Consider the following 130,000-nt stretch of genomic DNA (forward strand, 5'->3'; position numbering starts at 1 on the left):
GTGTGTGTGTGTGTGTGTGTGTGTGTGTGTACGTACTTCAGCCATATCTTCCAATCACTTACCTGCCACTGTCTCCTAGTGGCTTCGTCCTGGACTCGCAATCGCTGTATATATATATATATATATATATATATATATATATATATATATATATATATATATATATATATATATATATATATAATATCACCACGTTTAATGAGCGGTGAGGCGCACTCTGTCACTCATATATCCGGCGACCTTGAGGCGTTTCCGGTATACTATAGTCGCTTCTTGACGGTTCCATCCGTTATTATGAAAGTTTCTCACTGTATAAGTTGTGGTTTTTTATATTTTGTGAGTCGTTTATGCGGCCATTGTTTTGTTGGCCGAAGTCAGACGCATAGCTCGTTTGGGGCCTTGAAGGGTGGGTTTCAAAAAGCAGGTTGGCAGAGGATTATTTCTAAATCAAAATTGTATCTAAACGCTCACGATGCTTTACCTCCGGGCGGTCTTTGATTTGTGTTCATATTTCATTGTTTATTTCATTCTGTCTTGGAAAGCAACTTTTCAATTGGTTTCTACCAGTTACGATTGTCATGCTGGGTGGCACTGTTGTCATGCTGAGTGGCACTGTTGTCATGCTGAGTGGCACTGTTGTCATGCTGAGTGGCACTGTTGTCATGCTGAGTGGCACTGTTGTCATGCTGAGTGGCACTGTTGCCATGCTGAGTGGCACTGTTGTCATGCTGAGTGGCACTGTTGTCATGCTGAGTGGCACTGTTGTCATGCTGGGTGGCACCATTGTCATGCTGAGTGGCACTGTTGTCATGCTGAGTGGCACCATTGTTATGCTGGGTGGCACCATTGTCATGCTGGGTGGCACCATTGTCATGCTGGGTGGCACCAATCTACACATCAGTGCCAGGTCACAGGTCTGGCTTAAATACACAGTTTTCAAGGCGAACAGTTTAACGGTGAGTCAACTATCATGTAAAAGCATAACTCGAGGCCTTCTCCTACCTAGGAGTGAGAGAGAAACAACTGAGGGTAGGGAACTATCAGAGGGGAAAGCGCCAAGCCACTATGACTATATAGCACTTAGAAGGGGTCAGGGTAAGGATTTGGGATTGGTCGGGGGGAAGGAATGGTGCCCAACCACTTGTGGACGGTCGGGGATTGAACGTCGGCCTGCAAGATCACCTACCCTCCCCGGCGCTGTCTGACGTGATCTTGATTACCATTATTATTAAAAAAAAACTTTATTAACCGACCTGATTGACAATTCTGCCTAATCAGACGTCAATAAAGAATTTGCAGAGAGATGATGATGATGATTGTGCTCATATTCACTATATTAGACGAGGGATCATACGTAAGACAGTAAGTCTTAACTGTAGATTCAAACACTTTAAAACAAATCAATAAGGTTACAATCGTAGCAACTATGTTAAGAGTAGTATAATTACTCCCCCAAGACAGTCCAGACTCTCCCAAGACAGTCCAGACTCTCCCAAGACAGTCCAGACTCTCCCAAGACAGTCCAGACTCTCCCAAGACAGTCCAGACTCTCCCAAGACAGTCCAGACTCTCCCAAGACAGTCCAAACTCTCCCAAGACAGTCCAGACTCTCCCAAGACAGTCCAGACTCTCCCAAGACAGTCCAGACTCTCCCAAGACAGTCCAGACTCTCCCAAGACAGTCCAGACTCTCCCAAGACAGTCCAGACTTACCCAAGATGACAAAAAACCCTCACCAACATCATGGGCCTATGGGCCGCCTGATTTTGAAATCAGAAAAATTAGAGAATTCCCCCAAATTTTTTCAGAAAATTCATGATTACATATTCTCTTTGATCTGGAACTTGAACGAAAAATTTCTGGATAAATAATTATAATTGCTTTGAAATTCAGAACCCTCTACGTCATCACATTAAATTTTAACCGAACTTTTAATTAATTTTTTTGTTTAAAGCATTGCTCGTATTGAGAACAGCGCCGCTGATCCTCTTCAAAAGAAATAAATCCATTAAAAAAAAGTTTTGGGGGAACAAACAGGTTTTTGGTGAGAAAATATCGGTCAGCTTGACGGCTGAGTGGACAGCGCGCGGGATTCGTAGTCATGAGGTGCCGGGTTTAATCCCAGGCGGAGATGGAAAGAAATGGGCAGAGTTTCCATCACCCTCATGGACTGTTCACCTAGCAGTAAATAGGTACCTGGGAGTTAGACAACTGCTACGGGCTGATTCCTGGGGGATGTGTATAGAAAAAAAGGAGGCCTGGTCGAGGACAGGGCCCCGGGGACGCTAAGCCCCGGAATCATCTCAAGATAACCTCAAGAAGATAACCACGCAGCGGTGGTGCTAGCGGTGGGAATTATTGTGCGTAATTGTGTACATAATTGTGCGTAATTGTGTACATAATTGTGCGTAATTGTGTACATAATTGTGTACACAATTGTGTGTAATTGTGTACATAATTGTGCGTAATTGTGTACACAATTGTGCGTAATTGTGTACATAATTGTGCGTAATTGTGCACATAATTGTGCGTAATTGTGCACATAATTGTGCGCAATTGTGTACATCATTTTTCCTCCTTTGATTTTACAAGACAAGTGGTAGTACAGCTGGCTTCATTCTCGACTCGCAATCGGTGATCCTGGGTTCGATACCCTGGACGAGATAGAATAGTTTGGGCAGCGTTTCCTTTCACCTGATGCCACTGTTTAACGTAGCACTAAGTACCCCGAGACTGGAAAAGAATTTCTCGAAATGTCATATTTGTTGAAAGGTTAACTAAAAGACCTCAAATTAACTGTATTGTACTTATTGTAATTTCGAGCCAACATGGTTCAGTCTCAAGTGACGAGTCACAAAGCATTAGGGAACATCTGATTTATAAGACTGTATTATCAGATGTTCCGGCAGGTTAACGGTCAGCTAGCCAGTCAGCAGAAGAGCCTGCAGTCAGCGTAACTGTCAGCTAAGCAGTCAGCATACAAGAGAACCAGTCAAACAGCCCCAACAGCAAACTGCCAATGTCATTAGCTGTTATATGTTATATTTTATAGGTAAAGTTTCGTTTTATGACGTTAATGGGTAAACTTTTGTAGTGTCGCTAGTTCTTTATAGCGAAAGGCGTCCCATGCGCTCGCGCGCACGCGCACACACACACACACACACACACACACACACACACACACACACACACACACACGCACACGCACACGCACACACACACACACACACACACACACACACACACGCACACACACACACACACACATTGTCAAACCAATCCTGGAGTATGCGGCTCCAGCATGGAGTCCATATCTAGTCAAGCATAAGACTAAACTGGAAAAAGTTCAAAGGTTTGCCACCAGACTAGTACCCGATTTGAGAGGTATGAGCTACGAGGAGAGACTATGGGAATTAAACCTCACTTCGTTGGAAGACAGAAGAGTTAGGGGGGGACATGATCACCACATTCAAGATTCTCAAGGGAATCGACAGGGTTGATAAATACAGGCTATTTAACACAAGGGGCACACGCACTAGGGGACACAGGTGGAAACTCAGTGCCCAAATGAGCCACAGAGATATTAGAAAAAACTTTTTTAGTGTCAGTGTGGTTGACAAATGGAATGCATTAGGAAGTGATGTGGTGGAGGCTGAGTCCATACACAGTTTCAAGTGTAGATATGATAGAGCCCAGTAGACTCAGGAACCTGTACACCGGTTGATTGACAATTGAGAGGCGGGACCAAAGAGCCAGAGCTCAACCCCTGCAAGCATAACTAGGTGAGTACACACACAGCAGACAGACCTCAAGAGACATAAATCTCGAATATAAGAACATTTTCTTTAATTTGACCGAGTAAAGATAGAGTTGCCAGTGCGGTGGAAGAGGACAATTGTTTCTTGGTATTGTGGCAGTGATTGTTGGTGTAATGGTTCCCTGTGTATTGTGGCAGTGATTGTTGGTGTAGTGGTTCCCTGTGTATTGTGGTAGTGATTGTTGGTGTAATGGTTCCCTGTGTATTGTGGTAGTGATTGTTGGCGTAATGGTTCCTTGTGTATTGTGGTAGTGATTGTTGGTGTAATGGTTCCCTGTGTATTGTGGTAGTGATTGTTGGCGTAATGGTTCCCTGTGTATTGTGGCAGTGATTGTTGGTGTAATGGTTCCCTGTGTATTGTGGCAGTGATTGTTGGTGTAGTGGTTCCCTGTGTATTGTGCCAGTGATTGTTGGCGTAATGGTTCCCTGTGTATTGTGGTAGTGATTGTTGGTGTAGTGGTTCCCTGTGTATTGTGGCAGTGATTGTTGGCGTAATGGTTCCCTGTGTATTGTGGCAGTGATTGTTGGCGTAATGGTTCCCTGAGTATTGTGCCAGTGATTGTTGGCGTAATGGTTCCCTGTGTATTGTGGTAGTGATTGTTGGTGTAGTGGTTCCCTGTGTATTGTGGTAGTGATTGTTGGCGTAATGGTTCCCTGTGTATTGTGGTAGTGATTGTTGGCGTAATGGTTCCCTGTGTATTGTGGCAGTGATTGTTGGTGTAATGGTTCCCTGTGTATTGTGGCAGTGATTGTTGGTGTAGTGGTTCCCTGTGTATTGTGGCAGTGATTGTTGGTGTAATGGTTCCCTGTGTATTGTGGTAGTGATTGTTGGTGTAATGGTTCCCTGTGTATTGTGGCAGTGATTGTTGGTGTAGTGGTTCCCTGTGTATTGTGGCAGTGATTGTTGGTGTAATGGTTCCCTGTGTATTGTGGCAGTGATTGTTGGCGTAATGGTTCCCTGTGTATTGTGCCAGTGATTGTTGGTGTAATAGTTCCCTGTGTATTGTATTAGCTGGAAAACAAAGACGATACAACAGCAGCAACAACAGCTGTAGTAGCAAGGCCAACACAATACAATGGGAGCTGCAGCAGCATAAAAGATTTTCCTTGGGTAGACGCCAGTCACATTCCCAGACAATGATGTCTCAAGATGACTTTAACGTCTCAGGATGATGACTTGCCTCACACAGTCTACCTAGGTGGCATATGACACAGTCTACCTAGGTGGCATATGACACAGTCTTCCTAGGTGGCATATGACACAGTCTACCCAGGTGGCATATGACACAGTCTACCCAGGTGGCATATGACACAGTCTACCCAGGTGGCATATGACACAGTCTACCCAGGTGGCATATGACAGTCTACCTAGGTGGCATATGACACAGTCTACCCAGGTGGCATATGACACAGTCTACCCAGGTGGCATATGACACAGTCTACCCAGGTGGCATATGACAGTCTACCTAGGTGGCATATGACACAGTCTACCCAGGTGGCATATGACAGTCTACCTAGGTGGCATATGACAGTCTACCTAGGTGGCATATGACACAGTCTACCTGGGTGGCATATGACACAGTCTACCTAGGTGGCATATGACACAGTCTACGTAGGTGGCATATGACACAGTCTACCTAGGTGGCATATGACACAGTCTATCTAGGTGGCATATGACACAGTCTACCTAGGTGGCATATGGCACAGTCTACCTGGGAGGCATATGACAGTCTACCTAGGTGTCACATGACACAGTCTACCTACTCTTGTGTGGTATAACCTAACAGCTCCTAGCAAGCAATTCTTAACAGTTCTTAACTAAAAGATCTGGACCAACAGAAACCAGCTTCAGCTCCTCGATTTTAGTCTTTACAACTGTGTCGTCCAGTCACCTTTAAATTCTATCTTTTAAATAGATATCTTAGATAATAGATAATAAGTTATATATTTTAAAACATGGATGAAGGTAGACTTAACTATTTTCCTTTCAGAGTTCCCTTAACTTGCTTCCTGGTCTTCACACCGAAGGAGTGTTCCCTCACTTCTCTGTAACTCATCTGCGTGTCTAACTTCCATCCCGGTCCTGTCATTATGTCGCTGCTCAACGTGAATATCATATCTTTGTCTCCGAGTATTTTGCATTTATGGATCATGTCCTCTCTCTTGTCTTTTCTTGCGCGTTCTGTCCCTGTAAGGTAGGGCTCTTAGTATTATTACGGCCTCTAGTCTTGCCATCAGTAATTTCTCAATCTTCGGGTTAACCTTTTCGAAGCGAGGGTTCCAGGCTGGTGCCGCGTACTCTTGCCCTAGCTGGCTCTGCATAATGCTTGGGTTAGGTCCTTGCTTTATCTGCTATGTTGTCCTCGGGTTGCTTTTCTGTTCCTTTTCTTTTGCTTTTTTTGCATATAATTACCTTGTTTGGTCGTTTGCTTTTCTTCTCACTTTGTTGCTTTAGATCTGTCCTTGTTTCCTCCACTGTTTTGTTTATCTTAAGTTACTTAATTCTCTCACTGTTATATTCTATTCATTTATTCAGATTCTCGTTATTTGTAGCGTTTAACTTGTTGTCTATGTGTCCCTTTGTTATTTGTTATCTCTGCCCCTTATTCGCCTCTCCCTCTCACTCTTTTCTTCTTCACTCGTCTCTCACCTCATTCGTCTCTTCCTCTCACTCATGTTTACCTCAATCATGAGGTGACTTAATTGAGTGTTTACCTGGCGTGTAGTTGCATAAACACCATCAAGCTCACCATTCTTTCCTGCTCTAACTGCAACCATTCCTACCAGCCCTCACCACCATTCCTACCAGCCCTCACCACCATTCCTACCAGCCCTCACCACCATTCCTACCAGCCCTCACCACCATTCCTACCAGCCCTCACCACCATTCCTACCAGCCCTCACCACCATTCCTACCAGCCCTCACCACCATTCCTACCAGCCCTCACCACCATTCCTACCAGCTCTCACCACCATTCCTACCAGCCCTCACCACCATTCCTACCAGCCCTCACCACCATACCTACCAGCCCTCACCACCATTCCTACCAGCCCTCACCACCATACCTACCAGCCCTCACCACCATTCCTACCAGCCCTCACCACCATTCCTACCAGCCCTCACCACCATTCCTACCAGCCCTCACCACCATTCCTACCAGCCCTCACCACCATTCCTACCAGCCTTCACCACCATTCCTACCAGCCCTCACCACCATTCATACCAGCCCTCACCACCATTCCTACCAGCCTTCACCACCACACCTACCAGCCACCACCACCACCACCATCTTCTCCGACCAACGCAGAAACATGGGCACATTTCTCCCTGACTGAAGCAGCAAAACATTCCCCGCCTGACGGGGAGGTTTTTCTTCTAGTTTGCGGAGGCAGCAGTGGCGGGGAAATTCCTTGCCTGACGCCCAAATTTCCCTAACGTTATAATAACCGCCAGCCCGGGGTGAATGACTAAGCACCCTGCCATTAGGGGGCATTTTTCCCCCTTCAGAAATTGGGTCGTTAATTTGAGAATTTAGTATTTTAGAACGATTTTTATAGTCGGCTTTTGTTTTCGTCATGAGGGTAGTAATATTAATACAACGCTCATTAACAGCATAAAAGCTTTTGATAGCTTTTATGCTGTTAAATACGAGATTTTATGCTTTTCTGAACGACTTCAATGCGTTTGTATACGAACTTTTATGCTATTGTATTCAGTATTTATTCTGCAGTCTATACGCACGACTCCGGACCCACGTACGCAGGAGAGTCGTATACACACACACACACACACACACACAAAGGCTGCGGGAAATGCACCTTACGACACTGGAAGACAGAAGAGTAAGGGGAGACATGATCACAACCTACAAAATCCTCAGAGGAATCGACCGGGTAAACAAGGATAAACTATTCAACACTGGTGGGACGCGAACAAGGGACACAGGTGGAAACTGAGTACCCACACGAGCCACAAAGACGTTAGAAGGAACTTTTTCAGTGTCAGAGTAGTTAACGGATGGAATGCATTAGGCAGTGATGTGGTGGAGGCTGACTCCATACACAGTTTTAAATGTAGATATGATAGAGCCCAGTAGGCTCAGGAATCTGTACACCAGTTGATTGACAGTTGAGAGGCGGGACCAAAGAGCCAAAGCTCAACCCCCGCAAGCACAAATAGGTGAGTACAAATAGGTGAGTACACACACACCACGATCACGTGACCAGATAAGAGCCAGGGGAGCTGAGGTAATACCAGTTCTTCCCACACAGACCTGCGGTGTTACCACCCCGGGTACCACACCTTGGCCACACCTTATACCCACGTTGTATATGGCAGTGTATACGTATGTAAACAATATGTATATAATACACATATATATGTATGCATAAATAATTGTATATAAACTTGATAAGGTTATTGTATAAGGCATGAGAGATACTTCTCTCTCTCTCTCTCTCTCTCTCTCTCTCTCTCTCTCTCTCTCTCTCTCTCTCTCTCTCTCTCTCTCTCTCTCTCTCTCTCTCTCTCTCTTTCTCTCTCTCTCTCTCCTCTTCTCACCTTAACCCTACGGCTCCTGATGGAGTTCTGATTTCCCCAACCTCGTTACCATGGCGGAGTGAGACCCCTACATCCATATAGGAAGACCCGTCATCTGTCGTCTCCTCTCACTCGGCGAGCAGACAGGTGAGGAGACAGGCGGCCCTACAGCTTGTAACTGATTTAGGAATGTCAAAGTAGTTGAACAAAAATTATATTGTAGTAAAACAGATTACAACTTAAAGGGGAAAATACCTGAACTGACAGGTGTTGGTACTGGGAAGTACCTCACCTGTCAGGTGTTGATACTGGCAAGTACCTCACCTGTCAGGTGTTGGTACTGGCAAGTAAATCACCTGTCAGGTGTTGGTACTGGCAAGTACCCCACCTGCCAGGTGTTGGTACTGGCAAGTACCTCACCTGTCAGGTGTTGGTACTGGCAAGTACCTCACCTGTCAGGTGTTGGTACTGGCAAGTACCCCACCTGCCAGGTGTTGGTACTGGCAAGTACCCCACCTGTCAGGTGTTGGTACTGGCAAGTACCTCACCTGTCAGGTGTTGGTACTGGCAAGTACCCCATCTGCCAGGTGTTGGTACTGGCAAGTACCTCACCTGTCAGGTGTTGGTACTGGCAAATACCTCACCTGTCAGGTGTTGGTACGGGCAAGTACCTCACCTGTCAGGTGTTGGTCCTACCACGCATGATCCCGAGTATATCATCTATGTAGCGGAAATAGACATTAGGGTTGTCCGGGCGGAGCTCTCGTTGTTCAGAGGCTGTGTGGACAAATATTTCGGCTGTTGGCACCCTGCTCGACGCCCCTATGGCTGTGCCCCTGTAGGTTTTCGTGCCCCACGACAGGATAGTGTCCCGCATCACATGGAGCATTGCTTCCTCGAGGAGCTGTGTCCCTCCAGACCCCTGCGTCCCTCAGAGGTTAGGGACGTAGGAGTCCCTGATCAGAGGTGTCTGTGTTCATCAAAATATGTCGCCTGCTGCTTCTCGTTGTGGGATATTGGGGTAGAGGGATATAACGTCCAGGGCGAACAGCCTCGTGTCCTGCGGGACTGGGCCCCCTCCTTGTGTTTAGATCCCCGAGCTTTACCTGAAAGTCCGCGGTGTCTTTCAGACGGTCTTCCAGGAGGGGGAAGCAGTGGGTTAAGGAGTGCTGTGGTGATCCAGACTATCGGTCGGGTTGGGGCTCTACACCCGCTGAGGGCTGGTCTGCCCCCGCCATGTGCCCGTGTCGGGGGTTTATTTCCTTGTGGATCTTCGGGAGGAAGTAGAGGTTTGGGAGTTCTGATTTGAACGCCAGGTAGTAGTCTCTGGCTGAGGCTTTGAGCCTCCCGAGGGAGGCTGAGCCTCTGGCGGTCGTTAACTCCTGAGGCTCTGGCTGAGCCTCCCGTCAGTTAACGAAGTACCGACGCTGTTAACCTCACTCTCAAGAGCTGAGTCCCTACTCTGGTGTTAGAAACCTCAGCGACAATATGCACAAGCCTCCCGACTTGGCGGGAAATAACTGACCAATATAACTCTTTAAGGGGGGACTCAAATGGTTGTGTTGTTACCGTGGCAGGGGAAGATGAAGGTGTTTTGATCGGGAAGTTTTAACTGCAAGCTTATCCTCAGACTATGCTGGTCCAAGCTGCGGCCCACCCAAAAAAAAGACTCACTCATACTGTATGTTTGAACGTACTAAGAGTCATAATCGATAAATTTCATAAATAAATATTATAATAAAATGATATAGATTATAATTTTGTGCATTGCTATTCCTAGGTAATCCCCTAGGATTTAGGGGCCTCGTAGCCTGGTGGATAGCGCGCAGGACTCGTAATTCTGTGGCGCGGGTTCGATTCCCACACGAGGCAGAAACAAATGGGCAAAGTTTCTTTCACCCTGAATGCCCCTGTTACCTAGCAGTAAATAGGTACCTGGGAGTTAGTCAGCTGTCACGGGCTGCTTCCTGGGGGTGGAGGCCTGGTCGAGGACCGGGCCGCGGGGACACTAAAGCCCCGAAATCATCTCAAGATAACCTCAAGATAACCTCAAGGGTAGGGTGGGTTAGGTGTTTCGGTTCTGTTGGTAAGCATTTGTTTTTGCCGTACGTGGGTGAAGCACTTAGCACTTGCCCACTGTTCAATACAAGTTCAATATCATCGTTTGGGAGTTTTGTGTAGAGTGCTTACCTAAGTAGTAGTGTAGAGTGCTTACCTAAGTAGTAGTGTAGAGTGCTTACCTAAGTAGTAGTGTAGAGTGCTTACCTAAGTAGTAGTGTAGAGTGCTTACCTAAGTAGTAGTGTAGAGTGCTTACCTAAGTAGTAGTGTAGAGTGCTTACCTAAGTAGTAGTGTAGAGTGCTTACCTAAGTAGTAGTGTAGAGTGCTTACCTAAGTAGTAGTGTAGAGTGCTTACCTAAGTAGTAGTGTAGAGTGCTTACCTAAGTAGTAGTGTAGAGTGCTTACCTAAGTAGTAGTGTAGAGTGCTTACCTAAGTAGTAGTGTAGAGTGCTCACCTAAGTAGTAGTGTAGAGTGCTTACCTAAGTAGTAGTGTAGAGTGCTTACCTAAGTAGTAGTGTAGAGTGCTTACCTAAGTAGTAGTGTAGAGTGCTTACCTAAGTAGTAGTGTAGAGTGCTTACCTAAGTAGTAGTGTAGAGTGCTTTATATTCATAAACAGAGTTGGGGTGGGGTAGGGGGGCCTGTCCCTAGGCCATCCCCCCCCCCCCGCCCCCCACCCATGAGGCACTCACCAATTTTTACGTATTGTGCATTAAAAATAAGTTTGCTCTCCTATATAAAAGTAATATTATTATACTTATTAAAGTTCTACGTATAGTTAGGCATACGTTAGGTTAGGTGTCCATGTTCGGTTAGGGATTATTTGTGTTTGTAGTACGTGGGTGAAGCATTTACAGCGTTGTGTGTTCGAACGTTCGAACACAGGTCGTCAACGAAGAAATGGTTCGAGAAATGTTCAAACAACATCACCTGTGAGTCGTGTATAAACTGTTTTTGTATTATATATATATATATATATATATATATATATATATATATATATATATATATATATATATAAAGGCTATACATAAACAAGGGTTTTGGTAGCTGGATTTATGAGCATTTGGCCTTACTTGATGAGGACGGGCTGTTATTTATAAAGCTGGGCTTCACGGAGATGAAAGGGTTCAGACTGTCTCGTTGGTTTGGTTCACAGTGTCTCTGAGGAACGAGAGCCTTGTGGTCCTTCACCGGGAAGTATTTGACCTCTTAGTTTGATATATTGAATTATATTTGGCGCCGTAACCGCTGCGTCACTGGAGTCTTCACAGACAAATAAAACCTGGAGGTGATTCAGGTTGTATCGTTGACCTATTCCTCTTCGTCTGGGAATGTATACAGTATTGAAAATTCGACTCGTTTCTTGTGAAAATAGACTTAGTTTAAATTCAGAACTTATTGAAAACTTACGAATTAAGACGACCTAATGCTAAGACGACCCGGTGCTAAGACGACCCGGTGCCAAGACGACCCAGTGCTAAGACGACCCGGTGCCATGACGAGCCAGTGCTAAGACGACCCAGTGTTAAGACGACCCGGTGCCATGACGACCCAGTGCTAAGACGACCCGGTGCCATGACGAGCCAGTGCTAAGACGACCCGGTGCCAAGACGACCCAGTGCTAAGACGACCCGGTGCCATGACGAGCCAGTGCTAAGACGACCCAGTGTTAAGACGACCCGGTGCTAAGACGACCCAGTGCCAAGACGACCCGGTGCTAAGACGACCCGGTGCCTAGACGACCCAGTGCTAAGAAGACCCGGTGCATTTTTAATCACACCACAACTGAGTACTGAAGGAGGACGTGCCTGTAGGCAGCTGTTCTCCGGAGCTGTGACGCCACAGGGCCAAGAGACGCACACCGCGCTTCGATCGCTTGTATAACTAATCCCGGGAAGCACCGGAATACAAATATTACTGTGACGAAACCCTCACCTGACCTCACCAGCCACGAACTCCGCGCTCTCTCTCTCTCTCTCTCTCTCTCTCTCTCTCTCTCTCTCTCTCTCTCTTCTACAGTATCTTCTATCTTTCTTCTATCTCATCTCTCTTCTCTCTCATCTATCTCTCTCCTCTCTCTCTCCAGCCCAAGTGACTGGACGAAAAGTATTATAAGCAACTTCAAAGGGATAATGGTCGTAGATGGACACAAACCCCCAATGTGGTTAGCACTGGTAACAACACTAAATGGACATCTAAGAGTGTTACTTGCCAAATAAACTGAGCAACAATTAAGGGAAGACCAAGACCGGGAGCCGAGTCACAGGTGGCATAGTGTACCCAGAAGAGTTGACAATGACTGTCTCTGCAAGGCAAGTGGCAACAGCTCTCACATGCAGGCATATGACAAATCTAATACAGGATATACTGGAACAGCTGGAATAAATACTGTCCAATTTGACGTGTATTTACATGTACTGTAGAGGGTACGGTTTTAAGGATTTGCCGGAGTTTAAACTATTATTGACCAGACCACATACTAGAAGGTGAAGGGACGACGACGTTTCGGTCCGTCCTGGACCATTCTCAAGTCGATTGTGACTTATGATTGTGACTTAAACTATTATCTTTCAAGTGAAGGACGCAGCTATCCTTACTCCATGTGCTCTTGTATCTCCGTGCTTGAAATATAAGCGTATAAACCCATTGTTATCAAGTGAAAATATAAGCTTTGCAAATATAAATATGTAATAACAAATGAGCATCAATCTCGATAGGCTAGATGGGTTGGTGTTGGATCGGACACTGGTGTGCAGTACACACATGCTAACTGAACGCTTTTAGTATGTAAGACCCTGATTCCTATTCTAAAATTCCTCTCGACGAAGAGACATATTTTGCTTTAGATGTATGTATACAGTATTATAATTATTGCACAACCAATAGGTATGAGACACGAGATTTATCGGCCAGTGAGCAGAGCAAGACGGACTCTGTCTTGCTCTATTTAGTACAACATTGTTTGGGTGTATTGAAAGGGCGGAGAGGGACAGTCATCGAGATGGGAGGGACGAGGACAAAGGACAGGGGACGCAGCAGGGACCAGGGAAAGGGTCAGGGGAGGATATGGGAGGAACCAGTACCTGGAAACATGGGATAGGACCAGCTGCAAAAAAACATACACACACACATATATACACATCCTTTAATACACACACAGACACACACACACACACTAATTAAACCTCGTGAAGCAGAAGACGATATCCTTTCCACACTGCCAGAGCAGCATTGCGCATCTCGCTCTCTCTTTGACAACACTTAATATTTGCTAGTGATATCCCTGACTGGAGAAACACCACACTGACGCCCGCTATCATCATGACCCTCTCAGAGACATGTTCACTGAGTATAATATTTGTTATCTTTTACATCCAGAGTCTCACTTGAGAAATTGTGTAACCATTTTTAATGACATGTACGATATAAAAATCCACATATCAAAATCGTGCACAATAATCTCACTTATTATAAACAGTTTCCACAACAGTGGAAAAATGTATCTTTTATTTCAATTATTATTTAAACAAACTCTTCAGTTCCGGAAGAACGAACACTGATATAGCGTACACGCTCCTATTGGAGAGGAGAAAATATGTCTAATGCAATGATATATATATATATATATATATATATATATATATATATATATATATATATATATATACAACTTTAGAACACTTTCCCACCAGGAGACTCGAACCCTAGCCAGCACAGAATATATATATATATATATATATATATATATATATATATATATATATATATATATATATATATATATATATATATATATATATATATATATGTCGTACCTAGTAGCCAGAACTCACTTCTCAGCCTACTATTCAAGGCCCGATTTGCCTAATAAGCCAAGTTTTCCTGAATTATTATATTTACTATAATTTTTTTCTTATGAAATGATAAAGCAACCCTTTTCTCTATGTATGAGGTCAATTTTTTTTTATTGGAGTTAAAATTAACGTAGATATATGACCGAACCTAACCAACCCTACCTAACCTAACCTAACCTATATTAATAGGTAAGGTTAGGTTAGGTAGCCAAAAAAAGCTAGGTTAGGTTAGGTTAGGTAGGTTAGGTAGACGAAAAAACATTAATTCATGAAAACTTGGCTTATTAGGCAAATCGGGCCTTGAATAGTAGGCTGAGAAGTGCGTTCTGGCTATTAGGTACGACATATATATATATATATATAAACACTGGATCAATGTTTCCAGTAGTGCGGAGGACACACCAGTCAGAGGCTGGTGGTGGGGTCTGAGCACAGTGACGGGGAGCAGTGAACTCTCTAGCGGGTGTTGGAGACACGTGTTGTGTACTCCCCTTGTTGAACACGCCTAGTTTTATTTGGGGGGTGAGCTTTGGCTCTTTGGTCCCGCCTCTCAACTGTTAATCAACTGGTGTACAGGTTCCTGAGCCTATTGGGCTCTATCATATCTACATTTGAAACTGTGTATGGAGTCTGCCTCCACCACATCACTGCTTAATGTATTCTCCTTGTTCGTGTTCCACCCATGCTAAATTTTTTGCCTTTGTCCACCCTGTCAGTTTCCCTGAGAATTTTGTAGGTGGTTATCATGTGTCCCCCTTACTTTTCTGTTTTCCAGGGACGTGAGGTTCAGCACCCGTAGCCTTTCCTCGTAGCTTATACCTCTCAATTCTGGGACTAGTCTGGTGGTATACTTCTGAATCTTCTGTTTGTCTCGTGTGTAACTATGAATGGGGAAAGGTAGGTGAGATATGTAAGGATGTGTAGATGAGGAGTGAGGAGTGAGTGGATGAGAAATGAGATGGTGTGAATGAGGAGTTAAGTGGTGTGGAATTGGTGAGCTTGAGGGTGTGGATGAGGACTTTAGGGGTGTGGATGATGATGATAAGGGTGTGTATGAGGGCTTTAGTGATGTGGATGATGATGATAAGGGTGTGGATGAGGACTTTAGGGGGTGTGGATGATGATGATAAGGGTGTGTATGAGGGCTTTAGTGGTGTGGATGATGATGATAAGGGTGTGGATGATGATGATAAGGGTGTGGATGAGGACTTTAGGGGGTGTGGATGAGGAACTTAAGGGTGTGTGGATGAGGACTTCAGGGGTGTGGCTGAGGAGCTGGATGAGGGTGTAGCCGTCAGAGATGTGGAGTACTGTGATGCAAGTGTTGGGTATACTTCACAAAGAGAGCATTTGTACGCAGTGGACCCAGCTCAGCTCCCCCCCCCCCCACCAAATCCCCGAGGCTGTAAATAGCATTAAGTATCAGGTACTGGGATGACAGCGGCTGCTCTACGCTCGCTAGACAGTTCACGTTGCGAAACACCCAATTTGCATTCGTCGAGGGGGTGTGTGCAGGCATACAAAACACACCGGATATGTGTGTGTGTGTGTGTGTGTGTGTGTGTGTGTGTGTTTGTGTATACCTTTAGAAGCGTAGGAATATCAACGCTTATAAGGCTTTAGAGCACAAAGGCTTCTTGGAGAAAAGTCGATTGTCAAGCAAGGCGTAACCTGGCCACCTGGTGCCTGGCTGTGTACTCAAGTCTGTCTCACTCTGTACTGACGTCACCATGTTTCTACCCATTCATACCCGATTCCCTCTCTCCTCTCCCTCTCTCCTCTCCTTCTCTCCTCTCCTCTCCTCCTCCTCTTCGTCAGCGTGTATGCTCAAGAACAACTACATCCAAACAAATCACGTATAGGGAGAGGGGGGAGGGACAAAGAGTAACAGACCAGCCCGTCCTCCAAACAAGGACTGCTATGGCGGTGTGTCCACTCTCAGGATGAGTGGCGCTGCCCAATACTGTCACTATGGCGGTGTGTCCACTCACAGGATGAGTGGCGCTGCCCAATAAACTCGCCCCTCGGGGCAAAATTTAAAATTTTATTTAAGGACCCAGAAGTGATTCTATCCACCCGCCAAACCCCCCTGTTTATGAATGAAAACGGTTTACACACGACTCTCAGCTGATTTCGTTCGAACATTTCCAGAACAAGTGCTTCACTGACGAATTTTGTTCGAACCACAACTGTTGTGTAGACATATGATTACTCTTCCTTATTCCTATTCTTGCCTGTCAATTAGGTTTATGGGTTTGAGTGCCCAAGTATCTAAATGGCAATGGGTGCTTTGGTCTAATGACTTCTTATAGGTCGCTGACCGTAAAGCCCAACGAGGCTGATACAGAATATAACTGTCTCTTGATAATACAAGGGAACAGTTCTGGTACAAGAATGGGAGTAGGATAAGGAAATTATGAGGATAATATGTTAAGACAGTATTATTTTAAAGCACATGGACGGGATATGAGGACAAGGAACTGGGATATGAGAACAAGGAGCTGGGATATGAGGACAAGGAGCTGGGATATGAGGACAAGAAGCTGGGATATGAGGACAAGGAACTGGGATATGAGAACAAGGAGCTGGGATATGAGGACAAGGAGCTGGGATATGAGGACAAGGAGCTGGGATATGAGGACAAGGAGCTGGGATATGAGGACAAGGAGCTGGGATATGAGGAAAAGGAGCTGGGATATGAGGACAAGGAGCTGGGATATGAGGACAAGGAGCTGGGATATGAGGACAAGGAGCTGGGATATGAGGACAAGGAGCTGGGACATGAGGACAAGGAGCTGGGATATGAGGACAAGGAGCTGGGATATGAGGACAAGGAGCTGGGGTATGAAGACAAGGAGCTGGGATATGAGGACAAGGAGCTGGGACATGAAGATAAGGAGCTGGGACATGAGAACAAGGAGCTCGGACATGAAGACAAGGAGCTGGGACATGAAGACAAGGAGCTGGGACATGAGGACAATGAGCTGGGACATGAGGACAAGGAGCTGGGAGATGAGGACAAGGAGCTGGGAGATGAGGACAAGGAGCTGGGATATGAGGACAAGGAGCTGGGATATGAGGACAAGGAGCTGGGATATGAGGACAAGGAGCTGGGATATGAGGACAAGGAGCTGGGATATGAGGACAAGGAGCTGGGATATGAGGACAAGGAGCTGGGATATGAGGACAAGGAGCTGGGACATGAGGACAAGGAGCTGGGACATGAGGACAAGGAGCTGGGACATGAGGACAAGGAGCTGGGACATGAGGACAAGGAGCTGGGACATGAGGACAAGGAGCTGGGACATGAGGACAAGGAGCTGGGACATGAGGACAAGGAGCTGGGACATGAGGACAAGGAGCTGGGACATGAGAACAAGGAGCTGGGACATGAGGACAAGGAGCTGGGACATGAGGACAAGGAGCTGGGATATGAGGACAAGGAGCTGGGATATGAGGACAAGGAGCTGGGGTATGAAGACAAGGAGCTGGGATATGAGGACAAGGAGCTCGGACATGAAGACAAGGAGCTGGGACATGAAGACAAGGAGCTGGGACATGAAGACAAGGAGCTGGGACATGAGGACAATGAGCTGGGACATGAGGACAAGGAGCTGGGAGATGAGGACAAGGAGCTGGGAGATGAGGACAAGGAGCTGGGAGATGAGGACAAGGAGCTGGGAGATGAGGACAAGGAGCTGGGATATGAGGACAAGGAGCTGGGACATGAGGACAAGGAGCTGGGACATGAGGACAAGGAGCTGGGACATGAGGACAAGGAGCTGGGACATGAGGACAAGGAGCTGGGACATGAGGACAAGGAGCTGGGACATGAGAACAAGGAGCTGGGACATGAGGACAAGGAGCTGGGATATGAGGACAAGGAGCTGGGACATGAGGACAAGGAGCTGGGATATGAGGACAAGGAGCTGGGATATGAGGGAAACGTCGAGGGATCTGAGGACGTATTGTAGGAACGGTGCCCAACCACTTTGGCCATCGGGGATCGAACAAAGGCTCTGCATTGAGCGACATCGTTTCAGAAATGACCAGCACAAGTGGATGGGCAGAAATGGCAAACAGTTTATATAGACTCTACAGTATGAGAAAAATTACACAAGATTAAAATGCATAAAGGGGAGCCGGTCGGCCGAGCGGACAGCACGCTGGACTTGTGATCTTGTGGTCCTGGGTTCGATCCCAGGCGCCGGCGAGAAACAATGGGCAGAGTTTCTTTCATCCTATGCCCCTGTTACCTAGCAGTAAAATAGGTACCTGGGTGTTATTCAGCTGTCACGGGCTGCTTCCTGGGGGTAGAGGCCTGGTCGAGGACCGGGCCGCGGGGACACTAAAAGCCCCGAAATCATCTCAAGATAACCTCAAGATATAAATATTTGTCAAACATTATTTTTTTATTTACATCAAATACTGAGTGAGATTCGATGTCTATTGACCATTATAAATTACAGTACTGCATTTTAAAAGAGAATATATATTAAAGTGACAGTGCATTTTACATAATTTTCCATGTCAATATTATACACAAAACATTATTAATATTGATCAATGGCAGAGCAATGAAAGAGTGTAAATAGATTTGATTATACTGATTACTTTCACCATAATACTGTATTCTATGTTCTTGTCAGTAGCATCAAGACGTATTGGTGCTAAGGATCTTACCCCTCCTAGGAAGGGGAGGCCCCTTCCGAAGGTGGGGAGGGGGGTCAGCAGCTCGCCCCCTCACCGCCAACACCTGGGAGCAGGAGCTGGTGTCTGCCTCACAGCATGCATAATGACAGCGGTTTACTTGAGTCTGCCATGAACCAGCCCGCGACCGTTCTCTACGATGCGTATTGACCAGAGAGGCAGATGGAATGTGTACCTGCATGATTGGTGTCAGGAGCCCACGAGGCGATGGGAAGGAGGGGGCGCTCACAAGGACTCATACGTGCGTCCATGCACGTATTCATATATACACAAATAGTAGAGGACAAAGTGGATCGGGCGTCGGTACATTAGGCAACCGACGGTTTACAAAGGCGGGGTCCAAGAGCTAACAGCTCGATCCTGCAGGTACAAATAAATGGCATATCGGATCACGATTATTTTTCCATTGCATTGCTTCTTGTTTTCCATCATCGTGCCGGGATCGCTGTCTGAGGCCAGCGCCGTGAGTGTCGCTGCTCATAATGGCCTCATAATCTTGTGTAGTTCCCCCTCACGCGGATACCTCCAGTATTAAACGTCTCAAACGTTTAAAATGTAGTTTGTGTACACACACACACACACACACACACACACACACACACACACACACACACACACACACACACACACACACACACACACACACATATATATATATATATATATATAACTGAAAACTCACACCCCAGAAGTGACTCGAACCCATACTCCCAGATGCCACGCAACTGGTATGTACAAGACGCCTTAATCCACTTGACCATTCAGGCTTGTTCGCATTTGTGTTCCTCACGTGTGCCCCAAAGAATGAGGTGATTTGGTAAAATGCTATGCCCAAGATTACTATCCGAGTGCCGGCGGTGGGGTGGTTCAAATAGCCTCAGCTATCACCTCATTATGTCCGGTCGTGATGGTCAAGTGGATTAAGGCGTCTTGTACATACCAGTTGCGTGGCATCTGGGAGTATGGGTTCGAGTCACTTCTGGGGTGTGAGTTTTCAGTTGCATATTGTCCTGGGGACCATTCAGGCTTGTTCGCATATATATATATATATATATATATATATATATGTATGTTAATACTATATATATTTTTTTTTCTTCAAAATTAAATAGGAAGGGAGTACCACCTCTGGCTGGAAGAAGGAAACCACGCATAACGCATTAGAGGGAATGTTTAGATCCCCTCCAATACAGTTTCTGTGTGCTTTTCTCCTACCACCCCTTCCTTTTTTTGTGTTTTATTATGTATTTGATGGTTACAAGATATACATGGGTTGATACAAAAATAATACAAAAGGTGCTTAAAGGTTATGGATCTCTTGAAAAACACGACAATGGGAAACATTGATGAATGTCACAGACGGGTTCGATCATTGTTGCAAGTCAAACACTTCTTCGAATTCCTCTGAAGTTGGACTAGTGCCCAAGACGCAACAGGCATTTCCCCTCTGAATCGCAACACTGAGGCGCTGGAACAAGAAACTTTTTGCTCTCTGATCTTTTGTAGCGCTGATCAATTTGTCCCCCAATTCCTTCAGGAACTTCAATGCACATTTTCCCCACGAACCGAGGGTCTCCGAGCCGATCGGAACAAAGCTGTAGCAGTGTGCTAGACCTCTGTATTTAATAATTTTCTGCGATTTCCTGAAAGAAGCAGCACCACCGCTTTCACGTGTGCTGTAGTGGAGGTAGGTACTGGCCAGTGTGGCAGCGCACGGATATATATATATATATATATATATATATACATATATAACCACGAAGGAAAATGAAAGTAGAATGGACTTTAGCATTTTCATATTTAATCAACACATTATCAAAAGTAAAACAACTACCCAACAACTCTAACATATACAGGCAGGAAGGCGACGTGTGAAGTGTATAACAATGTCTTTGTAACATAAGAACAACAGGAAGCTGTAGAAGGCCTTGTGCAGGCTGGCCACCACAGTTGCTTCTTGGTATACTTTAGAATACCAGAATGTAACCTTCCTGCCACTCTGTCCACTGGTACTGGATCCTTTATAAGTAACAACGGAATACCACAATGAAGGCCCCGAAGTGAAAGTTGGTTCGGGTCTCGATTCCCAATCGCGGGATCCCGGGATCGACTCCTGGACGGGACAGAAATGGTGAGGTCACCTTTTCACCTAATGCTCCTGCTCACCGAGCAGTAAATAGGTACCTGGGATGTATATGGCAACTGTTGTGGAGTCGTGTCCTTAATAGTTCGACCTTGGGTGGACCTCGATATAAGCCTAAAGTGTGTATATATATATATATATATATATATATATATATATATATATATATATATATATAACTGAAAACTCACACCCCAGAAGTGACTCGAACCCATACTGCCAGGAGCCACGCAACTGGTATGTACAGGGACGCCTTAATCCGCTTGACCATCACGACCGGACATAAGGAAGTGATAGCCGAAGCTATTTGAACCACTTCCCCGCCGGCACTCGGATGGTAATCTTGGGCATATCTTGGGTAATCTTGCCCAAGATTACCATCCGAGTGCCGGCGGGGAAGTGGTTCAAATAGCTTCGGCTATCACTTCCTTATGTCCGGTCGTGATGGTCAAGCGGATTAAGGCGTCCCTGTACATACCAGTTGCGTGGCTCCTGGCAGTATGGGTTCGAGTCACTTCTGGGGTGTGAGTTTTCAGTTGTATATAGTCCTGGGGACCATTCAGGCTTGTTTGCATATATATATATATATATATATATATATATATATATATATATATATATATATATATATATATATATATATATATATGTCGTACCTAGTAGCCAGAACGCACTTTTCAGCCTACTATGCAAGGGCCGATTTGCCTAATAAGCCAAGTTTTCATGAATTAATATATTTTCTCTAATTTTTTTCTTATGAAATGATAAAGCTACCCTTTTCATTATGTATGAGGTCAATTTTTTTTTTATTGGAGCTAAAATTAACGTAGATATATGACCGAACCTAACCAACCCTACCTAACCTAACCTATCTTAATAGGTTAGGTTAGGTTAGGTGGCAGAAAAAGTTAGGTTAGGTAGTCGAAAAACAATTCATGAAAACTTGGCTTATTAGGCAAATCGGGCCTTGCATAGTAGGCTGAGAAGTGAGTTCTGGCTACTAGGTACGACATATATATATATATATATATATATATATATATATATATATATATATATATATATATATATATATATATATATATATATATTAGTATATTTTGGTAGCAGTCTTTCCTGTAGACATATATTATTAAATATGACCGAAAAAGTAAGATTAATAATTCTAACACGAATTTTCTCAATCTTTCGTACATTTCTTTTCACTGTTGGAGGTAATTCAAAAATCAATTCTCCAAAATTCATTTTTATTTCTAGTCTGACGCGACACTTGAGCGCGTTTCGTAAAACTTATTACATTTTCAAAGACTTTACACATACACAACTGAATAGAACTTACATATCTCCGATTTGTTTATATCTACATTTGAGTGAGGTGGATGGGGTGAGGTGGTATTTAATAGGGTATTAATTTCATCAACACAAGACAGAACACGAAACAATGGGTATTGAAATGGAAGTGATTGTAGAAAGCCTATTGGTCCATATTTCTTGATGCTTCTATATTGGAGCGGAGTCTTGAGGTGGGTAGAATATAGTTGTGCATTAATTGGCTGTTGATTGCTGGTGTTGACTTCTTAATGTGCAGTGCCTCGCAAACGTCAAGCCGTCTGCTATCGCTGTATCTATCGATGATTTCTGTGTTGTTTACTAGGATTTCTCTGGCGATGGTTTGGTTGTGGGAAGAGATTATATGTTCCTTAATGAAGCCCTGTTGCTTATGCATCGTTAAACGCATAGAAAAAGATGTTGTTGTCTTGCCTATATACTGGGTTTTTTGGAGCTTACAGTCCCCAAGTGGGCATTTGAAGGCATAGACGACGTTGGTCTCTTTTAAAGCGTTCTGCTTTGTGTCTGGAGAGTTTCTCATGAGTAGGCTGGCCGTTTTTCTGGTTTTATAGTAAATCGTCAGTTGTATCCTCTGATTTTTGTCTGTAGGGATAACGTTTCTATTAACAATATCTTTCAGGACCCTTTCCTCCGTTTTATGAGCTGTGGAAAAGAAGTTCCTGTAAAATAGTCTAATAGGGGGTATAGGTGTTGTGTTGGTTGTCTCTTGAGAGGTTGCATGGCGTTTCACTTTCCTTCTTATGATGTCTTCGACGAAACCATTGGAGAAGCCGTTGTTGACTAGGACCTGCCTTACCCTACAGAGTTCTTCGTCGACTTGCTTCCATTCTGAGCTGTTTCTGAGAGCACGGTCGACATATGCGTTAACAACACTCCTCTTGTACCTGTCTGGGCAGTCGCTGTTGGCATTTAGGCACATTCCTATGTTCGTTTCCTTAGTGTAGACCGCAGTGTGGAAACCTCCGCTCCTTTCCATGACTGTTACATCTAGAAAGGGCAGCTTCCCATCCTTTTCCATCTCGTAAGTACTTACGAGAAGGAAAAGAATGGGAAGCTGCCCTTTCAACACCAGCAATCAACAGCCAATTAATGCACAACTATATTCTACCCACCTCAAGACTCCGCTCCAATTATTAATCTTACTTTTTCGGTCATATTTAATAATATATATATATATATATATATATATATATATATATATATATATATATATATATATATATATATATATATATATATATATATATATATATATATTCGCAGGCTTCCGGTCCTCGACAAAACGAATTATTGTTATTTAGCGAGTGCATAATTTCATTTTTCGGCCATTTCACGTCTCAAATGGACAAAGGAATCTTAACTTTATTTAAAAGTTCGCCTATGCGTTTTCGTATTTCAGTTATCAGTGACTGGGCATTCACACCAGACTTAGTTAATATAACTATCTTTATTAGACTTGGCCAATTTAATTATTTAAAGTCTCCCTCTTCATTCGAGTTTTCATTTTCTTTCGTTTATTTATTCGTTTTCTTCTCAATTTTATTTAGTCTGCGCTGACAAGCTGCTTAATTGGCTGCGTGATTGACTGGGCCAGTATGCTGGCTGCCTAGTTGGATGGCTAGTTTACTTGACTGACTGACTCGTTGGAATTGTTGAATGAACTGACAGGACCTGTTGATTACCTGGTGTTCAAACTTTCTAAGTAACTGGTAGTTTAGCTACCGGGAGGATTATCGTTCTGGCTGGGAGGCAGGCTTGCTACCTAGTTGACTGGTTTAATAGCAGCCTTACTGGCTGGATGACTGACCGGATGTCTAGCTAGTTACCCGTTTGTCTAGTTAGCTGGCTGGTTATTTGGGGAGCTGGTTGGCTAGTAGGCCGGTTTCCTAGCTGGCTGGCTGACATAATGGCTCTTTGACTGGCCGGTTGCTTAGCGGGTTGGCAGCCCACCTAGCTGGCTGGCAGGCTCTCTGGCCGACTGGTTGAATGACCGGCTACCAGGCTGTGTAGCCGGCTGGTCTGACGCAGACAACTGGGCCATGACCTTTGCATTTATTGCTTCACTTCAGGTTTATGTCAATGCTTCCCGTCGTGTGTGGAGGATCTGCCGGTTACTGGGGCAACCCTGCGTCCGTGTCTGCGGGAGGGGCGTCCCTCTACAGGTCCTGTCTGCGGGAGGGGCGTCCCTCTACAGGTCCTGTCTGCGGGAGGGGCGTCCCTCTACAGGTCCTGTCTGCGGGAGGGGCGTCCCTCTACAGGTCCTGTCTGCGGGAGGGGCGTCCCTCTACAGGTCCTGTCTGCGGGAGGGGCGTCCCTCTACAGGTCCTGTCTGCGGGAGGGGCGTCCCTCTACAGGTCCTGTCTGCGGGAGGGGCGTCCCTCTCCCAGGTCCTGTCTGCGGGAGGGGCGTCCCTCTACAGGTCCTGTCTGCGGGAGGGGCGTCCCTCTACAGGTCCTGTCTGCGGGAGGGGCGTCCCTCTACAGGTCCTGTCTGCGGGAGGGGCGTCCCTCTACAGGTCCTGTCTGCGGGAGGGGCGTCCCTCTCACAGGTCCCGTCTGCAGGAGGGGCGATTTATCTGCTTCTTGGAAGAAGTGTTGATGTCACCAGTAAAATTTATCACAAGATGTTTTCATCTTCATCACGTTACGTTAACAATTGAATGTCCTGTATGTGGTTCTTATTTTCTGTTTGTGTGTGTGTGTGTGTGTGTGTGTGTGTTTTGCTTTTTGCTGTTGTCTGTATGCGTGAGTGGGTCTTTACTCCTGGGCCCACCTGCCCTCCCTGGACCCCAACGGCCCTCCCTGGGCCCCACCTGCCCTCCCTGGGCCCCACCTGCCCTCCCTGGGGCCCACCTGCCCTCCCTGGGGCCCACCTGCCCTCCCTGGGGCCCACCTGTCCTCCCTGGGGCCCACCTGTCCTCCCTGGGGCCCACCTGTCCTCCCTGGGGCCCACCTGCCCTCCCTGGGGCCCCACCTGCCCTCCCTGGGGCCCCACCTGCCCTCCCTGGGGCCCCACCTGCCCTCCCTGGGGCCCCACCTGCCCTCCCTGGGGGCCCCACCTGCCCTCCCTGGGGGCCCACCTGCCCTCCCTGGGGGCCCACCTGCCCTCCCTGGGGGCCCACCTGCCCTCCCTGGGGGCCCCACCTGCCCTCCCTGGGGGCCCCACCTGCCCTCCCTGGGGGCCCACCTGCCCTCCCTGGGGTCCACCTGCCCTCCCTGGGGGCCCACCTGCCCTCCCTGGGGCCCACCTGCCCTCCCTGTGGCCCCACTTGCCCTCCCTGGGCCCCACCTGCCCTCCCTGGGGCCCACCTGCCCTCCCTGGGGCCCCACCTGCTCTCCCTGGGGCCCACCTGCCCTCCCTGAGCCCCACCTGCCCTCCCTGGGGGCCCACCTGCCCTCCCTGGGGGCCCACCTGCCCTCCCTGTGGCCCCACTTGCCCTCCCTGGGCCCCACCTGCCCTCCCTGGGGCCCACCTGCCCTCCCTGGGGCCCCACCTGCTCTCCCTGGGGCCCACCTGCCCTCCCTGAGCCCCACCTGCCCTCCCTGGGGGCCCACCTGCCCTCCCTGGGGGCCCACCTGCCCTCCCTGGGGCCCACCTGCCCTCCCTGGGGGCCCACCTGCCCTCCCTGGGGCCCCACCTGCCCTCCCTGGTTCCCACCTGCCCTCCCTGGTTCCCACCTGCCCTCCCTGGGGCCCCACCTGCCCTCCCTGGGGCCCCACATGCCCTCCCTGGGGGCCCACCTGCCCTCTCTGGGCCCTGCCTGCTCTCCCTGGGGCCCGCCTGCCCTCCCTGGGGGCCCACCTGCCCTCCCTAGGGGCCCACCTGCCCTCCCTGGGGGCCCACCTTTAAGGCTTTAGAAAGCCTTTAAGAAAAGGCTTTAGGCTCAGACGTAGAGATAAGGGAGATGCCCAAGCTTCAGGGTTCAATTAGAAGATTTGCAAACAGTAATTCCCAATAACGTGGCTAAAAATAAAAGACTCTCAATCCCACACATCTGAGAGTAACGGAAGTGACAACTTTTCGGTCCGTCCTGGACCACTATCAAGAAACAACGTTTCGGTCCGTCCCGGACCACTATCAAGCAGCAACCTTTCGGTCCGTCCCGGACCACTATCAAGCAGCAACCTTTCGGTCCGTCCTGGACCACTATCAAGCAGCAACGTTTCGGTCCTTCCCGGACACACTACTTGATAATGGTCTAGGGCAGACAGACCGAAACTCTCCCTTTATTTCAAACACGTGGCTTGAGAATCTGGATGGTCTTGTTTATCATATAACAATTATTTTTGTGTGATTAGGTAATAACTGACGCCCGTCGAGTGGTCGGACGTCGATAGAGACGCCACAGAGTCCGTGCTGAGGGACTGTCGCTCGTTGTTACTGAATGACGCTCAGCATGTCAACACTGGCTATGTAGTGATGACATGTGTTAAACTTTACTGAAAGCCAGAACCTTGGCCTTACTAGGTCAGTACTGACACCCGTAGTCATTAATGGAGGGTCGTGAGGCCTAGTGAGTAACTAGTGGGGATCAACAGGAACCGAACAGTCATTAGTGGGGTCCCACAAGGCTATGGTAGTCACTAGTGGGTCCCACAAGGCTATGACAGTCACTAGTGGGGTCCCACAAGGCTATGGTAGTCACTAGTGGGTCCCACAAGGCTATGACAGTCACTAGTGGGGTCCCACAAGGCTATGACAGTCATTAGTGGGGTCCCACAAGGCTATGCCAATCAATGGCTATGCCATTCATAAATAATTATCCTAGAGAGCATAATTAAATAAATATGTTCGAATATATTACAAAATGTTTTGTAAGTCAAAAATAAAAGTGCATAAAAATTCAGACAAACTGAATAAATAGTGATTATATATTTGAATACAAGGTGCAAAATCTGAATGGTATTCAATGTAGACACATACCAAAAAAAATGTAATAATGAATAAACATACGCACACTATAATATATATTATAGTGTGTCGTGAAATATTAAGAAAACGGGTTAAAAAATAAGACGTGGCAGTAACTATAGGAAATTGTTCCCTATCAAAAAGCAACGTTAGTGGTATGGTAAGAGTCAGAACATATGCTCTCATTCATTCATGAACAATCACCTTATACATAGATATACGTCCTCTCAACTGCACCATCACGAGGAAACTACCAGGTTACTCAACAACTACTTGGAGAGCATTTTTTTTCAACTACCTTCCCAAATAAAGAGCATACTATATATAGGAAAGATTATTGGTCAAACATTTCGAAAATTTTCAATAACACATGTCTACAAGATATTATGCATTAAGGAAACTTTTTTATTACTATTAATATTATTTTCTACCTCAGACGTGGCCACACATTTACAATGCTAACCGGCATATTTACATTTTCTTCTGTCCTCCATGGACAGGGTTAGAGATCTGTTAAACATATAGTTCAGGGATTTATTGAACAATCAACCACAGAAGGTGATTGTAGTGCTTTTAAAATACTAATCTAACCTACAGGCATAGATACGCAGAGTTACGTATGCCCTACATAAAGTGTTCGATGTGTCTTTTACAGTGTCATTAATGTCACCTATTTACAAAGGTGAAATGTAATTCTGATCAGCTTCCACATATACTTTATACACATACATATACAAACAAACACATATACGTACATATACATATATACATACATATATACACACACTCATGAATTCACATACATTATCTCTTTTACTCTGACAGGAGAAGAAAGAAGAGACTATGCTGCACCCGTGGGAGCCTTGAAGGATCCTCACTAGGACTGACATATTGTCTCCTACCACCCGTTTTATTTGTTAAATTTCAGTTTTATTCACAGGACTAGTTACAACATTGCTTACATAGGAGGTGTAAAGTTAATTGGCACAGGTTGTGGAGTTCCTGCAGCGCCTCAGACCTTCCCTTCCTCCTCTACAGTCAGTGTCTCCGGCCGGTGATGATGTTATTGATAGTCTCGATCATCAGCTGAGGGTGTGCGAAGAGAAAGTCGGAGTCACTGTTGAGGGCGACGTAGCCTTGAGCGACCATGTAGTTCTCGATCGTCTGGTATGACTGGTATAAGTTGTTGTGGTAGAAATCGACCGAGATAACCATCGCTCTCATCTTGTCCCACGGTATAGTCTGCAGCACCTGGGGGGGAGTATGTTTACGGGTTAAAGCATTCGTGTATCGGGAAATATTGAGTTATATATATATATATATATATATATATATATATATATATATATATATATATATATATATATATATATATATATATATATATATATGTTAACACAGGTAAAGGAGAAGATGACTTCGGAGTCCTGCTAGAAGGCTTAGAGCTATACCTTCCAATAGCTCTTGTTAAGCCTTGCCCTACTAGTTTGTATCTAGAACACGACCCGCCAATTGGTTTACAACCAGGAGCCAGATTCACGAAAGCAGTTACGCAAGCACTTACGAACGTGTACATCTTTCCTCAATCTTTGACGGCTTTGGTTACATTTATTAAACAGTTTACAAGCATGAAAACTTCCCATTCAACTGTTGTTATTATTATAAACAGCCTCCTGGTGCTTCGGAGCTCATTAACTGTTTAATAATTGGAAACAAAGCAGCCAAAGATTGAGAAAAGATGTACAGGTTCGTAAGTGCTTGCGTAAGTGCTTTCGTGAATCTGGCCGCAGATCCCCAGGTACTGCAGGGTGAATAAAGGTGAACAGCTAGGGATTGGTGCCAGTTACAGCCTCGCTCCTGTGCTAGGTAACTCCACTACGGGTTCGCTATATCCCGTGCTACTTGGAATTTTTTTTCCGAGGAGCTGAATCTAAAACAACGGATTGGTGCCCAGTCAACCCTCTCTAGCTAGCAGTCGAACTCAGTGAGAATGCAGGACGAGATTACTTGGTCCCATCGACAGGGGTAATCACCTCGCTTTTCACGGCACAGAAATGTAGTATATACAGGTATCTTTGCCCATTTGTAGTCACTCACCCAATGCCTCTGAAGATGCCGAAGTGTAATTTAGCCAAATGCGTCATGACAATTAAAAAGTGTAAAATTAACCTAAGAGTGTTCAGCTTCCTTTCCGTGTAAAGAAGAATTTAAAAAGTATGCAGAAGATTCAAGCTACACTCATTAACATAACAATTCCGATCATATTTAATAACATACAATCAATAGTGGGATCTATATTTATATATATTTAATCTCTTTTTGCCCATTAACTATTTTGTCAAAAAAAGCTTTGCTCGAAGACCTTATCAAAGAGTTACTGTTCATTCAGATTACTTTTGTTCCCATTTTTTTCACGATTCGGTTCTTTCGTTTACAAAAACTCAACAATATTTCCATCTGGACTCCCTCACCTGGAGTCCTTCAGCTGGAGTCCTTCAGCTGGAGTCCCTCCCAACCTGAAGTTCCTCCCAACCTGGAATCCCTCCCTCCTAACTTGGAATCCCTCCCTCCTAACCTGGAGTCCCTCACCTGGAGACCCCTCACCTGGAAACCCTCACCTGGAAACCCTCACCTGGAGACCCTCACCTGGAGACCCTCACCTGGAGACCCCTCACCTGGAAACCCTCACCTGGAGACCCTCACCTGGAGACCCTCACCTGGAAACCCTCACCTGGAGACCCTCACCTGGAGACCCTCACCTGGAGACCCTCACCTGGAGACCTTAACCTGGAGTCCCTCACCTGGAGTTCGTAGCCGACAAGGTCTAGCGAGAGGTAGTCAACGGTGGTAACGTTGAGCGCCAGAAGGATGGAGTAGAGAGGGAGACACTGCAGCTGGAGCTCCGTCTCGGTGTCAGTGAGGCGTCCCTCGTCGAGTACGTCTCGTCTGTGTCAGGGGGGACAAGGGTGGAGAGCTTTTGTTAAGTCTAGTCTGGTTGATCCAGGGACTCATACCCCATCCTGTGGGCGAGTGGCACGACAGATTACCTGTGTTTACCTGAGTGCCACTAACACTAGTGGCCTCGACGAGGACGGGAAGCCGGCGGCTTGTCGAAGGTCTCCCCCCACCCATTTGCCTTGATGATCTTTTCCAGCTGTCACATATTAAAGTCACATATAATGGGTACAGATACCCCAATTATCTATAAGCTAAGTAGTTTACATATGAGAACTCATTACATAAAATCTTAATTTCCCTTACATGTTCCTATACCCATAGTGAATGTGCCTGGGGCTATACAGGGGTATACACACTAAGAAGTGTATCTAGCTCTCTCTGTGTATATACTCTCAAAGTTTCTTAAGCGCTTAGCAGACCAACAAGAGTCAGAAGTTATCCGCTTCTGTAGACACCTGAGAAATATAACGGATGTGCCGAGTACGTACTGGAAGTAGCTCATGTGTGGAGTAGGCTTGAGAGCAAGGCAGGTGTTGATAGTGTAAGCGTTCCGGCCCTTGGTCCTCATCTGCTGGTAGATATACGGGTCGGGCTCCACCAGCACGCCCCTCCACCCGCGCTCCCGCTCGGCGAAGAGTGTGTTGCTATACGCCTCCCCGTTAGCGGCGCCCGCCTCTAGGAAGAACCCGCCACTCTGCAGAGTTACGCGGAAACTATATTGTTTTTCTGCGTTGACTGTTATTTCCTGGATTAACTATAGAAGCTCACCTCTCGCAAGCACAACTAGGTGAATACAGACTGTTCGGAGTTTTGGGATTCACATAACCTGATTGATGATTGATGAAGATTAAGCCACCCAAGAGGTGGCACGGGCATCAATAGCCCATAAGTGGTAGCACATAACCTGATAATTTGAAGCAATGAACTTACCTTTTTTATCGATTTGTTCAAAGATTTATACAACTTTGAAATTATTTAAAAATAGGATTGTAGGAACATTTGATATTCTTATTTCTTTTTCCATTTAGTTAATAATGACATCAACCTAAATTATTACTGAACCTGTTAAAGAGTTCCTATTGATACGCAGATCAGTCCTATAGATTACTGGGAGCAACCAGTCTGGGAGTGCCAGTTCTTCCCCATTTAAGAAGATGGGTTTACTCACCATCTTATGAAGTATTTGGTCTACTTTAATAGACTGTCCAAATTCAGAGAAGTCGGTTAAGTAGGGTTCATCCAGGTTATAGTGGCCAGCGGGCGGTTCAAGAAGGAACTCGCGAATGTAAGCGATGAGATCAGGATCGTCTTGAGGGATGCCATTAAATCCTGGATCCCACATTATTTTTTGCGTACCCTGTGGCTTTTCCTCCTCCTCCACATCCAGCATTGACCAGCCCCTCTACGGCGCCCAGCCCCTCCACGGCGCCCAGCCCCTCCACGGCGCCCAGCCCCTCCACGGCGCCCAGCCTGCTCACTGGGCGCCCAGCTCTGGCGGGAAAACGTCCTACCGCTGGTATACACGGTTCTAAGTGCTTGTCAGCGGAACAATTTGGGATAGGACTCGGATTGGTGCTGTATTCATGCACTACGGTCATTAAATCTGGAAAAAACAGCAGTATGTTTTAAAGTCTTATGTTTTAAAAATGGATTTTTAAGATATTTATAATTGTATACGTATTTTATATAATTGTATACGCATATTATCAATGAAATGCCCTGTTCAGTATGACATTATTTGAAAAGAGAAATTTCTCGTATTCGTGTCTCCTCCTTTAGCTTAAACACTTAACATAACGAACTATTAACGTATTTTTCAGCCTTTTTTCTTACATTTTTTTTAAATTAAACTTTTCTTTTGTTCACATCACTACTCCAAGACATTTTTAATATAATTTAATTCTTTTTTAACCCACAATCACCGGTTGAAACTGCGCCTTTATTGTAAACCTAAAGAGTTTATTGTAAACTAAACTTAAGTTCCCTTTCACTACCTGCTGATGTAGACCTGACGAAATGTAAACTGTGTCAACACAATTATTCGCACACCCTCCGTCACTATGTGATGGGGTGCAAAACGATACGTGAATTCAGAGATAATTTTATAAGAAATGTTAAAGAAATGTGTAAATATTTCATTCAAAAGGATTTGCTACCAGAAATTTTAGCCAAATATCCCCAGTTAGCTAATTGTAGATAGTAACCTGAGTGATTGTAACCTATCCACCGCTGCCCACTGGATGGGGGGGCGGTGTGTAGGATAAACATATCACTTATGACACTAGCTCTCCACACATGTCAGTTGCTTAATTTAGAGACTATAGTCGGTCTCGAGCCCATTGTTGATGCGATGATGTGCATTGAAGTTTGTAACTAGATCATCAAAACTATAACTTAGCTGAATGAAATTTGGGGTTCAGTCCCTGAACCCATTATGTACCTCTGAAACCCTTTCTATTACGGCCTACAAGATGGGTATGGGGTGCATAATAAATGAACTAAACTACTAGGCTTAGGTCAAGACAGAATACCACACACATCTATTATCTTTGGTTCCCATTGTCAGGGACATGAGACCTATTTCGCTTATCGAGGGGCACTTAGGCCAAAGGATAATCTTATCTCGTTGATGCAACCCACAACAGTCTTCTAACTCCCAGGTACCTATTTACTGCTAGGCGAACGGAAGAATTCACTCACAAACGTGCTGGGTTTTAAGCCGACTTCACTGCTACAGCGGACTGTGTACCTCACCAGGCCTAAAACGCCATACATTCCTGGACTCCCGTGACACACACACACACACACACACACACACACACACACACACACACTCTCTCTCTCTCTCTCTCTCTCTCTCTCTCTCTCTCTCTGGTGCCCTGTATACCTTCTTGGTAGACCAAGACGCCCACGAGCAAGAGGGCGCTGAAGGTAGCGCCGTACAAGCAGTAAGTTGAAGATCTTCGCGACATTCTGCGGAGAGGGGAGCTGCTCGAGGCGAGACGGAGCCTCATGCCTCGTCCTCACCTGGAGGTGGAGGAGTTAGTGTCACATCTTGTGCTGAAACTTGACCTTGTAATAATAGTTGCCATTCTTGGGGAGACAGGGCGCCTGTCGTTCTAGGTTTACCGAGGTCCTCCTTAGACCTCCTGATCTTCCCCAGGATGCAACCCCACAACAGTTGCCTAACTCTCGAATTTTACCTATTTTATTTCTTGGTGAAAAGAGGCATCAGGTGAGAAGAAATGATTCCCAATTGTTTCTGCTTTGCCAGATCATTAAACCTTGGGCCCCTCGATTGTGAGCGGAGGACGCAGACTACTGTGATACAGGACCCAAATGTGGTGAAACTACAGGTCGAGGGTTACGTGTCACTGTAAGGTGAAGTTTCATTTGTGACGATGTAGTGAACTTGAGTTAATGGTGACACTATCAAGTATGGTCGCTGATGGTGCAGTTGTTGTTGTTAAAGATTCGCTACCTGGAACAAAAAGTTCCAAGTAGCACGGGCTATGGTGAGCCCGATGGTGCAGAGTACCACACGCGTGGGGTGTTACGTTGCGTGTGGGGTCCTGTGGTACAGTAGCCTACGTCCTCGTCTCACAATGCAGGACCACAAGTTCGATCTCCGACGGGGGGAGGGGGAAGGGGGATAGAAACGGTTGAGCAAGTTTACTTTCTCCTGATGTCTCTGTACACCTAGCAGTAAATATATTAGTTGACCGGGGGAACGTCGATAGTACAGTCTTCCTGTACCCGACAACAGCAATTCAATTACATCAGAATGGAGAATTTTACTCGCATAGGTAATTTTGGATACAGTAAATTTTTACAACTCTTTGTAAATTGTGTACATTATAATGTATTACAAGTACTACGAGATCTTTCGTTCTGTAAGTGGACACGTCTATAATGATTCACAATACCACTCGGAAAATTGTTACCAAAGGGGAGTATCATAAAGTATAATTTATGACTGTCAGAAACTGACCCACAAGATCACACCATAACAAATAAACACAAAAAAAAACCTACTGTAAATAAAAATTCAAGAGAAGGAGTTTGGACACCGCAGGAAACGATTTTAGCTTCGCCAGTACTCTCAAGACGATGATGAATGCGCTCGTAGATCCGCTTCTGTTCTATCAGCTTGGTGATGTCGAAAGATAACTGTTGACTGCCGCCGATAAGCCAAACAGCTGGCGAAACTCTCACAACTATTCGTAAAAAAATAAATAAATAAAAAATAAACCACCCATCCCTCAGATCTATCTTCCAGGAACAACAAATTAGGATCTTAACAACCCGTCCTCCTCATAGCACGTCGTATTTTGACGTATACTCTACCTAAGGCCAAAAATCGTCGTACTAGAAAATGGAAGAGGCTCGTGAAATTGATATACTGTCCCGTTCATCTGTTTTGGGTCCTCTGGTAGGTTAGGATAAGGGCACTTTAGTACACCAGACCATTTGGTCACCATTTGGTCCGGGAGACATCTCCCGTCACGCTGGGTGCAGTTGCGCCTCCACAGATCTCCAGTATCAGCTCTAGATACTGGCAATGGCTCAAAAGGGCCACCACTTACGGGCTATTCATGCCCGTGCCACCTCTTGGGTGGCTTAATCTTTATCAATCTTCATCACTTTAGTACGCCAGTTTATTAACGTTGGGAAATCCTAGGAGGACGGGCTGTTAGAATACAGTGACACATCTCTACACAATGCCTCTCGTGTGTTCGATAGGCTGCATACATCTAGTTTCGTCGTCACTCTTAATTCAGCTACTCTCAACGCCGGTTGTGTTGTCATCGACACGATGCTTACGGCAGTCTGCTGATAACGACTGGGGGTACTCTTACAAATTACGTCTGAATTTAGCCGTTTACCCGTATGGCGGAAAATGGACGTAATTTGAAAATTAAAAAAAAATTGCAAATAAATTTTGGATTTTTTTTTCTACAACAGCAAGTTAAGGGTGCCCTGGTGGGTTAGGAGGGCAGGAAATTCTCCTAAGATTTCAAAACGTCAGGAAATCCGTTAATTGAAGATTTCCTCTCCTAACGTAACCGAGTAAGCCAGACGACTCAAACAGAAAACGGGATAGTACGTCACTTTCGTTGGTCGATTTAATTTCAAATTACGTCCATTTTTGGCCATAGGGACGCATACCAGCGAAAAGCGACGTTATTTTAAAGAGGACGGGTTGTTCACATTCAGTGGTAAATTATGTGAACAAGAGCTAGGCCACACTCCTACACAATATTTATGAATGCCCTGTTATCAATGATTGTAGACCAAATAGTTTGAGGTACTTTGAGCTCGGTAACTATTTCATGCACTGACGAATATTGGAAGATATTCTTCTTCTCTACTCAGAGTTTGCTAGTATAAGCATGAGACTTTCTTGAGTTGAAAGTCAATACTAGACTTTCAACTCATGCTTTCTCCTGATTCAATATACGACTTATCATCTTGTGAGATGAGGTAATTAGATGAACTCATAGCTGTTTCTGAATTATTATACTCTGTAATCCTTCAAATAGAACAGGGGACAACAGTACATTGCTGCGTGTACCTAAGTTTGTCAATAATAACACGAGGCATTACAAACACTTGACACAAGCTACATGTACCTCAAGCAAGAGCCACATATTATCCTAAACAGTCCCAGCCTCCTGCCCCAGTCCCTTGGATATTACTCCCATCACGCGGTCGTTTAAAAAACTAATTTTGTAAATCGAGCTGAAATGTCAAAATTATTTTTCAGGATATTAGTTCATGTGCTATTGCCTATAATAACAACGCTCTAATAATCGTCAGAAACCCACATGCGATCTTTCCTTAATCAATGAGGCTTTGTTTACATTTATTATACAGACTAGAAGCTTCGTAACTTTACAACCCAAGGTTATTATTGCAACCCTTTAAAACTAACCGTTTTCACTAAATGGCATATTTTCGGTATAAAAAGTCGTAATTTCAAATTCCAAATATGTGCAATGAGCCAAAATTCGCACAAAAATACCTCTCAAGAGTTAGATATCCGATATTTCCGATATTTTGAAAACCACAGAGGGATTTGAGCAATCTGAATCATCGCCGTTTTCACTAATTGACATATTATCTCTATTAAAAGTCGTAATTTAAAACTCTAAATACGTGCAATCCCCCTTAATTCTGCTCAGAAATAACTCTTAATGAACATATTTCCGATAGGACTCGTATTTTGAAAACTGCAGGGGGAAATTTGGGCAAAGATTAGTACAAAATACGAAGTAGTAACTTGTTGACCAGACCACACACTAGAAGGTGAAGGAACGACGACGTTTCGGTCCGCCCTGGACCATTCTCAAGTCGATTGTGAATGGTCCAGGACGGACCGAAACGTCGTCGTCCCTTCACCTTCTAGTGTGTGGTCTGGTCAACATACTTTAGCCACGTTATTGTGACTCATCGCCTGCAAGTAGTAACTTAAACAAAAGTGTACAATTGCTCCATAGGAAACATGAAACACTGTGACCCAATATCCCACATGCAAGTATATAATGATAATTAGATCAGTAGTACACTCAATTACAAAAAAAATATACGAAGCACTTTTTAATTTAAGTTTGGTCCAAGTGCCTCTAGACGTCCATTGTGAGTTCAATCGTGGAGGCACTTGAACATCTCAAGATCCAGACTGATAATAGTGTTAAAGATGATGGTATTATGTTCCTTGATCGTAAGGGTCGTTCTGGAGCGGAAACATGTACGTCCAAGACTCTTAGCAACACGACCAGTCAGCCTTGTTTTATTTTCCCCTGATGCATGGTATGCCTGTTATCTCTGATAATATAAGACAGGCGGGGACCCGAGATGGTAAGATCAGCGTAGTGTTTATGTCACGTCTTGGCCAGAGTGGTCGGAAGGTCCTGAAGGCTTCAGGAATAACTTGCCTGCTGTTTGAGTCTATGAGATCTCGTCTCTTGAAGTCTTGAGGTATCGTCTGTTGAAGGAGGTCCTGCTGCTGCCTGCTGCTGCTGCTGCCTGCTGCTGCTGCTGCCTGCTGTTGCTGGAGACTACCCATCGGTGGCTCTGCTAGGGTTCTGACTTCTGGTTTACCGAAGCCCTGGTATACTGAATTACAGAAACACTGGTCTACAGAAGCTTTGGTCACCCTAAGCTTGATATACACATGTTCTAGGGACTGTCACAAGCAACTCCCTACAGAAGTTGACCACAGGGCGGCTTTGGATAGTAGAATTCTCGAAACCGACTACAAGTAAACTACACATAAGTTGGTCTACCGAAGCACTTTTCCATCGTGCTGCATCCCTGAGCCATGAATATCTATCCACTCATTCTTCTCCTCGGTGAGTATTGCGTGTAATATATTGGTCAAAGGTGTATATAAAATCACGAAAATTAACACGTGATGAAAAATGTGACCGTGTCAGGCCACGGAGGAAGAATTGAAACAGGAATTTCCTTAAGTACTTTCGTAGTTATCATTCAGAAGAATGATTACATCCTTCTGATGATTACATCCTTTTGAAGATGCATTATTATATACGAAAGTACAGTACTTAAGGAAATTCCTGTTTCAATTCTTCCTTCTTGGTCTGACACTGTCTATATATATATATATATATATATATATATATATATATATATATATATATATATATATATATATAAAAGACTGGCTTCTTATAGCTCCAACATTCATCCCATGCTAAACTTTTCAGTACAATCCACTGTACCATTGCCTGTAAGAATCGTCCATGTCGCCTCTTACGATTCTCTCTTCCTGCTTGGTGAGGTCTCACTCTCTCGGGTATTCTTCGTAGCTCAGTATTCGTGAGTTTCGGAACGCGTCTTCAGGAAAATCTCTGAAATTTCTCCAGGTTTGCTTTGTGCTCTTCCATGTGGGGACTCTTCCCTGGGGCGCCATTTTCAATGTTTCCTTCAGGAGCCTGAAGGCTACACGAGGGGTAATGGAGCCTAATTACCCCTGGAGGAGGGGCAATTATCCGGCACTAAGGCAGTACGATTATATAGGACTTGGAAGGGGTATGAGGGCAAGGATCAGGGATGGGATTTAGGGAAGGAATGCTCCCCCCCCCCCCAACTACTTGGGCCATCAGGAATCGAACACCCGAACCATCAGGAATCGAACACCCGAACCATCAGGAATCGAACACCCGAACCATCAGGAATCGAACACCCGAACCATCAGGAATCGAACACCCGAACCATCAGGAATCGAACACCCGAACCATCAGGAATCGAACACCCGAATCGAACTTGCCCGAAACGCTATGCGTACTAGTGGCTTTAGGTATTGTATGTACTATCTCTATCTTTAAATCCAACATTATGTATGTAACTCAATGTATGTACCTTAACCTGAATTAAAAATCTAAATCTAAATCTAATTCTAACACCGACTTGCAAGAACGAGGCCGTCGCTGTACCAACCAGGCCCAGTGGTTGGACCGCACGAAAGTGTGCCAGTTTGCGTTCACCGCTGATGTTGTCGTGTAGATTGTTTCTCTGGTGACTGTCTTTGGCTTATGTCTACTAATACATCTTTTTTTTCCTTTTCTGACTCATCAGTTGCCTTTCTTATACTGTCTTATACTGTCCCTGTAGCCTCTTCATTCCTGTGTCAAATTAGATAACTTTGCATTTGCTTGGATTAAAGTCGAGCAGCCATTTCCTTAGGTGGTCCAGGTCCACTTGGAGCATACTGCAATCATATTCTGTTCTAATTCGTCTGGGTCATGTATCATCGGTACACAACGAGGAGCGTCCTTCCTCAGCTGTATTGTTGACATGAGAAAGACTCAGGGTTGTAGTACAGATCCCTCAGATCGTGTATTTCTACCCGCCACTCTTACTACAGCTCTGTTTCATGCCGGTTAGGTATTCTCTCACTCGGGCCCGTTCTCTTGATTTTCTCTTCGTAAAAAAATAAAGTAGTTTACCCCTAACCAAAAGTATCAGACCACACACTAGAAGGTGAAGGGACGACGACGTTTCGGTCCGTCCTGGACCATTCTCAAGTCGATACTTTAGCCACGATATTGTGACTCATCGCCTGCAAGTATCAGAACTTAGGGTATCAACCTATGCTACCTGATTGTATCCTCATTAGTTCCCGTGAAGCGTCATTAATGATACCTGGTTGATGGGGTTCTGGGAGTTCTTCTACTCCCCAAGCCCGGCCCGAGGCCAGACTTGACTTGTGAGAGTTTGGTCCACCAGGCTGTTGCTTGGAGCGGCCCGCAGACCCACATACCCGCCACAGCCCGGTTGGTCCGGCACTCCTTAAAGGAAACAATCTAGTTTCCTCTTGAAGATGTCCACGGTTGTTCCTGTAATATTTCTGATGCTCGCTGGTAGGACGTTGAACAACCGGGAACCTCTGATGTTCATACAGTGTTCTCTGATTGTGCCCATGGCACCTCTGCTCTTCACAGGTTCTATTCTGCATTTTCTTCCATGTCGTTAATGCTGTGTTTTTTAATTTCCATAAACCGCGACAATTTTTACGCCGACGTCGATTGCGTAAGTAATATAGTGCGTTCAATAAGAGGCCGTGAGAGTCATGCTCCAGCTTGTTGATCAAGCTTAACGCGCAGACTCCTCCTTTCTTGCCGTAGAACTCTATCAAGTTTGTCAAACATAACTTTCCCTTTAGTAAGCCTTTATTAAGCCTTTATTGAAGATTTGTCGCAACATTTGTTTATTCTGTGTTCCATTAGCGGTTTTCCTGATTAATTGATCCAAGACCTTACCAGGGTAGGCCTATACTTGCCAACCATATTGTTCTGTAGTATTGGATTATTTGTGTGTGTGTGTGTGTGTGTGTGTGTGTGTGTGTGTGTGTGTGTGTGTGTGTGTGTGTGTGTGTGTGTGTGTGTGTGTGTGTACTCACCTATTTGTACTCACCTATTTGTGCTTGCGGGGGTTGAACTTTGGCTCTTTGGTCCCGCCTCTCAACTGTCAATCAACTGGTGTATAGATTCCTGAGCCTACTGGGCTCTATCATATCTACATTTGAAACTGTGTATGGAGTCAGCCTCCACCACATCACTGCCTAATGCATTCCATCCGTTAACTACTCTGACACTGAAAAAGTTCCTTCTAACGTCTCTGTGGCTCATGTGAGTAATCAGTTTCCACCTGTATCCCCTTGTTCGCGTCCCATCAGTGTTGAATAGTTTGTCCTTGTTTACCCGGTCGATTCCCCTGAGGATTTTGTAGGTTGTGATCATGTCTCCCCTTACTCTTCTGTCTTCCAGTGTCGTAAGGTGCATTTCCCGCAGCCTTTCCTCGTAACTCATGCCTGTAACTCATTTCCCCGTAACTCATTTCCCCGTAACTCATGCCACCCACACACACACACACACACACACGTGTGTGTGTGTGTGCATATGAATGCCTGTTTTATTAGAGGGGGAAGGGGGGGGGGGTGTAGCAGGTGTGTGGCTGGGGTCTACATCAGTTACAGTGGAAAAACTCATATATTATGGACGACATCGATGCTTTCATCGTGAATGAACGAAGTCGGCTTTCTTAAAGACGGTGAGCTTCAAGATACACTATCTCTCCTATCGCTGCTATTGACGATAAGCACCCCACATTGTCTTTCAAAAATTCGATCGTCTCTGTCAAAGCTTATCTGTGTGTGTGTGTGTGTGTGTGTGTGTGTGTGTGTGTGTGTGTGTGTGTGTTTAGAGAGAGAGAGAGATGAGGGGATCATGTGCCCGGTAGTGTGCTGTGGTTGATTATGCAAGACTAAAGCAACATGCAGGAAGATAATCATCGATATCATGCAGGATAATCATGCAGGAAGATAATCATGCAGGATAATCATGCAGGAAGATAATCTGGAATATCATCGACTGGCTCATATGTCTATGGCACTCTAAATTATAAGTCACATCTCATGCGTTTTTTCCTCATTTAGGAAGGTCAACGAAAAAATTAACCCTTCGAAGTTCATTACACACTTTCAATATACCTGACTTGTTTCGGTAAATTACACCTTAGCATCATCAGAGGCAGAGAGGAAAGTGAATAACATCGGAGATAGAAGCTTCAATGGTACGCGAGTGTGATGAGATGTATAAACTACCAGTTCTTTCCTGCATTCGCTTGACTATGTATACTCAAAACCCACAGTCCCGGTTCGAGTCCCGTTTGATCCTGGGACTCGAAGCCCCCCCCTTCCCCGGGACCACGTTGAAACGAGTCAGAAACGCTACACTGTAACCGGTTTCAGTCCTCATATCTCCTCACAACACGTCCATTTGGCTCCTGCGTCACCCTAATACAAGTGAGTTTCTTACTTTCATCTGCTAGATTGACGAGGAACCTTAAGCGTTGCTCCGCTGCTCTTCACATTGTTGCCAACATGGTATAGTCTAGGGGGGGGGGGGGTATGATGATTTTGGCACCGCTTTCAGGTCTGGAGAAATTTTTGGAGTCAAAACGCTGAAGTCTGCTAGCTTTTGTAGGTCACAGGTCAGAAGCCAAATGAGCGTGTGGCTGTTTTTGGCTTCACAAAACAAGTTCCTGTTTAAAAAGCTTCAAAGTTAATTTTTTTATAGTATATTAGCTCATGTAATGTAATGTAATAATGCTCATGTAATGAGCTCCAGGACTAACAAATCTTTATAAGGAATAGCTAGTAAAGTGGTATTACTAGTGTGTACATCAGTGTACACACCAGTAGTATGCAGGCTCCATAATATGCATAATCAGTAAGCCCTGATTATGCAGGTTCGAACCCTAGTCGGGTCATAGAGTTCTTATTGCTGAGGATGGCTTGATACTGGACTCTGGCATTGATTGGCATCTCATGTCTGTCACACAAAGTTGCTAACGATGGCTCATTACGATAACGAGGCTGAAGATATGACGACCAAACCATACTTCACCACACCACTTGATAACGGTCCAGGATGGACCGAAACGTTGTCGTTTCTCCATTTTCTGATATGTGGTTTAGTCAATTTAAATTTGCTAATGTTCTCTAAGTTCATATCAAACTTTATAACGTGTTCTAGTTTTTTTTAGACAAATTTAGCATGAGACAAACAGCCTTTAGTAATATTTATTTACATACCAATAGCAACGTCCCAGAAGCGGTCGACACACTAGCAAGTGTAATCTACTTTTTCAGGTCATATATACCGAGAGATTCCTATGACAGATAAAGATTAAAGTAATCAAAATACACTTGAAGATTAGATACACGGTGGAGTGCGGTCTTAAAAATCCTGACGGTTTAAACATTAATCCTTAATAAATAAGCTACGTGTGTGTCTATGGTCAGTAGACCTCCATACTCTATAAGGGTCCACAGCTCTCTATAGAGTTTTTCAGTTCCCACCATAGGAGTTTTCTCGCTTTCCCTTGGTCCACTGTCGTCAATTTTCAACTCAGGGTTTGCAGACTTGATTCAAACTTGACTTGATGCCCAAGACTTGTCCTGTTCTATGGACCAGGTCCTTGTCTTATGTCGTGGGCTTTCTCACTGAAGTGCTGGGGGGATTCTAAGGGTCCCACTGGAGGGCTGGGGGTGGTTCTGAGGGTCTCACTGGAGGGCTGGTCTCTGGTTGAATATTCGTCTCACAAACGATTGGTTCTGGGTTCGGTTCCCGGACAGAGGGAAACGGTTGGATGCGCTTCCTTATACCCGATGCCTCGGTTCGCCTGGCAGGTAATAGGTATCTGGGAGTTAGTTGACTGTTGTGGGATGTATCCAAGGAAAGGTTAGTCGTTGACTTAGGGAGATATGGCTAAGCTTAATAGCCTTTTTGTTCCCGGCAAGGGAGACTATCACGGAGCGTTTCCAGACGTGTTTCACTATCATCGATCTCCCTCTAAATTATAATTTTTCTCCCTTACAGGAGCCCTCATCCCAGGGTCCAGAAGCTACTTCGGTAGCTTGTTTTTTCCGACGTACATCACCAACGTCAACCTCACCAACCACACCAGCCAGAACCACAGCAACCACCCCATTCAGACCTATACCGACCACCCCATTCAGAACTACACCGCCCAACATGGCCCCCTCCGCGGTAGTGATCAAGATAGCAGTGACGTCAAACCAAGTCAGACTCACAAACACGACCACGGTACTGCTGCAGCTGCAGGAGAAGAGCCCCTAGCGGCAGTGCCTGTGTATGTATACAACGCCAGCACCCTCGGCGCCAGTCCTCACTGCCCCATGCTGTATACACGGGTCGGTCACCGCTGTCTCGCCTTCTTCACCATCGCCAGGGTGAGTTACGCTGACCTTTGATAACCCGAGTCAGCGCCGCTCTGGTGTCCAGATTCACAGAGATATATTCTTACACTTTGTCATTTTATTTTAAAACTGCATTATACAAAATAGGTTACAATATTGGTTACATACAATGGGGTCATCCCAGCTGGATTGCTTGTGGGCCTTAGAAGGTGGTGATTGGAATTCTGGTCCTGCGAGAGACTCATGAACAATAAATACTGGACAGAAACCCCAAGGGGTGAGGCCTGAAGTGGGGATAAGAGAAGAATAGAGAGTGAGAGGAGTATATTGAGTTAAAAGTAGTGCCAGGGCTTAACCCAGCTGTTGACCTATTAACCATGATTGCCGTCACCGACGACAGGGGCACCAATCAAGCCCCGCCTACACATCAAAGACTTACCCTTTTCTACGCTCCCTTGTTCCAATCTCATGTTTTCATCAGTTTATATTGCACGATAACGGAGGAGCTTATCGAAGTGCTTTAATCCTATCCTGTCGACGGAGATGACCATAGTGTTAAGACCCATGCAAAAAGCTTCATTGGATAATACACTCTTTCGCAGGTGGCCCTGGGTTGATGGGATAACCTGTACTATTTTCCTTTGGTCTATCCTTTAGAGCGGTGTAGTTTTCTGTGAAGACGTCTGGTCTCTCAGAGAACGTACCATGGTTCAAGAAGGCCTGTGCAACTTTAACAATAATTTCCATCGGATCAGGACTACCGTGTAACGCTTTGGTTCTCGTAAACTGTTTAATTACTACACTATCGAGGTATGGAGGTAAGAGGATCAGATCCCATAAGCAAGGAGTTAGTCCTTGCCGGGGATCTGTCCTTGCCACAGTCCACTGGGCTCTGTGAACCCCAGTGGACTGTGCTAGGCTACAATAGCTTCAAGCTACGACTTGTGTCCCATCATAGTTCACACCAGGTCATAACTTTATCAGGTTACTGTGGGTCACAAGTCGTATGCTTATGACTCCAGGTCACATCCTTGCTAGAGAACAGACATTTTACTAAGACGCACAAATAATTTGCTAGTGTTGATCTCAAAGGGGCAAATACTAATCATCGACTCCTCACATATACTAGACCAAAAAATATATATTGACGACAATAATAAAACAGGTCAGTAAATATATTTCAATTAAAGGAACTCCTTATCTTTTGATCATTGTTGTCGTCACACAAGTGTTCCTGTTATTCAGTATCGGTAATGTATTTGATCTCATCACCATCACTGATTAGATCTGGAACTTTATTCAACCGCCAGCCTGAAACTACTGAATAGAACACGTGTTGCGTAAACATTCAGTGTTAGTAATTCATTCACCATCTCCTTGGCTCCTCAGGGTGAATAATCACTACAGGTGACTTAGTGTCATTATATGCTCGAAGTATTACTTCATTCATCACTCGTTGCAACCCGCCCTTTTAGAAATAATGTCGCTTTTCGCTCGTATGCGCGCTATGGCCAAAAATGGACGTAATTTGAAATGAAATCGGCTCTGTTGCCGCGTCGACTTATGTATGGTCCGAGCTGGGCCTAGCAATCTCCACTTGAAAAGAACGTTTGAAGTGGTGTGTTGCGCTGAGCGCCAGATATCTTCAAGTGCATTGAGAACAGCAATACTTCATGTTCGTAGGAGTAATCTCTTTCTATTTGTTAAATATGTTACGCTTTTTGTGTATTTAAACATAATTTTTTTTAATTATGAGATATACTAATCCTTGATTGATGAGGCGAGCATCCTTACCCTGGGTATTTCCTTGTTTAGAAAGCCATGACATGACATAGTTATCATAGATAAACACAGATAACACGGATCTTGCATCAATTTGAGCCATAGTGGGGAATGAATTAATTGTCAATATGCATTACATTGCAAGAGAGTTTTCAAGTCATAGACATTGGCATAGCAATGTATTATGAAATTATCACTCGTTTCAAGATGTCTGTCCTCTTGGACTGGTCGGTAGAGCGACGTCCTTGCTTCTGACTGGGTATGGGTTCGATCCCCGAAGGTTCAAGTGGTTGGGTACCGTTCCCTCACTCCGTTCAAATATCCCGTTCTGTTTGCTCATATCCTGTTCTCGTACCCCTTCCAAGCAGTGCACATCTCCTTATCAGGAGAGTACGACGGGCTTACCATATCCCGTGCTGCTTGGGAATTCTTGTTCCTAGTAGCTGAATCTAAAACAAAAACAACCCTTCCAAGAGATATATAATCATATCACTTCTATGATATATATCGCAGGCTTTCTCCTGCTAATTCTAACTTCCGTTTTTAGATGTTTATTATAGGCTTATAGGATTGTGTACTCCGTAGCCCCTACATTTTCCTGAAATTGAATCTGTATTCCATGCAAATACAATGTCTTGCAGGCGATGAGGCACAATAACGTGGCTAAAATATGTTGACCACACACTAGAAGGTGAAGGGACGACGACGTTTCGGCCCATCCTGGACCATTCTCAAGTTCTCAAAGACTTGAGAATGGTCCAGGACGGACCGAAACGTTGTCGTCCCTTCACCTTCTAGTGTGTGGTCTGGTCAACATACAATGTCTCGTTCTACAGGTCCCGTGGACTACCGCCAGGGAGTTTTGTCAGGGTATTTACGGCGACCTTCTCACCTTCAGTGACGTTCAACAATACACTGATCTGGTCGAATATCTCCAGGCTGCTGGTAAGCATCGGTTCCTCCGAGCAGTGAGAGTATGAGTGCCTGGGACCAGATTCACCAAAGTACTTACGCAGGCATTTACGAACCTGTACATCTTTTCTCAATCTTTGGCGGCTTTGTTTCCAATTATTAAACAGTTAATGAGCTCCGAAGCACCAGGAGGCTGTTTATAACAATAACAACAGTTAATTGGGAAGTTTTCATGCTTGTGAACTGTTTAATAAATGTAACCAAAGCCGTCAAAGATTGAGGAAAGATGTACACGTTCGTAAGTGCTTGCGTAAGTGCTTTCGTGAATCTGGACCCTGGTTCTTATAGTATATAGTTACATTTAACACCGACTGACCGACTGTAGGTTTGTCTCCAGGAGGTGAACTTGAAATCCTCACGGGTTCACCATAGCCCGTGCTACTTGGAACTTGTTCCAAGTAGCTGAATCTATAACAACAAAACAACTTGAAATCCTCTGGAATGGGATAAAAAAGGAAGTGTTCACCAACAATGAGGTATCATCTCAGCGCGCGCGCGCGCGCGCACACACACACACACACACATATATATATATATATATATATATATATATATATATATATATATATATATATATATATATATATATATATATATATATATATAATATGTTGTACCTAGTAACCAGAACGCAGTACTTGGCCTACTATGCAATGCCCGATTTGCCTAATAAGCCAAGTTTTCCTGAATTTATATATTTTTCTATTTTTTCTTATGAAATTATAGAGCTATCCATTTTATTATGTCTGAGTTAATTTTTTTTTTATTCCAGTTAAAACTAACGTAGATATATGACCGAACCTAATCTACCCTACCTAACCTAACCTAACCTAACCTACCTTAACCTAACCTAAACTTACATACCTAAGTCAATAATTATTGTTCCTAATATAATATAATAATATTAATTCAAATAAACTAATTGACCAAAAAAATTTGAAAAAAAATAAAATCACTCGGGCTATTAGGCAAATCGGGCCTTGCATAGTAGGCCGAGAAGTGCGTTCTGGCTACTAGGTATGACATATATATATATATATATATATATATATATATATATATATATATATATATATATATATATATATATATATATATATATATATATATATATGTGGAAACATTTTCCTGGGCATATTTATAATGTTTGGAAAAGTTTCATATAAACCTTTTTCTGATCATTTAATTACCACAACATGAAAAGATTTCTTGTTTTTTTTTAAATAAACATTCATCTGAAATGTTTCCTGTTCCACATTTACACACCAAAACATTTTCTCTAAACTTGTTAAACAGTTTAGAACAATTTCTCCTGAGTTGGTGAATATTAATAAATGTTTACCTTTCCTTATCAACGCTTTACTAAGACATTTCCCCTTGCCTCACAGAGCTGGGCGTGGAGCTGTGGGTGGGTGGGCGCGAGACGGTGGAGGGGCTCCACAGGTGGGTGTGGATGGACGGCACCCCCATGCCCATAGGCACCCCCTACTGGGCCATCAGGTGGGTTAAAATCGAAGCATTTAGAATTTCGTGTTGTCTGTCCTGGTGGCTATGTGTGTGGCGGCTTGATTTGTCGTTCCGTAAATCTCTCTCTCTCTCTCTCTCTCTCTCTCTCTCTCTCTCTCTCTCTCTCTCTCTCTCTCTCTCTCTCTCTCTCTCTCTCTCTCTCTCTCTCTCTCTCTCTCTCTCTCTTTCCCTCTCTCTCTTAGCCCTAATGGACCCTAGTCTTGATGAGATTATTTGAATCTATCTCTCTATATAAGGAACAGAATCTATCATATAACTATCATATAAAGAACAAATACCTATTGAAACTGAAAGTAAGAGCTGTTATCCTACCTCAGCTCATCTGAAGCCTGCCCCCTAGAGGCTCATTTACTTTATTAGAATCATTAGGAATAAACTTTATTTAAATCTTGGTAACATTTACATAAGGAACAGGATGAACTGGTAACCAACTGTGTGCCAGAGCCTTTATGTGGTCAGTTGACCTGATCTCCCGCGTATCAACCTGTTGAGCGAACAAGTTCCAGATGCGAGTCAGCCTGGGAATGAATGACCGCTGATGGAGTGATGTTCTTAAGAAAGGCTCTTCCAGCATGAGACTGTTGAAGGTTGAGAGCCTAGTGTTACGAGTGCCAAGTACTGGTTGTCCACGGAGTTGGGTCAGGGGGAAAATTTCGAGAATGTTGGCCTTGTAAATAGCAGTAAGTCCATCAATGTCACGACGGTGCTGCACGCCCTGAGGTTCAGACCATTCCCACCAGATTTGGTCAAGCACTAAAGATGCTTTGTCCAAGCACTTCTCCACTTTGTCCAAGCACTTCTCCACTTTGTCCAAAATTCTGATGAACGATGGAGAGCAAGTAATCCAGGTGAGGGATGCATACTCAAGATAGGAGTGAACTTAGGCTTCATGTAAGGTTTGGCAGCCCCTATTGTCAAGAAAATGTGAGATGTGCTAAAAGCTATAAGTTTCCTAGCTGCCTTGTGGGCTAGGTTAAGCACGTGGCTTTTCATTGTCATTGAAGAGTCAAACTTCAAGTCCAAATATGTAAATTTCTTCTCTGAACTACTCTGGGGATTCTGCCACCCATATGCAAGCCTGCCCGATTTTCAATATGTAGTCTAGTTATCATCATCGTCTGTGTTTTCTCAGCCGCAAATGTAACCTGCTATCTCCTTACCCCAGGTAATAATCGCTTAAAGTTTGTGATTGATGACCCTTGTAGCCGTTGGCATTTGTCTCTCTTATTGTCCTCTTAGTGTCACTCACGCGCTTCTCACCCACAGATCGACAACCACCTCAGTACTTGGTCGCAAAATCAACACCTACACCCAGGCGCCTTTCTGCCAAGTCCGCAGCCCCAGTGTGGAAAAGGATCAGAACGGCAGGTAAGGAGATTAAGACAAGATGAGACGCTTGAGAGTTTTGGGATGAAGTATAATAGCATTTAGGATGACATATGGAAGTATTACGTAGAGGATAATGAACGTGTACATCACAGATGCGCTGCCATGTCGCCCAAATACTATTACTACCTGACGGACGAGGACTGCAAGGACTGGAAGAGCCCCGTGTGCGTCCTGAGGGAGGGGGTGCAGGTGATGGTGGTTGCAGGAGGCAGCCAGGTCACGTATCCGGACATCTTCCTGCCCACGCAGGACCCAACTATCATCACCGCCTCCACCATCCAGCAGGGGGCGAGTCTCTCTTCATCCTCCCCACCGACGCCCTCTCCATCCTCCTCTTCCCCACCAACTCTCTCTCCACCCTCCTCTTCCCCACCAACTCTCTCTCCATCCTCCTCTTCCCATCCTCCGACTCCCACCTCGACCTCCAAAGAGGCTTTGGAAGGTTCAGGAGATGAGGTGACCCAAAGCAACAAGCACCTTACTGATGACTCCAGCGAGGAGGACGACGACGATGAAGGCTCTGCGACGTGGCCAGACTTCTTAGATGACATCTTCTTAGAGTTTTAGATCACCTTAAATTGGGATCAGTCTGATCTCATACATATTTTTTCTCGTACAAGGCCGCTTATTATTATTATTTAATTACGGACTCATTTGTTTAGTAGAAATAGTGTCCTATACTTGGATAGGTTACAATGCGATTGGCATTTTTTTAATAGAAATGTGAATAATGAAAACTATTTCGATTGTATACATAAAGGATACTATAACATGTAACTTATTTCGTGGAGGAAGAACAGAATTTAGATTTGCAGCTAAATCTGCCTTTCCCTCTATATTAGAGATAACCAATAGTTCTCAATCTGTCATTGTGTGACATACAGAACCTGTTATCAGTCGTGAGGCATATTTGGGTCCTGTTATCAGTAGTGAGGCATATGTGGGTCCTGTTATCAGTAGTGTGACTTATGTGAATCCCATTATAAGAACTGTCACCTGTGTTGTCATAATTATATAATATGCTTTCGTGTCAATGGGGGTCAATAGTCTATCAACTATTGATACCAGCAGCATTTAAGGGGGTTTCTAATTTATATAGTAACATTTGTGTTGAAAATTTGTAGAATGCAACTTGTCCTCTCGAATATTACAATGCATTTTGACAAGAAAATTCCCAACGGATACAATAGAATGTACTATAAATCACAGCTGCTTACAGAAGTTCACGTTTTCTATGCGTGGGTCCTTGATTAGGTTAGACTCGGACAATTTAGTACATCATTTTTCTGTCCGTTGTGACAACTCGAGAGGACGGGCTGGATATTAATAGATATAACTCGTATATGTAGCAGGTATGGGCGCATGTGTATGTGTGCAGCAGTTGTGTATATGTGTGTGCAGTAGTTATGTATATATATGTATGTGTGCAGCAGTTGTGCACACAAAGAGTCCTCGAGGTTGGTAAGGCACTCGCCTGGCGTTTCACGAGCACTTTGTCCTGGGTTCGTATCCTGGCCAGGGAGGATTAACTGGGCGCAAATCCTTAACTGTAACCTCTGTTTAACCCAACAGTGAAATGTGTACCTGGTTGCTAAACGATTTAGTGAGTCGTATTTCGGGGAATATTGGATTAAGGATTTACCCGAAACGTGCTAGTGGCTGTACAGGAATGTAAGAACTCTTGTATATATAAATACATAAAAAATAAATAAATGGCTGTATACAATAATTATGTATACATGTATGTGTGAAAATATCTGCTATTTAACAAATGAATTTATTACAATTCTGTTTTCATGTCATATTTTCTTTACACACACACACACACACACACACACACACACACACACACACACACACACACACACATCTTCATTCTCTGAATCTTATATATATATATATATATCGATAAACTGTTACTCTGATCGTCCTGTTTTCTTTTCACACTCTTAAAGCCTCGTGGGTAAACTCTGGTAAAATTATGCTGTTCACTTTTTAACCATTTTTGATGACACCATTTTCGTTACCACTAGTTTGTACAGAAGAGAAGATGGGGAATAAAAGAATAATAATTCAAAATAATTAAATTAGTGTTTATTGCACTGAAAATTATGGCTATAATCTGGTCTGGATATATACATTTGGATATACACTAATAGCTTGATTAAACAACACAAGTATCTGAATATATACTTTTAAAGATGCCATCTTGATCACATGTATATATATATACACCAACAGGTATATATAGTTTGTATAGTCAGAATATATACCAACAGGTAACTATTCTGCTTTTCGCTGAATATACACAAAGAGTTTACTTAACTTGTGAACTACGCTCAGAAATTAAAGTATTCTTGCTGGTTGGTCACTAAGCTTTTGATTGTGGTGGCCTTAAAAACCTTCCAGAGGTTGATAGGTCATAAATTAATTTCAACACCACACCCATCTAGTATACAGGCAATGAATGTTTTTTATAAGGGATATATATATATATATATATGTACATTGTGTATACTGTACTTAAAAATGGCCATTTTTAAACAGGTTTACTTTTTATATACACCGGGAGTGTTTTCTCCCTAAAATATATACAAAGAATAGTTTATATATATATATATATATATATATATATATATATATATATATATATATATATATATATATATATATATATATAAATATATATATATAATTACAATAATAATGACAATAATTTATAATGCCCAGTATCGCTTCCTGGTGTGTGAATAAGGCAGGGACCGAATGGGAACTGAAGAAAATAATAAAAGGTGGAGAAGAAGCCATATGTTTGTACTCTTGGCTGCCCCTGCGTAACTTGCTTGCTACCTGCAGGGAAGGTCTTTTTGGTATCCCTGTTAGCAGACAATTAAATATATCATCAAGAATATTGGTACGATTCAGGTAACTCTGATCTCGTTACCTAACAAACACATACACTCACTGTTTTCTAGCACTCACTAATTGTTTTCTATATTTATCTCTGTGTGTCTGTATATATGTCTCACTTTCAATCAATCACAAACTCAATCGTTCCCTGGCGTTTGTACCAATGGCTCTCAAAATGACTATAGTCACCCCGACATTATAAATCTTCAACGTTTTCTTTGATGCTCAGCGTCGTGTGGTGGATGTGTAGGCGAGCATCATTCACGAGGATGGACTACGACATGTTTATATGGTGTGTGTGTGTTGAAACACCTAGTGATCTGCGAGACCATATTAAACCCGGGGGGAACCATTCACACTTAAAACATTCACGTAACGACCCCTAGGAAGAAAACTGCAAGAAATCGAATAATGTCCAGTTCCGACAATCAGCTGAGGTAAGTGTTTAAGCCAGTTCAGTGGGGAGTAGAATGGCAATCGAAGTAGTTTAGGATTTCTTCGATTTTTTTTGTTTATGTATGGGTTCTGATTGGCCAGAAAGTTATATGAGGCTTCATAAGTAATCCAAACACAGCCGACTGTAGTCTAGGCCTTAGTGTTGGATCCGGACACTGAACACACACACATAATCCAGGGCTGATGTTTGGTTGTACGTAAGTGCTGTGTTTATCGGATTAACTATCAAGTGGTTTGTTTACATGTGAGAGGCGGTGGGAATTTGCAACACATTGGGTACATTTTTTTAATTGAAAATCAATGTCTGCTTTCTACATACCCTTTATGTGAAGAAAGTTGGAATTAATATTCATTTGTAGTGTTTGTTGAGTCTATAGAGACTTAATTGTAAGGTCATGACACATCTAGAAGGCGCCCGCCCTGAGACATGTAAGGTTATGACCCCTCTAGAAGGAATCGGAATGGTATGAAGGTATTGTCAATACATGCTTTCTCACTGGAGGGCTGGGGGGATTCTGAGGGTCTCACTGGAGGGCTGGGGGGATTCTGAGGGTCTCACTGGAGGGCTGGGGGGATTCTGAGGGTCTCACTGGAGGGCTGGGGGGATTCTGAGGGTCTCACTGGAGGGTTGGGGGGATTCTGAGGGTCTCACAGGAGGGCTGGGGGGATTCTGAGGGTCTCACTGGAGGGCTGGGGGGATTCTGAGGGTCTCACTGGAGGGTTGGGGGGATTCTAAGGGTCTCACTAGAGGGCTGGGGGGGGATTCTGAGGGCCTCACTGGAGGGCTGGGGGGGATTCTAAGGGTCTTGCTAGAGGGCTGGGGGGATTCTGAGGGTCTCACTGGAGGGCTGGGGGGATTCTGAGGATCTCACTGGAGGGTTGGGGGGATTCTGAGGGTCTCACTAGAGGGCTGGGGGGGATTCTAAGGGTCTCACTAGAGAGCTGGGGGGATTCTGAGGGTCTCACTGGAGGGCTGGGGGGATTCTGAGGGTCTCACTGAAGGGCTGGGGGGATTCTGAGGGTCTCACTAGAGGGCTGGAGGGGATTCTGAGGATCTCACTGGAGGGTTGGGGGGATTCTGAGGGCCTCACTGAAGGGTTGGGGGGATTCTTAGGGTCTCACTGGAGGGCTGGGGGGATTCTTAGGGTCTCACTGGAGGGCTGGGGGGATTCTTAGTGTCTCACTGGAGGGCTGGGGGAATTCTTAGGGTCTCGCTGGAGGGCTGGGGGGATTCTTAGGGTCTCACTGGAGGGCTGGGGGGATTCTAAGGGGGTCTCACTGTCTGAGGAGCGTCCCTCAACCCGTTCTCTCCCCTTAAACGTCGCCATTTTTACGCAATGGACAAATCCTTTAAAAATGCGACGCATTAGCAGCAATTAAAGCACAGTAATATTGACGTTTTCTATGCATCAGCTTCGCTAGGTTAGGTGGGTTGCTTGGGTTTATACGTTTTGGGTTATGCAAAACGGTTGCAATTTTTACGGAGTGTAAAGTTGAGAGAACGAGGTGAAGTGTTTGCCATGGTGGTGATGAATCAGTTGTGTGGTACAGTAAAGTCCAGGTTCTGTCTTTCCTGGAAACGTAAGATTCAGGTTCTGTGTTTCCTGTTAATGTAAGATTCAGGTTCTGTGTTTTTTGGAAACGTAAGATTCAGGTTCTGTGTTTCCTGGAAACTAAGATTCAGGTTCTGTGTTTCCTGGAAACGTAAGATTCAGGTTCTGTGTTTCCTGGAAACTAAGATTCAGGTTCTGTGTTTCCTGGAAACGTAAGATTCAGGTTCTGTGTTTCCTGTTAATGTAAGATTCAGGTTTTGTGTTTCCTGGAAACGTAAGGTTCAGGTTCTGTGTTTCCATGAGACCAAGCTGTCCTGTACATGTTATGCAACCGGAGTTCCTGTCAGTGAACCAACAGTGTTCACGGACTCTAGACGTTTCTTGCTCAATTATCCTGTATAATTGAGCATAAGTCTTCTCGCAAGATGCATCACCTTCACATCGACGTGAACATGAATCAAGAGCGTTTCATCTTTAATGTAATCGACAGGTCGTAGCGAACGTGAGAAACAATCCCTTAAGGGAAGAGTCACCTTCACTGACTTTATTCTTAAATCGGGTTACTAGGAAAATGAAGCGTAATTCTCAGGTCACTTTCGCCGAGGAGCGAGAGGAAGTGAGGCAGGTCATTGTCCTTGATTGGGCGTGGGGTGGAGTACAGAGCTCCTGCGTCTGGTTGGTATTAAAGTACATTTCTCGCTATTACAGGGCCTCTCTCTCGCTATAAGAGAGTCTGAAGCATTATCGACGCCGTCCGACCCAATTTACCGAAGAATATTGTATTTCTGAGAATGTGGAAACGATAAAATCAAAATTAGTAACATCTTATTCAAGAATCGTGCAAAAAGATCTATCACTAAGTGCATCTTAGTTTAGCAGATACAACATTGACATAAATGACAACTGTCACTAGTGAATCCTTACTGGGGTGATTTTTTATTAGTTTCTAAAGTCAACGTTCAATTCGACGCGAGTTTGGTAAACAATTTATAGCTTTATGTAGTTTAAGTTGCTTAAAGAAAGTTTAGATATCTGACATTTGGGTCATGCTCTCCTTAGTTTACATTTAGGTGCTCTCAAGGGCAATAACTCGCCCCACTTCCTACACTTGTCATGCGCTCCTACAACACTACAGACAAAAATACAGGTCAATGAACAAATCCACAAGGGCCTGTGACGAGGATTCGAACCTACGTATGTGAGCATCCCAGACGCTGCCTTAATCGACTGAGCTACGACAAGGTTAAAAGAGTCAGCGTCTGGGATGCTTAGTGACGTAGGTTCGAATCCTCGTCACGGCCCTTGTGGATTTGTTCATTGATGAATCACGTTATTGTGATTTCTGTGTGTAAAAAATACGGGTGATTTCAGTGAACTACAGATTCGCAGTGGCCACACGTGCAGTGTCAGTAACTACGGAAACGAAGTCTTTCTCTCGAGTCATTCAACACATTCATTCACAGAGGAGGAGTTACTCTGGCCAGTTTAAAAGTCTCGCGGTGGGAATGGCACTCTAAGAGTCCATTGAAGCAATACAGAATCACTACGAAAAACCTATGGCTACTATACATACAGTCTACTCTCTTGTTTACTACTGTAAAAGGCTGTACAGTCAGTTGGAAAGGGGATACAAATTATTCTATTTACATCTATGAAGAATCTAGAAGTTGAAGGTAATGCCATGGGAGTCCCACAGTGATTACAGCTTTAGGTATTCCTCCCGGGAGAGCCCCGGCACATTTCACACCTAAAGCAACTCTAAAAGCTCATAGAACATTTGTAAATGCATATAGAGTTTCCTCTGAGCTCCTGGGTTATCCAGTGAGGACTTCAGAAGTGTCCAAGAGCTTAGAGGATCTATGAGAATATTATAAAGGTTCTCTTTATGCATTGTATTGGCACAATATATAAACCAATATACTCCTTGTTATTTCGTTTATAGAAATGGCCAAAGAACGTTTATTAAACTTGTCAAAAGGACCAGCTTTTAAAACCAGCTGACAGTCACCGGGAGAATCCTAAAGAGCTTAAGAGCTTTCGTTAACGTGCTGGCTTGGGGAAGGAGGAGGAGGAGGAAGAGTAGATGTCGGGTAGACGGGGGTAGATGGTGAGTGCAGGGGAGAAGACTGTACGTGGGCGGTAGCATGCGAGTGGTGGTGGGTGCCACAAGACATGCCCATGAAGAGGTTCTGGTAGTACCTCCAGGGCGAGGTCATACACATGGCCTTGGTCCGGGGACACGGGTACTGCTTCAGGCACTCCACGAACTCCCGGTCACACTCGCACAGCTGGTGGCCGCAGCTGGTCACCGCGCCCCCCTCGCCCCTCGTCGTCACTGTAACGTAGAAGCACAGACGGTCATGACACGTGGAAATATTTGTGGACAGAGAATTGTCCGGTGTTAATAACTTCACACCACAAAAATGGGCAAACTTGTTGACCAGACCACACACTAGAAGGTGAAGGGACGACGACGTTTCGGTCCGTCCTGGACCATTTCAAGTCGATTGAGAATCGACTTGAGAATGGTCCAGGACGGACCGAAACGTCGTCGAACCATCACCTTATAGTGTGTGGTCTGGTCAACATACTTTAGCCACCTTATTGTGACTCATCGCCTGCATAGGCAAACTTGACTTAGCAGGCAAAATAGTGTTTAAAAAAATATTTCTACCCAAGATACAGCCTAATGACCAATCCCAAATACAATACGCTGGGCCACGAGGCTGCAACCCGAGCAAATTTTGAGGTTAACACCACTGTGGATAATATTGGTAAATATGTCAATCAGCATCAATTTATGTCAAGCGAAGATGTCATGGAAATGAGGTCCTCAAGCCTACCAACACTACGGTCACTAACATGTAGAGGCTGGTGGAGAACCTGCCAAGATAACCCTCTAATGTGTGGTGGGGAAAGCGTCGATTGATTGATTGATAAAGATTAAGCCACCCAAGAGGTGGCACGGGCATGAATAGCCCGTAAATGGTGGCCCTTTTGAGCCATTACCAGCATCAATAGATGATACTGGAGATCTGTGGAGGTGCGACTGCACCCTGCGTGACGGGAGATGTCTCCCGTCAGAAAGCGCCAAGCCATTACGACTATATATAGCACTTGGAAGGGATCAAGATAAGGATTTGGGATGGGAGGGGGGGGGGAGAGAATGGCTGGCGCTCGCAGATTCTGGGATTCGGGAACGCCCGAATCCTGCGAACTCGCAGCATGGTGCAGCGTTAACAAAATTTACATTTTGCTCCATTAATTTGGTTGAGGACCCGAGAAACAAGGTGACCGCGAAAACTAACCTTTCTCTAGGCCTAATTTCGAATACAGAAAATTCAGTATGATTAAATGAACGTTTACAGCTGCTCAGGTAAAAACAGGTAAACTATATCACAGTGGTCTAAGTTCTCGGCTCACAGTCAAAGAACTCGGGTTCAATCCCCGCGCTGGACAGAAACCGTTGGGCACGTTATCTTTCACTTGATTTAGCTGTTCACCTATCAGTACAATTGGTATCCGGGAGTTGGGCAATTGTTCCAGATTGCCCCCCTGGGAAAGGTCAGCAGTTGACCTAAGGGTCTTACCTAAGGGTCTTGACCTTAGGTTGACCTAAGGGTCAACTAAGTTTCAAGGTCCACCCCCTTAAGTATTCAAGCTTAAATACAAGTTTCCTCTCCCCGAAGCAACAGAAATTATTATTATCATCATCATTATTATTATCATTGAGTAAATCCACTAAGACTCTAGGTGGGCTCGAACTTACGACCCCGACACTGCCAATCGCGTCCTCTACCACTAGACCCACAGACACTAGTCTTTCACTAGTTTTTTTTTTTTACGTATGACCCACAAGCACTCTTGTACTTGTGGGTCCAAAGTCCAAACACTGGGACTGGCTTGAGCAGCCCCCCCCCCCCCCAGACTTCCTGTGATTTCAGTAGAATCCGGTTGTATGATTTTCAACAAATCAACGTTGGTGTAGTGGTAGGGTATGCGACTGGCAATGTCTGAGTCGTAGGTTCGTGCTCACCTATAGTCCTAGTGGATTTCTCATTTATATATATATCACGATAATGTGATTTCTGTGTATTATTATTATTATTATTATTATTATTATTATTATTATTATTATTATTATGTTTTTAAACTTTTAAATTAAAAGGTAATGTGTCACTATATTCATATTATAATTTAGTTTCACTTCTAAACGGAAAGTGTTTTCCCATTTTCGTTTACTTAGTCTTGAACATTGTTCAGTGGTAAAGTTTACTGGTTGGCTGGTAGGTAAACTGTTGTGGAAGCCTTAATAGCTCTCTTAAAGTCTTGAAGGACTTTAAACCGACAGCATTAGCAACCTCCCACGCAAATGGCGCTGATGCTGCAAGGAGTCAACATTATACACCTTGATCCAACAGTGAAGCAACGTTGAAAATATTGATATAACAAGGAATCGACATTGAAAATGTTGGTGTAACGTTCCATCAACATCGAGTATGGTTTGACCTCTCGGCCCTGGGGAGTATATACGTCCCCCCTCGGCCCTGGGGAGTATATACGTCCCCCCTCGACCCTGGGGAGTATATACGTCCCCCCTCGACCCTGGGGAGTATATACGTCCCCCCTCGACCCTGGGGAGTATATACGTCCCCCCCTCGGCCCTGGGGAGTATATACGTCCCCCCTCGACCCTGGGGAGTATATACGTCCTCCCTCGACCCTAGGGAGTATATACGTCCCCCCTCGACCCTGGGGAGTATATACGTCCCCCCCTCGGCCCTGGGGAGTATATACGTCCCCCCTCGACCCTGGGGAGTATATACGTCCCCCCTCGGCCCTGGGGAGTATATACGTCCCCCCTCGACCCTGGGGAGTATATACGTCCCCCCTCGACCCTGGGGAGTATATACGTCCCCCCTCGACCCTGGGGAGTATATACGTCCCCCCCTCGGCCCTGGGGAGTATATACGTCCCCCCTCGACCCTGGGGAGTATATACGTCCTCCCTCGACCCTGGGGAGTATATACGTCCTCCCTCGACCCTGGGGAGTATATACGTCCCCCCTCGACCCTGGGGAGTATATACGTCCCCCCTCGGCCCTGGGGAGTATATACGTCCCCCCTCGACCCTGGGGAGTATATACGTCCCCCCTCGACCCTGGGGAGTATATACGTCCCCCCTCGACCCTGGGGAGTATATACGTCCCCCCTCGACCCTGGGGAGTATATACGTCCCCCCTCGACCCTGGGGAGTATATACGTCCCCCCTCGACCCTGGGGAGTATATACGTCCCCCTCGACCCTGGGACTCGAGACTAGTGATATAGTAACGTCGCTCAAGTACGACTCACGAGGAGCGTCTGTCTGTCTGTACAGCTATATACATATATTTACACTTAAGTGGCACCCCACTGCCCCGCTCCTGTGCCAGGTAAGTCCACTACGGGCTCACTATAGCCCGTGCTACTTGCAACTTTTCGTTCCGGGAAGTTGGATCTAAACCAACAATATCACCTGGTGCCGTGTTAGTCGTTGTTGTCTATGTCAGGTGTTGTGGAGTCCTGGTCAGGTGTTGAGTCCAGGTCAGGTGTTGAGTCCTGGTCAGGTGTTGTAGAGTCCAGGTCAGGTGTTGAGTCCAGGTCAGGTGTTGAGTCCTGGTCAGGTGTTGTAGAGTCCAGGTCAGGTGTTGAGTCCTGGTCAGGTGTTGTGGAGTCCTGGTCAGGTGTTGAGTCCTGGTCAGGTGTTGAGTCCTGGTCAGGTGTTGAGTCCTGGTCAGGTGTTGAGTCCAGGTCAGGTGTTGAGTCCTGGTCAGGTGTTGTAGAGTCCAGGTCAGGTGTTGAGTAGTCCAGGTCAGGTGTTGTGGTGTTCCTGTTGATCGTCAATTTCAATTTGTCGTGTGTTGTTCTCTTCGTCATTTTACATCAACAGTTTCTATGTCCACAAACCTGTAATGAAGTCTAACGTATGATTTTTGTTTATAAAGACCTATCTATCTTTATAAAGACCTATCTATCTTTATAAATGCCTATCTATCTTTATAAAGACCTATCTATCTTTATAAAGACCTATCTATCTTTATAAAGACCTATCTATCTTTATAAAGACCTATCTATCTTTATAAAGACCTATCTATCTTTATAAATGCCTATCTATCTTTATAAATGCCTATCTATCTTTATAAAGACCTGTCTATCTTTATAAAGACCTATCTATCTTTATAAAGACCTATCTATCTTTATAAAGACCTATCTATCTTTATAAAGACCTATCTATCTTTATAAAGACCTATCTATCTTTATAAAGACCTATCTATCTTTATAAAGACCTATCTATCTTTATAAAGACCTATCTATCTTTATAAAGACCTATCTATCTTTATAAATGCCTATCTATCTTTATAAATGCCTATCTATCTTTATAAAGACCTATCTATTTAAATATCTGAGGAGATATTTACAGATGTCTTGATTGGTATTAATCAAAACTAGAAATTTTAGGATAAGCTTACTTCTTAAATATCTTTTATTCCTGGTTTAGTAGCAGCAGTGATTCAAATGTGAGGAATAAATATTTATGCATAAGAAGACAATTTCACAATATGAATGACTATTTGAACAAATTAAATAAATATATTCTCAGTACATGTGAGTGTCCCACTTAATATGATACATTTTCTATGAAACATCAAAGGCCACGTGAATTACAGAGAATTGTATAGTTATTTTACTCAAGTTGGAATTAGGTCAATCTTGATATCGTCGGTTACAATGAGCAGCGCAAAATACTGTAATTATAACGATTATAACTGTTAGTGAATTAGGTTAAGGATAGATTATTTGCATTCTGCGGAAGATTCTGACATGGGCCCAGATTCTATCTTAGCGCGGAACAATACATTTACATATAGGTAGGTCTATTAAGTTTTAGTCTTTAATGTTTTCCTGCCCGAAACGCTTTGCGTGATAGAGGCTTTAGGCATTGTATGTACTAACAATGTCTATAAATCCATCAATGCTTGTATCACACCTTGTATGTATGTACTTTACCTGAATAAGCATTTGAATTTGAATTTGAATTTGAATTATAGTCAGTTGGCAACTCACCACAATATGGCTTCCCTCCATTGCACTTCCACTTGTAAGGCGCGAAGTAGTGGTCGAAGCCTTGGCATCTGGAGTGCTCGTAGCACCAGTCGTGCCCCTTGCAACACCTGCAATGGTACAGTGAAATGTGAAGGGAAGGTTGGTCAGGTCTGGTGTTGGCTCTCAAGGCCTCTATCAACCTTCGGAGCTTCAATAAAGTCACCACAATATATTTCTGATTAATCACTAAGTATACTTTAGTCCTATAAATAAGTAATAACGTTTAGTAATTGGAGCTGATGCAGATCTTGAACTAAAACATCACAACTTGGTGCATCAAGGTTAGAGTAAGACATAGACATAGTCATAGACATAGATACTTTTAGAGTTGAAGAGGGAAAATTATTCGTATGAAAAGGTGAGAAGAAGCGGCACTGGATACCTGAGTTACCGGCAAGATAACGAGTATTAGGGGAAGATATTAGTTGATGTTTTACGAACGTTGGACAAAATTAGACAAAAATCTAAATTTGAACAAAATCTGTTAGATTATAGGACCTTCTCGAAACGTTATGCGTGTTAGAGGCTTTACAAGAATGTAAAAACATCAGTGCTATGTACTCTCATAAACCCAATGTACCTTCTTGTATATATATAAATAAAAATAAATAATTAAAATTAAGCGGATGTTGCTATATTGAACAGTGGAGTGGTTCACATGAAGATTAAGGTGGGCGGTAAGATGAACACTTCAGTTCTGTGTTCATCTTACTGGTGACGAGAAGCAGCCTAACATACCATAATATGTTGATACATATAATATCAAATAACTCATATTTAAATGAAGTCAAACATTCATTACACATAAAGTATGCCTTTTTATGTTTGGTATTCCGATAAATTAATTAACTCATGTATAAAAGCCAGGATAAACGTAAATTACGTATACTGTATTGAATGTTTCTTTTAATTTAAATATGAGTTAATTTATCTCGAATTTCGTGCATGATGTTTTAATTCCAAGTTTGGTGGAGGGTTCATATGGGCTCCGTGTCATAACTGTAGTGCAAAGTCGAGGACGCTGGTTCGATTCCCGCCATCCTGCGTCAGAGAATTGTTTTCATAGACATTACACGTTATTATGTAATACCAAGTTAGTTTAAATTGTTAAATTTTGCCCCCTAGAGGTGAGTTTATTAGGCAGCGCCATTTCATCCTGTGAGTGGACACACCGCCATAGCAGCATGTACAACACTCCCCAATAGGAAGAAAACCCGCTGGTAGTCATTTGTACTCACTTGTCGATACCATCGACGACCACTCCGGAGCCAAGGAAGCCACAGTAGCAGCCGTAGCCCTTGTAGCTGAGCGGGTTGCAAGTGGTGGCACAGGTCATCATGCTGAACAGGTGGAACACGGAACGCTTTCGTCTGGTGGGGGCGACACTGTGTTCCACTGGTCCTTGTACCGTCAGGCTGTCCACAGTCACCTGCTGGCTGTCATCGCTGCTGCTGCTGCTGCTGCTGCTGCTGCTCGACCCCGCAAGTGTCGTATCTGTAAAATAAATTATTGTTTATATAGATGTTGATGAGGAGCGGTTGAGTGAGGATGTTGATATGGACTGGTTGATGTGTGATACGTCTGCTAGGGGTGTAGTGCAGTTAATGGAAGGAGCTGATCTGTGTCTGAGGGACGGACACACACACACACACACACTCACTCACACTCACACACTCACACACTCACACTCACACTCACACTCACACTCACACTCACACTCACACACACACACACACACACACACACACACACACACACACACACACACACACACTCACTCACTCACTCACTCACTCACTCACTCACTCACTCACTCACTCTCTCACTCTCTCTCTCTCTCTCTCTCTCTCTCTCTCTCTCTCTCTCTCTCTCTCTCTCTCTCTCTCTCTCTCTCTCTCTCTCTCTCTCTCACTTAATCGTTTTCGCCTGTTTGTGCTTGCTGGGGGTTGAGCTTCGACTCTTTGGTCCCGCCTCTCAACAGGCGAGCAACCGGTGTACAGGGTCATGGACCTGATGGGCTCTTATCAGATCTCCATTTAAAATTATGTGTATATATTGGAATGTATACATAGGTATACATTCTGTGGGTATTTGGTGTTAAAATAATGTATGTGATTTGTTTACAATTCATTTTGCTGTTGATGGTATGTAATGAAAGAAAATAATGAGAGAGAGAGAGAGAGATAATGTAAATCATAAAAATTACTTTCTACTTTTCAACACTGTACGGAAAAAATATCCCCCAATTTTATTTGCGACTTCATGAGAATGGCACAGGAGATTACATGCTATATTTCTTAAAGCATTTAACTTAGGCTTACCCCGTTAACTTAGGCTTACCCCCAGCCTATGTCCGTCCTGTACCTCAGACCATTCCCCCCTACAAATTTAAGTGAGACTTGCCCTAGAATGCAACACAAAACGCTGGACAAAGCAACAACGAAACGCCGCAGAAAGTTGAGGAAAACTAAAGTTGCACAAAATTGCCCAAAAGCAACACACACGAAGGACAAAGCCACCGCCACACCATGGGTCACTTGGGAGATGGAAGCGAGTGTTGCCAGGCCTTGCAATACAGCATACCTTAACAACAGTACCCCACAGCAACACAGCGGAGCCGGGCATAACACTGCCCACTCCCGCAACACAGCATGCCGCAACACAAGTGGATAGTGCGATGATGAAAGAGGGTTGTTGAAGCCAATTTAATTCACAACTTAGTGAAAAAATGTGATTTGAAACGTTAATTATCGGGCCGGGTATATAGAGGCAGGAGGCAGGGCTAAAGAGCTAGATCTCGCTCTCCCCCGTAGTCGCTGATAGGTTAGCACTAGTAGGTAAGCACCATAACACAACATACCATAAATAACCAACATACTTCACATAGCATACCCCCAACCATAATAACGCAACATACCATCACATACCCAACCATAACAAAGGATATGCGCATACTAACACACCATCACATAACACCTCATAGCGCAACATAGCGACACAACACATGCTATAAGATGCCAAAGCTGCCACACCTGGTCTTCGGGTCCCAGTACCCTCTAACAGGAAATTGCATTCCCTCCATCACCCATATCGTCTCGAGGTCACGGAGAACACGCGGGCCAAACTGGCGCCATTTTTTGTCTTGTTCCCCCATCCTTATTGGCCCCTCTCCTGTCCTTCTCCTGTCCTCCTCTCTCCTCTATTGCCTCCTCTCTCTCCTCCTCCTCCTCCTCCTCTGCCTTCTACTGTCCTCCTTTGCATTCTTCTGTCCTCTTCTGCCCTCTGATGCCATCTTCTGTCTTCTTTTTCCATCGTTTACCTTCTACTGCATTCCCCTGCCTTATACTGCATTCCTCTGCCTTATACTGCATTCCTCTGCCTTATACTGCATTCCTCTGCCTTATACTGCATTCCTCTGCCTTATACTGCATTCCTCTGCCATATACTGCATTCCTCAGCCGTTCTCTGCATTTTCCTGCCATCCATTGCCCTTCTTCGTCCTCCCGTTCTGTGTTCATCTCTTTCTCTATCTTCCAAACCGTATTCTCAGTTCCCTGTTCCGCTGCTTCCTCCTTTCCCTTTCCCTCCTGGCCGCAGCAACCTCTCCCCGTTACTAATTTGCTTCCCCCTCTTCTCTGTCCTGAATATTTCTTATTTATTTTTCTAAATCTACCTTTGTATCCCTTCCTTGATTTTCTCTACTTTTTCCTACTCTCAAGCGCCTTCCTGAACCTTTGTTTGGCCTCCAAGGCCCAGCCCTACCTTTGGCTGACCTCCTATACCTTTCTCTACCTTCCCCCCTGCTACCCAAATGCCCTTCCCCACTTTCTTCTGTTCTTCAATGCTCTTCCCTACCTTTCCTTGCTCTCAAATGACCTTATGTATCTTTCCCTGCTTCCCAATGCCCTTCTGTGCGTTTCCCTGCTCCCCAGTACCTTTCCCTATCTTTCCCCTTGCCCTGCAATTCCTTTTCCTTACCTTCCAATGTCCTTCCCTATCTTTCTCTACCTTCCAATACCCTTCCCTACACATCTCTATGCCACTCTTATCTACTCCATGGTGACTATCTACTGTTTCTTGAACTATTCTACTCATGTTTTTTTTTATTTTTGATCTACTTGATGCTACTATGATATGTTATATCTAGTTTTAGTAAAGGTAGATAGGGAAGGGGTGGAGGTGAAGGCAAGTTACAGAAGAAATACAGTGTGTGTTAAGGGAGAGGGGGGGGGGGGGGGGGGGAGGGGGGAAGGAAGGGAATTATCAAGGGAAAGCGCCAAGCCATTACGACTATATATAGCACTTGAAAGGGGTCAGGATAAGGATTTGGGATGGGACGGGGGGGAAGGAATAGTGTCCAACCACTTGGGCGGTCGGGGATTGAACGCCGACCTGCATGAAGCCTGACCGGCGCTCTACCGTCAAGCCCAAGTGGTTGGGCATAGAGGGGGGGGGGGTAAGGTGGATAGTCCGTCCCATATCTGTGTGGGACGGAAGCTTCCAAACAAAGGGAGTTTGTTTGCAAGCTAAGCTGGCTTTCTTTCTGAGGACTTAGTGATTGTTTGTGAGAGTCCCACAAGCATTACAGCAGGTGTTGATGGGTATACACGTATCTGTACACGCATATATGTATGTTTTGGTGTATGTGTGTATGTATACTCTGAGGGTAGTTTGCACGCCTTGGTGTTTCTTTGTGTAGGGTTATGTTTTTTGTTTTGCGTTTATGTGTGTTGTATGTGTTGGGTATGTTGGCATGTGTGTGGTATGCTGGCATGTGTGTGGTATGCTGGCATGTGTGTGGGGTATGTTGGCATGTGTGTGGTATGCTGGCATGTGTGTGGGGTATGCTGGCATGTGTGTGGTATGCTGGCATGTGTGTGGGGTATGCTGGCATGTGTGTGGGGTATGCTGGCATGTGTGGGATATGCTGGCATGTGTGGGGTATGCTGGCATGTATGAGATATTTACCTGAGTGCCAGTAACACACTAACGGTCTCGATGAGGACAGGAAGCCGGCAGCTTGTCAAAGACCCCCCATTTGCCCTGATGATTGTTTCAAGCTGGACTTGAAAGTTCAGCAGAGTTTTGGCCTTCGGCAGGTAGGCGGTTCCATGAGTTTATAACCCCTATGGGTGGATTAGCATTTCCTGTTTTGTTATCCAGATCAACATCCTCCATATTGTGTCGTATTTGGAACGTCTCAATGAGATTAGCGCTATCAGGGCTGGTTTACAGTACTAAGATAATTCCTTATTACGACTACGCATAGCCCAGTCGATAGAGCTTCGACCTCACACGCATGGGGGCCACGGTTCGAGTCTCCTACTGCCCAGAGGAATGGAACAAACCAATATCTTTCTCCGTATTCTAAGAGTTGTTAACCCTGTGGCCCTCATTCTCTTATTGATTTTCTCACTAATAATAATAATAATAATGATACTGATAATTAGGAGAAATCATTGTGGCAAAAAAATAAGCCAAAAACAATGAATTCGACAAATTTCACTACAATACGTAAAACAACCGTGTTTATGGAGATTCATGGAGATGATAATATACAACCCAAGAAGACCTCTGTAACAAGGTAGTGCCACATGGCACTACCTCTGTAACAAGGTAGTGCCACATGGCACTACCTCTGTAACAAGGTAGAGGCGCCGGTGGCTGACTGGACAGCACGCTGGACGCGTGATCCTGTGGTCCCGGGTTCGATTCCTGGCCCCGGCGAGAAACAATGGGCAGAGTTTCTTTCAGACTGATGCACCTGTTACCTAGCAGTAAATAGGTATCTGGAAGTTTGTCACAGGCTGCTTCCTGGTATGTGTGTGTGGTGTGGGGAAAAAAAAGTAGTTAGTAAACAGTTGATTGATAGTTAGATGAATACAACTAGTTGAATACAACTAGGTGTATACATGGCACTGCCTCAGTAACAAGGTTGAGCCACATGGCACTGCCTCAGTAACAAGGTTGAGCCACATGGCACTGCCTCAGTAACAAGGTTGAGCCACATGGCACTGCCTCAGTAACAAGGTTGAGCCACATGGCACTGCCTCAGTAACAAGGTTGAGCCACATGGCACTGCCTCAGTAACAAGGTTGAGCCACATGGCACTGCCTCAGTAACAAGGTTGAGCCACATGGCACTGCCTCAGTAACAAGGTTGAGCCACATGGCACTGCCTCAGTAACAAGGTTGAGCCACATGGCACTGCCTCAGTAACAAGGTTGAGCCACATGGCACTGCCTCAGTAACAAGGTTGAGCCACATGGCACTTTCTATAATTTTCCATTGCCAACTACTGACCCTCCCCAGGATACAACCACCCACAACCGGTGCCTAACTCCCGGGTACCTATTTTACTGCTAGGTGAACAGATGTACCAGGTGAAAGGAAACGTCGCCAATCGCGGATTGCACGCGCATCCCTCGAGTGTGAGTCGAGGACGTAGACCACTGTGAAACAGGAGTCATAAACAGAAATTGAAGTGCAAGAGACATGATTTCAAAAGGCTGTAGTGGACGTTTGTTCTTGTGAGCGGAATTAACTGGTTAGTTCCGTTACCTCACCCTGTTGGCGCTGACTGCCTTCCTCTGATGCAACTGGCAACGCTACTCTGCGCAACCAAGTAAAACAAGTGACTGACTACAGTCAATTAACTGTAGCTCACACCCGTCTTGCTTTAGCGTGAGCGTTGAGTGGTGTGTCATATTCCTCTCAGTCACTGCTTTCTTCATTATGTATAAACCAAAAAAAAAAACTGTTTCGTTTTCATTACCTTAATAATGAATGGATAAATACCGAAAATACACGTTGAATGTATTCAATCGTTCAGTCCCCGACCGTCCAAGTGGTTGGGCACCATTCCTTCCCCCCCCCCCGTCCCATCCCAAATCCTTATCCTGATCCCTTCCCAGTGCTATATAGGCGTAATGGTTTGGCGCTTTCCCCTGATAGTTCCCTTCCCTTCTATAGTCTCAAAAGACTGCAGGATGCCTACTGCTATAAAAAATGTGTGTATATATATATATATATATATATATATATATATATATATATATATATATATATATATATATATATATATGTCGTACCTAGTAGCCAGAACGCACTTCTCAGCCTACTATGCAAGGCCCGATTTGCCTAATAAGCCAAGTTTTCATGAATTAATTGTTTTTCGACTACCTAACCTAACCTAACCTAGCTTTTTCGGCTACCTAACCTAACCTGACCCATAAAGATAGGTTAGGTTAGGTTAGGTAGGGTTGGATTGGTACGGTCATATATCTACGTTAATTTTAACTCCAATAAAAAAAAATTGACCTCATACATAATGAAATGGGTAGCATTATCATTTCATAAGAAAAAAATTTGAGAAAATATATTAATTCAGGAAAACTTGGCTTATTAGGCAAATCGGGCCCTGAATTGTAGGCTGAGAAGTTCGTTCTGGCTACTAGGTACGACATATATATATATATATATATATATATATATATATATATATATATATATATATATATATATATATATATATATATATGCATATATATGCATATAACTCTCCAGGAGCAATATTGCCGGCAGCGTTTGCCCCAAACCAAGCCAAGTGGCGCGTTATTGAGCAACGCCGTGATGGTAACGCCATATGTTAGCAACAGAACAAACAGCGGAGCCGCCAGGACGCTTACACAAGCAGCAGGTGAGAAGCAGGCACGGCCTCTCATACCAAGTGGCCTTTCTTAATTGTGTGTGTTTCTGTGTTGACGGCGCCCCGGGGGAGAGGGGGGCGGCCGTCATTGAGGTTAAGGGAGGTGTGTGTGTGTGTTGTGTCGGGACATTTTAGGTCTGGGGGTTTAGCTCTTGTCTTGAACTGTTAAATATACGTGAGTCTTGAAGCTCTTGATCTGTGGTAGAAGAAAATCAACAATACAGAGAGAGAGAGAGACAGACAGACAGACAGACAGACAGACAGACAAACAGACAGACAAACAGACAGACAGACAGACAGACAGACAGACAGACAGACAGACAGACAGACAGACAGACAGACAGACAGACAGACAGACAGAGACAGACAGACAGACAGACACACAGACACACAGACACACACACACAGTGTGTGTGTGTCTGTGTGTACTCACCTGTATTAGGTGAGTACACACAGACACACACACACACATACACACACACACACACGTAACCTATTCTCAGCTTAAGATGTAAATGTTTCGAGCGGCCTTCGGAATGATGACTCTAGCAATGAGTACATAGGGTACACGGGTACTATCGAGCAATGTCAAGCAGCACACCCACCGGAATGAGCGCAGGTCTATACCAAAGATGTTGCCAGCCAACACGACATCGAGAGGGAAAGGTGTTATCTGCGATTATAGAATATAGATGCCACAATAATTAACGCTTAACACAGACTTAGGAGATTGAAGTTCTTGTGCACAGTGGTCGTCGAGGTAATAGCTTAGTTGGAGGTGTTGTGGAGTACGAAGTGGACGCCGAGGTAATAGCTTAGTTGGGGGTGTTGTGGAGTACAAAGTGGACGCCGAGGTAATAGCTTGGTTGTAGGTGTTGTGGAGTACGAAGTGGACGCCGAGGTAATAGCTTGGTTGTAGGTGTTGTGGAGTACGAAGTGGACGCCGAGGTAATAGCTTAGTTGGGGGTGTTGTGGAGTACAAAGTGGACGCCGAGGTAATAGCTTAGTTGGGGGTGTTGTGGAGTACAAAGTGGACGCCGAGGTAATAGCTTAGTTGGAGGTGTTGTGGAGTACAAAGTGGACGCCGAGGTAATAGCTTAGTTGGGGGTGTTGTGGAGTACAAAGTGGACGCCGAGGTAATAGCTTAGTTGGGGGTGTTGTGGAGTACAAAGTGGACGCCGAGGTAATAGCTTAGTTGGAGGTGTTGTGGAGTACAAAGTGGACGCCGAGGTAATAGCTTAGTTGGAGGTGTTGTGGAGTTCCAGACATCTCTTGTACAAAGTGAACGCCAAGGTTTGCCTGGACGTGTTGGGGGTAGCTGAGACTGATCGTGGAGCGGAAGGATTGCCACGCAGGAAGAGAGCAAGAGTGCCGGGTAGTGAAAGGCATTGAACACCTTTGTGGCTGCTAGAGATACGCTTGCAATACACAAATAGGTTGTAGGGCATTGAATAGCGCTGGGAAGTAGATACGAGTCAGTATAAGCATTAGTTAAGACGGGTGTATTTAGAATCGAGGTTAATGGGGCACAGTGCCAAGATCTCCAGGTAATGTTCACGAAGGGAACAGTGTGAATTAGTTGTATGAAATGAACAGATAATCGAAGATACAGTGTGTATAGCGCACAGCAGCGATATAACTATGCTACGATATCTATAGCGATATCATTAGGCTACGATAGGTATAATTACAGAGACATCACACTAATGTGTTATAAATATATATCAATGAGAAATTCATCACGCAGTTGAGTAAACACACACACACACACACACACACACACACACACACACACACACACACACACACACACACACACACACACACACACACACACACACACACGGTACATAAATGGCACCCATCCAGCAAGCAGCCACACACACCGAACACTTTCTCCGTCCAGTTTCATACGCTCACCAACCCGTTCACAACACGATCGGCCTTGACCCTGCCCCCCCCCACTCCCCCCCCCTCACCCCCCCCCCACTCCTCAACACCCCCCCCCCCCCCACACACACACACACTACACCTGTCAGTCTTCAGTGTACACTATGGTCTCAGAGTTCAGTGTGTAAGTAGCTGTCAGCTTCGTTATTAAAACTGTCAGCCCAATTTGGCAAAAACTGACAGCCCCATTAAGGCATAGTTATCAGTCCCACAGATTATATATCGTCACCCTTGAGACTTGATTTGGCTGTCAAATTCTCCCGTTCAGTTCAGCAGTTTCATTCTTTGCTCTGTGATCTCCTTTAATACTGAATTAATATACATTTTTCACTTTATCCTGCGACCCAATTACTGGAGAGTAGAGTTATAATGCTTGTGGAGCCTCGCTGGTAAACTATGTGATTCACCCACTGTAGGAGCTCTGTAGAACCTCTGTAGTGCCTCTATAGAACCTCTATAGGACCTTTGTAGGGTGCAGTATACCTGTGGGTAAAGATAGACAATCGAAGTTGATAATTATTGAAGGAAGGTTTACCTGCTGATGTGTGTGTGTGTGTGTGTGTGTGTGTGTGTGTGTGTGTGTGTGTGTGTGTGTGTGTGTGTGTGTGTGTGTGTGTGTGTGACTGTTCATTTTCACTGCTTCCTGTGACTATTTTGCTATCTCCGTGTTTGGTGTTGGTAATACCTTTATCTGCGCGTATGTGCGTCCGTCTGATGAAATCCCATAATACTCTCGCCTTACTGCAGTCTTAATGGGTTCTGGTTACATCATGACGTCTCTTGGGTTGTGGTTACTTCATGACGTCTATTGGGTTGTGGTTACTTCATGACGTCTCTTGGGTTGTGGTTACTTCATGACGTCTATTGGGTTGTGGTTACATCATGACGTCTATTGGGTTGTGGTTACTTCATGACGTCTATTGGGTTGTGGTTACTTCATGACGTCTATTGGGTTGTGGTTACTTCATGACGTCTATTGGGTTGTGGTTACATCATGACGTCTATTGGGTTGTGGTTACATCATGACTTCTCTTGGGTTGAGGTTACTTCATGACGTCTCTTGGGTTGTGGTTACTTCATGACGTCTCTTGGGTTGTGGTTACATCATGACGTCTCTTGGGTTGTGGTTACATCATGACGTCTCTTGGGTTGTGGTTACATCATGACGTCTCTTGGGTTGTGGTTACATCATGACGTCTCTTGGGTTGTGGTTACATCATGACGTCTCTTGGGTTGTGGTTACATCATGACGTCTCTTGGGTTGTGGGTTACATCATGACGTCTCTTGGGTTGTGGTTACATCATGACGTCTCTTGGGTTGTGGTTACATCATGACGTCTCTTGGGTTGTGGTTACATCATACCACATGATGTCTCTTGGGTTGTGGTTACATCATGACGTCTCTTGGGTTGAGGTTACATCATGACGTCTCTTGGGTTGTGGTTACATCATGACGTCTCTTGGGTTGTGGTTACATCATGACGTCTCTTGGGTTGTGGTTACATCATGACTTCCCTCTTGTTGTCATCACATTTAAGGCCATCCTTCTCCCCAGATGGATGAGAGATGGCTGAGTCATCCAACCTGTTGGCTGTGCTATGTACTTATTTACATATACTTCATGTGCGCAACCGCGTGAGTCGTTACAGTCAATTATGCTGTAACGAAATGATTGCACAGTCCAGTTTAGAGTTCCACTCTCAACATAAGAACTGCCTTTACCAAACTGTGGAAGAAATCATTCAGAACCTTGTATACCACATACGTCAGACCAATCCTGGAGTATGCGGCTCTAGCGTGGAGTCCATATATCTGGTTAGACACAAGACAAAGATAAACTTCAAATGTATGCCACCGGATTAGTCCCGGATCTGAGCGGTATGAGTTACGGGGAAATGCTAATGGAATTATACCTTAAATCACTATAAGACAGAATGCATTAGGCAGTGATGTAGTGGAGGTAGATGCTCAGTTTCAAATGTAGATATGATAGTCCAGTAGGCTCGGGAACCTGTACACCAGTTGATTGACAGTTGAGAGGCGGGACCAAAGAGCCAGAGCTCAACCCCTCGCAAGCACATCTAGGTAAGTCTAGATCTTACGATACAAAAATTCCCTCTGGGCCCGATCTTACTTCGCAAAGGCTTGTCCTTGACCAAGGCAGGTGTGTGTGAGGCTCGCACTGGTGCAAGACAGCGGGAGTTGCATACATGAGCCTACGTGAGATTGCGGTGGTTGCATGAGCAAGGGAATTCTCTCACGGGCCACGCTCCAACGCTGGGGCTCAGCGTGATGGATGGGGTGATATAGGGAGACAGGTGTGTGTGTGTGTGTGTGTGTGCGTGTGTGTGTGTGTGTGTGTGTGTGTGTGTGTGTGTGTGTGCGTGTGCGTGTGCGTGTGTGTGTGTGTGTGTGTGTGTGTGTGTGTGTGTGTTACACGTGACAGACCTTGGGTGTCTGTCACAAGGTATAGGTTAAGTAATAATTGTAATTACGAAGCAATAAGATGCTTATCTTAAGATACTTACAAGGTTAGGTAAGGTCGGTGTTTTCTATGAATCTTTTTAAGGGTATCTATTATGTTTAGTATATCATCTATGCACGTAGTTAATAAGTCAATATTGACTTTACGAATTTGCGAGAACGGGTTGCATGTGGCAGGAGGCCCACCTACTTACATACTTCTCTTCCTCCCACTACCCCTCCCCCCCCCCCTCCCATGCCCTCCGTGGCAGTCAGTCAGGCGTAAGAGTACTGGGGGGGGGGGCGTATGTGCAACAGCCTCCCCCCCCTTCCCACCACTGACCAGGACAAGGTCAGTGGGTCATTCTAATTACTACCGCTATTATTATTATTATTATTATTATTATTATTATTATTATTATTGTTTGTTAATATCTATATTTTTGTATTATTGTCCAATTTATTAATATTTTTTCATATTTTGATTTTTGTGTTAGTTACGTTTAATTGCTACTGGCGGCATTAGTCAAACTAGCACTGGTCAAGCTAGTACTAGTCTACTACTAGTCAGTCTAGCACTGGTATTCTCTTCAGTTACAGTCACTATTAGTACTGGAAATGTATCGAACCTGCGGTTGCCGTCTGTCTTCTGGTTTATGTCCTCTTGATGAATAGTTGTAATGGCTTGGCGCATTCCCCTGATATTGTTGTTGTTATAGATTCAGCTACTCCGAACAAGTTCCAAGTAGCACGGGCTATGGTGAGCCCGTAGTGGACTTACCTGACACAGGAGCGGTGCTGCCCCCTGATAATTCCCTCCCTCCCTCCTGAGGAAAACTGCTCCATAACTGAGTATTTGGGTGACATATGAGCGTCAAAATTGATATGTTCGTGCAGAGGGAACATGTTCCTTGCATCGTATCTTGCAACACCGCTCAATTGATAGTTTGTTTTCCTCTGAGTGGTCGTGTTGTGGGGGGAGAGTAAGTGTGTGGGGTTTACAGTCTGTAAACTTTATGGGATACCGACTAGCCGCATTAGTCTCCCCGTGCATCTCCACTGATGACATTGGATCGGGTATGTTAAGTCTGCTTTTCATTCTTGCAGCACCCGTGGAGTGCTGAAGTACTTGGATACCGGGGCCTCTGGGGACACCTTGGGGCCTCTGGGGACACCTTGGGGCCTCTGGGGACACCTTGGGGCCTCTGGGGACACCTTGGGGCCTCTGGGGACACCTTGGGGCCTCTGGGGACACCTGGCTGTTTGTACATAGCACCACTGGGCGCTGCGCTATGTGGACACGGGTAAACTGACCAAGAACAATGCCAGAACCACTGTGGTGTACTGGTTGGCGTAAGCCTGGTGAGGTGGACACGGGCTGGTGCTCTCCCGGGCCAGCCGTCATGCGGTCCAGCCGTTGTCCAGCCATTACATATGTATTACATGGAGAATGGCGAGGGGAAACACGGGTGAAACAATGGGAAGGATTGCAGCTACGTCCTTGACTCCCTTTACCGGCCGCCAACACACAATTTTCGTGAAAGTCGCCACCAGTGTTTGTGGCATCAAGTGTCCATGAGAGGGGGATTGGTCCATTGGTCATATTAAGCAGATTAGCAACATACTGATTGTTTGTTGATACACCTCGTTGGTCTCTCGGCTTGCCGGCACCCCCTAGTGAGGTTGCCTTGGGCAGTGGTTGAGTTCGTTGGTGACTTAATTATTTTGGGATTGCGAAATGTATTTTGATCTAGGTTGAAGAGATTGTGTGTGTGTGTGTGTGTGTGTGTGTGTGTGTGTGTGTGTGTGTGTGTGTGTGTGTGTGTGTGTGTGTGTGTGTGTGTGTGTGTGTGGTCGTGGTCGTGGTCGTGGTCGTCGTGTACTTCTCTAGCGTTCTCGCGCACTAGCTCGTCCTCAGTGTTTACACTGAAAAGGTGATGTACGAAAGCGCTTAGATTTTTTAACACTTCTCAATCCTTGTGGTTACTTACGTGTGTCGGGGTAAGGTTGGCTGCCAAGTCAGGTCAGCCAGCAGACGGCTCCGTGGCTATAAGCACCGTCTGTCTGCCATTGTCTCCGTCAGGTGTCCCCTAGCCTGAGGTCACGGGATCTCGAGGACGAAGCCTCATGTTCCCACATTCCACACACTCTTCCTCGTGGTGTGTGAGAGCTGTTGTAACACATTCTTGGTTGTTACTTAAACGTCAACACGATTTCAGGGGCGATGCTTTCTTTTCAATTATTGTTAAAACTTTGCTCGATAACACTGCAGTCGTTACAAAGTCAGCAGAGTCGATTTGTTGACATATTACAGGTGTCATTAGGCCGTGTGTTATGACAGTCTTGTGACAGTGTTATGAAATGGTGTGACAGTGTTATGAAATGTAACGCCAAATGTTACACCACCTTCAAGGCCGTGGGGGTCGAGGCTTGGTCTCGTTTCAGAATACTACTTAAAAACAAAAATTTGGAAAGATAATATGCGGACGCAGAAAAGTACCTTTCTGTGATCTGGTGTAGATATTTTCAAACAATATTTACCTCTGGTTGGTCACATTTGCTATCACCTAATGCCTCTGTTCACCTAGCAGTACATAGGTACCCGGAGAACCAGTTCTGGGTGTTGTATCCTGAGTAGAGAGACAAGTTCGACCTTGGGGGGGGGGAATCCTCATATAAGCCTAGGGTATACATCCATATATAATCCTACGCAGGCGATGAGTCACAATAACGTGGCTGAAGTATGTTGACCAGACCACACACTAGAAGGTGAAGGGACGACGACGTTTCGATCCGTCCTGGACCATTCTCAAGTCGACTTGAGAATGGTCCAGGACGGACCGAAACGTCGTCGTCCCTTCACCTTCTAGTGTGTGGTCTGGTCTACATAGTACTTATCCTGAAATGAAAGTATTTATAGTGAGTACTTGGTCGAAAGTACTATTATGTAGTGATGAACCACAGTAAACCACTTTTTTGTTCTCTTAATTGTATAATCAATATTCTGTGGGGGTCAGTATTCTGTTGAGTGTGGGGGGGGGGTTCAGTATTCTGTTGTGTGATGTTTTGGTGAGTGTAATTACCTAAGTGTAGTTACAGGATGAGAGCTACGCTCGTGGTGTCCCGTCTTCCCAGCACTCTTTGTCTCTTTGTCATATAACGCTTTGAAACTACTGACGGTCTTGGCCTCCACCAAGACCGCCAGTAGTTTCAACCAGACATCATTAAACTAGTTTGTGTGTGTATGTGTGTGTGTGTGTGTGTGTGTGTGTGTGTGTGTGTGTGTGTGTGTGTGTGTGTGTGTGTGTGTGTGTGGAGGTGTGGTCAGTGTTATATAAGGATGCTAAATACCCTGTTACATAGGGGAAGGGGTCAATATTCTCCCACTGTTCGTTCCTTTCTCAAGGGCATCACTCCACTTGTGGACTTTTCGCTCCTTGTCCCACTATTCGCCACAAGGAACAGGTACTTGGAACAACTTGATGTAGTGTCAACTATCTGGCCCTTAAATACATCTTAGTTCAGTGCGAATGGAAAGTAATGTATGATTGTGTTCGTGTATTTATTTGTAATAATATCAAGTAGGATAACATAAGCCTACGCGATTCTTGCTATTTTTAAGATATATGTTTAGTCAATATCACATGACGGCTCTGTTTACATAGTGGTAAATAGGTTATCATAGGTTTAGACAGCTGCTATGGACTGCATCCTGGGGGATGTGTGTGTGTGTGTGTGTGTGTGTGTGAGTGTGTGTGTGTGTGTGTGTGTGTGTGTGTGTGTGTGTGTAATACATAGATGAAATAATAGGAAAAAACTGGTTGCGAGTCAGTACATTAGATAAACGACGGTTAGGCGGAGTCCAAAAGCTAAGAGCTTAATCCTACAGGAGCAAATAGTACACACACACACATACACACACACACACACACACACACACACACACACACACACACACACACACACACACACACACACACAGGACATGGAGCCTCCACAGCAAAAAAAAGGACAAGGTGAGACCAAACAAAATTCCATAGATAGGAAAAAGACTCGTTCCTGAGCCCAATTTATTAACAAAAGAAAAGATACGAAAACCAGACATCATTAAACTAGAGAAAAGAATGACAAGGGGGACATGATAACGAAGTGAAAGATATTAAGGGACATAAAATAGATAAAGATGTAGTGTTCAACATAAGAAACATCAGAATGAGAACAACACAAATAGAAACTACAAAAAATGTAAATTAACCATATACATTCCATGCAGAAGTTAGCATAAAAGTTTTAAAGAATTTAAACCTGGAAAAGCAAATATGATGAGATGCATGACAGAATAATTATATAATAGAACTAATAGAACTGTATTGGAGGAGACCTAAACATTCCCTCTAATGCGTTATGTGTGGTTTCCTCCGAGGCTATGGGTCCCCCTTCTTCCAGCCAGAGGTGGTACTCCCTTCCCTTATTTTAAAATAAAAAATAGAACTAATTTCTTAAAAAGTCGGGATTAGGAGCTCGTCTCGCGAAACGGCTGCTGAACCTTGCAGCACATTTAGGTGAGCACATATAGTTGAGTACACATGGCTGTATGAGTTGATGGAGTGAGGTAGAGTTTGAAAGGATGAGGCAAGGTGTGTTTTTAGCCACTCTGGAAGTCTCGGTGTTGGGAGAAAGTTCCATAATTGCAAAACAGAACAGAGCAGTCTAGGCCAGGAGAATGACGTCACGAATTGAACGTAAGGTTCTTCACAACTTGGAACGAACGCTAAATAAACGTCAAGACAATATGTATGAATGAATTTGATGAATCAAAGGAGCTGCATTTAAACTAAGAATAATGAGTAATGAGTGAATCTCATTATTATAATCATCACACTAATAACTTCTAATAATAATTATATGCAATTATCTGATAAAAGATGAAATAAAAGGAAAATGAATGAAAAGAGTGAGACAATAGAAGCTACTACCACACACCGCGTAGTATAGGCACAGAGGGCGACGCCACGTGCAAGATGAACAGCTGACTGATGTAAATATTTACATTCTGAGGTTGCCAAAGCGTATTATCCGCCATTGTGCAAGTAATTATTCAGCATATTTCACAGTTATCGTTTGCCAAATATTTATATATTTTTTTTTTAGAAAACGCGTTAAAAACAATAAATACATTTTGCACCTAATAATTCCAGACTTAATGGCAATTGGTCGCCTTAGCCGGCAACGTTAAAAATCCGACTTATTAGTCAAAATTAAACCACCGCAATATGGACGTTTTATATCAATCCGCCTAGATAGGTAAGTTGCCTCGAGTTTATACGCTTCCGATCTGCGCAAAAACAGTTGCATTTATTACGGAGTGGCAGGTCGAGAGAACGGGCATGAGAGTGTTAGCCTGCAGCACTCTTTAAGGCTGAATGCACAATAACAAAGTCATTGATAACTCGCTCTTGTGGATACCTGTATTTAAAGCTACTTGGGGTTTAGGCTTGTTTGCCATCGTGACAAATATTAAACGTGAGGAACATGTCAGTAGGTTGACATGAGGTGTTTATATGTTGATATGATGTGTTTATATGTTGACATGATGTGTTTATATGTTGACATGATGTGTTTATATGTTGGCATGAGGTGTTTATGTTGACATGAGGTGTTTATATGTTGACATGAGGTGTTTTATATGTTGGCATGAGGTGTTTATGTTGACATGAGGTGTTTATATGTTGACATGAGGTGTTTATTTGTTGACATGAACAAAATACAGCGTACTAACCTGACCTGAAACTCACTAACCCAAGCCACCCACCTAACCTAACCAATAGAAAGCGTGGATATTTGTGAGCCGATAATTGTCATAGTACCGTGTAATGTGTACGTTAGGGAGACCATTACGTACAAGATTTGACGTGTTGGTTGAGAGGTCGGATTGCAGCCTCGTACGACGGGTTGTAGCCTCGTACAACGGATTGTAGCCTCGTACAACGGGTTGTAGCCTCGTACAACGGATTGTAGCCTCGTACAACGGGTTGTAGCCTCGTACAACGGATTGTAGCCTCGTACAAGCGGGATTGTAGCCTCGTACAACGGATTGTAGCCTCGTACAACGGGTTGTAGCCTCGTACAGCGGGTTGTAACCTCGTACAGCGGGTTGTAGCCTCGTACAGCGGGTTGTAGCCTCGTACAACGGGTTGTAGCCTCGTACAACGGATTGTAGCCTCGTACAACGGGTTGTAGCCTCGTACAACGGATTGTAGCCTCGTACAACGGGTTGTAGCCTCGTACAACGGGTTGTAGCCTCGTACAACGGATTGTAGCCTCGTACAACGGATTGTAGCCTCGTACAACGGGTTGTAGCCTCGTACAACGGATTGTAGCCTCGTACAACGGGTTGTAGCCTCGTACAACGGATTGTAGCCTCGTACAACGGATTGTAGCCTCGTACAAGCGGGTTGTGTTGCGATGGCCGTGTTGCTATGTGGCGACGGCCGCTGCTTAGACCACCCTATATAACGGTTATATGGCTCGAAGCTCTATTGGAAACCCGTTTTATTAGGCTATCGTGCTCCACCCCTCCCCCTCCCCCTTAATATTCTTCTTTATCTTCTTTAGTGATGTTGCTCTTAACATGGCCGCCAATGTTTTTTTTTTAATTCTGCTACTTCTTGAACTTTTACTACTACTAATAGTACTACTTTTCTACTACTACAGCTTTAAATACAACTTCACCTGCTGAAGGGGAACAACTGTCACTAATTGCTACTTGTTTCTTTTTTTGGTGCAGTTTATCTTCTATTCTCTTGTTTCATATGTTGTCCACCTCTCCTTATGCTCTCATACTTTTAACTTACCTTCATCCTATTATTATTATGTTTTTCTCCTTCTCTTGTCACGCTACTAAATCTTTATCCTCTTCTTTCCTCTCTATTTTTCCTACATATCACTATTCCCCTTTTTTCTCCTTTTATGTTCCTTACACCGCCCCTCTTCTCGCTTCATCAGGTTTTATCATCTTAAATATTCTCTCGAGTTATCTTCTGTTGATCAGCCTCGTCTGTGCCGATCCCAGCTCCCTCTGCCCCCCTTCCCACAATCCTCCCTCAGCACCCTCCCCCCCCCCCCACCATCCTCCCTCAGCACAAAGACAAAATGCTCAAGAAAAATGCCTACATCAGTTATGGGTCATGCGTAAATTTTTTCACACATAAATAGGCTGTTTTGTGACTGGGTCAACGAGCATTTGGGGGGGGGGTGTGAGTTATTTGCACGTGTGTAAACCGTCTTTCATCCATAAACAAGGCGGTTGGCGGCTGGATTAGCGAGCATTCAGCCTTTGTTGGTGAGAACGGGCTGGATGCTCCTTTAAAAGCTCAAGTTTCGTAATTTCTGAATGAACGACCAGTGCCATTAGGGACGCAATTGTTTACTCAAGCAGCTGACACTCGCCGTCTAGTTTCGAAATATCTGAATGAACGACTAATGTCACCTGAGGGATGCAAGATATTGTTTACACAATCAGCTGACGCGCAGCGCAACCACTCCCTGGTCAGCTGCTGGGCTTGGCGGCCCTCTCGCTAGGCTTGGCGGCCCTCTCGCTAGGCTTGGCGGCCCTCTCGCTAGACTTGGCGGCCCTCTCGCTAGACTTGGCGGCCCTCTCGCTAGACTTGGCGGCCCTCTCGCTAGACTTGGCGGCCCTCTCGCTAGACTTGGCGGCCCTCTCGCTAGGCTTGGCGGCCCTCTAGCTAGGCTTGGCGGCCCTCTAGCTAGACTTGGCGGCCCTCTAGCTAGACTTGGCGGCCCTCTAGCTAGACTTGGCGGCCCTCTCGCTAGGCTTGGCGGCCCTCTCGCTAGGCTTGGCGGCCCTCTCGCTAGACTTGGCGGCCCTCTCGCTAGGCTTGGCGGCCCTTTAGCTAGGCTTGGCGGCCCTTTAGCTAGGCTTGGCGGCCCTCTAGCTAGACTTGGCGGCCCTCTCGCTAGGCTCCATCGGCTGCTTCAACATTTCGTCCACAAGTTTATACAGATAAGTGTACCTCATTTCTCTGTGTATATACACTGAGTTTATTTTATTTCTGGTGTGTATTCAAGGCTGAACAATATACTTGTGGGTTGGTAGGTGGGCTACTGTGGCGGCCTCAATCAAATTTGTAACTTAAATTTAGTTTTGGCGTATCGCCAAATTCCAACACTAAATCCAAGTTATAGATTCAGTTACGATATCAAAACAAATTTATGATCTCCCAAGGATGCTAATCATTTTAAACATATTTGTAAATAATCTGAATTAAAAGTTTTGCGAGTTAAGAGCTATGCATTTTTAGGTGCGCATTAATGATTTGTTCTTACATATCCACTTACATAGATTTTATGGTGTAGTAGAAGAAGAATAAAGATACCGATCCTTTAAAATGTGTGAATTCCAGCCCAATGGGATCTTTGCTGCTCAAAAGTGAACGATATTAGTGGCTACCCGCCAAACACACACCGAAACTACGACGTTGGTACAACGTTCGAACAAGTTTTAACACCACCTAACCAGTTATAACAACCAGTATAGCAGGTTGTAACAACGTTCTAATACGTCATAAACACGTTAAGCCAAGATATAACAACTTTATTTCAAGTTGTAACAAGCGGAAAATAGAGACAGTTTCGGTTTGTGTTTCCAGGGTATATTAACACCAACGTGGGGAACTATGGCCACGATTTCGAAGGAATGAGGGAGGGGAGTTATCAGGGAAAAGTGCCATGTCATTGCGACTATATATCACTTGAAAGGGGATCAGGATTTGGGATGGAACGGGGGGGGGGGGGGAGGAATGGTGCCCAACCACTTGGACGGTCGGGGAATTGAACGCCGACCTGCATGAAGGGAGATCGTCGCTCTACCGTCCAGCCGAAGTAGTTGGGTGAAATGGATAATATCGAAGATGCACCAGTATTGTATGGAAGCGTTTTAGGGAAAATAATTGGTTCAACACCAGGTGTCTGGACCACGCTAAACAGTGTGTTTAGGGCGGTGCGTGACTGGAACACGCTAAACAGTGTGTTTAGGGCGGTGCGTGACTGGAACACGCTAAACAGGGCGGTGCGTGACTGGAACACGCTAAACAGGGCGGTGCGTGATTGGAACACGCTAAACAGGGTGGTGCGTGATTGGAACACGCTAAACAGGGTGGTGCGTGATTGGAACACAGCTAAACAGGGTGGTGCGTGATTGGAACACACTAAACAGGGTGGCGCGTGACTGGAACACGCTAAACAGGGTGGCGCGTGAGGACCCTCATTAGAATACCGTTCTGTGAACTGAAGAACCAACAAGCCGTCTATGTGCTGAGTTCGTATACCAAAACTAACCTTAATTGTGTGTATCGAACATTTAAGTGCCATTACGCAACTAAACAAACCACTTTGCGCGTCCATTAAACCAGCGACCATTTCGTACACCAACGCCTAAATCTGTACGCCAAATTGCAAGCAAAACTGTCCAGAGAGTTAACAGATGGGTTTGTGTTGCAAGCGAACAACAGTAGAGAAGTTTCTTAATGTAACCGCATGATACCAGAGCGGTAAGAGGAAATAGGCAACTCGTATTACCGCTGCGATGGTTACAGATACGCGCGCAAAACGCACCCCCCCCCCCCGGCCAAACATACACCGAAACTACAACGTTGGTACAACGTTCGAACAAGTTTCCCGCCATACACACCGAAACTACGACGTTGGTACAACGTTCGAACAAGTTTTAACACCTAACCAGTTATAACAACCAATATAACAAGTTGTAACAACGTTCTCATACGTCATAAACACGTTAAGCTAAGATGTAACAACTTTATTACAAGTTGTAACAAGCGGGAAATAGATGACAGTTTCGGTTTGTGTTTCCAGGGCCGTGATCTTTAAATGAATCCGTCCTCCTAATCCAGCGTCGCATTTTGACGTATACTCTACCTAAGGGCAGAAATCGTCGTACTAGAAAATGGTAGCGACTCGCGAAATTGACATACTGTCCCGTTTTCTGTTTTGGGTCCTCTGGTAGGTTAGGATAAGGGCATTTTAATACGACAGTTTCTTGACGTTGGGAAGCTTTAGGAGGACGGGTTGCTTGATCAGTGCTTCTTAATGTTTCTTACTGGGAGCCGGTCGACCGAACGGACAGCACGCTGGACTTGTGATCCTGTGGTCCTGGGTTCGATCCCAGGCGCCGGTGAGAAACATTGGGCAGAGTTTCTTTCACCCTATGCCCCTGTTACCTAGCAGTAAAATAGGTACCTGGGTGTTAGTCATTTGTCACGGGCTGCTTCCTGGGGGTGGAGGCCTGGTCGAGGACCGGGCCCCGGGGACACTAAAAAGCCCCGAAATCATCTCAAGATAACCTATAGATAACCTTATGATGGGTACCTTTCATTACTATTTACTGCTGCATTGAAGTCTCCGATGCCAAGCTGTTATCTTGAGATGATTTCGGGGCTTTTTTTTTAATGTCCCCGCGGCCCGGTCCTCGACCAGGCCTCCACCCCCAGGAAGCAGCCCGTGACAGCTGACTAACACCCAGGTACCTATTTTACTGTTAGGTAACAGGGGCATAACAACTCCTGGCCTGCACGGGTGGCTTAGTCTAAGTCCGGCGGAACTGCTTTTACCGACAGGAGAAGGGGCGAGGGCGTGCCTCTGGCGCCTTAAAACCAGCTGCTCCGGGTAGATGGGACTCGATAGCCTGGGAAGGCAGCCCATCTAGGGGAAGGAAAACCCTGATTTTAAACCTCCGCTGCCTTGCGGCCATACCCTTGTTTTTGGGAAGGCTTCAGGAGTCAACCTCGAGGAAAAATCCGGAGTTGGAGCCCCTAAGGCAGTTCGTTGTTGACATCGACCTCGTTCTGGCAGCTCCTGCGACGTTGCTGGAACCATGTGTATTGGCATTTGCCTCTCTATTGGATAATTTCAGCAACGTGGAGAGGGGGGACCTGCTGCATGGGTAACAGCTTCTCCTCCATATCTACCTACCCAGGCTTTGCGCCCTGGAGAGGACACTCCAGCTTCGCCTCACAGCGTCGAACCAACACGGGAAGCGACAGTCTACCGGTTTTAAGTCTTCTGCTCGATTGGCGAAGAGTGTGACGCCAGGGGTTGCTTCTGACGGTGGGAGGGGTCATCGCGCCCCACTGGGCAGCTACCGCCCGCCTCAAGCTGGGCAAACCCCAGCCAATAAGGTGTTGCCTCGCCACGGTCCGTTAACCTCACTGGGTGCGTGGGGTTTAGGGTGAAAACTGACAAGCGGCCCGACAACTTTGCACCAAGCAATACCAAACCAAAGAAGAAAATATCAACTGCTCTAAAGCTGGGCACATGGAACGTCAGGACACTGACACCAGGTTTCTCTGACGACCTGCAAGAAATCAATGACGCCCGAAAAACAGCAATCATCGATAGGGAGCTGAGCAAGCTGCAGATGGATATTGTTGCTCTCCAAGAGACCAGGCTCCCGGGATCAGGATCTGTGAGAGAGAGGACCTTCTCTTTCTTCTGGCAAGGAAAACCTCCAGATGAGACCAGAGAACATGGTGTGGGATTTGCCGTCAGGAATGCACTGTTGGGACACATTATGCCACCGATGGGGGAAACCGAACGAATTCTGTCTCTGCAACTGTACTCCCAAACAGGACCAGTCAATGTAATTAGTGCATATGCACCAACCCTGACTTCTCCAGCAGAGGCAAAGGAAAAATTCTACGATGACCTCAACAGAGTCATAGCGAGAATCCCTGTAAAGGAACCACTGTTCATCCTCGGCGACTTCAACGCCAGAGTGGGTGCCGAGCACAACATTTGGCCCACTTGCCTGGGTCAATTCGGCATAGGAAGGATGAATGAGAACGGGCAACGTCTGCTAGAACTCTGCTGCCTTCATGGTCTTTGTGTCACCAACACGTTCTTCGGCACAAAGCCTCAACACCGAGTATCTTGGAGACACCCCAGATCCAAGCACTGGCACCAGCTTGACCTGATACTTGCCAGGCGTGCAAGTCTACCCAGCGTCAAGATTACGCGTAGCTACCAGAGTGCTGTCTGTGACACCGACCACTCCCTGGTATGTAGCAGGGTCAAGATGCAACCAAAGAAGATTCATCACTTCGAAAAAGGCAGGCAGACCTCGCATCGACACCACCAAGACCCGCAACCAGGACAAGGTGGAAGATTTTGCACACGTGCTCGAGGAAGCTCTCCCTGGCCCAGCTGGGGTCACTGCCTGTAAAAGATGGGAGCACCTCAGAGACACTGTGTTCAACGCTGCCATTTCCACCTTTGGCAAGAAGACCAGCAGGTCGGCAGACTGGTTCGAGGCTCACTCGGAAGAGATGACACCTGTAATCGAAGAGAAGAGAAACGCCTTGGCAGCCTACAAAGCATGCCCAAGTCAGTGCAACTTACAGATCCTTCGGGCCGTCCGCTGCAAAGTGCAGCAGAGCGCCAGGCGATGTGCCAACAACTATTGGCTCCAGCTCTGCTCCCAGATACAGACTGCAGCGGATACAGGCAATGTAAGGGGAATGTATGACGGCATCAAGCAGGCCCTCGGCCCAATCCAGAGGAAGACCGCTCCTCTGAAATCTGCCACTGGCGAGGTGATTCAGGACCAGACACTGCAGCTGAAGCGCTGGGTCGAGCACTACTCTGAGCTATACGCCAGGGACAATGTGGTCACCGAAGATGCCCTGAGCGCCATTGAGTGTCTGCCTGTGTTAATGGAGCTCGACAGTGAACCGACCCTGGAAGAACTCAGCGATGCCCTGGACTCCCTTGCTTCTGGTAAAGCTCCTGGCAAAGATGGCATTCCTGCTGAGACCTTGAAGTGCTGCAGAGGTAGCCTGCTCATGGAGCTGCACGAAATTCTCTGCCTCTGCTGGGAAGAAGGAGAGGTGCCACAGGACATGAGGGATGCCAACATCGTCACACTGTATAAGAATAAAGGTGACAGGGGGGACTGCAACAACTACCGTGGAATCTCCCTCCTCAGTATTGTCGGAAAGCTGTTTGCTCGAGTCGCATTGAAGAGGCTCCAAGTACTTGCAGAGAGAGTCTATCCAGAATCACAATGTGGATTCAGAGCTGGCAGGTCCTCCATCGACATCGTTTTTTCCCTCAGACAACTGCAGGAGAAATGCAGGGAACAGGAGCAGCCACTCTTTGTAGCCTTCATAGATCTGACGAAGGCCTTCGACCTCGTCAGCAGGGATGGCCTGTTCAAGATCCTCCCCAAGATCGGATGCCCACCCAGGCTCCTCAGCATCATCAGATCTTTCCATGAGAACATGAGGGGCACCGTGGTCTTTGATGGCCTAACATCAGACGCCTTTGACATTCGAAGTGGAGTAAAGCAGGGCTGCGTACTGGCTCCAACCCTATTCGGGATTTTCTTCGCAGTTATGCTGCGGCACGCCTTCGGATCTGTCACGGAAGGCATTTACCTCCGGACCAGGTCGGATGGAAAGCTCTTTAACCTCGCCAGGCTGAGAGCCAAGACAAAGGTTCGGCTGAGGTGTCTGCGCGACTTCCTCTTTGCCGACGACGCAGCAATCACTGCCCACTCAGCTGAAGACCTCCAACGGCTCATAACCCGCTTCAGCGAGGCCTCTCAGGCTTTCGGACTCACCATCAGTCTGAAGAAAACACAAGTCATGGGACAAGGAGTGGACTCCCCACCTGACATCGGCATCTCTGATTCCAAACTGGAAGTTATTCACGACTTCGTGTACCTGGGCTCCACAATCTCTGACTCCCTCTCTCTTGATACGGAGCTAAACAAACGCATCGGTAAGGCATCTACTACCATGTCCAAACTGACAAAGAGAGTGTGGGCCAACAATAGGCTAACTGAGTATACTAAGATTCAGGTTTACAGATCCTGTGTCCTGAGCACTCTCCTTTATGGCAGTGAGTCTTGGACACTCCGCGCCCGTCAGGAAAGACGGCTGAATGCCTACCACATGCGCTGCCTTAGACACATCTTGGACATCACCTGGCAGGACAAGGTGACAAACAACAACGTCTTGGGGAGAGCAAGAATCACCAGCATGTACAAAATGCTGAAACAGAGACGAATGCGCTGGCTCGGGCACGTTGTGCGAATGGGCGACGGCAGGATCCCCAAGGATCTCCTGTACGGAGAGCTGAGGCAGGGAAAGCGTCCAGTAGGCAAGCCCCAGCTACGGTACAAAGACGTATGCAAAAGGGACCTGAAAGCCATGGACGTCGATCTTGCTATATGGGAGACACTGGCTGCAGACCGTTCAGCCTGGAGGCAGTCTGTTCAAAGAGGTCTCTCCAAGTTCGAGGAGTCACTTGCCAAGGAATCGGAGGCAAAGAGACAGAGAAGGAAAGCCGGTAACCAGGAAGACAGACCAGAATCGGACTTCGTTTGTGCTCGGTGTGGGAAGGACTGCCACACTCGGATTGGCCTCATCAGTCACACCAGACGCTGCACCAGGATTGACAACTAGGGCGCAACTCCATAGTCTCCCGAGACTGAAGGATGCCTACTAACAGGGGCATAGGGTGAAAGAAACTCTGCCCATTGTTTCTCGCCGGCGCCCGGGATCGAACCCAGAACCACAGGATCACAAGTCCAGCGTGCTGTCCGCTCGGCCGACCGGCTCCCAGAGGACAGGAGGTTCCCCTGTTTGTATTACTACGTTCAAGGAAGATTTTGATGAGGGTCAGGTTTTGCGGATTGATGCGTGTTGCTGCATTGAAATCTCCACGATGTGTTCTTTTTAATTGTTATTTGCACGTCCATTAAATTTCCACGATAATTGGTGGCATTGATTCCGATTCCATATGCACCCTGGGGAGCCGGTGGCTGAGCGGACAGAACATTGGACGCGTGATCCTGTGGTCCTGGGTTCGATCCCGGGCGCCGGCGAGAAACAATGGGCAGAGTTTCTGTCACACTGATGTCCCTGTTACCTGGCAGTAACAGTTACCTGGGAGTTAGTCAGCTGTCACGGGCTGCTTCCTGGGGGTGGAGGCCTGTTACCTGGCAGTAACAGTACCTGGGAGTTAGTCAGCTGTCACGGGCTGCTTCCTGGGGGTGGAGGCCTGGTCGAGGACCGGGCCGCGGGGACACTAAGCCCCGAAATTATCTCAAGATAACTCTCTGGTATGGGTATTTATTGTTTATTTTCTTGTATTGATATCCTCAAGATAACTGGATTCTGTCCACTTTTCCTCCACATTTGCCATCCAACTTTTTTAATATAACAATATAAACGAGTTTCACTAACACCCGTAATATTATCCTCGTGTGTTTGAATGGAAAAAAAACATGTGCAAAACACATGTTTTTCACTGAGTGGCGGAGCCTGTGATTGCTGTTCCCACAGTCCGACGTGCCACTCTTTCATGGCCCTGGGGGGATGAATTATAAATTATTATATACATTATTTATATCTTTAGAAGAGAATGTTTGTTCCTGTTCGTGGCTGGGGCCAGATGCCTGGATTAGCCTCACCCAACTTTGCAGGGTGACGAGTATTTGTCCAGGGATAGTCATAGGTAGGTTCGTGTTGAGTCCTATGTCTCCCCTTTCCCCTTTTGAATGAAATGGCAAATCATACTTATTTCCAATCTCACTAAATAAAAGACGATTCTCACTAAGATTACGGATCTGATGGGAAAGTGGTGAAGGGGAGAAAGAAGGTGGTGAATGGTAGGGAAGGTGATGAAGGGTAGGGGAGATAGTGAAGGAAAGGGAAGGTGGTGATGAGGAGCGAGGTTGGTGAAGAATAGGGAAGGTGGAGAAGGAGACAGAAGATTTGCAGTTAAGATGTTTCCAGTGATGAAGACATAGTGAGTAGTGAAGATGATGTCGTCCGTCACCCGGGCATCACCGCGTATCCCCCCCACCCCCTCTAGTTAATATATGTATTACTGTTCATATACACATACATATGTGTGTGAATGTGTATGTATATAATGTGTATGTATGAATACAAAAATATATAATCATAAAAGGTTGTCAGGTGTGAGTGTGGGAAAAACACTGCCCAGGCGGTGCCAGTGGGTCGCGAATGCCCTTACAAGCTAAGAAAGTGAGAGGCGAGCCACCCCCCCCCCCCCAACCTGATGTTGTGAGCCTTGAGGAGAGCCGCTACATGTCAAGGTTGGTGGTCCACACACACACACACACACACACACACACACACACACACACACACACACACACACGCACGCACGCACGCACGCACGCACGCACGCACGCACACACACACGCACGCGCGCGCTTGCCGGCCACTTTTATCATCCAGGTGTTCCTCAACCTTCCTCATATCACACCCTCTTGCCCTCCTGTATCCTTCCAAGTGGTATCTGTATATAAGAATTTCTACCTGTCTGTCTGCCAGCCTGCCTGCCAGCCAGCCTGCCTGCCTACCTGCCTACCTACCTGCCAGCCTGCCTGCCTGCCTATCTATCTATCTGTCTGTCCAAGGTTGTAGGCTAGATGCTTGGGGCTAGCTTCACCCAACTTTGCAAAGGGAATGGTCTGGTGTACGTGACGAACATAGGCTAGCCGGAGTCGGCCTAGATTAAATGATCAAATCAGCCCTTTAACCCAATACCGATTTACATGAAGTCTGAAATGAAATTGCGGATGTATTTTCCATGGAGTTTACTCCTGCCGTTTAATCGCCAATTTAAATGATTTACTCGAAAATGATGAATTGAATTCATTCGATTACAGTGAAGATAGTGAGATGGGAGGATAGTTATAGTGATGAAGATAGTAAACAGTGAAGATGTTTATGGTGATATTATATGCAGAGAAGAAAGCGTGTAGTGAAGATGTTTGATGAGGGAGAAGGGGAAACGAGGGAGTGAGGAGGAAGAAGGGGGAGAAAGGGTGAAAGGGGAAGAGGGAGGAGATAGGGAAGATGGGGGAATAAAGGAGAGGGGGAGTTAAATGGATGGAAGAGGAAGGGAGAGAGAGGGGGGGAGAAAGAGGAGGAAAGGGGGCAAGGAGAGGATAGAAAAGAGTGGGAAGATGGAAGAGTAAAAGGGGGGGGGGGTGGATGACACACAGACCAGGGCAACGCTTGGCACCCCCTCTAGTGGCACAGCATGGCACCCACTCTAGTGGCACAGCATGGCACCCCCTCTAGTGGCACAGCATGGCACCCCCTCTAGTGGCACAGCATGGCACCCCCTCTAGTGGCACAGCTTGGCGCCCCCTCTAGTGGCACAGCTTGGCGCCCCCTCTAGTGGCACAGCATGGCACCCCCTCTAGTGGCACAGCTTGGCGCCCCCTCTAGTGGCACAGCTTGGCGCCCCCTCTAGTGGCACAGCTTGGCACCCCCTCTAGTGGCACAGCATGGCACCCCCCTCTAGTGGCACAGCTTGGCGCCCCCTCTAGTGGCACAGCTTGGCGCCCCCTCTAGTGGCACAGCTTGGCACCCCCTCTAGTGGCACAGCATGGCACCCCCCTCTAGTGGCACAGCATGGCACCCCCTCTAGTGTGTGTATATATATATATATATATATATATATATATATATATATATATATATATATATATATATATATATATATATATATATATATATATATATATATATATATATATCCTAGATAGAGTATCATCGCATATTTATGTCTCAGAACCCATTTCCATCACTACTTATGTATCTTCTCTATACACCTTTACATTCCTCCTCCCTCCCTTATCCGCCTATCCTTCTCTAACCCACTTCCTTTATGCCCGTATACCCGTCCCCAGCCGAGAGCCCAGTGCCACAACCTCTTGCCCTGGACAGCAAACCCATGACACAAAAACTTGAAGACCTTGGAACATGGTGGACCTCATCGCTGCCTCACAGTCGTGTGAGTTCAGCCCGTCCTCCTGAACGTTCCCAGCGTCAAGAAGCTGTTGTACTAAAGTGCCCCCTTGTTCTGGCCTTTCCGAGGGCCTAAAACAGAAAACGGGACAGTAAGTCAATTTCGTGACCTGCTACTATTTTCTAGTACGACATTGTTTGGTCTTAGAGTATACGTCAAAATACGACGTATTATTAAGAGGACGGGTTGGGGAGTTAGCAGCAACTGAACAATGCCATAGACTTCTCTTCCCGTCACATTTGTTAAAAATAATTGAATCATTTTTGGTGTGACTGGGAAAAAAAGGTGTTGAAGACATTAATATAAGAAATTTTAGCGTTTTTTTTCTGCTATGAAGTTCACTTGGCGTCATAATTCGCGGCAGTGAAAGCCATATCTGTGATTACTGCGTGCGCATGTTGTTTGACCAGACAACCCGAGAACCGGTTACAGGTACAGCGATAACCCGTTACAGGTACAGCGATAACCCATTACAGGTACAGCGATAACCGGTTACAGGTACAGCGATAACCGGTTACAGGTACAGCGATAACCGGTTACAAGAGCGCAGAATAGCTTGCTTGCCGAAATGCCTTCGTGTATTTCGTCATGACGATATCTTAAAGCGATGTCTTAATGCCTATAGTTGTAAACAAAACGGTCACCCCTCCTTGTATAACGGTGACTCGATATACCGTTTATTTTCGGTGACCCATACAGGGTTTAACTGGGATTAGCGACGCAAGATTTGAACAGTGTCTTATCTAGGGTTTAACTGGGCTAACGACACAAGGTTTTTAACAGTGTTAAAAACACTGTTTTTAACAGTTAACAGTTTTCACGTAACATAAACATTTAATCAAGCTCTTTGTGAACATTGAACTGGATCTACACTGTAAAATATAGTAACGAATAGACAAAGTGAGGAGACAGGTTTGGTGGGTTGCTCTAATTTCGTACGCTTAAGGCAAGGGTCAAAGAGTATCGTAGTAGACGTTTGTCAGTTCGTTATATCGTGTTGTATAGAGAGAGGGGTCTTGACGTAGCGAAAGACAAGGACAAAAGATACAAAAAACTTTTGCTATAGCCTTTTCCATTCCCGCCCTTCTTCCATTATTCTTCTCCTTCTTTATCTTTCTTTCCGCCTATTCTTCTCCATGTTCATAGCCACAGTACTTTTTCCTCCACTATATTCCTATCTCCTTCGTTCATTATATAGTTATACAGGCAGAGTGCTTCCTGCTAATTACTATAACACCTCTTCCACCTCTATATCTTTCTACCTGTTCCTTCTTCCCACCCTCTTTCTCTCCCTCCTTCTCTCCCTCCTTCTCTCCCTCCTTCTCTCCCTCCTTCTCTCCCTCCTTCTCTCCCTCCTTCTCTCCCTCCTTCTCTCCCTCCTTCTCTCCCTCCTTCTCTCCCTCCTACCTGATCATCTTCCCGTAGCATCTCTCAGCCTCACCAGCATCATCTCCTCACCTTGAGGGAAGAGAATCTTCTGCCCTTCCGAGCCTACCTGTGGAAAAGAGACAAGGTATTAGGCGTTATTGGACCACAACACAAGAATAAATGAAACTGAAAAAGGCCTATTGGCCTATGTGAGGCCGCTTCTAGTTATACTCGTCTTAGGATATTGATAGGTCTATCCTGAAGAGGGAGAAGAAGAGGTTTAAAGAGGCCCCTTTTTTCTTGTTTTGTGAAGGTCTTTTGATTGTTGTAGTTTCTCTGGCTGTTTTTTTATAGTTGTATTCGGAGATATTTGTAGGTAATATATTTTTGTGTAAGTTTCTAAGTGGGTGTACTTGCTGTTTTACTTTTTGGAGGAAGGTTTGGTGGATATTGTTATTATATTTCGGTTTTATTATACTTTTTTGTATTTATAAAACAGCCATTTTGCAGTTTTTTAAGATCGTAAATATTATATTTGTAAAAGTTAAAAATTTGTAAAGCGGACAAACAGAAAAAGAAGAGAAACAAAGAAGCAAAGGTGTGTGTGTGTGTGTATTTACTATTTGTATTTACTAATTGTATCTGCAGAATTGAGCTATTAGCTCTTGGACCCCTGCCTTTCTAACCAGTTTATTTCTCCTCTATTATGGCTAGTACATATATTTCTCTTACACACGCACACATCCCCAGGAAGCAGCCCGTAGCAGCTGTTTAACTCCCAGTTACCTATTTACTGCTAGGTGAACAGGGGCACCAGGGTGAAAGAAACTGCCTATTTGTTTCTGCCTCCGCCGGGGATCAAAGCCAGGCCCTTAGGAGTACGACCCCAAAGTGCTGTCCACTCAGCCGCAAGGCCCCCAAAGGTTAGGACTGTGTGTGTGTGTGTGTGTGTGTGTGTGTGTGTGTGTGTACTCACCTATTTGTACTCACCTATTTGTGCTTGCGGGGGTTGAGCTTTGGCTCTTTGGTCCCGCCTCTCAACTGTCAATCAACTGGTGTACAGATTCCTGAGTGTGTGTGTGTGTGTGTGTGTGTGTGTGTGTGTGTGTGTGTGTGTGTGTGTGTGTGTGTGTGTGTGTGTGTGTGTGTACGCACGTGTGTGGGGCAGTAATCAACTTTTTATGTTAATAATTATGCGTTTCTACATCTGCCCTGGGGGGGGGGGGGGTAGTTCCAGGGCATTTCCATCTGGTTGTCACGTGTGGTGACATTGTTTACACATTGGGGGAATATACGCTTGTGCAATATGTCACCCACTTGGACTGGTCGGGTCATGGGCGACCCTGGTTTCTTGCAGAGTCGACGTTCGATCCCCCGATGACCAGAGTGGTTGTGCACCGTTTCTTCACTTCACGCCTTCATATCCCAGGTCCCTGTTCCTCGTATCCCTTCCAAGGAATATATATATATATATATATATATATATATATATATATATATATATATATATATATATATATATATATATATATATATATATACCATACTTTTTTTGTTAAATTACCCATTAATCATAAATTACCCATTACCCATAAATTACCCATTACCCATTAAATTTTAGCCCATTACCCTTGGGCTAATGTGGACTTTTATGGGTCTGCGTTCGAGGGGAGGTACTCAGTAACGCCAAACAAGAGAGATCCTATTTTAAATGTTCAGTGGAAATGTTGATAGATAATGTTTTAATATAAGTTCTTCAAAATTATATGTGCATTTTACGTCACAGCTTCTGAAAGGTTTCAATACCTTTTCAGGCAGAAGTGTTGATGCTGGACCGTGAAACAGAAGAGAATACGAGTCAAGGGATTAAGTGAAGGGGGTGAATAAGGTAGAGTGAGCAAACACTATTGAATACTGTTGTGATGTGGGTCAGGGCCAGGCAGTGAGAGTGGTTTGTACTCTCTCTCTCTCTCTCTCTCTCTCTCTCTCTCTCTCTCTCTCTCTCTCTCTCTCTCTCTCTCTCTCTCTCTCTCTCTCTCTCTCTCTCTCTCTCTCTCTGGCAAATGCCTGACAAATGCCATACGACATTTTACATTATAACTAATCATTATTCACAGGTTAAAGTAAGATCATCACTGCTAAAGGCAATTCAACATAACACTAAAGTTGTATCATATGACAGGAATAGTGTAAGTAGTAGTAGTAGTGGTAGTAGTAGTAGTGGTAGTAGTAGTGGTAGTAGTAGTAGTAGTGGTGGTAGTAGTGGTAGTGGTAGTAGTGGTAGTAGTAGTAGTAGTGGTAGTAGTAGTAGTAGTGGTAGTAGTAGTAGTAGTGGTAGTAGTAGTGGTAGTGGTAGTAGTGGTGGTAGTAGTAGTAGTGGTAGTAGTAGTAGTAGTGGTAGTAGTAGTAGTGGTAGTGGTAGTGGTGGTGGTAGGTGTAGGTGTCGTCGTAAGAGAGCACGATGACGTAACTGGGTAATGTGACTAAAGATACACTGAACTTCCTTGCTTTTATGTCGTCAACGCCTCGCCAGGGGCTTCAGCACCATTTATGGCGTAATTATAAACGTGCACTTCCTGGGAGCATAATACTTTGTTTTGGTTACGTAAGACATTGTGTTGGTAAGGCTGCCTTTGCTGGCTTCCTGGGGGCTCCGTGAGGCTGCGTGTGAACCTTCCTGGGGGCTCCGTGAGGCTCCGTGTGAACCTTCCTGGAGCCTCCTGACGTTGTGTGTACCTTCTTGGAGCCTCCTGACGGTGTGTGAACCTTCCTGGAACCTCCTGACGGTGTGTGTGAACCTTCCTGGAGCCTCCTGACGTTGTGTGAACCTTCCTGGAGCCTCCTGACGGCGTGTGAACCTTCCTGGAGCCTCCTGACGGCGTGTGTAACCTTCCTGGAGCCTCCTGACAGGTGTGTGCACCTTCCTGGAGCCTTCTGACGTTGTGTGAACCTTCCTGGAGCCTCCTGACGGTGTGTGTACCTTCCTGGAGCCTCCTGACGGTGTGTGTACCTTCCTGGAGCCTCCTGACGGTGTGTGTACCTTCCTGGAGCCTCCTGACGGTGTGTGTACCTTCCTGGAGCCTCCTGACGGTGTGTGTACCTTCCTGGAGCCTCCTGACGGTGTGTGTACCTTCCTGGAGCCTCCTGACGGTGTGTGTACCTTCCTGGAGCCTCCTGACGTTGTGTGAACCTTCCTGGAGCCTCCTGACGGTGTGTGAACCTTCCTGGAGCCTCCTGACGTTGTGTGAACCTTCCTGGAACCTCCTGACGGTGTGTGTACCTTCCTGGAGCCTCCTGACGTTGTGTCAACCTTCATGGAGCCTCCTGACGGTGTGTGTACCTTCCTGGAGCCTCCTGACGGTGTGTGAACCTTCATGGAGCCTCCTACCTTGTGTGTACCTTCCTGGAGCCTCCTGACGTTGTGTCAACCTTCATGGAGCCTCCTGACGGTGTGTGTACCTTCCTGGAGCCTCCTACCTTGTGTGTACCTTCCTGGAGCCTCCTGACGTTGTGTCAACCTTCATGGAGCCTCCTGACGGTGTGTGTACCTTCCTGGAGCCTCCTGACGGTGTGTGTACCTTCCTGGAGCCTCCTGACGTTGTGTCAACCTTCATGGAGCCTCCTGACGGTGTGTGTACCTTTTTAAAACCTCTAGAGGTGCAGCGTACCAACTGAGGATGCTCTCGTGACTATATTGACACGCTTTCCTTGTTCATAAAGTTGCATTGGAACATCTGTATACAATTTGTTTTTAAATAGTAATACATTTTATATGGAATATTAACTAGCAATAATTTGTGTAAACACGTTTACAAGATCGTATATTTGGCGTCTTCAAAGGCGAGTGCATTTTCGTGGACTTTTTTAGACGTAAATGCTAAAGATGCACGCCCTCGTGTTTACTCAAATAAGCATCCTGGTGCTGTTATGTTTACACTTGACTGTCAACACCAGGCGGGGATCTTTTTCGTGTTGGTAAATACTGTATAATATACTTCCCGGCAGTGTTGGGGGCCGTCACTGACGACCTCCGTCTTGGGGAGTTGGTGGTATCCCTCCTCCATCACAGGACGGGATATAATGCATCCATCATATCCTGGGTTTCAAGGTGTATTCATACCAATGAACAAATCCACAAGGGCCGTGACGAGGATTCGAACCTGCGTCCGGGAGCATCCCAGACACTGCCTTAATCGACTGAGCAGTCGATTAAGGCAGTGCCTGGGATGCTCCCGGACGCAGGTTCGAACCCTCATCACGGCCCTGCTGGATTTGTTAAAGGGTAAATTAGGTTATGTTTATAGTTACCGTTCCACTCTCTGGCGTGCCGTAAGGAGTATTCATAATGTACGAACTTTCTTTGTGTATAACAGTTCCTTTGTGTACGTTCTACCATAGTGAAAGGTAAAGACGTCTTTTTGACCTTATGTCCCTGCTATAAGATGTTCACTGTGTGTGATGGCTAATAGTAGTGGCTTATTTGGAGTGGTATTGTCTGAGGACTGGTATTGTCTGAGGACTGGTATTGTCTGAGCACTGGTATTGTCTGAGGACTGGTATTGTCTGAGGACTGGTATTGTCTGAGGAGTGGTATTGTCTGAGGACTGGTATTGTCTGAGGAGTGGTATTGTCTGAGGACTGGTATTGTCTGAGGACTGGTATTGTCTGAGGACTGGTATTGTCTGAGGAGTGGTATTGTCTGAGGAGTGGTATTGTCTGAGGACTGGTATTGTCTGAGGACTGGTATTGTCTGAGGACTGGTATTGTCTGAGGACTGGTATTGTCTGAGGACTGGTATTGTCTGAGGACTGGTATTGTCTGAGGACTGGTATTGTCTGAGGACTGGTATTGTCTGAGGACTGGTATTGTCTGAGGACTGGTATTGTCTGAGGACTGGTATTGTCTGAGGAGTGGTATTGTCTGAGGAGTGGTATTGTCTGAGGACTGGTATTGTCTGAGGACTGGTATTGTCTGAGGAGTGGTATTGTCTGAGGAGTGGTATTGTCTGAGGACTGGTATTGTCTGAGGACTGGTATTGTCTGAGGACTGGTATTGTCTGAGGACTGGTATTGTCTGAGGACTGGTATTGTCTGAGGACTGGTATTGTCTGAGGACTGGTATTGTCTGAGGAGTGGTATTGTCTGAGGACTGGTATTGTCTGAGGACTGGTATTGTCTGAGGACTGGTATTGTCTGAGGACTGGTATTGTCTGAGGACTGGTATTGTCTGAGGACTGGTATTGTGTGAGCACTGGTATTGTCTGAGGACTGGTATTGTCTGAGGACTGGTATTGTCTGAGGACTGATATTAATTTCACTCCTCAGACGATACCACTCTTCAGTCTGGGGAGTGCTATTGTCTGAGGACTGGTATTTTCTGCGCAGTGGAATTTTTTCGAGTGGTATTTTTTCCGAAGTGGTATTCTCTTGGATGGAATTTTTTCAGAACTCGAAAATTCTTCAGAGTAGTATTTTCTCCTAAGTGGATTTGTTTTCCTTAGTGGAATTTTATCCTAGGTGGAATTTTTCCAAAGTACTATTATTTGTTCAGTCAGCCGTGTACCTAGTTACGCAACATAAATGTTTCACAATAAAGCGACCAAGAGTGGCCGTAAACGCTGACAATTGTAGTTGTGGTGGAGGCGTTGGAGGAGGCAAGTGAGCGATAAGCTATGGACCAGTGGACGCAATTTTCAGCACCACAGAGGCGTGGCGGCCCTGGCCAGATGATCCGAAACTTCCACCCAGAAATATTCTGGTAGACCGCTAGCCCCCGGGGACAGGCCTACCCTGGATTAATGCGTAGGCCTAGAGGACTTTAAAATAATATCCATAAGGGAGTCACTATAAATTAAATGGATTAATATCACATTTGAGAGGTTTTTTCTCGATATTATATTGATCTTAAATATTGTATGAATTTATTTGTGTTTTTTTTTATTTTGAACTCTGATTTATATATTGTTTACCTTTGTCGGGGTTGTGGCCTCGGGTTGGTAATGTTGTCTCTGTGATAGCTATTCCCTCACCCACTTTCATATTACCTACCTCACCCCTACGAACACTAGAAGTTACACCAGAACCAACCCCCCACTCTCGCCCCACACTCACCCCACACTCCCCCAAATGTGGTTAAAGACTAATCATCAAGTCTAACAATACCATCAAGTCCAAGGTGGCCTGGGTAAGGCCCCTTGGACGTGGAGGACTAGTTTAGTGGACTGGTAGATGGAGACGTCCTTACTCTCTCCTGCGCCACTATCTCCATCCTTCCTCTCTCTCTCTCTCTCTCTCTCTCTCTCTCTCTCTCTCTCTCTCTCTCTCTCTCTCTCTCTCTCTCTCTCTCTCTCTCTCTCTCTCTCTCTCTCTCTCTCTCTCTCTCCCACCATCTTTTTCTTCCCTCCCTCTCTCCCTCCATCTTTCTCTTCCCTCCCGGCCCCCCTCCCTACCTCCCATCCATCCTCCCCCTCCTCCTTTCCCACCGACCCTCCACTAAATCTTAAGCAACTTGAGTTACTCAACTCAAGGGCCCGCACACGCACCTTGATTGTGAGGGGGGGGGGGGGTGTCTGTGTCACGTCTTATGGTGAGGGGGGGGGGTGTCTGTGTCACGTCTTATGGTGAGGGGGGGTGTCTGTGTCACGTCTTATGGTGAGGGGGGTGTCTGTGTCACGTCTTATGGTGAGGGGGGTGTCTGTGTCACGTCTTATGGTGAGGGGGGGTGTCTGTGACGCAACAACACGTGCTTCATCGTCGCTGTGACGCAACAACACCCGCTCCATCGTCGCTGTGACGCAACAACACCCGCTCCATCGTCGCTGTGACGCAATACAATTAATAACCGACAATTAACAGATAAAAATACAATAGATTGTTTAATACTGAAGTAACCTTAACTGTGTGCACATGAATATATTCATCCCGAGGTGCATGTAAGCATGAATATATATATATATTCATCCCTATGTGCATGTAAGCATGATTATATATATATCCATCCCAAGGTGCATGTAAGCATGATTATATATATCATTCACTTGGATTTTCGGGGATTGAACTCGGGTCTGGATATAAGCATTTGTAAGTATATGCTAAATTTACTCGTGCAAGATACGGTTGCCTGTTTGCTATCCTGGTTGCTTGAAGAGTTGCTTCTTTGCTTGTAGAATTGCTGCTTTGCTTGTAGAGTTGCTTCTTTGCTTGAAGAGTTGTTTCTTTGCTTGAGGAGTTGCTTCTTTGCTTGAAGAGTTGTTTCTTTGCTTGAGGAGTTGCTTCTTTGCTTGAAGAGTTGTTTCTTTGCTTGAGGAGTTGCTTCTTTGCTTGAAGAGTTGCTTCTTTGCTTGAGGAGTTGCTTCTTTGCTTGAAGAGTTGTTTCTTTGCTTGAGGAGTTGCTTCTTTGCTTGAAGAGTTCCTTCTTTGCTTGAGGAGTTGCTTCTTTGCTTGAAGAGTTGCTTCTTTGCTTGAGGAGTTGCTTCTTTGCTTGAAGAGTTGCTTCTTTGCTTGAAGAGTTGCTTCTTTGCTTGAGGAGTTGCTTCTTTGCTTGAAGAGTTGCTTCTTTGCTTGAAGAGTTGCTTCTTTGCTTGAGGAGTTGCTTCTTTGCTTGAGGAGTTGCTTCTTTGCTTGAGGAGTTGCTTCTTTGCTTGAGGAGTTGCTTCTTTGCTTGAGGAGTTGCTTCTTTGCTTGAGGAGTTGCTTCTTTGCTTGAAGAGTTGCTTCTTTGCTTAATTTAAAGAGTTGCTTGTTTGCTTGTCCTGGGATTCACAGAGGACTTACGAGCCCACTTGGGAGATCTGTGATCCCTATGTAAGTCGTGGCGGCATAGTCTTTATTTACTAAACAGTTAAAGACGACTTCGTAGCGCATCGGAGCTCGTAATGTGTGTATAGTAATTACAGAATAAGATCGTGTCCCTCTTGTAATTTAATATGGTTTAGGCTCCAGGCCCAATACGATATTGACACGAGGCTTTAGATGTCACTCATTTGTCACACAGTAAGTTCTTTGTTGTTGTTGTTGTTATTGTTATAGATTCAGCTACTCGGAACAAGTTCCTAGTAGCACGGGCTATGGTGAGCCCGTAGCTTACCTGGCACAGGGGCGGTGCTGTGTAATTATTGTGTAAATTCCTTCTTTCAGACCAGTTTTATACTTCAGGGAACACTGATACATATCACCGTGTCTTCTGAAGTGAGATGACACATTCAGTCACGTGTTCAGTAAATCATTATCATTTTCGTCGCGGCTTGGTCTGTATCATGTGTAATTTTTATTATTATCGTGCATGAAACTATTTTGTAATGTAAACCGTGATAACTTAAAGATACAAGAGATGGAGAAAATACAGGCAATCAGAGCACCAATGAGGTGCATAAAATGAGCTAGGTGGGGGAGATAGTGGTGTATTAAGTGCTCGAGTGAGCACTATAAGAGTTAACCAAGAGCATGAAACAGCATCAGTAACAGCGGCTGCTGCTGGAACGCACGTCAGCGGGGCGTCGTTACCAACACCGCCCGCGCAAAAACCCTCGTGTCATCCTCGTACACTTAAGTGTTATATTCATCACATCTCTCTGCTCGCAAAATACAAGTTTTTAACACCTTTTTTTTATTTTTTTGGACAAGTATACGTCAATTTTTCTTAAGCACTCGCAGAAAAAAAATGAATGTGACGTTGTGCGGTATTCTGGCGACACTTGACACTGCAATCAGAGATGGTAAATAAGTCACGGATGACGCCAGTGACATGTCGAGAGTCGTGGGGAGCGTTCTGGCCGTGAGGTAATGCTGAGATAAGGGCGTAGCTGAGGTGGTGTAGTCTGTTACGGAGGAAGGGCCTGAGACCTTGGTGTCTAAATAACAACAGACAGTAACACAATTGTGCTCACGAATGGCTCTATAACTGACCATATATCACGCTTGTTGACACCAGTCGCTGTGTGTGTGACCCGCTGAGCAGCGCGTAGAGGCAACTATGTGACCTTAAGTGCTGCTGATGCATAGCAGATTGGTCCCGGCCAGGGGGGGGGAGGGGATGGTCCTATAGAACTAACGAACCTCAGCCTCATGGGCCCCTAATCCCGGAGCCCCCCCCCCCCCAGAAGATACTTCAGTCCGCATTGCTTAAAAATTTTGGGTCTACTGCATGAGGGGAGGGAATTATCAGGGGAAAGCGCCAAGTCATTACGACTATATGGCACTTGGAAGGGGTCAGGATAAGGATTTGGGATTGGACGGTGGGGAGAAGGAATGGTGCCCAACCACTTGGACGGTCGGGGATTGAACGCCGACCTGCATGAAGCAAGACCGTCGCTCTACAGTCGGTTTACTGCATGAGAAGGGGCTTTTAAAGTATCTTAATATCAATACTATATTGTAATTCTATATCAGTTTAGTACTGGACTCTTATCAAGTCCTTCCGTCCCCTTATCAAATAGTTATGTACTGAGCCCCGGATGTAGCGAAATATCACGCTTCCCTTTCATATCATATGTATTCACCTAGTTGTGCTTGCGGGAGCTGAGCTCTGCTCTTTCGTCCCGTATATTTAGCTGTTTGCATGTCAGGCAAGTTACTGAGACATGTTAAGCAACAAGTTGTTGTTGTATTTATTAACATAAGATGTTGTTAGCATCTCTTAAGAGTAAAAGTAACCCAAGTAGCCACAAGGTAAACACACGATGACGGTAATGTGTTGTGGAGCAACACAGATTATGGCTGTGAGAATAACAATGTCTGTCTCATTTGTCACCTACCCTGACTGCTACTAATTCACTATCCTCCCCCACCCACCATCCCACACCATCATTCATTTAACTCGCAGGAGTAATTATGGACAATGAAGGCATTTCTTGCTCGCACGACGGATTACACGCTTACTCGTTTCCGTGGTTACGGTGACGTCACACCTGTTTTTGTTTTGGGTAATCAGCTGATGTACCGCGCCTTCCTGATGCAAGGATCATCCATCCTCGCACATCTCCGCCCATACACCCATCTACACCCTCACACCCATCTGCATCCACTCGCCCATCTCTATCCTCACTCCCATCTCCCATTTAATATGATAATCCTTATGGCAGCTTTAATAATCGTCCAGAGGTTGATAAGATTATTGATACTTAAAAATCCATTCCCTCCAGAGGTTCATAAGCTTTGTGGTGGCCTTAGTAATCCTGTAAATGTTGAAAGATCTTGTGGTAGCCTTAATAATCCTCCAGAAGTTAATAAGCCTTGTGGTAGCCTTAATAATCCTCCAGAGGTTAATAAGCCTTGTGGTAGCCTTAATAACTCTTCAAATGTTTATAGGCCTTACGGCCGACACCAAACCACGAACCAATGACCAGATACCCTTGACAGAGCATCATTAACCATGATGTGGGTACATTTTCTACCTACAAATATATTTTTTCCTACAGGATTACACTTTTAAGATGCAAAAGTTGCACCTAAATCAATATATATATATATATATATATATATATATATATATATATATATATATATATATATATATATATATATATATATATATACATACATATATATATATATACATATATACATACATATATATATATATACATATACATATATATATATATATATATATATATATATATATATATATATATATATATATATATATATATATATATATATATATATAAAAGAAGCTGCGGGATCCTTATGAGGGCAGTAGCTCTCCAGGTTGCAATTTTTAACCATGTCGTGGGGCAGTCGACTAAGTCGCCCCTGGGATCATCCCGGACGTAGGTTCGAACCCTCATCACGGCCTTGTGGCTGTGTACAGCCTCATAAGTTTAAAGAAGATAGAACAAGAGGGTACAAGTGGAAGCTGGAAACACAAATGAGTCCAATAAATGTAAGGAAATACTCATACCCTGTACGGATGGTCAGCAAGTGAAATACAGTGAAAGAAGTTGTAGAAGTATTACTATTACTTCTTAATTAATTATTGTATTACTCTCTCTCTCTCTCTCTCTCTCTCTCTCTCTCTCTCTCTCTCTCTCTCTCTCTCTCTCTCTCTCTCTCTCTCTCTCTCTCTCTCTCTCTCTCTCTCTCTCTCTCCCTCCCCCTCCCTCTCTCTCTCTCCCCCTCCCTCTCCCTACCTCTCCCTCCCTCTCTCTCTCTCTCTCACCTCATTTCAGAACTTGAAGGACAGGTTCAACAAAGGTGTTGAATGTCAGAATAGTTACGTTATAACGCAACAGGTACAAGAAAGCTAGAAAGTAGAGTATAAAGAGCAGGACCTCACTGATATACAATTACTGATAGGTAAGCACCTTTATTTTCAGATGAGTTGGGATTTGGTGTCTAATTTTCAGCCCCGTTATTATGACGTTGTCTGCGGCCAAACATTCTGCACTCCGGAAACAGTATTCCTGCACTCATTACACACATTACTCGCACTCACATGCACACTACATTACTCGCACTCACATGCACACTACATTACTCGCACTCACATGCACACCACATTACTCGCACTCACATGCACACCACATTACTCGCACTCACATGCACACCACATTACTCGCACTCACATGCACACCACATTACTCGCACTCACATGCACACTACATTACTCGCACTCACATGCACACTACATTACTCGCACTCACATGCACACCACATTACTCGCACTCACATGCACACCACATTACTCGCACTCACATGCACACCACATTACTCGCACTCACATGCTCACTACATTACTCGCACTCACATGCACACCACATTTTCGCACTCACATGCACACTACATTACTCACACTCACATGCACACCACATTACTCGCACTCACATGCACACCACATTACTCGCACTCACATGCACACTACATTACTCGCACTCACATGCACACTACATTACTCGCACTCACATGCACACCACATTACTCGCACTCACATGCACACCACATTACTCGCACTCACATGCACACCACATTACTCGCACTCACATGCACACCACATTACTCGCACTCACATGCACACTACATTACTCGCACTCACATGCACACCACATTTTCGCACTCACATGCACACTACATTACTCACACTCACATGCACACCACATTACTCGCACTCACATGCACACCACATTACTCGCACTCACATGCACACCACATTACTCGCACTCACATGCACACCACATTACTCGCACTCACATGCACACCACATTACTCGCACTCACATGCACACTACATTACTCGCACTCACATGCACACCACATTACTCGCACTCACATGCACACTACATTACTCACACTCACATGCACACCACATTACTCGCACTCACACGCACACCACATTACTCGCACTCACATGCACACTACATTACTCGCACTCACATGCACACCACATTACTCGCACTCACACGCACACTCTACTTACATCTTACTTTTAAACCTGCAATGAAGTTAATGATTGTCACTTTAAATAAGCAAACACAAATATTATACTGAAATCACACCATGTTCAATAGTAATAATGTATTTTTCAGATTCATATTTTCAATATCATATTAATGCCTATTTACATTGTCATCATTCGTTTGATGGTATTTGTTCTTTCCCCTTCAATTTTCTCGCTTCATGCAGGTCGGCGTTCAATCCCCGATCGTCCGAGTGGTTGAGCACCATTCCCTTCCCCACCGTCCCATCCCAAATCCTTATCCTGATCCCTTCCCTGTGCTATATTAGCCGTAATGGCTTGGCGCTTTCTCCTGATAGTTCCTTTCCCCTTCTTAGATGCTATTTTCATCACTGTAATAAAGGCACTATTTGTGCTCTTGTCTGAGGAGTGCCGGCGATCTATAGGCGTGGGTTCGTATCCCACCGCTGCCACCAGTGTTAATTCTGGCTTGTCAGTGGGATGGAGCACATTACAAATATTTGGTGCGTTTTCTTCTGTATTACTAAAATATATATTTATTTACTTGTATACATCTACGCAGCGGCACCGCTCCTGTGCCAGGTAAGTTCACTTCGGGCTCGCCATAGCCCGTGCTACTTGGAACTTGTTCCGAGTAGCTGAATCTATAACAACAACAAACAGCCACGCAGCTCAGTACTCTTGTGTTTATGAGAGATGAGGGCTCGCTGTGTGCTTCCCTTTTGGCATGCTAAAAGGAGCCCAATACACACACACACACACACACACACACACACACACACACACACACACACACACACACACACACACACACACCACACGTGAAAATCCATCAGCCACAGGTGTGTGTAGCAAGGCCGGAAGCAACGGATGGAACAGCACTCACACTGCATACAAACATTGCCAGGCTGGTGGAGGGCGTGTGTGGCCTCCTTGTTCACCAGGTGAATATTGGCTCACTGGTCCGTGGCTCACTGGTCCGTGGCTCACTGGTCCGTGACTGACTGGTCCGTGGCTGCCTGGTCCGTGGCTCACTGGTCCGTGGCTGACTGGTTAATGGCTGACTGGTCCGTAGCTGACTGCTGCGTGGCTGACTGGTCCGTGGCCGAGGACCAGCCAGCGGTGGGAAGTGCAAGTGCGGATCAACATGGATGACACATGGGACCGACTGGGACATGCTGGTGGATCAACATGGATGACACATGGGACCGACTGGGACATGCTGGTGGATCAACATGGATGACACATGGGACCGACTGGGACATGCTGGTGGATCAACATGGATGACACATGGGACCGACTGGGACATGCTGGTGGATCAACATGGATGACACATGGGACCTGACTGGGACATGCTGGTGGATCAACATGGATGTGTAGCCGTGCCATCTCCCGTGTGGTGTTCCCAGTCATCTCATATATTACGTCGCATTTGTTACGCTGTCGACCAATTCACTAAAAATTGCGAGGTATTAGTGCAAATTAAAACGTCGTAATAATGACGTTCTTCTGTGTGCTGGCCTCGGTTGCTTAGTTCAGTTGCTTGGATTTGTATGTTGCAATTAAGCAAATCAGTTGATTATTTTAGTAATCGATAGAAGATACAGCAATCTCGTCTAGATTGCTCGCGAAATGTTGCAATTAGAGTGACGTTTTGCATAGATTTGCAGCATAGTGGCTAGATAACTTTTGTCTCTAGATTAAGTTACTAGATTAAGTTACAATCATCATTCACGAGATGAATGTAGCATGGGCCAGGGAGGATTGTCTGCGCGCCAGTTTTTAACTGCTTCTCCCAATTGTAATTGAGCACCTGGGGCCAGATTCACGAAGCAGTTACGCAAGTACTTACGAACCTGTCCATCTTTCCTCAATCTTTGACGGCTTTGGTTACATTTATTAAACAGTTTACAAGCATGAGAACTTGCCAATCAACTGTTGTTATTGTTATAAACAGCCTCCTGGTGCTTCGGAGCTCATTAACTGTTTGATAATTGTAAACAAAGCCGCCAAAGATTGAGAAAAGATGTACAGGTTCGTAAGTGCTTGCGTAAGTGCTTTCGTGAATCTGGCCCCTGGTTGTTAAGTGATTGGTGGCGGGTGGTGTTCCAGAGGGAAACTATTCAATCGGGGATCCCGGGTTCGATACCTCCAGCGTCACAGAAATGGTTGGGGACGTTTCATTCCATCTAATACCATTGCTCACCTAAAAGCAAATAGATACTCGGGAATTTCATCTAGCCCAGATTTAAACAACGAATCATACTATATCAAATAAAACCCGAATACACCTGGGCAAGGGGGTTGAATCAGGGAGACAAATACTCTTCCTTACTTTTGTAGTGTGTGTGGTGGCCTAGTGGTACAGCACTCAGCTTTGCATCATGCGAGTGAAGGTTCTAGTCTCAGCCACGGCTGCTTGGAATGGTCTGGTAGTTTAACAATACACCCTGGAGGGCACACACACATAAAAAGAACCTTCATAAAAAGAATAACGTCTGCAGGCATATGCTGAGGCTGGCTAACATCAGTATAGCCTTCAGGAACCTGTGTAAGGAATCATTCAGAATCTTGTACACCACATATGTGAGACCAATCCTGGAGTATGCGGCCCCAGCATGGAGCCCGTACCTTGTCAAGCACAAGACGAAGCTGGAAAAAGTCCAGAGGTATGCCACTAGACTAGTCCCAGAACTAAGAGGCATGAGTTACGAGGAAAGGCTGCGGGAAATGCACCTTACGACCCTGGAAGACAGAAGAGTAAGGGGAGACATGATTACAACCTACAAAATCCTCAGGGGAATCGACCGGGTAAACAAGGATAAACTATTCAACACTGGTGGTACGCGAACAAGGAGACACAGGTGGAAACTGAGTACCCACATGAGCCACAGACACGTTAGAAGGAACTTTTTTAGTGTCAGAGTAGTTAACGGATGGAATGCATTAGGCAGTGATGTGGTGGAGGCTGACTCCATACACAGTTTCTAATGTAGATATGATAGGAATCTGTACACGAGTTGATTGACAGTTGAGAGGCGGGACCAAAGAGCCAAAGCTCAACCCCCGCAAGCACAAATAGGTGAGTACAAATAGGTGAGTACACACACACACACACACACACACACACACACACACACACACACACACACACACACACAAACGTCTAAAAAAAAGTGTGTGCTTGCCATGAGAGCGAGAGATTACAGCATCCGTTCAAAGGTAGAGAGAGAGAGAGAGAGAGAGAGAGAGAGAGAGAGAGAGAGAGAGAGAGAGAGAGAGAGAGAGAGAGAGGAATACGGGGTTTATACAGCCTCACGCTCCGCCAGCTATCTTTAACCTTGTGGATTGAGTGGGCCCTGGTCTCAGCTCTGGCAATACCGTGGGAACATGTGCATGTAACGCGACATGGATGTACCTGTCTGTCTGTCTCTCTCTCTCTCTCTCTCTCTCTCTCTCTCTCTCTCTCTCTCTCTCTCTCTCTCTCTCTCTCTCTCTCTCTCTCTCCAATAACAATTACTAATTATCGAAAATTGTATTCTCTAAAAATATTGGGTAATATTCTTCCGAGGTTAAAGATAACGAAGACTGTATTTCTCGATATCAGTGGGTGATATCCTTCCATGGCTACAACGCTGAATAATGAAGAATGTATTCGTCGATGTCCTAAGGTAAATTGAGACCCCCTCATTAAACCCTTGAGCATCTATAGTGCGTTGCTATAAATGTGTCATAGATCACCCCCCGAGCGGCACCGCTCCTGTGCCAGGTAAGTCCACTACGGGCTCACCATAGCCCGTGCTACTTGGAACTTGTTCCCAGTAGCTGAATCTATAACAACAACAACAACAGGGTTCAGGATAAAGATTTGGGAAGGGACGAGGGGGAAGGAATGGTGCCCAACCACTTGGACAGTTGGGGATTGAACGCCGACCTGCATGAAGCGTCGCTCTTCCGTCCAGCCCAAGTTGTTGGGCTTGAGGTGAGTGGACTGATGATTGATAAAGATTAAGCCACCCAAGAGGAGGCACGGGCATGAATAACCCGTAAGAGGTGAGTGGGGTGCCGCAAGGTTCTTATCCTGGGGCTCCCCCGTTCATAGGAGAGAATATTACAAACCACGTCATCAGATTTCCAGACAAGATTGATTGATTGATGAAGATTAAGCCACCCAAAAGGTGGCACGGGCATGAATAGCCCGTAAGTGGTGGCCCTTTTGAGCCATTGCCAGTATCAAGAGCTGATACTGGAGATCTGTGGAGGTGTGACTGCACCCTGCGTGACGGGAGATGTCTCCCGTAGATCTGTGGAGGTGTGACTGCACCCTGCGTGACGGGAGATGTCTCCCGTAGATCTGTGGAGGTGTGACTGCACCCTGCGTGACGGGAGATGTCTCCCGTAGATCTGTGGAGGTGTGACTGCACCCTGCGTGACGGGAGATGTCTCCCGTAGATCTGTGGAGGTGTGACTGCACCCTGCGTGACGGGAGATGTCTCCCGTAGATCTGTGGAGGTGTGACTGCACCCTGCGTGACGGGAGATGTCTCCCGTAGATCTGTGGAGGTGCGACTGCACCCTGCGTGACGGGAGATGTCTCCCGTAGATCTGTGGAGGTGCGACTGCACCCTGCGTGACGGGAGATGTCTCCCGTAGATCTGTGGAGGTGCGACTGCACCCTGCGTGACGGGAGATGTCTCCCGTAGATCTGTGGAGGTGCGACTGCACCCTGCGTGACGGGAGATGTCTCCCGTAGATCTGTGGAGGTGCGACTGCACCCTGCGTGACGGGAGATGTCTCCCGTGTCCAGACAAGAAGAAGGTCTACGGTAAAGCAAGAGGCGAAAACCGTATTGAGGCCTTGAAAACGAGATCCAATGACATTACTTCAGTTTAAAATGCAGTTGAAAAAAAAAATCACGAAAACAATGGGGGGTGGGGGGGGAGGAGGAGGTCCTTCGACAAGTCTCCGGTTTCCTGTCCCCGTCGAGGCCACTAGAGACAGATGGCGGCCTTCAGGTAAATTAAGGCATGGAGACACGTGAAGCTTGTGAGAAGAGATTTGCTTATCTCGGTGGTGTCTTTTTTTTCATCTATTCATTCATTCTTTTCCTGCGTCCTCTTCCTTTCATTTATTTTCTTCTCTGTACCTCATTTTATTTTATTTTATTTTAAATAGTCAGACACTATCTGTCAGTAGGCAGCGACTACCTCCCAGTAGGCACAGTCTTATCAGTCAGATTTATCATCAGTGTTCATCAATCATCCCCGTCCATGTCCCATATATATATATATATATATATATATATATATATATATATATATATATATATATATATATATATATATATATATATATATATATATATATATGACAGTGTCAGACAACGGAGGAAGAATTGAAACAGGAATTTCCTTAAGTACATTCGTATTTTAATAATAGATCTTCAGAAGGAGTCATTCCTTTTGAAAATGTATTATTAAACACGAAAGTACTTAAGGAAATTCCCGTTTCAATTTTTCCTCTGTGGTCATTTTTCATCATTTTTCATCACTGTCACATTTTTCATCACGTTAATTTTCGTGATTTACACACACACACGTACACATAAGAAGGATTAAGACAGAGGAGGACAGCTTGAGGCTTCAAGAAGACCTAGACAAGCTGCAGGAATGGTCGGAGAAATGGTTGTTAGAGTTTAACCCAAGCAAATGTAATGTAATGAAGATAGGGGTAGGAAGCAGGAGATACAAGGTATCGTTTGGGAGATGAAATAATTCAAGAGTCAGAGAGAGAGAAAGACCTGGGGGTTTATATCACACCATACCTGTCCCTTGAAGCTCATATCAAGAGGATAACATCAGCGGCATATCCCAGGTTGGCTAACATAAGAACGGCCTTTAGAAACTTGTGTAAGGAATCTTTCAAAACATTATATACCACATATGTCAGACCAATCCTGGAGTATGCGGCTCCAGCATGGAGTCCATATCTAGTCAAGCATAAGACTAAACTGGAAAAGGTTCAAAGGTTTGCCACCAGACTAGTACCCGAGCTGAGAGGTATGAGCTACGAGGAGAGACTACGGGAATTAAATCTCACTTCGTTGGAAGACAGAAGAGTTAGGGGGGACATGATCACCACATTCAAGATTCTCAAGGGAATCGATAGGGTAGATAAATACAGGCTATTTAACACAAGGGGCACACGCACTAGGGGACACAGGTGGAAACTGAGTGCCCAAATGAGCCACAGAGATATTAGAAAAAACTTTTTTTAGTGTCAGTGTGGTTGACAAATGGAATGCATTAGGAAGTGATGTGGTGGAGGCTGACTCCATACACAGTTTCAAGTATATATATGATAGAGCCCAATAGGCTCAGGAACCTGTACACCTGTTGATTGACGGTTTAGAGGGGGGACCAAAGAGCCAGAGCTCAATCCCCACAAGCACAACTAAGTGAATATAACTAGGTAAATACATAATAGTTTCAAGGCGTTATATGACAAAGAGTACTGGGAAGACGGGACACCACAAGTGTAGCTCTCATTGTGTAATTACACTTAAGTAATGACACACAATGCAGGATGGCTCTCCAAAACTCCTGTAATTGGAGATGGATCTATATATAATTTTTATTTATTTATTTCGTAATTATTTATATATACACGAGTTCTTACATTCTTGTACAGCCACCAGCACGTGTATAGCGCTTTAGGCAGGTCCTTAATCCTAATTTTTCCCCTGGAATACGACCCGCCAAATCGTTTAACAACCAGGTACCCATTCACTGCTGGGTGAACAGAGGCTACAGTTAAGGGTTGGTGCCCGGTCAATCCTCCCCGGCCAGGATACGAACCCTGACCAAAGCGCTCGCGAAGCGCCATATAGTCACGTTCAGAGTCACTGGACAAACGCAATTTTGTAATGTAAGTTTCTCAACTAAGATGACATGGGTCCTCCTCCTCCTTCTCCTCCTTAAGAGCTGGAGGAGCAACACAAATTACATCAAGCTTCGCTAATTTGTTTTCCATAAGGCGTGAGGACGAGTGTGGACTGACCTGATAGTGCAGGAGGGGTGAGGGTGACGCAGAAGGTGGTGAAGAGTGTGAGGTATCTCATCTTGCCCCAGACCACCTCACACTCGGCTGTCCTGTGAGGCACTCACTCAATCATCCGAAAGTAACGACGCCGCTAAAGTTCACTTCACTATCAATTAATGATTCCTCTTTTCTGCCACTATATCTATCACTGATAAAGTTAATAAACTAATCGTAAACAATCTCATTTGAAGATTCACTGTAAACGCTGTATGGAAAACGTTTGTTATCATGCAGAATAATTTACAAAAAGTGTGAAGCTGCAGCAGGTTAATATCGCCCAAAAGATTTGCGTAGAGTTAGCGGTGCAGGAGAGACGCGCGACAGGACCCGACCCTTCACCAGCTTGCCACGATCAACACTGAGCACCACGTGTGTGTGTGTGAGAGTGTAAGTCTGCATGTGTGAGTGTGTGTGTGTGTGTGTTACTTACTCGAGCGTCTCTAACACCATGTGCACGCCATCTACAGCTCAGTGATTCGTCTTCTGTTATCTGAGGCTTAATTCCTCTTGACTGTCCTCTTCTATGGGGGTCTTCATTGCCCTATGAGAAAGAAAAGGGCAAAATTATTTGCGTACTGCAACTGCCGGAGTTAGCATCTTGCCTGTGTTTTGATACAACGTCATAGTTACGTCATAGGCAAGTGACGTCACTAGGCTCCTCCCACAGCATCATGACGTGTGGACCTGTTGACCTATCACTCTGCACTGCTGCTCCACGGCCATGGAGCCAGTGACCAATTGTCAACCAGACACTATATACAGCTGAGGTTAAATATTAGGCAGGGGGTAGTAATAACATTAACTTTTTGTTATAAAAATACTAGTTAAATATTCACAAAGTTCGACAGTGTCGGTACTTACCGTCTCGCTTTTGTCCGGGCAAAAACCGGCCAAGAATAAAGGAAGTATCTGGTGCTCTGTGGCACTCTCTGGGTGCTGGAGTGGCCTCGTGAAGGTTGGTTCCTTTCATAGCGCCAGTATGCCGTGGGCCACATGACGAGGGAGGGTGTACATTTCCGCGCATCCAGACTCCTTCACTGGCAGCCGCACAACTGTACAGTCTTTCTCCGTTCTAATTTTTCCCCACGCCCTTCATGCCTCATTTTTTTACCTAATCAGAAACTTTGTTGATAATAATCTTTTTGGCTGGGTTTCGTAATTTATATATCAACATAACTTTTAAATTGGCGGGACAAATCCGATTTTTAAATCGATTCTCATTGGCCCTTTGACATACTGGGAGGACTCATAAACAATATGCAGTTGTCAAAAGGCGGCACCAAGCCGGGACGACAATGTAGTACAGTCCATAAACAATACATAAACCTCGTGTTGTGCCAAATGTACACAATTCTCATTCAGTTCCCGCTCTCTGAATGATCTCTTGGCGGGAGCGGGGAGCAGCTGTGATCTCAAGGCAAGCTGAGGGGCACTCACAGTATTACCACTCGAAACCTTAAATAACTGGAGTGATGACAGGCCTTTTAGATGTACTGAGAGCCAATTATTTTACACACACACACACTTCAGGAACCTGTACACCTGTTGATTGACGGTTGAGAGGCGGGACCAAAGAGCCAGAGCTCAACCCCCGCAAGCACAATTAGGTGAGTACAATTAGGCGAATACACACACTAGCGAAAAAACCTAGTGGAACATTTGGAGAGAAAGACCTTTGCTGTAACACATCCGCATGGGTTCAGGGATGTTAAGTCCTGCCTCACAGGATTAATTGAATTCTATGACCAGGCAACAAAAATCAGGCAAGAAAGAGAGAGGTGGGCAGACTGCATATTTTTGGATTGCCAGAAAGCCTTTGACACAGTACCACACAAGAGACTAATGCATAAGCTAGAGATGAAGGCAGGAGTGAAAGGGAAGGTACCCCACTGGATAAGGGAGTACCTAAGTAACAGAAGACAGCGAGTCGTGAAGGGCGAGATCTCGGAGTGGTGAGGCGTTACCAGTGGAGTCCCTTGGGGATCAGTTCTTGGACCTATACTGTTTCTGATATATGTGATATATATATATATATATATATATATATATATATATATATATATATATATATATATATATATATATATATATATATATATATTAGTATATTTTGGTAGCAGTCTTTCCTGTAGACATATATTATTAAATATGACCGAAAAAGTAAGATTAATAATTCTAACACGAATTTTCTCAATCTTTCGTACATTACGCTTCACTGTTGGAGGTAAATAAAAAATCAATTCTCCAAAATTCATTTTTATTTCTAGTCTGACGCGACACAGGCGCGTTTCGTAAAACTTATTACATTTTCAAAGACTTTAGTTCACAAATACACAACTGAATAGAACTTACGTATCTCCGATTTTATATCTACATTTGAGTGAGGTGGAAGACGCCTGCTATCGCTGTATCTATCGATAGATACAGCGATAGCAGGCGGCTTGACGTTTGCGAGGCACTACACATCAAGAAGTCAACACCAGCAATCAACAGCCAATTATTGCACAACTATATTCTACCCACCTCAAGACTCCGCTCCAATATAGAAGCATCAAGAAATATGGACCAATAGGCTTTCTACAAACACTTCTATTCAATATCCATTGCTTCGTGTTCTGTCTTGTGTTGATGAAATTAATACCCTATTAATACTCTTGTTCTGTCTTGTGTTGATGAAATTAATACCTTATTAATACCACATTTTGTTCTGTCTTGTGTTAATGCCACATCACCCCTTCCACCTCACTCAAATGTAGATATAAAATCGGAGATACGTAAGTTCTATTCAGTTGTGTATTTGTGAACTAAAGTCTTTGAAAATGTAATAAGTTTTACGAAACGCGCTCGTGTCGCGTCAGACTAGAAATAAAAATGAATTTTGGAGAATTGATTTTTGATTTACCTCCAACAGTGAAGCGTAATGTACGAAAGATTGCGAAAATTCGTGTTAGAATTATTAATCTTACTTTTTCGGTCATATTTAATAATATATATATATATATATATATATATATATATATATATATATATATATATATATATATATATATATATATATATATGTCGTACCTAGTAGCCAGAACGCACTACTCAGCCTACTATGCAAGGCCCGATTTGCCTAATAAGCCAAGTTTTCATGAATTAATTGTTTTTCAACTACCTAACCTACCTAACCTAACCTAACCTAACTTTTTCGGCTACCTAACCTAACCTAACCTATAGAGATAGGTTAGGTTAGGTTAGGTAGGGTTGGTTAGGTTCTGTCATATATCTACGTTAATTTTAACTCCAATAAAACAAAATTGACCTCATACATAATGAAATGGGTAGCTTTATCATTTCATAAGAAAAAAATTAGAGAAAATACATTAATTCAGGAAAACTTGGCTTATTAGGCAAATCGGGCCTTGCATAGTAGGCTGAGAAGTACGTTCTGGCTACTAGGTACGACATATATATATATATATATATATATATATATGTCGTACCTAGTAGCCAGAATTCACTTCTCAGCCTACTATTCAAGGCCCGATTTGCCTAATAAGCCAAGTTTTCCTGAATTAATATATTTACTATAATTTTTTTCTTATGAAATGATAAAGCAACCCTTTTCTCTATGTATGAGGTCAATTTTTTTTTATTGGAGTTAAAATTAACGTAGATATATGACCGAACCTAACCAACCCTACCTAACCTAACCTAACCTATATTTATAGGTAAGGTTAGGTTAGGTAGCCAAAAAAAGCTAGGTTAGGTTAGGTTAGGTAGGTTAGGTAGACGAAAAAACATTAATTCATGAAAACTTGGCTTATTAGGCAAATCGGGCCTTGAATAGTAGGCTGAGAAGTGCGTTCTGGCTATTAGGTACGACATATATATATATATATATATATATATATATATATATATATATATATATATATATGTCGTACCTAGTAGCCAGAACTCACTTCTCAGCCTACTATTCATGGCCTGATTTGCCTAATAAGCCAAGTTTTCCTGAATTAATATATTTACTATAATTTTTTTCTTATGAAATGATAAAGCAACCCTTTTCTCTATGTATGAGGTCAATTTTTTTTTATTGGAGTTAAAATTAACGTAGATATACGACCGAACCTAACCAACCCTACCTAACCTAACCTAACCTATATTTATAGGTAAGGTTAGGTTAGGTAGCCAAAAAAAGCTAGGTTAGGTTAGGTTAGGTAGGTTAGGTAGACGAAAAAACAATAATTCATGAAAACTTGGCTTATTAGGCAAATCGGGCCTTGAATAGTAGGCTGAGAAGTGCGTTCTGGCTATTAGGTACGACATATATATATATATATATATATATATATATATATATATATATGTTGTACCTAGTAGCCAGAATGCACTTCTCAGCCTACTATGCAAGGCTCGATTTGCCTAATAGGCCAAGTTTTTCTGAATTAATATATTTTCTCTAATTTTTTTCTTACGAAATGATAAAGCTACCTATTTCATTATGTATGAGGTCAATTTTTTTTCATTGGAGTTAAAATTAACGTAGATATATGACCGAACCTAACCAACCCTACCTAACCTATCTTTATAGGTTAGGTTAGGTTTAGTAGCCGAAAAAGTTAAGTTAGGTTAGGTTAGGTAGGTTAGGTAGTCGAAAAACAGTTAATTCATGAAACTTGGCTTATCAGGCAAATCGGGCCTTGCATAGTAGGCTGAGAAGTGCGTTCTGGCTACTAGGTACGACATATATATATGTATATATATATGCATATATATATATATGTATATATATATATATATATATATATATATATATATATATATATATATATATATATATATATATATATATATATATATATATATATATATATATGACAGTGTCAGACCACGGAGGAAAATTGAAACAAGAATTTCCTTAAGTACTTTCGTATATTAATACATCTTCAGAAGGAGTAGGGGTTCACTCCTTCTGAAGATGTATTAATATACGAAAGTACTTAAGGAAATTCTTGTTTGAATTTTCCTCCGTGGTCTGACACTGTCATATATATATATATATATATATATATATATATATATATATATATATATATATATATATATATATATATATATATATATATATAAAAGAAAAGTATTCTTATATATATAACTGAAAATTCCACTCCCCAGAAGGATTCGAACCCAGACAGCCTGGAGCACTATGCACCATGGCATACCCGGTTCCTTAACCACTCGACCACCATGACTGTACAAAAGTCATTGGGAGCCGAGGCTATATCTCCAACGACCCGACAGCACTTAGTGGGTATGCTTAGGGATAGATATTTCATCTGATCACCTCGCTTTGTGGAACCACGTGAGCAATACAAATGCAAACAAGCTTGAATGGTCCCCAAGTCAATAGCCACTGAAAACTCCACACCCCAGAAGGATTCGAACCCAGACAGCCAGGAGCACTATGCACCATGGCATACCCGGTTCTTTGGTATGGTATGGTATGGTATATATATATATATATATATATATATATATATATATATATATATATATATATATATATATATAGTTCCTTGGTATGGTATGGTAACACCAGTTGATTGACGATGTAGAGCGGGACCGAAGAGCCAAAGCTCAACCCCTGCAAACACAACTAGGTGAGTACACACAGCGCTCGGGAGTTCATAGTCCTAAGGACTCGGATTCGGTTTCTGGCCGAGGTAGAAACATATAGGCAGCGTTTCATTTACCTGATGCCTCTGAGGAAGACATGAAGCACTTCAGTATGGACCAATAGGCTCACTTCAGCTTATCAGTCTCCTGCTTCAGTGATGGCCGGGGCGGTCTGCTGGATGTTTGGTCGTGGTGGTGTAGAAGAAATTGAAATTGAAATTGAAATAAGTTTATTAAGGTAAAATACACACAAAGGGATGAGGTAGCTCAAGCTATTCTCACCCCGTTCAGTACATCGTGTTAATACATACATAGACACACATCGCAAGCAATAAACATATTACCGAACATTCTGAGAGATAAACATATACATTTCCTAGGTGTGGGAGATGACAGAGTGTAGCCCGGTGTTAGCTGGCTCTTGATACGCTAAACAGCAAGAGAACTGACACGAACAAGGAACAAGCAAAAACACACGAAAATGGGTACCGAAACTGAAAGAGGAAGAACAAGGAAACGGACAAGAAAGGCAAGAAAAATAGAGCCTCGTGCAGATTACCAATCGCTTGTGCTTTAAGTTTCCTCAAATCACTTGCTGTCAACATCAATATGTCATCATTTGCTTTCCTGAGATACGCTAATTATTAGGAGAACCAACATAGCCAGTACGACTGTGAATGATCTGGGATGAGACGGACGGAAGGAATGGTGCCCAACCACTTGACCATCGGGGATCGAACGCCGACCTGCAAGCGAGGACATCGATATATCGACCAGTCCAAGTGATCCTGAGTAACTAATCTATTATCTGAAGAACTTTATAAAATACAGTAGACGGTCTCGCTATTCTTTATTGATTCTTGTCTCGCTAGGTAATACTATTCTGAAGTGCCTTTGAATAGTAATTTTACTTCTCCAGTCAGGATGCTGCCTTAGAGGCGTGCAGGCATAATCCCACGGACGTAGCCTCGCTCCACTGGCCCTTCTACCAAGAACGGAAAAGTATTCTTCCTTGAGCTCTTCCTTCCTTCCTTCCTTCCTTCCTTCCTTCCTTCCTTCCTTCCTTCCTTCCTTCCTTCCTTCCTTCCTTCCCTTGCATTATACAAGGAAAGGAAGCTGTGTCTTATGAACAAATCCACAAGGGCCGTGACGAGGATTCGAACCAGCAACCGAGAGCATCCCAGACGCTGCCTTAAGCGACGCAGGTTCGAATCCTCGTCACGGCCTTTGTGGATCTGTTCATACGATGCATCACGCAATTGTGATTTCTGTGTGTAGTGAAGCTGTGTCTTCTTTCAATGTATAATAATCTTTCGGGACTCCCAGCGGAGCACTCTTCCATGGTCTCGTAGATCTTACGACTCGTGTATGATCTGTTTAGCACTCTTGCCTTGTACTCTAAACTACAAACTCGTCCTTGACTCTTCTGTGAGTGCTGCTTTTCCTTAGATGTCAACAGAAATGCTTCTTCCTTAGTGTTCTGGAGATCTATGGCCCTGAACCTCCTCGGCCTGCATTCCTGATCTCCACCAACCTCCTCAGCTTTCTTGGAGAGCTTCCTGGCTGCTGGGAGCCTGCAGGTCGCGTCATGAGACCTTGTCAGAGTGAGGGTGAATGGTTATGCTTAGTGGTACTCGCCCATATTGATCAGGAAGGACCGATGGCGCGCTGAAGGTGGTCTCCATCACCTCCAGCATGCCAGCTGATGTCGTGTTGTTATCTCTCTCTCTCTCTCTCTCTCTCTCTCTCTCTCTCTCTCTCTCTCTCTCTCTCTCTCTCTCTCTCTCTCTCTCTCTCTCTGTCTGTCTGTCTGTCTGTCTGTCTGTCACCTTGACCCACACTAGAAGTTGTTCGCACTGGTAATGGCTTGGCGCATTCACCTGATAGTTTCCTCCCCCCTTCCCTTCCTTCACCCCCCTTGCCAGGTTCTCCCCTTTTATTCTTTCTCCTTCCTCCCGCTGCCTTGTCCTCACCACTGGCGGCTGTGAATCACTTAACTTATTCACCTGCGTTGAGTAAATATTGTCCTGTCTCTTTACCCTCACACAGGCGTCCTTCGCCTGTCCCATCCCCCCCCCCCCCCCCACCACAACAAAACAAAAAATAGAATGAAATGACTGTGAAGTGTGTGTGTGTGTGTGTGTGTGTGTGTGTGTGTGTGTGTGTGTGTGTGTGTGTGTGTGTGTGTGTGTGTGTGTGTATTTACTGTGGTGCTGCGTTCTCTAGGATAAGCATTGCATAAGTAATTATATTACAAATCCTTATTTAGGTTTCTTAATACCGGTCTTAGGTGTGCCAAGTTAGCATGTCATTGACATTATCCTGTTTGCATTCACTTCCTGTTCTTACCTAGTTGTGCTTGCGGGGGGTTGAGCTGCGGCTCTGTGGTCCCGTGTTAGACTTGGTGTGATGCTCACCTATAGACTCTCCGAATCTACGAGTTTCTTTACCATCTGACTTCCTCTCTATCTTTACGGCTTTGGTTTCCGTTTATCCTTTTCAATCCTTATTGCTTTGCCTTTAGCTGATTCCATTTGTCAATTAACCGAACTTGCAACCTTCATGTCCCCGTAATATTTACCGTTGTGCTGCCTTTTGTTTTTTGTTTTCGTCAGCTTTGCATAGTTTGGTAACACTGGCATGTAGAAGTCTGCTTCCCAAGGTAATTATTTACATGTATCAACAACAGTAAGGGACCTAGAACTGAACCTTGAGGAATCCCAATTGTTGTCGCTCTAGTCTAGCGTCGTCCTCACAGTGACTTGGTACCTTGTCTATCCGGCATTCCTGCATATACTTTATTCTGCTTCCGTGTGTGTCTGTATTTACTATTTGTCTCTGAAGAATCGAGCCAGTAGCTCTTGGACCCCGCCTTTCTAAGCAGCCTAATTTTCCTTTATTATATCTACTACATATGCAGGCGATGAGTCACAATAATGATGCTGAATAGACAAAATCGACTTGAGAATGGTCCAGGACGGACCGAAACGTCGTCGTCCCTTCACCTTCTTAGTGTGTGGTCTGGTCAACATCTACTACATATATTTATCTCTATCACACACACACACACACACACACACACACACACACACACACACACACACACACACACACACACACACACACACACACACATACACACATACACACACACACACACACACACACACACACACACACACACACACACATACACACACACACACACACACACACACACACACACACACACACACACACACACATACACACACACACACACACACACACACACACACACACACACACACACACACCCACCCAGGATACAGCCCCTAACAGCTGTCGTTCACAACCCGTCCTCCTGACAGAACGTCGCTTTTTGACGTATACTTCTCCCTAAGGTCAAAAAACTGTCGCACTAGAAAAAGTTAGCGGCAAAATTTACATAACGTCCCGTTTTCTTTTCGCGTGTCCTCTGGTAGGTTAGGATAAGGCACTTTAGTGCGACAGTTTCATGACGCTGGGAACACTGGCGAGAACGGACTGGTCTAACTCCCAAGTACATATTTACTGCTAAGTGAACAGAGGAACATTGTGTAGAACAGTATAACAAATCCTACTGAAGTGTAGGTATATTATATCCTAGTGTTTGGAACAAATCCACAAGGGCCGTGACGAGGATTCGAACCTGCGTCGGAGAGCATTCCAGACGCTGTCTAGTGTTTGTCACTGTCTTCTGCTACAATACATTTCAGAAGAACAAAAATAAATTTATCCTCCTTATCTAATATGTCTATCAGTGTGAAACACATTATGTTCCTTAAATTGACATTCTGCTAACAGTTTCCTAATTTTCTACCTTCATTCTTGTCTCTGTGATTGCAATAACATATTGTCTCTACGCTTGCAAGTGCACTTAGCTGTATTATATTTGTAAAATGCCTGCTGTTCATATAATATAAATTTTTGGATTTATGTTTATAATTGCATCTGTCTCTCTCTCTCTCTGTTAGTACTACCTTGAGAACAATTGTTAATAATCTACCAGTTATTTTATGTCTATCATTACTGCTTCATTACTGCTAGATACACAAGGGCGAACAAGTACCTTTGCTCAGGCGTCACACCTGCCTGGAGTCTCATCTGCCTGGAGTCACACCTGCCTGGAGTCACACCTGCCAGGCATCACACCTGCCTGGAGTCACACCTGCCTGGAGTCACACCTGCCTGGAGTCTCATCTGCCTGGAGTCACACCTGCCTGGAGTCACACCAGCCTGGAGTCACACCTGCCTGGAGTCACACCTGCCTGGAGTCACACCTGCCTGCAGTCTCATCTGCCTGGAGTCACACCTGCCTGGAGTCACACCAGCCTGGAGTCACACCTGCCTGGAGTCACACCTGCCTGGAGTCACACCTGCCTGGAGTCACACCAGCCTGGAGTCACACCTGCCTGGAGTCACACCTGCCTGGAGTCACACCTGCCTGGAGTCACACCTGCCTGGAGTCACACCTGCCTGGAGTCACACCTGCCAGGCATCACACCTGCCAGGAGTGTGACTCCTGGCAGAGAAGAGGAACCCTAAGATGATCGAGCTTGGTGAGTGAATGGGGAAGCAGCGACTGATTACGCAGAGTGCACATGAAGCGGTAGGTGACAAGTGTCGTTGCACAGAGTCCCCTGAAGTGCAACTTGCACTTTATGGGACTCTAGCACCACACACCAAAGTGCCAGAGAGAGGAATACCTCAACTGTGCTCGTTTTCTGCCTCTGCAACAACGCAGACAGCAATAAGACTTGAATGACCCACTACTGGGACTGAGGACCGTTGCAACCCGTTCTTGCACTTGCTTATAGTCAATATCTTGCTTATGAATAAGTGCATATGTGACATACCAATTTATTGTGAATATTTGAGTTTACCTTGAAATGCTGACTAGAAAACCACAACCTAACCTTCACACACACACACACACACACACACACACACACAGAGGGGGCCTCGTAGCCTGGTGGATAGCGCGCAGGACTCGTAATTCTGTGGCGCGGGTTCGATTCCCGCACGAGGCAGAAACAAATGGGCAAAGTTTCTTTCACCCTGAATGCCGCTGTTACCTAGCAGTAAATAGGTACCTGGGAGTTAGTCAGCAGTCACGGGCTGCTTCCTGGGGGGGGGGGGTGTGTGTGGTGTGGAAAAAAAAAGTAGTTAGTAAACAGTTGATTGACAGTTGAGAGGCGGGCCGAAAGAGCAAAGCTCAACCCCCGTAAAAACACAACTAGTAAACACACACACGTCATGTTCGGGAACACTATGAACGTAGTGTTGTCCACATAATATAGTAGAGAATTGTTCAGTTACTAGCCTGCAGGTGGAGGCGAGCACCAGTTCATGATCTTCTTGTTCATGTTCCCATGTCACCTGCTTCTCATATTCCTCTCTCGCAACGGATCCTTCCCCGGTGTCATCTGCAGCTGCCGCCCCCTGTAACACACCGTGACTGAGGAGAGACGACCCTGCAGCACACCGTGACTGAGGAGAGACGACCCAGCAACACACCGTGACTGAGGAGAGACGACCCTGCAACACACCGTGACTGAGGAGAGACGACCCAGCAACACACCGTGACTGAGGAGAGACGACCCTGCAACACACGGTGACTGTGGAGAGACGACCCAGCAACACACCGTGACTGAGGAGAGACGACCCTGCAACACACGGTGACTGAGGAGAGACGACCCTGCAACACACGGTGACTGAGGAGAGACGACCCTGCAACACACGGTGACTGAGGAGAGACGACCCTGCAACACACCGTGACTGAGGAGAGACGACCCTGCAACACACGGTGACTGTGGAGAGACGACCCAGCAACACACCGTGACTGAGGAGAGACGACCCAGCAACACAACGTGACTGAGGAGAGACGACCCTGCAACACACCGTGACTGAGGAGAGACGACGCTGTAACACACCGTGACTGAGGAGAGACGACCCTGCAACACACCGTGACTGAGGAGAGACGACCCTGCAACACACCGTGACTGAGGAGAGACGACCCAGCAACACACCGTGACTGAGGAGAGACGACCCTGCAACACACCGTGACTGAGGAGAGACGACCCTGCAACACACCGTGACTGAGGAGAGACGACCCTGCAACACACCGTGACTGAGGAGAGACGACCCTGCAACACACCGTGACTGAGGAGAGACAACCCAGCAACACACCGTGACTGAGGAGAGACGACCCTGCAACACACCGTGACTGAGGAGAGACGACCCAGCAACACACCGTGACTGAGGAGAGACGACCCAGCAACACACCGTGACTGAGGAGAGACGACCCTGCAACACACCGTGACTGAGGAGAGACGACCCTGCAACACACCGTGACTGAGGAAAGACGAGCCAGCAACACACCACTGGCACACTGGGAACAACCTCGCCGCGAAACCCTGGCCAGGGAGGATTGACTGGGTGACAATCCTTAATTGTTCACGCCTGTTCAGAAACGAGCAGAAGCCGACATAGAAAACGGTACAGTGTCGGCGCCTTAGCTACAGACACATATTACACAGTGATGTAATACACAATATTATATATCTATGCTATAAGCAAGAAAGCCTGACTGTCTTTACAATGTTAGAGGCCTGACGCTTTTGGCTGGTAAGACCCCATAATCTTTGGGCGGACCCCATTGATTCATCGCCCATAATCTAGGGCTGTCAATCACCCTAAATTGGATACCAAGTCACATTGGTATAGATGGTAATGAAAAGGCAGACTCACTAGCAAAAACTGCCACTGCTCTACCTGTTGTACAGGTTCAAATACCTCCAAGTTTTTCACAGATTAAGGAGCAAATCAAGAAGAAAATACTCCCAACTATCAAAAGTCGCCACAGAGCCAAAGTAGCGGAAGGAAGATCCACTGCGATATGGGTACGAACAAGCCACTGGGTACTACTCTTTCAAGCCTGACAAAAAGATATCCAGAGACATTGCAGTAGCCATACACAGACTCAGACTTGGTTACAAGTGATGCTGGGAGGTAATGAACCCAATAGTTAAAGAGTGTCACATCTGTGAAACTGAAGCAGAGGCGCCACTATTGCACTACTTACTGGAATGTGAAGCTACTGAAGCCCTGCACATCAAACTCAACATTAATCCAACAACAGCAGCTGCATTAGATGCACATTCCACCGCGACTACAATGATTAGAAAAGCCGTTAAATAATGAGACTCACTAGTGAACATTCAGCACCTACATCCGCCACCAAGATAATGTTATTAAAACAAGACTAAAACAGAAGCGAAAAAGAAACAGGGAAAAAGGAGGAAACCCCACCTCCATTTAAAACTTTGATCGAAATATCAGAGTAACAAGGTTATCGCGAATAACCGAACTTAATTACAGCTCACCATAGCCCGTGCTACATGGACATTTCGTTCTGAGTAGCTAAATGTAAAACAACAACAACAACTGTAACATCACTTGAGAATGAACCATGTAGGTTCGAAACGTTTTGCAATTTTATAACATTCTGCAGTTATTCACTTCTTTTTCTTCATCTTGAAAACGAACATGACTTTTGGTGAACTTCTCTTCCAGCTGAACCCTGATGCATGAGTACTAGTAAGAGGGATAGATGCCCTAAATCAGAAAATAGTTAATACGGAATATGCTGTCATAGTCAGTGAGACATGTATAAAAGAAAACCTGCTGCCAGTATACACCAATATATATACATATATATATATATATATATATATATATATATATATATATATATATATATATATATATATATATATATGTCGTACCTAGTAGCCAGAACTCACTTTTTGGCCTACTATTCAAGGCCCGATTTGCCTAATAAGCCAAGTTTTCCTGAATTAATATATTTTCTCTAATTTTTTTCTTATGAAATGATAAAGCTACCCATTTTATTATATATGAGATAATTTTTTTTTATTGGAGTTAAAATTAACGTAGATATATGACCAAACCTAACCAACCCTCCCTAACCTAACCTAACCTATATTTATAGGTTAGGTTAGGTTAGGTAGCAGAAAAAGTTAGGTTAGGTTAGGTTAGGTAGGTTAGGTAGTCGAAAAACAATTAATTCATGAAAACTTGGCTTATTAGGCAAATCGGGCCATGCATAGTAGGCTGAGAAGTGCGTTCTGGCTACTAGGTACGACATATATATATATATATATAAATATAATATATATATATAAACACTTTCCTATTAACGTCCAGCGTAATAAATGCACTGAACTTAAACGTCGACACTTGAGCTCAAGGTTCAGGCGTCAGCTGCGCTTCCAGATTTAAAACCTTATCAATAAAACTTTTGAGCCTGAGCTCGAAGCTTGAGCCCGAATTTTGGACCATGGAGGCTGTAGACTCTGCATCATTGAGCCCAGGATCCCTTAGAGCGCAGCATGAAGCCCGAGCCCGCAGCTGAAGCGCCCTGACTGAAACAATGAAACACCATACACAGTCAACCTTGAATGTTCAGGCGTTCAAGGTTCTTCACATACCCCGTTGGTGGTTGAGGAGATCCGGTATACAGTGGGGAGGAGGGAGGGAATTATCAAGCGAAGCGTCAAGCCATTACGACTATATTACGACTTGGAAGGGGTCAGGATAAGGATTTGGAATGGGACGGGGGAAAGGAATGGTGTGATATAAGGTCCTGTATGAATGAAAGTCCTGTATGATTGAAGGTCCGGTATGATATAAGGTCCTGTATGAATGAAGGTCCTGTATAAAGGGAGGACAGGTGGATTTCTCATTACTTTTTTCCCCCACCATGACCAAATATGAGACCCAGTTGTCCTTGGTAGAGCAGAGGTTGGTTTCGAACTGCATATTCCAGAAGCAGTGTCGTGTGTCAAGATCCACCTGGCCATACGCAGCACATTCCGGTGTTGGCAAATACTCATTTTAAGAGGGAGTCTCATTTTGGAGTTTATTGATAAGAAATAGAAACTGTTTTATTGTGTGTGATTTAATTGTGATTATTGTTATGCACACACACACACACACACACACGCGCACGCACACACACACACACACACACACACACACACACACACACACACACACACACACACACACACACACACGCGCGCACGCACACACACACACACATACACACACACACACACACACACATACACACACACACACACACACACACACACACACACACACACACACACACACACATATGTAAGACCAATCCTGGAGTATGCGGCCCCAGCATGGAGCCCGTACCTTGTCAAGCACAAGGCGAAGCTGGAAAAAGTCCAAAGGTATGCCACTAGACTAGTCCCAGAACTAAGAGGCATGAGTTACGAGGAAAGGCTGCGGGAAATGCACCTTACGACACTGGAAGACAGAAGAGTAAGGGGAGACATGATCACAACCTACAAAATCCACAGAGGAATCGACCGGGTAAACAAGGATAAACTATTCAACACTGGTGGGACGCGAACAAGGGGACACAGGTGGAAACTGAGTACCCACATGAGCCACAGAGACGTTAGAAGGAACTTTTTCAGTGTCAGAGTAGTTAACGGATGGAATGCATTAGGCAGTGTTGTGGTGGAGGCTGACTCCATACACAGTTTCAAATGTAGATATGATAGAGCCCAGTAGGCTCAGGAATCTGTACACCTGTTGATTGACAGTTGAGACTGGGACCAAAGAGCCAAAGCTCAACCCCCGCAAGCACAAATAGGTGAGTACAAATAGGTGAGTACACACACACACACATAAACTGCAGAGCTGATTCAAGAAATGACTGCTAGAGTTCAACACTAGCAAGTGTAAAGTGATGAAATGGGGTCAGGAGCCAGGAGACTGAAAGCCCAATACACAATAAAGGGAAACTACCTCCTTATAAAGTCTAGACAAAAAGAAACGAACTAGATGGGTTCAGTTCCTGAACCGATTATGTGCCTCTGTAATCCTTTACACCACCGCCCACGGGATGGGTATGGGGTGCATAATAAAGAAAGAAATTGAAATTGAGTGGACATAACACCAAACCTAACTCCAGAGACTCGTATAAATAGAATAACATCAGTGGCTTACTTTACTCTGGCAATAGTCAGAACATCCTTCAGAAACTTTAAGGAGGCTTTTAGATCACTGTATACCGCCTATGTGAGGCCAGTTTAAGAGTATGCCGCCCCATCTTGGAGCCCCCACATAAGAAAAAGGAAGCTCGAAAATGTGCTGAAGTTTGCAACGAGACTCGTGCCCAGAGCTGCGAGGGATGAGAAACAAAGACAGAACTGAAGGAACTAAACCTGACAACGTTAGAAAGGAGAGGAGAGGGGGAACATGATACACACGTATAAAATACTTAGAGGGATTGACAGGGTGAAAACATAGGAAATGTTTACAATTAATATCAATAGAACAAGGGGGCGCGGGTGAAAGCTTGAGACTCAGATGTGTCATAGAGATATTAGAAAGTTTCATTCTGGCGTAAGGGAAGTGAGTAAATGGAATGACCTAAAGGAGCATGTTGTAGAGGCTAACTCCATTCATTACTTTAAAAGCAGGTATGATAGGGAAATAGGCCAGGAGTCATTGCATTAGACAACCGGTGGCTAGAAAAGCGGGGTCCAAGAGCTAGAGTACGATTATGCTGGCACAAATAGGTGACACACATTTAGCTCAGAAGTCGTAGTCATAAAGGACCCGGCTTCGATTCACGGTCGAGGCAGAAATAAATGGGCAGAGTTTCTTTCCCCTTATGCCGCTATTCACATATTACACATTACGATTACACATTTACCAAACATATTACACATTTACCAACATTTAAATGATTAATAAATAATAATGTAAATAATGTTGGTAAATACTAACATTTACCCAAATACTCGTGTATATATATATATATATATATATATATATATATATATATATATATATATATATATATATATATATATAGTAGCCTCTGGTGAGGTTTTTAAAGAAAGTTAAAATTTGGATGTAAAAATTAAATCTTAGGCCATAATATTGGTAACTAACATCAGGGGTGTACAGCAGTGACCAACACAGTGGGCCCAGACCTGTGGAACCATAACTCAGGCAATAGTGGACACAAAAATATTAAATCTCATATATTTTTTTCCTCTTTGTTTTTGAGCGATTGTGGATTTTTTTTCTTAGGTGATTGATGTAGATATTCACCGAGCCCAATAAGCTGGTGAACGTGTACACCAATCAAGGAGGATTCGAGAGCTGAAGCTCGTTCCCCACTGTAACAAGTACACACATTAATGATAACGATGACAGGACATTACGCTTCTTACATTCAACATACTTCATGGGACACAAGGATGACAATCCCGTCCTCTTAAAAATAACGTCACTTTTCGCTCGTATGCGCACTATGGCCAAATTTGGACGTAATTTGAAATGAAATCGACTCACAAAGGTGACGTACTGTTCCGTTTTCTGTTTGAGTCGTCCGGCTTACTCGGCCAGCTTAGAAAAGGATTCTTTCCATTAACGTTTTTCATACCGTTTTGAAACTTTATGAGAATTTCCTGCCCACCTAACCTATCAGAGGACCCTTAACTTACAGGTTGAGGATGAAACCTAACATTACAAATGGTGACATGGAGGCATAACAGAACATTATTTCACCATGACTGAACAAGTTGAGTGGTCTAGGGAAGGTGATAGTGAAGGAAATAAGATGCTTATAAAACAGTCAGCGGTAAGTAAGGATGCTTCCAGGGACCCGCCGGTTGAACTGTTGCTTCCACTCATGCAATGACTGCCGACCCTTGCGGTGCTTTTAACACAATGTACAACTATAAATGTAATTATTCTATACGTCCTTCCTTTCCAACTAAGTATTTTAAACAGCAATACAAGGATTGGAAGCCATCGCATCAGTGGACCAACACGCAGGCGATGAGTCACAATAACGTGGCTAAAGTAAGTTGACCAGACCACACACTAGAAGGTGAAGGGACGACGGACGTTTCGGTCCGTCCTAGACCATTCTCAAGTCGATTGTGGACACAAAAATATTAATTCACAATCGACTTGAGAATGGTCCAGGACGGACCGAAACGTCGTCGTCCCTT

At 44.9% G+C, this 130,000-nt stretch overlaps 3 protein-coding genes and 1 long non-coding RNA gene across 4 annotated transcripts; 1 reads left to right on the forward strand and 3 right to left on the reverse strand.

The window, feature by feature from the left end:
• Positions 1–27,331: 27,331 nt before the first annotated feature.
• Positions 27,332–31,809, reverse strand: LOC123762275 (protein Star). Its single transcript, XM_045748697.2, has 4 exons — positions 31,513–31,809; positions 30,833–31,038; positions 30,188–30,332; positions 27,332–28,637 (listed from the first exon to the last, which is right to left on the reverse strand). The coding sequence occupies exons 1-4, from the start codon at positions 31,732–31,734 to the stop codon at positions 28,425–28,427; spliced, it is 786 nt and encodes a 261-aa protein (XP_045604653.2). The 5' UTR covers positions 31,735–31,809; the 3' UTR covers positions 27,332–28,424.
• Positions 31,810–31,821: 12 nt separating this feature from the next.
• On the reverse strand, positions 31,822–34,526 carry LOC138364905 (uncharacterized). The gene is made up of 3 exons (XR_011228619.1): positions 34,380–34,526; positions 33,232–33,371; positions 31,822–31,947 (listed from the first exon to the last, which is right to left on the reverse strand). It is a non-coding gene; the product is annotated as an uncharacterized lncRNA (long non-coding RNA).
• Positions 34,527–37,204: 2,678 nt separating this feature from the next.
• On the forward strand, positions 37,205–51,350 carry LOC123762274 (uncharacterized). Its single transcript, XM_045748696.2, has 6 exons — positions 37,205–37,699; positions 43,253–43,626; positions 46,212–46,320; positions 47,736–47,847; positions 49,141–49,242; positions 49,356–51,350. Exons 1-6 carry the CDS (start codon positions 37,669–37,671, stop codon positions 49,828–49,830), a joined length of 1,203 nt encoding a protein of 400 aa, XP_045604652.2. The 5' UTR covers positions 37,205–37,668; the 3' UTR covers positions 49,831–51,350.
• LOC123762416 (uncharacterized) lies at positions 51,343–112,651 on the reverse strand. Its single transcript, XM_069325000.1, has 4 exons — positions 112,173–112,651; positions 62,564–62,819; positions 61,287–61,393; positions 51,343–56,517 (listed from the first exon to the last, which is right to left on the reverse strand). The coding sequence occupies exons 1-4, from the start codon at positions 112,231–112,233 to the stop codon at positions 56,210–56,212; spliced, it is 732 nt and encodes a 243-aa protein (XP_069181101.1). The 5' UTR covers positions 112,234–112,651; the 3' UTR covers positions 51,343–56,209.
• Positions 112,652–130,000: the final 17,349 nt, after the last annotated feature.

This window comes from Procambarus clarkii, chromosome 2, assembly GCF_040958095.1.
Source record: "Procambarus clarkii isolate CNS0578487 chromosome 2, FALCON_Pclarkii_2.0, whole genome shotgun sequence".
NCBI classification, from domain to species: Eukaryota; Metazoa; Arthropoda; class Malacostraca; order Decapoda; family Cambaridae; genus Procambarus; species Procambarus clarkii.

Excerpts from the sequence above, each read along its gene's own strand:
- LOC123762416 (XM_069325000.1), bottom strand. The coding sequence starts at position 112,233 with ATGAGATACCTCACACTCTTCACCACCTTCTGCGTCACCCTCACCCCT. Across the intron at positions 62,820-112,172 it reads CACCCCTCCTGCACTATCAG|ATACGACACTTGCGGGGTCG; the intron begins GTCAGTCCACAC and ends TTTATTTTACAG. Across the intron at positions 56,518-61,286 it reads TGGAGGGAAGCCATATTGTG|TGACGACGAGGGGCGAGGGG; the intron begins GTGAGTTGCCAA and ends TCTACGTTACAG.
- LOC123762274 (XM_045748696.2), top strand. The coding sequence starts at position 37,669 with ATGAATATCTATCCACTCATTCTTCTCCTCG. Across the intron at positions 37,700-43,252 it reads TCCACTCATTCTTCTCCTCG|GAGCCCTCATCCCAGGGTCC; the intron begins GTGAGTATTGCG and ends TCTCCCTTACAG. Across the intron at positions 43,627-46,211 it reads CCTTCTTCACCATCGCCAGG|GTCCCGTGGACTACCGCCAG; the intron begins GTGAGTTACGCT and ends CTCGTTCTACAG.
- LOC123762275 (XM_045748697.2), bottom strand. The coding sequence starts at position 31,734 with ATGCTGGATGTGGAGGAGGAGGAAAAGCCACAGGGTACGCAAAAAATA. Across the intron at positions 31,039-31,512 it reads ACCAAATACTTCATAAGATG|AGTGGCGGGTTCTTCCTAGA; the intron begins GTGAGTAAACCC and ends GTAACTCTGCAG. Across the intron at positions 28,638-30,187 it reads TTGTCGGCTACGAACTCCAG|GTGCTGCAGACTATACCGTG; the intron begins GTGAGGGACTCC and ends ACTCCCCCCCAG.